At 44.5% G+C, this 138,743-nt stretch overlaps 1 protein-coding gene across 3 annotated transcripts; it reads right to left on the bottom strand.

Annotated features, from left to right (window-relative positions):
* Positions 1-17,409: 17,409 nt before the first annotated feature.
* On the bottom strand, positions 17,410-79,441 carry C5H7orf57 (chromosome 5 C7orf57 homolog). 3 transcript variants are annotated; one of them, XM_083188178.1, is made up of 8 exons: positions 79,306-79,441; positions 55,767-55,830; positions 37,017-37,208; positions 34,617-34,722; positions 24,600-24,756; positions 22,167-22,291; positions 20,245-20,366; positions 17,410-17,621 (listed from the first exon to the last, which is right to left on the bottom strand). In XM_083188178.1, exons 1-8 carry the CDS (start codon positions 79,309-79,311, stop codon positions 17,611-17,613), a joined length of 783 nt encoding a protein of 260 aa, XP_083044304.1. In that variant the 5' UTR covers positions 79,312-79,441; the 3' UTR covers positions 17,410-17,610. The 3 variants fall into 3 exon arrangements, with proteins under 3 accessions (XP_083044304.1, XP_083044302.1, XP_083044303.1); XM_083188176.1 differs by lacking the exon at positions 79,306-79,441 and adding an exon at positions 78,659-78,955; XM_083188177.1 differs by lacking the exon at positions 79,306-79,441 and adding an exon at positions 70,150-70,245.
* Between the last annotated feature and the right edge of the window lie 59,302 nt (positions 79,442-138,743).

Below are 138,743 nucleotides of genomic sequence, written 5' to 3'. Positions count from 1 at the left end.
AGAGACAGCGCAGACAGCGGGGACCGGCGACAGCTTTGAAGATTACCTGGATTACGTCGGATCAAGAGAAGACTTCTTCAGCGCAGGAACAGGTGAGTAGGATTTCCTTCCACAGCTCCAACATGGATTTCTTCGGACCCGGACACCGCCATGGACCTGGAGGACGACACGGACCGTCGACATGGACCTGGAGGACGACGCAGACAGCCGACATGGACGACACAGGACATCAGGACCAGGGCTACCTACGGGATCAAGAAAGGTAAGTATCAGTATGTATGTGTTATGTATGTATTAAACTTTTATTTTTCACGTGTGTCAGTGTGTTTATTTAACTCTTTCTTTTACTGTGGCACTACAAGACCCAGCGGTCCCTTTAATGCCCCGCAGGCTGGGACTTGTGGTTCTCCAAGTCCCAGCTTGCGGGGGAGGCTTGCTGGGACTCATAGTTCACCAGTAAAAGACAATGGTTTTTATTCTATTTTTTACACCATACCATCAGCTCGATGCCCACCGCCCAGGGGCATCGAGGACAGCACCAGGCTTCAGCCTGGTCAGGTAAGTCCTGGAGGGGGGGGACCCCTTCATTGGGGGGGTCCCCACTCCCCCAGGGCCCCTGGCCAGGCTGACTGGTCGGTAGGGATGAATGCTTTGGCCGGGGGGACTTGTATAAAAAGTCTCCCCCCGGCTGTGGCATTACCCTGCTGGCTGGTTTTGCCTGGGGCTGGTTCTTAAAATACGGGGGACCCCTAGTCATTTTGTCCCCCGTATTTTGGGAACCAGCCCCAGAGCAGGAGCCTGGGGCTGGTTGTTAAAAATCGGGGAACCCCTATTTGTCGGGTTCCCTGATTTTTAATTACCGGCTCCAGGCTCTGTCAGCCTGGTGCTGGTTTCGGCTGTGGGGGGGACCCCACGCCGTTTTTTTTTTTAATTTATTTATTTTTCTATTTTTTTTTACACCTTGCAGCCTGCACGGATCTGACTGATCCGTGCAGACTGCTAGAAATAATTCGTATTAGCGGCCGTATATACGGCCGCTAATACGAATTCCTACGACATCGGTGGGTTACAAAGCAGTCGTATATGACTGCTTTGTAAATCCCCCTCCGGAACACGACTTTGCATACGACTTAAACAGTCGTATGCAGTCGTAGGGAAAATACCAATACGAAAAACTAGGTTTTTCATATTGGTAAATTTCCCCCCTAACACTAATTAAATACATCTAGTATAGTAGAAAGTAAATAAGGCTAAGATTTTCAGTAGAGGCATACTTAAAACAAGATACAATTAGCAGCTTCCAGGTCCACTATTTTCTATAGCGGTATACAAGATGAGAACGGGCACTTATGCCTGGTGGAACGCACTTCCATGGGTATGGGTCAAAATCACAGGTAATATTAAAGAGGCTAAAAAACTTATAGTAGGAACATGTTATAAACCACCCAACATAAATTAGGAGGAGGAAAAAGGCCTCTTGCTACAGGTGGGAAAAGTGGCCAGCTTAGGGGACATTATTATTATGGGTGACCCAGAAATAAATTGAAAGGATAGGTCAACTAGTACCGCTAGGGGAAATGTTTTATTGGATGCCCTAAATGACCACTATTTGTATCAATTTATTGAAAGTCCAACCAGAAATAACAATATCCTGGATCTCTTGATAAGCAACAACGGGGACATTGTTGCTAACATAACCATAAGGGAGACATTGGGGAACAGTGATCACAATATGATCACATTTTATTTAGATTTTAACAAAGATAATTATTTTGGAGCAACTTGGTCCTTATATTTCAGAAAAGCAAACTTTGGTAAGTTTGAGGAGTCCTTAAAGTATATAAACTGGAAGGAATTCTTTAGAGGTATGGATACTACTAAAGGGTGGCAAACTTTAAAAAATATACTGCTGGAGGGCACTGATAAATGTATTCCTAGGGTAAATAAAATGTCAAAAGGAAACCTATGTGGCATAACAGCAAAGCCAAATTTGAAATAGGTAAAAAAAGGAGGGCATTCAAAATGTTTAAACAAGATGGGACACCCAAATCATTTGCCACATATAAAGAATGTAATAAGAAATGTAAAAATACAATCAAGATGGCTAAATTAGAGACTGAACGTAAAATAGCCGCAGATAGGAAATCTAGGGGGAAATTTACTAAAGGAAATTTGTAAAAAATAGGTGTATTTGTATCCAGAAATACACTTATTTTTGACATTTACTATCCCGAAAATACGGCAATCCGTAGTCGTATTGATGTGCTATCAATACGAATACGAATTGCCGTATTTTCGGTATAGTAAATGTAAAAAATAAGTGTATTTCTGGATACAAATACACCTATTTTTTACAAATTTCCTTTAGTAAATTTCCCCCTTAATCCCAAAAAATTCTACAATTGTATAAACGGGGAAACGGTTAAGGAAGGAAAATATTGGCAAACTAAAAAATAAGCAGGGTACCCTGGTAATAGAAGGAAAAGAGAAAGCGGAATTGTTCAATGAATTTTTTGCATCAGTATTTACAAGGGAAGAACCTTCAGAAGATTTCCCACAGATTAAATGCTCGGCTCTTGATTGCTCCCAAACTATATGTTTGAGTGAGGAAATAGTCAAAAATAGATTACAGAACCTAAATAGAACAATTCTCCTGGCCTGGACGAAATACACACTAGGGTACTAAAAGAATTAAGGAGGTTATTCTGGTTGGTGCGGTCCATTCCGAATTCTTTCGGAGCTGACCGAACGCCACGCTGTGCGGACATTGTAAGAACAAACGCCCACAGGTCCTCCGCATTCGGACGGACTCACTCTCTAAGAAGAGGGTGTCTTTTCGGACTACATCCAAACTGTGCGTGTGCGGTGGCCACGCTGTGCGGACATTGTAAGAACAAACGCCCACAGGTCCTCCGCATTCGGACGGACTCACTCTCTAAGAAGAGGGTGTCTTTTCGGACTACATCCAAACTGTGCGTGTGCGGTGGCCACACAAAGATTCTGCAAGGTCTTACAGCGTCAGAACGGACGGGAAGCTGGCCGTACGCACCAGTGCGGGGTATGTCCACAAAACTCACGACTGTTATCTGAAGTCATACATCTGACACATGACACACTTATGCAATTAGGCAACCTCATAAAAAATTATATTATTGGTAGCTATTATTTAGTAATGCTCCATTTAGGCAGCAATGCTTCCAATTGAATCAATGAAAAGAGTGTAATTAATGACTAACGAGTAGAGGAGTGGATTGTATTGTGTTCAGCTGACAGTGTTTTAGGTGCGGGCATACTAATTGGGCGAACTGAATGCCTAGCACAAGAACAAGTGGTCTCTGTGAAACTTGCTTATGAAGACCGCATATTTCATGCATGTTGGTTCGTTTGCAGTTGGTGTGCTGTCCGAATGCACGCCTACCACAGTTAGTGCACTCCCTCGTGTACGCCCATATTTGCACCCAGTTTTTCCCACTTTGAAACCACGCCCTTGTGTAAGTCCGATTGACGCCCAAAAAGTCCATATTTCCGGATTCAATTTGGTGGACATTTCTGTACGGTATTAGTGAGAACGAGTACGGAGACCATGCGTGGCACATGTGCATAGCGTTGCCTACGCATGCGCAGACGGCTAAAAAGCGCACTCCGAAAGAATTCGGAATGGACCGCATCGACCAGAATAAGGCCCTAAGTTCTGTCATAGCACTACCATTATATCTGATATTCGAGGAATCAATAAACTCGGGGATGGTACCAAGGGACTGGCACATAGCTAACGTAGTACCAATATGCAAGATAGGTAGCAAAACTAACACTGAAAATTATACACCAGTCAGCCTTACATCCATTGTGGGGAAAATATTAGAAGGAAGAAGAGATGGTATCCAAAATTTCTTAGAACAGCAGAAAGTGATAAGCAAGGCTCAGCATGGGTTCGTCAATAGTAGATCATGTCAGACTAATTTAATTAGCTTCTATGAAAAAGTCAGTAGAGGGTTGGACTTAGGGAAATCTGTTGATGTAATACTGCTTGATTTCGCTAAAGCTTTTGACATGGTGCCTCATAAAAGGAGATACAATTTATAATTGGATTAAAAACTGGTTGCACAATCGGGGACAGAGAGTGGTGGTAAATGGCATACATTCCAGCTGAGGTACGGTCCAAAGTGGAGTCCCGCAAGGTTCAATATTGGGACCCACCTTGTTTAATATATTCATTAATGATATTGGAAGTGACATAGGGCCTTATTCTAGTTCACTCTTAGAGGCAAATTCCTTCTCAAGTGGACAAAACCAGGTGTACTGCAGGTGGGGCAGATATAACATGTGCAGAGAGAGTTAGATTTGGATGGGGATTTTCTTCAAAGTGAGATCTATATTGCAGTGTAAATATAAATCAGTCAGTATTTTCCCTGCACAGAAACAAATTAACTCACCCAAATCTAATTCTATCTGCACCTGTTACATCTGCCCCCCTGCAGTGCACATGTTTTTTTCCATCTGAGAAGGAATTTGCCTCTAAGAGTGAACTAGAATAAGGCCCATAGTGAGTAAAATTGCAATATTTGCGGAAGACACAAAAAGGAAATGAACTCAGGAGAGGATGTGGAAACACTACAAAGTGACTTAAATAAACTGGAAAGGTGGGCGGAAAGGTGGAAAATGCAGTTTAATGTTGAAAAATGTAAAGTAATTCATTATGGGAACAAAAATTAACAAGCTACTTATAGGCTATATGGAGTTATAATAGGGAATTCTGCTGTAGAGAAGGACTTGGGGGTCATCATAGATGAAAAATTGGGTAATAGTGCACACTGCTCAAGTGCAGCAGCAAAAGCAAACCGAACACTGGTATTCATTAAAAGGGGTATGGATTCAAGGGATGCCAATGTGATAGTGCCTCTTTACAAGGCATTGGTGAGACCACACTTGGATATTGTGTTCAGTTCTGGGCACCGCACCTTAAAAAGGACATAAATGAATTGGAACAGGTACAGAGAAGGGTGACTAATCTAGTAAAAGGTCTTGAATCATTTGAATACAATGATAGGTTAACCAGGCTGAATATGTTTTCACTGGAGAAACAGAGGTTGAGAGGTGATATGATTAGTATGTTCAAATACAGGATTGGGAATCATATGGAACTGGGACATGATTTGTTCACTAACAGGCCTATATTTAGGACACGTGGGCATGTACTGAAGCTCGAGGAAAATAAATTCCGTACTGAATTAAGAAGAGGATTCTTCACCATTAGAGCAGTACAATTCTGGAACTCGTTGCCGGTGGGGGTGATTACAGCAACTACTGTTAATGAATTGAACTCAACTCATTTTTGGCCACTAAGGGAATCCTATAGATATGACTTACTCAAGTCAGTAGTTACAAGTTAGATAGGTTGAACTCAATGGACTGACATATTTTTCAGCCTTAATTACTATGTTACTTCCGGCTGCGGTGGAACGCAAGCCAGAAGTGCTGTGGATGGATTCCCGGGAACTCGGGTACGATCGGCGGCAGAGGGGGAGCATCTAACCCCATGGGGGGACCCCACTCCTATACCGCAAGGCCTCACACTTTATATCCTTCTCGCAGAAGCCGAGTAAATGCCTATAAGGTACAATTGGCATTTACTATGTTCTGGGTGCATTGGGGGACTACCCCAATGCATCCTGGGTAGTTTATAAGGTACTCTTTACCTAGAAGGGCACCCATCGCGGGCATCGCATGTAAATGGCATGCCATTATAATGGCATGCGATGCGACCGATGCGATGCCCGCGATTTTACATAGAAAACCATGTTAAAATGTAAATCGCGTCGGTCGCATCGCATGCGTCCAAAAAATCGCATGCGATGCGACCGACACGATTACCGCGATTTTACATAGGGAACAATGTTAAATGGGTCAATTGACCCGATTTAACATAGGGAACAATGTTAAATGGCCCACACACCCCAAATAGCCACCCCACGATCAACGTGAACCCAAAGCGTGGCGAGCGCAGCGAGGGGCGGTGGTACGCGCCCTCCGACCTTTTCATACCCCCACTATCCACGTCGGCGTGGAGTTGAGAATAGATAGTGTGGCGAGCGCAGCGAGCCACCGAGCCCGAAGCGTGGCGAGGGGACGCGGATACCTGTGAAGCCCGCGAGGGGACGCGGATACCTTCACAGGTATCCGCGTCCCTTCGCGGGCTTCACAGGTATCCGCGTCCCCTCGCCATGCTTCGGGCTCGGTGGCTCGCTGCGCTCGCCACACTATCTATTCTCAACTCCACGCCGACGTGGATAGTGGGGGTATGAAACACGTACCGCCGGCGCTCGCCACGCTTCGGGTTCACGTTGATCGTGGGGTGGCGTTAACAATTGGGGGGGCACAGGGTGGCTATTTGGGGTCTGTGGGCCATTTAACATTGTTCCCAATGTTAAATCGGGTCAATTGACCCATTTAACATTGTTCCCTATGTAAAATCGCGTCGATCGCATCGCATGCGATTTTTTGGTCGCATGCGATGCGACCGACGCGATTTTTTTACTTGCGATGCCCATGATCAAAATCGTGGGCGCCCTTCTAGGTAAAGAGTACCGTTTATAATATTAGAGATCAGTGAATAAAGTATGTGTGAATAAATTAATCTAATAGATTTTATACAACTATTTCATATATGTACTACATCACAATCACATGTTTATATTACAGTTATAGTAATATAGGGGGAAATTTACCAAAATGGATTCGTAGAAAAAAGGTGTATTCGTAGGCAGAAATACACCTTTTTTTTACAAATTTGTATTTTCGGGATTTACAATCCCAAAAATACAACAATTCGTAGTCCTAAAGATGGAACATTCGTATTTGTATTTACAAATACGAATGTCTACACCATCGATAGAATACGACAGAAATCACCATTCAAAAGAATGGTGGTTTCTGATTTACTAAGCAGCCGTACTGATAATACGGCTGCTTAGTGGTGTAAAACAGGCATGCAAATACGACAGGAAAATAGAACACCATTTTCATGTCGTATTTGCGTTTTAGCCTGCACGGATCAGTCAGATCCGTGCAGGCTGCAAGGTGTAAAAAAAAATAGAAAAATAAATAAATTAAAAAAAAAAACGGCGTGGGGTCCCCCCCACAGCCGAAACCAGCACCAGGCTGACAGAGCCTGGAGCCGGTAATTAAAAATCAGGGAACCCGACAAATAGGGGTTCCCCGATTTTTAACAACCAGCCCCAGGCTCCTGCTCTGGGGCTGGTTCCCAAAATACGGGGGACAAAATGACTAGGGGTCCCCCGTATTTTAAGAACCAGCCCCAGGCAAAACCAGCCAGCAGGGTAATGCCACAGCCGGGGGGAGACTTTTTATACAAGTCCTCCCGGCCAAAGCATTCATCCCTACCGACCAGTCAGCCTGGCCAGGGGCCCTGGGGGAGTGGGGACCCCCCCAATAAAGGGGTCCCCCCCCTCCAGGACTTACCTGACCAGGCTGAAGCCTGGTGCTGTCCTCGATGCCCCTGGGCGGTGGGCATCGAGCTGATGGTATGGTGTAAAAAATAGAATAAAAACCATTGTCTTTTACTGGTGAACTATGAGTCCCAGCAAGCCTCCCCCGCAAGCTGGGACTTGGAGAACCACAAGTCCCAGCCTGCGGGGCATTAAAGGGCCCGCTGGGTCTTGTAGTGCCACAGTAAAAGAAAGAGTTAAATAAACACACTGACACACGTGAAAAATAAAAGTTTAATACATACATAACACATACATACTGATACTTACCTTTCTTGATCCCGTAGGTAGCCCTGGTCCTGATGTCCTGTGTCGTCCATGTCGGCTGTCTGCGTCGTCCTCCAGGTCCATGTCGACGGTCCGTGTCGTCCTCCAGGTCCATGGCGGTGTCCGGGTCCGAAGAAATCCATGTTGGAGCTGTGGAAGGAAATCCTACTCACCTGGTCCTGCGCTGAAGAAGTCTTCTCTTGATCCGACGTAGTCCAGGTAATCTTCAAGCTGTCGCCGGTCCCCGCTGTCTGCGCTGTCTCTGCATCGCGCTGAGGAGAGATGCTGAAGTTTCATATTCGGCGCCTCTCCTCAGACTGAATTCTATTGGCCGCCTAGCAGGCCAATCAGGAGCCGAGAAAGTCGGCTCCTGATTGGTAATAAAAGTATTAAACTTTTATTTTTCACGTGTGTCAGTGTGTTTATTTAACTCTTTCTTTTACTGTGGCACTACAAGACCCAGCGGGCCCTTTAATGCCCCGCAGGCTGGGACTTGTGGTTCTCCAAGTCCCAGCTTGCGGGGGAGGCTTGCTGGGACTCATAGTTCACCAGTAAAAGACAATGGTTTTTATTCTATTTTTTACACCATACCATCAGCTCGATGCCCACCGCCCAGGGGCATCGAGGACAGCACCAGGCTTCAGCCTGGTCAGGTAAGTCCTGGAGGGGGGGGACCCCTTTATTGGGGGGGTCCCCACTCCCCCAGGGCCCCTGGCCAGGCTGACTGGTCGGTAGGGATGAATGCTTTGGCCGGGGGGACTTGTATAAAAAGTCTCCCCCCGGCTGTGGCATTACCCTGCTGGCTGGTTTTGCCTGGGGCTGGTTCTTAAAATACGGGGGACCCCTAGTCATTTTGTCCCCCATATTTTGGGAACCAGCCCCAGAGCAGGAGCCTGGGGCTGGTTGTTAAAAATCGGGGAACCCCTATTTGTTGGGTTCCCTGATTTTTAATTACCGGCTCCAGGCTCTGTCAGCCTGGTGCTGGTTTCGGCTGTGGGGGGGACCCCACGCCGTTTTTTTTTTTTATTTATTTATTTTTCTATTTTTTTTTACACATTGCAGCCTGCACGGATCTGACTGATCCGTGCAGACTGCTAGAAATAATTCGTATTAGCGGCCGTATATACGGCCGCTAATACGAATTCCTACGACATCGGTGGGTTACAAAGCAGTCGTATATGACTGCTTTGTAAATCCCCCTCCGGAACACGACTTTGCATACGACTTAAACAGTCGTATGCAGTCGTAGGGAAAATACCAATACGAAAAACTAGGTTTTTCATATTGGTAAATTTCCCCCATAATGTAAGCACCAATCAACTAAGAGCAGTATATGATGTCAGCCTCCAGTCACTACAAATAGCACAGGTAGCAAATTAGATCTGTCATTGTGGCTGGGCCACACACAGGAGCACTTCTGTTATTTTGAGTTTCTTATTATTATTTTTTCAACATTTAGTAGTGAATTACACTAGTACTTATTTTATTTAAAACTGTTGGTTATTAGTCCACGTTGAATCTCATTATTATTTATAATATTATTATGGTTTTTATTATTTTGAAGCAGCTGGTATTGTTATACCTAATTATTTGTGAATAAAAACAAAGTTGCATGATATGTACAGTATAATAAATGAAAAAGCTGCATTATGTTTAAAATGATGAACTAAGCTGCACCATTGTAAAAAGTGGTATAGATTGTACTGTGTTATAATTGTACGTTAATACCACCCTACTCATGTGTACTGTATATATTGAATAACCATTATATAGGACTATACACAGTTATATATCCATTTGAGGTATGTACCCCGAATATATTAGACCCTATAATTGGTTTCTTTTTTATAAAAATGGATAAACTAATGGGTAGGCTCACCTTTTAACTCCAATTAGCTTGCCATCATTTGCATGATCCATTGAATTATTCACGTACTGGCAAAATCAGTATATACCATCCAATGACCTCAGGATCATATCTATAAAGGTACATATTGGTGTCCAATTTGAACAGAATATTATAGTAATTTTTCTTTTGTAATAATACTGATTATATAAATATTTTTTTGATCAGGTTTTGTCCAAATCGGTACTGAAGTGTTTTATTACCTTTTAATAAGCAATTCTTTTTGTATTACCTATTATACATTACTGGTATGCAATTACTGTGTTCATTTTGTACATATATCACTTGAATCATCATCTACCTTTAAATGATTAACATTGTATAATTGTTTATGCTCAAGCTTTGTTTCCTCTCCTTCCAATCTTCGATATAGGATTATACAGCTTGTCCATCGTTGTTAGTTCCTCAATGTATGTTTTGTACTTTGTTATTGTATATTTTGTATATATCATGAAGTCCCATGTTTGTCTTGCAATTTTATTCATGTTAATTTGTAGAATGACCCCTGATGAAGTCTATATGTAGACATAATGTATTGGGCCCTTCTCTACATTGATAATACCTCACTCATGTCAACAATTTGAAAAAAAAAAATATATATTCTGTATAAAGAGATCTGCATTGTGTGAAACTTTTATCTGCTTTTATGAATCAAAGACTTTTCAGAAAATAAAACTACATATATGTAGACTTCCTGATTTGCAGTTATTACAGAGGTTACAAACTCCACTTGATTGGGATTATAATTTGGGGGCGCTAGCCTACAATTAATTATATATATATATATATATACACACACACTCACACTCATATGTATATATATACACACACACTCACAACAACAATACTGTAGTTACTGGCTTAGATCAATTGCATATATAAAAAGGAGTTGTTTACATGAAGTTACATCATAAGTGGATGTAGCACTATAACCTGTTCAGATGGGACGGGGTCAAAAGCTCTTATTGCTGTTGCAGTTGGGCGATTGGGTCCGATGTATGTTGTCAGATTATTGTATGCCGGTAAGCCACTAATCTGGCAGTTCCTCCTACACGAGGTACTGTGGGTTGTTGCTTGGTACGTCGCCTTCTGAACTTAAGGAGACTTTGTTGGTTCACTGCCATAGCACTCTACTTGCCGGCTGGTAAATAGAGGAGTTGGATGGTGAACCAATGGGACTGGGTAGCAGCAGGTTTACATGAGTCTGAGGCAACTTGGAGGTCCCGTGATCCCCCAGAGTCCGATGACTACGAACCACACCCCAAGCACAACACGGAGAATCTTGTACCAGGGAGGACTGAACAATAAAGTTTCCTTGCAGTGGTAAGTTGAGTGGTCATGGTAATAATGGGTCACAGACCAGGAAGAGACTTGACCACAGAGTACTCGGTTTAGGAGGAAATGCCATATCAGCAGATAATTGGCATAAAACAATCAATCAGAGCTAGAGACGGTATGAACAGAAGTTAATATCTTTCATCATGTATATATGACAAAACACATATGCACAAACATTGGGTCTGATTCAGACCTGCCCGCTGGCCTGTTTGAAGCCCAGCGAGTAAAAAAAAAACTACCATGGAATGATTTTCCCCGTTTGCAGCTCTGAGTAAGCCAGGACTTACTCTGCGCTGCAAAGGCCCTGGGAATTAGGCTGCTGATGACAGATGGCCCTGCAACTCCTGCGTTTTTCTGGGGGATGGCCAGAAAACACCAGTGGTGCCCCCAAACACCTGCCGTGTGTCAATCACCTGTGAGCGAAGCCTAGCCTTCACTCGCTACCTTCAGTCGGATGGTTTGTGCACTGTGCACATACTTGGTCGCTCAAGAACGCTCAGGCTATGAATTTGCTCCCCAGCGAGCGAGTCTGAATCATGGCCATTGTTGCATGCTCCATGGTTGGTTGATTGGGGCCCTAACTGCAGCCATCTCTTCACAATGGGTCCTGGATATTTTCTAAAAAATATTTTTATAAAAGAGCTGCAAACCAATATTACCAGAATTCTACAGAATTACGCGATGTTTGAATATTCCCTTGTGTAGCAACATCAACTGCATAAAATTTTAGTGTGTGGAAATGCTTTCCATGCTATGCGAGACAAGATGTGCGGAGCAGCAGTGTGAGTCTAGCAAGAATTGTATTGTGCAATTGCCTATCCAGACCAAATTTAAAGACTTTGGGAAAATTATGGGAGCTGAAGAAATTGACTTAGGACATCGAACCATCAGCAATTAATTACTTACCATGGGCTAGAACATTTTCCATACAGAAGCATGTTAGATTTCCAAAACTTGCTAGATTTTAATACACCTCGATTTACATCCCCCTCCCTTAAAATAATGAATAATAAAACTGTTATTTGGGTGTAAGACCATGCGACAGGTGTTGTTGTGGAGACCATGTGCAACAAACCACAAAATATAAACAGATTCAAAATATTAAATAATGGGAAAGAAAACTTGGATTAGGTATGGAAGTGTCTTATAGGCTCACTACTGGGGAGGGGTTGGGACAGTGTTCTGTAATGTGTTACTATGCATCAGGGTCAATGCAGGGCCGTCTTAAAAGCAGTGTGGGCCCCTGGGCAAAGCAATGCACTGGGGCCCTTACCCATTCTCCCCTCCTAGGGGTGGGGGGTGCTATCAGCAGCAGCAGCTTTGATGTCCCACGGGTGGCAGGGGGTGCTCTATCTTCCACTCAACATGTAGGCCCTGGAGCAGTAATTTCTGCTACTTACTCCTTTACTGCACAGGTGGTGGGAGGGAGAACACTAATGTGTGGAAGGGGGCACGGAGCTGAATGAAGGGTCCCTTGTAAAGGACTTCTAGGGAGGAAGGGGGTGTTTTATACGCAGGGGAGGGTTGGATAATGGAGTGGGCTTAATATTCATCAATTTCTGGTGGAAAGGCAGCTTGTTTTACTGCAGATATCGCCATTATCTGGAAATAGATTTATTAGCCTTCGATAGTATAAAAACCTAGAGTCCCAACTTTCAGGAGGTGCTGGGAACTTGGGGATCAGAGATCAGGAGCTAGAGCAATCTATTGACAAAAATATAAAAAAACTGTACACCAGACGTTTCGAGCTGGAGCAGGGACCGGCTGCTCGAAGGCTGATATCTCTGGTTCTGGGCTTCAGAGATAACCATAGAAATAGGACTAGGAAGTGCAATTAACAGGTCGGATGTGGACTGCTGCTTTGAAGTTGTATATCTCCAGTTCCCCAGGGCCGGTTTTCAAAATTCTGGTATCCCTGGAAAAGGGGATCCTCCGCTATCAGAATAGGGCCCTTATATACCTGGGGCCCCTGGTTAAGTGCCCATTAAGCCCATGCCAAAAGACGGCCCTGGGTCAATGTTGACACTTGTAGATATGGACCTCAATTAGTGTAGTGCTTTGCTCACCATGGTTTACCCTCCCAATAGGACTCCACGTGGATGTTAAAGTATGAAAAAGACCAAAAGAATGGTCTACACAGGTGTGTTGATTGATGAAATTTGTATGACCATTTAAGGGGGTGCCCCAGGCATAATGCAACACGCTGCTCTTCACTCTGCTGCCAGACTGTACATAATGCACGTCTTGAAAAATGACTTGCTTAAGTCCGAAACATCGACCCCCTTTGTTTGGCGATCTATTAAACCTTTTTGCAAATATTCTTTGGACCTTGGTGAGTGCACTCTATTCAGAACATGAGTGGTCTGTACTGTAATGTCTATATATGGTACACTATATGCCGTATGGCAGGCATGTCCAAACTGTGGCCCTCCAGCTGTTATGAAACTACACATCCCAGCATGCCTTGCCATAGATTTAGCATTCCCTAATCGCAAAAATGTGGCAAGGCACGATGGGACTTGTAGTTTCACAACAGCTGGAGGGCCATAGTTTGGACATACCTGCCGTAAGGACTGCCCTAGAAACAAAGAAAGCAGAGCAACCGGTACCTAGGCATTTCCTGCAGGCTGGACACCAAACCACTACTCTATGTTGCCGTCTTATTGACCGGATCCCGCCACCATAGAGGGGTGGTGATCGTACCTTACTGCTGAAGAAAGCAGAGAGTAGATGGATTTATGAATTGGACACCATCTCCCCCAAGCGCATGAATGAACATAACCCCCCTTTCCATCTTCCTGAGAAGACATACACTTCTACAGTAGGTTTACACACATTGCTCCCATGATGTGATAATACACCTAGATTGAGGCAATGTTCATCATTCACTCGGACTTGGACTAGTATAATTCAGTGACTTTTTATGTGTGTTCTCTACTGTCACTGCAGTTTTTCATTGCTAAAATTTTTCTCTCCAGTTCAATAATATTTTTTCCATTTTCATATTTTATTTTTTATTACATGTACTTTTGATGTTTGTTGCAAAGTTTGAATAACATGAAACAGCAAAAAAAGATATATACACACCCCGAATGTGGTATTTGGTGTGTGTTTTCCTTTCCCGGTAATACCCATTCATATAAATATATCTTTTAGATAGCCCTTATACACTCATTGTGCGCGTAGTTTACACAGGATAGACTATGGCCTTTATTCAGATCTGACCGCAGTACAAATTTGTTCTTAAAATGGCCAAAACCATGTGCAAGGCGGGCGGCATGGGGTAGTGGGGGGGGGGGGGGGGGGGCGTGGGGGTTGGGCAAGGGGTTGTTCTAAAAAAAAATATATATATAAAAAAAGTATATGTAAAAGGCGCGTAAGTAGATCACAGGACTCGCGGGAGCACTGATGCGCCTCTCAGACAGGAGGAAGCGCCTGGCTAGTGGAAGCAATGTGCGTTCCACCCACCCGGAAGTCTGGGCGGGGCATGCGTCCACTCACAGGAAGCGCTACTCAGGTGGGCGGCAATTTGCGCTCCACCCACCGGGGACAGACAATGGGCAGCACCTAGCCTTATTGGCAATTACCATGGGTATATAAACCCCAGTGGGTCCCTGGCTGCTGTCACAGATGGACCTCATCACTGCTGGCTCCATTAACCCATTGTCATGTCTTACAGCATAAGTTTCTGTTGTGTTCAATTGTTTCTGTGTTTTGCATAATCCACTCTTCTTGTGGTCAGCACAGATCTATACCAGGTAGTTTGTCCCCCTTCGCTTTCTGTAGCTAGCTAGCAATGCATTCTGGGACAAAGATGATGATAGTGGCCATATTAAGTTTTCACATGGATTCACGAAGACACCACTCACATGGTCCAGCCTGATACAGCATTCGATGGTGAGTTTATCACTCAAAACGATGTCACCCTTAACTCAATTAGGCAGTTATGTATGCTAGCAAGACTAGTTACACTCTAGCATATACCTTTTACCCATAATGTCAGGTTGTATGCACAATGTTAGGTACTTGTTTCGGTACTCTTTACTTAGAAGGGCGCCCACGATTTTGATCGTGGGCATCGTTAGTAAAAAATCTCGGGCATTAAATGCACTAAAAAATCGGGTGCGATCAACCGACGAGATGCCCGAGATTTCCCATAGGGAACAATGTTAAATGTCTCAATTGACCCAATTTTCCTGTTCAATGCCTCAATTGACCCGATTTTTCCATTGGAAACAATGTTAAATGGGCCACAGAGGCCAAATAGGCACCCTGAAGTGTATAATGGCCACCCGAATTGTTAACGCCACCCCACGATCAACGTCAACCCGATGCGTGGCGAGCGCAGCGAGCCCGCGAGGGGCGGCGGTACGCGTCCTACGACCTTTTCATACCCCCACTATCCACGTCGGCGTGGAGTTGAGAATAGAAAGTGTGGCGAGCGCAGCGAGCCACCGAGCCCGAAGCGTGGCGAGCGTACGCGGACAGCTGTGAAGCCCGCGAGGGGACGCGGATACCTGTGAAGGTATCCGCGTCCGCTCGCCACACTTTCTATTCTCAACTCCACGCCGACGTGGATAGTGGGGGTATGAAAAGGTCGTAGGACGCGTACCGCCGCGCTCGCCACGCTTCGGGTTGACGTTGATCGTGGGGTGGCGTTAACAATTCGGGTGGCCATTATTCACTTCAGGGTGCCTATTTGGCCTCTGTGGCCCATTTAACATTGTTTCCTATGGAAAAATTGGGTCAATTGAGGCATTGAACAGGAAAATCGGGTCAATTGAGACATTTAACATTGTTCCCTATGGGAAATCTCGGGCATCTCGTCTGTCGCATCGCACCTGATTTTTTAGTGCATTCAATGCCCGAGATGGCCGAGATGGGCGCCCTTCTAAGTAAAGAGTACCCTTGTTTCCTATCTGGGCGCCCAGGTTTTCTACGTACGGCACCGTAATGAAATCGGATCGCATCGTACACATACACGATATTGAACGATGCGATCCGATATCCCATAGGAAACAATGTGAAATGGCTCAATTTAGCCAAATTATCATAGGAACAATAGTAAATGGGCCAAAAACACCCCTGAACATTGAAATGTCCCCCCAAAAGTAGTTGACGCCACCCCGCCATCAATGTGAACCCGAAGCGTGGCAAGCGCAGCGAGCCCGCGAGGGGCAGCGGTACGCGTCCTCCGAACTTTTCATGCCCTACTATCCACTAGGGCGTGGAGTGAGAATAGAATAGTGTGGCGAGCGCAGCGAGCCACCGAGCCCGAAGCGTGGCGAGCCCCGCGAGGGGACGCGGATACCTTCACAGTTATAAGCGTCCCCTCGCGGGCTTCCCAGGTGTCAATGGCGACGCGGACACCTTGGAAGCCCGCGAAGGGACGCGTTTACCTGTGAAGGTATCCGCGTCCGCTCGCCACGCTTCGGGCTCGGTGGCTCGCTGCGCTCGCCACACTATTCTATTCTCACTCCACGCCCTAGTGGATAGTAGGGCATGAAAAGGTCGGAGGACGCATACCGCCGCCCCTCGGGGGCTCGCTGCACTCGCCACGCTTCGGGTTCACGTTGATGGCGGGGTGGCGTCAACTACTTTTGGGGGGACATTCCACTGCTCTGTGGTTTTTTGGGGGGTTTCTGGGCCATTTACCATTCTTCCCTATGCTGATTTGGGTAAATTGATCCATTTCACATTGTTTCCTATGGGAAATCGCATCGCATCATTCAATATCGTGTATGTGTACGATGCGATGCGATCAGATTTCTCTACGGAGAATAGCATGGTGCGCAATTAACTTAGCGGGCGCCCAGATCGGAAACAAGTACCCAATGTTATGTGTACTGCATGTTTACCTTACATTTTCCTATGTGCAAATTGTAATTGCAAGTTTATGTTTTGTTTTATTTACAGTTTTACCACAATTCACTTGTATATGCAATTCAGGTCAACTATATGCAACTTCATGTCATGTCATTGCAATGTTATGCTTATTACCCCTTCAAAAATCAATCATCGCATATATACGTGATCCCTTTACTGAATAATAAATACCGTTCTTCAGACATCGTATCAAGATCGATTATTGAAAAGTAAAAGGAGGGTTATGTTTCGAATCTGCCAAGCGGCTTAGTGAGAGACTGAACACCCATTGTGGACTTGAACCTTATGTACCTCTCTTTGACAAAGATCCTTGCTGGATTGAATGTTGGTTTTTTTTTCAGGCAGCTTCACTTGGTATGTTTTTTTTGTCTTTATTCAAAATAAACAAAAAAGTTTTTTACATAACTCATTTGGTGAGTGCTCCTTTTCCCTATCTGGGAATACTTGAGACACACACACACACACACACACACACACACACACACTATATAGAGACTTAACAAGTCATTTAGTACTAAAAGCAAAATTTTATTTTATTTAAATACAAGGCCATTTGAACAAGAATTATTTTCCAACAATTAAGCACTAGAACATCGCTTTGCCTTAACAGAACCAAAAAGCAGTTCAACACAGTATTTATTATTAACGTTTCAAAATGTGCAGTGTGTGGTTTTAGTAACAATCCAGTTTGGAAGCGGCTACCTGTTTTTAATCGGAACCTGAAAAACAAAGCAAAAACAGTGGAAACCAGTGTGAGGAGGAAATACTGAGTATTGTAGAGGATAAAATGCAAATACATCAAAACGGAATAATTAGATCAATATATGTGGACTAAATAAAATTGAAGGCATCTGCATTTTTCCTTACTGCTTCACCACAAGACAAGCAGCAAACTGCCAAAAGGAGCAGACTAAACAGTGTTAAGGTGCGTAGACACGGGCATAAAATAGCTGGCAATATGGTCGCTGAGCGACCATATTGCCAGCAATTGCAGTGTGCACCGACGATAAATCGCCAGGTGCACTCTCCCGTTTTCAGCCCCCTAATGGTCGCTGGTCGGAAGAGCATGCTCCGCCAACCAGCGACTTCCCCTGCCCCTTCTCCCGGCAGTGTGTCATTTTCAGCAGCGACCATCTCTAGTCGCTGCTGAAAATGGACACTGAGCAATATGATTGCTAGTAATATATTGCCAGCGATCGTATTGCTCCATGTGCACACAGCTTAGGCACACACAAGAGTGGGAGTGTCAGTGTGTAACTGCCCAATTACTAGAACACCAGACTCCGAGGGGTTTATTTACCAAGATGAGGGTTAAGTTAAAGATTTGATGTTGCCCATATCAACCAGATTCTACTTCTTATTTATTTAGCACCTTCTACAAGAAGAGACAGAATCTAATTGGTTGCCCATAGCAACATCCCTTCTTCAATATAACTTCATCTTCGTAAATAAACTCCTATAACTCAAAAGGAAAGCAGAAAAGTATTAATTTTGTGAGGCACTTTATGCAGTGATATTAGTTACAGTAATATATTCAAACTGTAGGGGGTTATTTAATATGTGCTTATATTTACTGACAGGAACTATCGGCAATCGCCTATTCAATGCTGCCGGTAATGAAAGCATTAAAGGGGGTCAAATCCTACAAGTCAGAGCTGCTTTGGTCGGAAAAAGATGCAGATTGTTCATTTCATGGCCATTTACGCTGATTCCACTCGGAACATTGAACTCCAACTGTCGAATCAGATGAAAACGGCCCGGGACTCTTGGGACGTTCTGACAGTCGGAATCCCGGATTGAATACCCCACCTAACCTTCTTAAACCTCTCCTATCCAATTACATACCTAATGTACAGCACAAGCATGCTCATTTATTTCCTCTCACCTGATCCCAAGCCAGCATTGCTGGGTCCCTGTATCATTCAGCCCAAGAGCCTTTGCAATCTGGTGGACCATTATACAATAGATAAAACCTATTCTTGTGTATCAATGTCAATTACCCATAGGTTTTAAGCTTGACTGTTTGTAACCATATTTCCAATTGTAAAGCGCAACAGAACTTGATGCACTGTATAAAACTGTTAACTCCTTGAGTGGTGGGTTTTGCTGGGGCAGGACAAACCTACCAGGGCAGGTTTGTCCTGCCCCAGCAAAACCCACCACAGAAAGTTGGAAGCCCCCCTTCACCTCCGCTCCCTGCTGCCGCTGCCTAAGCCGCTTGTCACATTCAACAGTGATGTCGGCGGCAGGCTGGGGGATGTTCGCGGTGGCTCGGGAAGACTTGGGTGCCTGAGTGCTCCGAGTCCCACCGACGAGGTCACTGTAAAATGAATGACGGCTGGCTGGCGGGCGGGCCAAGGGAGCTCCGGCGTACCGATCGCCGGAGCAAAGGTGACGGGGGGGACTGGAAGGGCTCTAGAGGTGCTGCGCCAGTGGTGCACACCTGGACACCACTGGCGCACACCTATTCTATATTCGTGGTATGCCTGGAAATTTTCAGAGGCATACCACCCAAGGGGTTAATAAATAAAAATAATTGTTACATGTATTACTGCATAAAATAGTGCCCCACAGTAGAATACTTGTCTTCCTTCCTTTTCCTAGACTGCGCTAGTTTATAGGTTGTAGATACAATCTACATTGTAGCTATCTCTTGTGTAGATGCTTCCCTGGTTGGAAGCATCTACACTATAGGTCTCTCAAAAGGTTTGATGCATCTCCCCTATAAAGTTCTACTGTATGAGGTCTATGACAATTAGATTTGGGTTACTTAACAATTAGAGATAATTTGTTCCAACTTGTGCAGATGTTTACTCTAGCCTATACTGTAGTCTAGGTTAGAAATGTTAGAGGATTGTCTTTTACTCTTGATAAGCCAAGATGACCTTCCAGATATAGGCACAAGTGTGCTGTGGCATCCTGGGGTGTCTCGAGACACTTGCAAGGGTGCCTTGGATTGGTGGTCCAGGACCAATTCAAATTATTTATGGACAGTAGGCAAATTCATAGATGGTGGCTACTAATCTTGTCCCGCACCACAAAACTAAACATAAGAGGACAAAACACCATTTAGTTAAAATGTAACATTTTAATAAAATTTCTCAATTAGAAACTTTTGGCTTGGGTGCTGTGAATTTTTTTTTTTTTGTAAAACTCTAGTACACAATGATAAAAAAGAAGGTTTGGGAAACACTGCCCTAACAAAGTGATTATCAGTTTCTGGTAAAATAGATTTTTGCCATTTTAACAAGCGCAGACAAATATTGTGTTTTAGCACTAGACATAAAATGATATATTTGTGCATTCTTGTAGTAAGAGACCCTGGCATTATGTGTACTTCACCTTTCATCATGGCCTTCTGTGGAGGCTTCTTGTCTTGATCACTTTGCTCACGGAACCAATCATCGCCATATCCATTGCTGAGCAACTTGCCAAAATTTACGGACTCATTTTTATTCCCTGGCCTCCAGTGTGAGTCAAAGGAAAAAAAAAAAGGGACAAAACAAAGTTGTTTTCATACATCTAACAAAATATAGGTTTGTATCTTCAGTCTTTGCTTAGGCTGCCAAGTTTTGGATAAAATAGTAAACAATATTTAATTAATATAATAATCCGCTATGGCCTGCCCAGCCTCAGACCGCCACAGTGGATGTCGTGTTGACACGGACACCGAAACATACCACCACATCCCCTCGCTATGCTCAGCACACTATTTTATTCTCCCACCACACCCTAGTGGATGGTAGGGCATTAAATACTGCCTGTCGGCATGTTGGCTCAAAAGAAACAGTAAAAAAATCAAATAAAAATAATGTCGACCTAGCTGCATGTCAACCTACTTGGTGGTGACCCAATGACGGTATCCCCTTTGCAATATACGACAAATTGGCCTAGAAGGAGTTATGCTTCCCAGAAATCAATGCTTTACTATTCTCTCCTTTTATTACTGACTGGAAGTTACCAATTACATTCTCTTTATTGGCCTACTGGAAGGACAACTAGAAATGCAGATAGAAAAGATGAATGAGAATAAAGATTAATGGTAAGCATTTCCAGAACAAACAGCAAGTATGAAAATACAGTTGGTGATGTTCTTTACACCAGATATTTAGCAATGTTGATCATTTTCGATGGAGGAATGCAACCTCCAGTTTAGCATGTCCTCTTACTCCCTTTTAAAAAGGTAGTGATCTCAAAAAACATAAAACCCTGCATGGACATTACGAACGCCATCTAAATAATTTAGTATCATGCAGTTCAACACAATACTGCCTCCAACATAATACTCCCTCCCCTACCCCACCAAACTCTTATTAGTGTAAATAATGTAGGGTATCTCATTTCTATTTATAAATTAAATATAGGGGGAGCAATTAAATTAGCCTTGGATTGAAACCCCAGGGTCATTCAATTAGCCCCGAAGGAGTTATCAGGGATAAATTTTCACCGGACTCGGCCTCTAGAAAAAAAAATAATAATAATAATAATAATAATCCAGTAACTAGCGGAGTAATTGGTGCCATGACTCACACAGAATCTGAGAAAAGTTCACTGATTTGCATGTTAAGATGCTACTTTAAAGGCAAGAACGAGGCTGTCGGGTGAATAAGTAATAGCCATGAAAAAGTTATTAACAGCTTATTGAATGCCCTTCAAAACACTGACTCCTGTGCGGTAAAACAAACAAAAAAAAGCAACATTTATTCATCACATACAGTAGCTACTGTAACCACATTTAGAAATAAAATATTCTATACATACAAAAATGGAAATATCTGGAAGGGAGAAAATAAAAAAGTGAAGTATTTAATCCAGGTGATACTTCAAACCAATAGGAAGATATACAGATGGAGAGCCTGTCAGCCAGCCTTTAAAAATCGCCAGATCTCCTGAGCAGGCTGGCAGACAGGAGCTCCATCTGACGGGGATGCTCGAGCGTCTCACACGGCGGCGAGGGGAGGAAGGTTGTTGTCTCAGTCAGAAATGGGCACGAGAGTCTCATGTGCCCCTTCTGGTGGCAGGTAGGGGCAGCTGGTAAATTGCAATCGAATCACCAGGGGCAGCTCCAATGTGAGCTGTTCCATCTGTATGTATGGCATATTGCAAACCAGCCAACAGTGTCACAACCATGCCATGCTCAATTTGCCCCTGCATACACACCAATAGCTACACATAAGTACTTACCCAAGATGTACAAAATAACTGATCATGTATCTGCAAAGATCAGGTCTAGTTCTCAGATTCGGCCCTACTAATATACTTACATTGGGGGGAAAAAGCATTTTTTCCCAAGTTTGTCCTTTTTGGCTTCTGAGGGAGCTGGTCCTTTCCCAGCCGCAAGCCCCGTGTTATCATGGTCAGCTTTTGGATTTATTGCTGGTAACTTCACCTATGTGAAAGAAAATGTAAAAAGGGATGAGAGAAAGGAAAAAAAAAAAATTGGTAACAAGTGTCTGTGGCTTTCAGAAAAAGAAAAGTCGGTACTTGTTTCCTAGCAGGGCGCCCACTACTCTATTTACGTAGTGGGCTATTCAGGGTAAGGAAATTGGATCGCATCGTATGCCCTTAATGGCATCCAATCAGATGAGATCCAATTTATTATCTTATCCTATCTTTTTATCTTATCCTATCTTTTTAATGGGCTAAGTCAGAGAATACATTAAAAAGATAGGATAAGATAAAAAAATCGTATGGCATACAATGAGATGGGATCCAATTTTTTTTATCTTATCCTATCTTTTTAATGGTGAGAGCGCCTAAATACATGTGAAAGATAGGATGCCCCCCACTATCCACGCCACCCCGTAGCGTGGCGAGCACGGTTGACGCCACCCCGCCATCAACGTGAACCCGAAGAGTGGCGAGCGCAGCGAGCCCGCGAGGGGCGGCGGTACGCGTCCTCCGACCTTTTCATGCCCTACTATCCACTAGGGCGTGGAGTGAGAATAGAATAGTGTGGCGAGCGCAGCGAGCCACCGAGCCCGAAGCGTGGCGAGCCCCGCGAGGGGACGCGGATACCTTCACAGGTAAACGCGTCCCTTCGCGGGCTTCCCAGGTGTCCGCGTCGAGGGGACGCGTATAACTGTGAAGGTATCCGCGTCCCCTCGCGGGGCTCGCCACACTATTCAATTCTCACTCCACGCCCTAGTGGATAGTAGGGCATGAAAAGGTCGGAGGACGCGTACCGCCCCCCCTTGCGGGCACGCTGCGCTCGCCACGCTTCGGGTTCACGTTGATGGCGGGGTGGCGTCAACCATGCTCGCCACGCTACGGGGTGGCGTGGATAGTGGGGGGCATCCTATCTTTCACATGTATTTAGGCGCTTTCACCATTAAAAAGATAGGATAAGATAAAAAAAATTGGATCCCATACGATTTTTTTATCTTATCCTATCTTTTTAATGTATTCTCTGACTTAGCCCATTAAAAAGATAGGATAAGATAATAAATTGGATCTCATCTGATTGGATGCCATTAAGGGCATACGATGCGATGCGATTTCACTACGGTGCCGTACGTAGAAAATCTGGGCGCCCTGCTAGGAAACAAGTACCGAAAAGTCTTTCCATCAAAATTAAAAACATATATAAAAGGTTTAAAGTATACTTTAAACCTTTCATAGCTGAGGGCTCTCACCCTTGTGTGGAGGTCATTTCTTTCAAATTTACACGGTTAACATTCCAACAGCAATGATTTTCCACACAATTTTTGCCAGAAGACCCTATATTTTTTAAAGAATATACTAATATACTGTCAAATGGATTGGGACCAGTTTATTTAAAATTTAGTCTGCAGGATAGTGTTACAAGTGTGATTAAAGTGTTGCATACCAAGCTAAAATCAACAGTGTTTCCTAGTTGCACTGCATCACAACTAAGACCTGGAGGCTCACGTGTGCCAGGCATCTTACGTGGCATATTGAGGTTAGATGTAGGAGACCACACTATAGAACGGTTCTCACCTACACCTTGACAAAGGAGCGCAGCCCCAAAACGTTGGTTGTGATTGTTTCACCATTTAATACATGTATTTATCAAGACCTCAGAGTGCCTGCCCCCCCTCCCCCCTGCAGCTAACCATTGACCAAGTTTATACTACTTTTACTCTGTTTTGACTGTGTAATATTCTCCATTGCAGTTTGCGCACAGTAATGACAAGTAGGAGGGGGGGCCCCTTTATAAAGTGCCCCTGGCCCCCCGAAGGCTTAATCCAGCTCTGAGCATGGGGATGATGCATGTGTTGATGGTGCGTCCAACAATTGCATCTAAAGACACAAGGCAAATGCCTCAGTCCTCGCACATTATTTATAGTTTCTTATATAGCGCACACATATTCCGCAGCGCTTCGCATAAAATATTTGAACATTCACATCAGTCCCTGCACCAGTGGAGCTTACAATCTATATTCCCTACCACATGTATACAGACATTCTAGGGTTAATTTTGTTGGAAGCCAATTAACCTACCTGTATACTTTTGGATTGTGGGAGGAAACCGGAGTACCCGGAGTAAACCCACGCAAGCACGGGGAGAATAAACAAACTCCGCACAGTTAGAGCCATGGTGGGAATCAAACCCATGACCTCAGTGCTGCGAGGCAGTAACAATTACACCATCCGTACTCGTAAAATGTAATTGCATTGGATGTGTGTCTTGGATAGTATTTTTGAGCTATTAGGCTAAAAGTAGATTCCAATACCTTTTTGTCCTGGTTTCCGTTGTCATCTGAGTCACGCTGCCACATGCTTTTTTGGTCAGAGTCAAATGGTCCCCTTTTTCCTTCATATTTCTGGTAAATTTGCTCTGTATCATATTCTTCATGAACCATGTAGTCTGGAACATTTCTCAGTGGTGCACTGTTGTTTTACATTATAAAAAACAGAACACAAATGAAGTCAATTAACTGTGAAATATGAAGTGTTATGCACTTCCATAAAAAGGGTGAGTTAAGGTGGGATCTATCAGATCCTGAGTAAACATAACAATCTACTGAAGGACAGAAAGATTACCGTTCCATCCTTCATTAGCAGACAGCAGGTCTCAAGAAACATCACATGCAACCACAATGAGGGATATGTCCAATCTGTCATTTCTGAGACCATATTGGTGCGATTATGATGTTGCACCATCCAACTGAAAGATTTCTTCAGCCTCACATATCGAGGAAGACTAAAAAAACGTTATACCTCTAAAGATATTGGAGGGGAGAGATCAGCATTGCAAAACATTTTAGTGTTACACCTTACAACTAATTCTATAAAATGATCTAGTCTTTAGTCAACACAAGTCCGAAATTACCTGCTGTCACAAAACACAGATGATGAAAGTACCAGCCAGATGAAAGTACAGTTGAAATATAGAACCACATTTTTTGCACAAGCTACTACAACATAGAGAAGAGAAAATAAACCTCCCACCCACACAAACAGTGATCACGGTCCCCTATTGGGAACATTTATCATGCCTAATATAGGGAAAGTGCAGTAGAGCTACATAGCAAGCAAATACAGTAGTCTGCTTAATTCTTATTTAAGCAGTATGGTTTCTCATTGATGTGCCAGTTGCACCATCTTAACCTCCAAAGTTAGCTCATAATTTAGCTCACTGGCTCATGAACTGAAGATCAACCACAAGGAAGATGCAAAGTGGTTAGCAGTGGCCACAAGTAGCCACCCCCTAATTTGTGAGCCTTCCAAGAGTGGGAAGATATGGAGATTAGTCCGTACTATGGGCTCCAATTCAGACCCTGTAACAAGGCTGCAAATTTGCAGGGCTGCCAATAAGGAGAATGTGTACGTGCGTGAGGATCCCTGCAAATGAACCGCTCGCAAGATGATTGACAAGAGTCAGGCGTCTGTGGGTGGCACCCCAGTGTTTTCTGGGAGTGCCGCCGAAAATTTCAGGAAGATACTGGCTGTTGGAAGGGAGGGCCGCTGAGGTCAGCAAGGGGCTGACATCACAGTGCCAAGTAAGTCTTGGCTTATGCGGCGCTGCACATATGGTCTACAATTTAGTCCGTAGTCATGCTATCCAATGTAGAGTATAATTAATATTACCGTCATGTACAGTATGTTACTGTTATTTTCAGGTCTGTAAAGATACACTGGGGAAGTGTCAATAGAGATGAAGGGACGATGCCACTGGAGCGATACAGATGGAGGGGGAAAGAGGCTATAGACTATTCATAACTGGTGGTTACAGTGGGTTGGCTAATCAGACGCAGATGTAATGTAGTAGGACAGGTTACGGGAGTTCTACAAGTGTGTTGCTGAAAGTGGCTTCATATAGAGATGCTGACTCACACTGGAGGCCATATTCAGACAGAAAGATAGGGCTAGTCTAAGTGTCAATCATGCTACAGATGGTGTGGTGTTATGATGCACAAAGCAGGATTGCAGAATCTGTAGACACTGAAAGGGAGTGTCTCAGTCCTTGCCCATTCAGATGTAGGTATGTACAGACCCAAGGAGGGCTGGGACTTCGTCCAACTCAGAATCAGGCTCAATGAGGGGGGAATATCCCACCACTCACTCAACATACCCTGCCTTTATTAGGGCTGCTTCCAAAAACTTCCCAGGCTTGTTTTCTATCCCAAGTCGTGTGTGTGTGTTAATATATTGAATTAACAGCTTCATGAAATTGTAACTGAATTGAAGCATTTTCCAAGTTATTTTATAAATAAAAGCTACTGCATTACCACTTGTGACCAGCAGATGGATGAACGAAGCCCATCTTTCTTACAATGCTGTCTTCTGCAATATTATTAGAATACTAAACTGAAAAATACATTTACATTAAAATATACTACAGATAGAGTATCCCTTATCCGAAATGCTCAGGGCCAGGAGAATTTTGAAAAAAAAAAGGTATATTTTTAGTTTTTCATACACAACGATAGATTGCTCCAGGGTTGTCACTGGTGCAATGCTTCATTGGTACTGGGAATGCTTAACAAGGCGGGCAGCGGGGGCACAAAAAAAAAAAAAAAAACCACAATAATAATTTGCAGCAGAGATACTCTACCTGTTTGAACAAATATCCATCCCTGTATTTATAAGCTCATTTTAGGTTATATTCCTCTATAGGATGTCATGCACTGCTGAGGTTTATTACATGATCATTATATAACTATTACTACAAGTTCCTAAAGCTCCGTACACACGGGGCGACACTGAACTTTTGCTGAGTGGCATGCTCAAGCTTAAGGGGTGTCCCGCAATGCTTTGTGTGGGGCTTTACCTATTCTTAATAGGCAAAAAACCTGTGATCTAGCAGGCACTGGCTTTCCCTGCAGGGAAAAGCGACGCTCGCACAGCACCGTCACCCGCAATAGTGACACCCGCACAGCACAGTCACCTGGGGCAATACACCTGGAGCAATTAGGGTTCCATTTCTAAGAGATCTAGTGAGATCGCTTAGAAACGGAGGCTGAAATCGCCCAATATGTATGCCCCTTTATTCTGTAGCTTGTATGTAGGTTTTTTCTTTTGTTGTTTGTAATAGTTTTAAAAAAGCAAACAGCAAATAAGCAGGTAGAGATGTATCTTCTCTCAGCCAGCCCATGGAAGTGCCAGATTCCCTGAGCTGGCGGAGAGGCTCTGCATCTGACGGGCCCCTTCAAGTGGTGGCAGGTGGCGGAATCCCAGCCTGTCTCCGCTTCAGGTGGGCTTGCACCCTTCTGGCGGATGGGGAACATCGGCTTTTGAAGCTAATAAGCGCTGCTCCATCTCTATGGAAAAATTCTGCAAAGTAAGAATGCTTTTAAAAAAATAAAATAAAAAAAATAAAAAGGATGTGCCAATAGTTTTTTTTTTTAATCTCATTTAACAAAATGGGAAGTGAATGACCAGAAAATAAATCTAAAATAAATATTTGGTGTGACCAAACATTTCTCTTCAAAATAGCATACATTCTTATATGTACACTTGCAAAGTAAGGGATTTTGTAAGATTATAGTTAGGTGTGTGATTAATCAAAACAGGTTATAATGATCATTTTCATTTGTACTGTAGGTTGAAACAGTCATTAACTGAAAAACAAACTGCTGTGTAGGTGGGTGAAGAAAGTCAAAGTCTGCTTCAAAAGTGAAGTTGTGGAAGACAGTGTGGAACCAATCAGTTGCAATCTAATATCTTCTAGAAGGTGCTCAATAAATAAGTAGATACTGATGGGATGCCCATAGAAACATCCCATGTGAAATGGAACTCCCATATTAGTAAATTCCCCCCAGGGTAGTTTTACTGCATCAGTAAGGTCTCTCTCAGGCAAAAGATTTCATAGCAGACTGGGGTTTCAAAATTTGCTCTTCAGGCTCTTTTGAAGAAGCACAAAGTAACGAGTAACAGATGCGGTGACGGCCAAGGAAACTTAGTGATCAGATGAAAGTTTATTTCCCTTCAAAATAAGATGTCCAGCGGTGCCATCAGATCAGAACTGGCAGAAACCAGTGGGATCTACCATTCACAGAAGTCAGGCCAGAAGGGGCTCCAATTTTATTATGCAGCAGGACAACCCCAAACATACAGCCAAGTCATTAAAAACTACAGTATATGCAGAGAAAGGAGTCCCGGAAGGACAGAAGGATTTGAGCAAGCTTACATACACAGATGAACTGTGGTTAGTTCTACAATATGGGCCTTATTCTAGTTCACTCTTTTCTGACAAAATCCTTCTTCGATGGACAAAACCATGTGCACTGCAGGGGGGGCAGATGTAACATGTGCAGAGAGAATTAGATTTGGGCGAGTTATTTTGTTTCTGTGCAGGGTAAATACTGGCTGCTTTATTTTTACACTGCAATATAGATCTCACTTTGAAGTAAAAACCCCACCCAGATCTAATTCTCAAGTTACATCTGTCCCCCTGCAGTGCACATGGTTTTGTCCATCTAAGAAGGATTTTGTCAGAAAGAGTGAACTAGAATAAGGCCCTATGTTTAGAAAAACCTTCCTGTCGAGTTCTTTCAGAAACGGTTTGCCTAGAAGAATTGATGTCGTTTTGAAGGCAAAGGGTGGCCACATCAAACATTGATTTGTTTTAGATTTCTATTCTGTCCGTTCACTTTGCATTTTGTTAATTGATAGAAATAAACTACTAAAGGAATTGTATAGTAATTCCATCATCTAGGCAAATATTAAATATGGTAAAAGGTAGAGTTTAAACCGACAAATGCCAAGAAAATAGAAAGACTAGAGCAGTCCAATGCTTTTGGTGGCCCTAGGGATACATTCTGAGGGGCAGATTTATTAAGCCATGGAGAGTGATAAAGTTGCAAAAAATAAAGTACCAATCAGCTCCTTTCATTTTTGAAATACAGCCAAACATGACAGTGAGGAGCTGATTGGTTTACTTTAGCTCTCCATATGAGTCTTGCGTCATGTAGTAGCAACTCACACTTTCTAGTTTAAACTGCCATTGAATTGATATACATGGTAAAGGATGGGTGACATGCACCTTTTGCAGTCCAAATTTTTTGCAATTCAAACATTCTGGTTGAAAATTTAATTTTTTTAATTATTATTATTCAAAAACGGTCTACATTGAATGTTGAACGATGTTAATGTGGTTCACCATTGGATCTGCTACTAGCGTTAGGGCTGCCGAGCCTGAAGACGTTGGACTTGAAAGGGTTAAGCTGTGTACACACTATACCAGGGGTTCCCAAAGTTATTGAATCACGGCACCCCAAAAAAATCAAAAATGCTTTCGCGGCACCCTTAGGCTGAAAATTTCTGATTGAGAAAGTCGGAAACAAATATTAAAGTTAAATAAATTGTGTTTACATCGCATCCTTAGGACCAGTTATGTGGTAATGGACAGGATTCCCTTCTGTTTGTCCACAATTTGACTATTATAATGGTCCAGGACCAATTCAACTTCTTTATGTCCACCAACCCAGGGCACCCCTGTAAGTCCCAAGGCACACAGTTTGGGAACCACTGCACTTTACGATATGCTGTGTAGTCTTGCTAGTTTGACAAATCTGCACAAATGTGTACACCCAACCTATTATTTAATTTTTGTTGATCGCATTGTCCCATCTGATGTTCTGCACTTCAGAGGAGATGATGTGGTGCATATTGTGTAGGAGTCACACAAGATATTGGACTCAAGTGTCAATGTGAGCAACAATAAATTGGAAACAATATACTGTACCATAATTCCACAAGATTGCATAGTGTGTATGCTAGAAATAGCGTGTTCTGGAATTGTATTATTGTGAGTGAAACTGTAACGACTGTGCACTACTTCTTGGCTAACATGGTCTTTTGTGACAGTAGAGTCTTCTCTCCCTAAATACAATCCGTAGAGCTGAAATTCAGAAATGGATTTTTATAATTTTTTGGAACGCAGTAACAGTGCTTCAACCCTAAAAAGTTTGGGAAGAAAAAAGATCCCCTAGGTCTGATTTTTTTTTAAATGGCTTTAAAAAAAAAAGAAGAGATCATTGTCCTGAGGGACTTTAGTCTACCTAATGTAAACTGGGAGGTGGCTGTTGCTAGTTTCCTTAGACTTCGCCACCTCTTTAAGGGGGTTATTTTGGTTCACTCTCTGACAAATTCCTTCTTATACCCCTTTTACACCGCCGAAAAATCCGGGTCAGCAGCAGGTCAGACCCGGATCATCGGCGGTGTAAATAGGGTATATCCGTGTCCATTTACTCGGGTCCTCTACCCAGGTAGATCCCGGATAGGACCAGTGTAAATGCTGGTATAAATGGTCCCGCTGCGAGTCCAGGCACACGCAGCGGGTCCACAGCGTGCAGCGCTGGGGAAGCTGTGCCCAGCTGCTGCGAGAGGAGGGGGGTCCCTGCGGCTGCTGAGGGGAGGGGGGGGGGGTACCTGTCAGCCTGAGGTCGGAGGGGATGATGTGCGCCGCTGCTGCTGTACCTCCCCCCGGCAGCCGGTCCCTGCAGTGAATGGACAGTCATAGTCAGTCCCTTCAGCGCATGGGAACTAGTACTAGTTCCCATGCGCTGGAGGGACCCAAGCTACTGACTGTCCATTCGGCGCAGGAACTTCACGGCTGCGGGGGGAGATACAGCAGCAGCGGCGCACATCATCCCCTCCGACCTCAGGCTGACAGGTACCCCCCTCCCCTCAGCAGTCGCAGGGACCCCCTCCTCCCAGCACCTGGGGACAGCTTCCCCATCTACCCCCTCAAAAATATTCAAGTAGTAGTAAATATAATATAATATACCCCCTTGGCAACAAGCAAGCATTTTTAACGACATCCACGAGCAAAGGCAGGGCTGAGGGCTGACCCAGGTTAAGTGTAAATGGTGCAGACCCAGGTCGAAGTGCTGTGTAAATGGGGTATAAAGCAGGGTCAGACCCTGGAAACTCCAGCGTTCCAAGACCAGGGTCCGACCAGGGTTTTTGGTGTAAAAGGGGTATTAGATGGACAAAACCATGTGTACTGCAGGTGGGGCAGATGTAACTTGTGCAGAGAGAATTAGATTTGGGTGGGGTTTTACTTCAAAGTGAGATCTATATTGCAGTGTAAAAATAAAGCAGCCAGTATTTACCTTGCGCAGAAACAAAATAACTCACCCAAATCTAATTCTCTCTGCACATTTTACATCTGCCACCCTGCAGTGCACATGGTTTTGTCCATCTAAGAAGGATTTTGTCAGAAAGAGTGAACTAGAATAAGGCCCTAAATTCCTTGCAAGGAGAATCCCTCCAGCAACTGGTGAAACTCCCACATTGGTGACAGAATATCAGATGTAAATGTGGGTTAAAACCAAGAATCCAGTGATCCAGCAGTACTGTTTAGTATAAAGACAAATTGTCACATTTGTCTTATATGGATTGGACAGCCTCTTTGATCAAGAAAGAAGAACTTGCTCAATTGTTTTGATACATGGTTAATATATACACGCACATTAGCTTTACAATTGAAAAATCACAATTAAACACTGCATCCACTTGACTACATAGTACAATTTACAGGTTTTGGAAAGAGGTTTGAGATGCATTTTGCTAGTTATGATCTTTTTTTTTTTTTTTAAATGTGTCATCTATGTATGAGGTGACCTTTTTCCGATATTGAACTCGATTGTTTCTTTAACAGCAGTGTGTCATATTGTATTATATGGTATGCTATTTGTAGGATGTTTTCCTCTTGTTCAGGAGTGTAAAAAAAAAAAAAAAAAAAAAATTATACATATACAGGTTGAGTATCCCGTATCAGAATTATTCACAAAAAAAAAAAAAAAAAAAACTTGGATTTTTGGAACAATTCAAATTTATTAATTTGTTTCCCCAACCCTTTTTTTATACTTAGCAAGTCCTCCGGCGTCCATGGCAGGCCTTCAGCATCCTCTCCAGCGGTCCCAGGAGTGCTTTGCACCGGCGCACCTGGGAACTCGCGAGAAGCACTCCTGGGACCGCTGGATACGCCGGAAACGGTGCTGAAGGCCTGCTGCGGATGACAATGTGGACGCCGAGGGACCACCACCAGGGGACAGGTAAGTATATTCCAAAAAAACTGAAAAAATTCCCTTATCCGGAATGCTTGTGGTCCCGAGCATTTCAGATAAGGGATACTAAACCTGCATAGTTTTGGGCACAAACTCTTTGTGTCAGAACAATTTTGCAGGGATGTCTGCCTCTTGTAGGTTCTACCGCTTTCAAGCATGTAGCCTCCTCCTCCTAAGCCCTACCAGGGGCAACTTATACGTGAATGTTGCTTATCTAAACTTTAATAAGGCGATGCGGGACCGTTAAACAAATTGGAAAGTTTTGGATTGGATTCAATCACTGTTGAATGGATAAGATCTTTGTTGCAGAATAGGAAAAACATTAGTTGTAGTAAACAGTACTGTATATTCAAAAGGAGGGGAAAATTATCAGTGAGGTTCGGAGACCTGTACCCGAGATGCTGTAAATGGTATTAAAAAGGAAAATATGCCTTTTTGTAGAGGACACAGAAGTATGCAATAGGGTAGATCACAGGTCTTCAACCTGTGGCCCTCCAGATGTTGTGGAACTACATGTCCCAGCATGCCCTGACAGTTTTGGCATGCTCTTATAGGAAAAAATGTGGCAATGCATGTTGAACATGTAGTTTCACAACATCTGGGGGGCCCCATAGGTTGAAGAACCATGGTAGATACACCAGGAAGGGTAAAATAAAGAACTGAGGAATGGGCAAGAACATGGCAACTATTTGTTAGTGTAGAAATGCAGAATCATGTACTTAGAGTAGGTCTCAAAAATCTACATCTGCTTAACATACAGATGTAGCCAGATTCATCATTGCCCCCACAAGCAACATACTGTACGTGGATATTGGAGATCCCTTCGCCAAGTTTATGCATCTGTCACTTCCGAGGCACATAGAAACACATTGATCAGTGATGGCGCAGCGCTGCAGGTGCAACATAGGCGCACCAAAGTGGCCGTTGCACAGCAATGATAAGTGCTGCTACATCACTGGTATCAAGAGTACTATAAATGGAAACTACAGAGTAGGAAAGGGATCTAGGAGTCAGCATTTCAAGTGACTTAGGCAGGTAAACAATACCACTAGGGAAGCTAATCGTGGGGCATGTTTTAAATCCCGGGATTGGCTTCCCTAATAAATAAACGCCCCGCACTTTAACTTACATGGGCGGTTGCTGCCGGGAGGTATGGCATGCACAGCATGACTTCTGACCATGCCACACTGTGCGGAGCTGCACAGCCAGGGACAGGAGAAGCCAGGCAGCGTCTGAGCAAATGCTCAGATGCTGTCCAGTATTAGACTGCACTTGCGCAGTTTGGAATCCCTGCAAATTAGAGGCCAAATCCCAAGATTGGCAACCCTAAATACAACAAAGCAATGAGAAAGACAAGATATATATATATATATAGATATATATATTAATGTCACTGTATAAATCATTGGTATGACCTAATCTAGAATACTGTGCTCAGTTCTGGAGTGCAATTAAAATGGTGCTACAGCAAAAAGAAAAAAAAAAAAAAAACACACACACAAAACATCGAAAGGTCTTAATAGGTATAGTTAACGGAAAGAGAGATATAAAATAGAAAATTTCAAATATAACCAAGGTCCAGGAGGGAAACATTCTTTAAAATAACAAAAGCACTAGAACATGAGAAACAGTTTCAGTGAATTAAGTTCAGTTCAGGTAAAATTTGAGGAAAAGTTACATCACAGAAAGGGTAGTGGATATGCGAAACATCCTCCTGTCAGAGGTGGTAGAGGCCAAGACAGTAGAGCAATTTAAACACGCTTGGGATAAGCATATGGCTATCCTTACAAAAGTACAAAATCAGGATGACAGACGAGATGGGCCAAGAGGTTCTTATCGGACATACTGTAAATTCGATATGTCTATGTTTAAGTTGAAGAGTCACCCCCCACATTCACCCTACCTCATTACCTCACCTGTCCTGTTCTTCCCTTCCTCTACTTCATCTTCAGTCTCCTTGACAATTTTGACACCTACTTCTGAACTGATGCTGATTTTAGTTCTACCAGCTATACCCCTATTTATACTGTATCTTTCAACACACCCTGTACGTTACCTTGTAATTTGTTTTTTTGTTTGCTATGTACGGCGCTGCGGACACTTTGCGGCGCCTTATAAACGTACTTCTACTACTACTACTACTACTACTACAACAACTTCCTAGATTTTTAAAATGGGCAGTATTTTATATAGTCTGATAAACATGCCATTTAATAGATAAAATTAGCTTACGCAGTTGGTTCAGTAGGAGATACATCCTCATGAGTGTACCAGTTAGGGGTTGCATAGGAGACTGCCGAAGTTTTGTTATTTGCGGATGCCATTGGTTTCAATAAATCTATAGGATAAAAAAAAAAGTCATTTTATGGATGGAGCAAAACAAATTCATACAAACAAGTCATGTTTTACACATTTTCTTGCATATCTGAATACTGAAGTGCACCTAACAATCAGTTTTAGCCCCATAATTTGATTCGGTTGGAAATGTGGTAGTTGTATTATATGTTTAATACACAAAACACCTGTGTAGTTTGCAATTATGGTATGACTACATATGTCTCCTCATACACCTAGCCTCAACATGCAATGCGGCACAAGACACCTGATGCAAACAAGCAGTGCCTAGAGCAGTAGTTCCCAAACTGTGTGCCATGGAAACCTGGGGTACCAGAGGTGGCTGCAGCGCCTACCAAGTAGTGCACAGGGAGAGTACACAGCACATATACTGTATACATGCATGTAATATACATGTTGGATCAATCCCTCAGGAATCACCAGCACTGGCCAATCAATAAGCTATTATGGTATCACCGTGATCTCCCCCTGCACTACTTTCGGTACATCTGTCAGACCAGATTTAGGTCTACAGTCAATAGGTCGACATGGGCCTACACTTTTTTTTTACCCGAATGTCGACACAGTTGGAGTAGAACCGCAGCCCCTCGCAATGCTGCGCTCGGCACACTTTCATTCTCCCACCACGCCCTAGTGGATGGTAGGGCATGAAATACCGCCTGTTGGTACATGTCAGCTCAAAAAACAGTGAAAAACTCATGTCGACCTAATGACTAAACCCATGTCGACATTTAACCCTGTCGACCTTGGGGCCAGTCGACCTACCGGAGTTGACCTAATGACTGTCGACCTAAGTGTGGTCTGACAGATGACCGTTTCCCTTGCAGGGGTGCCTCGAGTTGGTGTTACAGAACCAATTCATATTAATTTTGATCAAAGTAATTTATAAAACTAGTGCTTCTGGCTCCCAATCATAAAATGTGGACAAACAGAACTAAATGTCTCAATACATAATTAAACCTAAATATAAACACAATTTAATATTCATTTTCTTAATTGCTCAATAAGAATTGGCCTAGGGGTACCATAGGGCTCCTTGAGATAACAAAAAAAAAAAAAAAAAAGTGAACCATTGGCCTAGAGCAGCGATTCTCAAACTGTGGGTCCCAATCTTCTCAGCATGGGGGTCGCGACTCCATGTTACTGACCATCAGGCTGCTGACTTTTATAATCTCAGCCAGTGATTTCAAGGAGATCTGTTGAATGGTCTGTTATTTTAGACTGCTCACATCATGTTGTGTCCCCACAATGCTTCCATGTATGTGCTGTCTGCTGACTACACACGTGATGTGATGACTATCTGCAGTAACTTGCTGGGGTCCCGTAATTTTTATTGTCTGATGGGGTCCCAGAGCAAAATAGTTTAAGGACCTCTGGCCTAGTCATTTTTGTGTGGAACGTGCATCTTAAATGCAATGAATGTGACAAAACCACTACACTATAATGTACTGAGTATTTGGATAGGCACACTTACGTATATCTGAAAATAAAGTGCTACAATGTTGTAGCTTTGTACCATGTCGTGTTGTGCATCTTACACCAATGTAGTCAAAAACAGATACACAAGAATTAATTCATACTGTCACACAGATAAAAAAGTGATGCCTATCAAATTAATCATTGCAGTCTAGTGAAGTGATTTTGTTGCACAGTATTGCAACTAAAGGCCCCCATACACTACCGTGATTTGGGACAATTTCACCCGAGAAACCGGGCCAAATTGGGTGCATATGATGTCCCCTCAGGTCCGATGCGCGGTCCCGTGCGCATCAGACCCGAGTCGGCGGTCGGACTGGGATGCAGGTCCCACCTCGGAGCCGTCTACCGGCGGCGGTGAACAGGGGTTGTGTGCGATCACATATTAAAAGGACCCCCTGACACCTGGGAAGGTCCCAGGCAATCGGCTTCCCAAGTCCTGGGCTTCACACAGACTGCACACACACACACACACTGGAAAAAAAAAAATTAGTTGGGGAACAATTTGCAGCTAATTGCCGATCCAGCAAGTTTTTGCATGCCCTGCTTAGCAATTTGCAGGCTTGCACAAGGCAGGATTTTACTGTTGCTGGGTGGTGAATACCTGATTGCATAACTCTGCAATTCAACTGAGCAGCGATCAGGTCTGAATAGCCCCCATGGTACAAACAGTTAAACCCATAGAAACCAATTCAGTATCTGATTTTAGCATTTTAGTATAGTCAGGCTGATTAATGCTATTATCTTGCTCTTTGCAATTAATAATGGGTTACAACCCATCATAAATACAGGAATCTTTACCTGGTCTGCCTCCTTGTTTGGCCAGTTTGACATAATCAGAATCTGTATCCTTAATCCAATGTCTACGGCTGTCGTTCATTAACTCATTATGAGGTTCTGCAAGATCACTCAAACCTGGTATTTGTGATGTTGGAGGAAGATCGTCTTTGCTGGTCTTCTCAGTCTCTTTCAAAGGTGCATGGTTAAACCAGTCTGTAAATATAAAAACCATCCGGTCATTGTGTATCCCAGGAATAATTTACACATACAAGGTTGTGGCTCTCGTTGCTCATAACATTCTCCCTTTGTTTACTAATGCGCCAATCCTATTAGTTGTGAGTTGGCCAACAGTGCAAGCAAGTGCAGCTACTGTATATGCTCTTACGGCACCTCCAGACTCCATAAAAGATATCCAAAAATCCCCCCCGTTTTCTCTTTCTCCTCCCAAATTAATTTTCCCTGTTGAAAGTTACTCATTCTATACCTTTGGATTCTTCATTTACCTTTCCAGTATTCCATTATGAATGCAGAAATGTATTTAATGTAAATTGCTGTAATGTTACCAAGGCATGTTCATGGTTTTAGATAATGGTGCAGATGTTGTCCATTAAAGAAAAGACAGTACCATACCCTTAGGCGCTGGAGTACGATTCGATGCAATAGTCATGTATGCGAGTGAGTAAATGCAGCCACAGTTAATAAATCCATGAGTGAAAAAAGCTGCGGGGTTGTTAACAGAATTTCCACACCATTGAAATGGCAACTAACCTGCATCCAACTGAAGTGATCACTTAGCTGGAGAATACATTTCAGAACAAATACATTTATAATAGAACATTTTCTGATGTCATTTTTTACTGGAGGTATCAGTATAGTAATTTGCATCTCAGCATTTTGGCCAATATCAAGTGTATCTGGGAATATGTTGCGGAACATGGCCCTTATTCAGATCTGATCGCAGTACAGTTTTTTTTCAAAATGGGCAAAACCATGTGCACTGCAGGTGTAACATGTATAGAGAGTTAGATTTGTGCGAATTATTTTGTTTCTGTGCATGGTAAATACTGGCTGCATTATTTTTACATTGCCATTTAGATTTCAGTTTGAACACACCACACCCAAATGTAACTCTCTGCACATGTTACATCTGCCCCACCTGCAGTGTATATGGTTTTGCCCATTGAGAACTAATTTGTACTGTGATCAGATCTGAATAAGGGCCTGTGTGTGTGTGTGTGAGAGAGAGATAGATATATATATAAAACAGGTAATAAATAAATAAATCGTATTTGTTCTCATCAGTGGATCTGGACCAACTCCTGGCAGAGAATAGGGAAAGACCAAACTAAGTAACCATTATAATGTCTGAGGCTATCTGGTATGGAGTGGGGAAAGTCTGCTTGAGTACTTCTTTCCCCATCAGGGACTGCACAAGGGTCGGCTCATGATGGGAAGGGGAGAAACAGACCTGAGTAAATGGCGCTCTTTTTGGGTGTTTGTAGCTTCTGGCGGAGAGTCAGCAAAAAGCCCACTGTAGTATCCATTACCATGCTGGGGATTGGAAAGGTCCCCAGATATTGAGCGGAAAACAGCTTGGTCAGATGCTGGAAGGTCAGCCTGAAGTGTATGGTGCCCCTGGTGCTACCCGAACATGCAATGGTGATTGGATAGCACCTTGCTCCCTCGGGTTGCATTATACAGCTTTTACCCTTGCCTTTTGGCTAGGACAGGGACACATTTTCACAGCCATACCCAGGCCTTTTGGCTAGGGTCTCTTCCTTGACATATTTATTTTCTACAAACTTGAGACACGTTTCAGTTTTTTGGTTGTGTTTGTCAAGCTTTTGCGGGCTGTAGGCATGACCCTTATAGGCTGCCTTGCTCCCCACATGCCTCACCCCTGTTGGGGAGAGCTGTGGCAGTCATCCCCGGGAAGTTGGGGCGACCCCCCCCATCCTCCTCATTAAGACTTTTGGCAATGAGGGGTTAGGGGAATAACTGAAGCCTTCTCCTTAATGTGAGAGTCCATACGTTCTCAGTATAATGATAGCTGTTTTAGCAAAGAACCACGTCTTTCCTCTGCACAACTCTTTATTCATAAGATTATTTTTAGTGAATATTAAAAACAGACTGTGTTCCTTAAAGACTGCAGGAAAAGAATCCAATGACTAACGATCCACCAAGTTCAGTCAAACAAATCAACATTTTACAATACACAATCATGGGCTCAAGTAAGTATAAACAAGTAGGAACAGTTGTCATGGTGATTAATGATCCTTGTAGCAGTGACATTAGGCATGTCACAACTGGTTTGCCTAAGGTTTTCATTTCTGTAAGGATAAGATCCTATGCTTAAGGCTCCCATTCTATACCCTGCCATTTACCTGCGACGGGGGGGGGGGGGGGGTCTGGGATCCCAGGTGGCATGACCGCTTATGATACACTGTATGTATGCTCCATTTGCATAGGATGTATCATATGCAATGTCATTGACTGCCACAGGATCAGTCAAATCCTTGTGGCAGCCATGGCAAGCTCTGGATCTGATCCCCACATTGGCTCCGTAGGTAAAAATAAAAATAAAAAAAACTATCTCTATTTATGATATAGCATTGTACACACAATTTACAGGCCCAATGGGTAAAAATCGTGTGAAAAAGGGCCAAAAGATTATGTATCAAACACACATTCTGGCACTTCTGTATATATGTTTAAATTGCACTCCGTTTAAGATTACAATATTTCCATCTATATATAGAAGCAAAAAAAATAAAAAAATTGTCCTGTCTTTCTATACAAATCCACAGATTACAAGGGAAGATCGCAAAATTTGACATAGGAGGAGCATATTAAAAACCATGGTCGATGCAACTAAAATAATTCCAAATTGAAATTAAGTGACTACATTTTTTACTAATTAAAAAACACAATTTTTGCTGTATGTTCTTGTGTATGTTCCAGCATATCTCTAAACTAAGCCAATCAGAAGAGGTGAAAGCTGACCCCTTGACCAATGGAAGACCTGCTGAAACTTATGGTTTTTCCCTTTAAATTACTGTTCCCTGGGCTAGGAGCTCATTATGCTGTGATCAATCTGACTAAATCAAATCAAATTTTGTCACATAGAAAAATCAGGCATAGTACAATATGTAAGGAAATGCTTTTTATACAACTGTCCTATATTACATCGGCTAGGAAGAGTGTAGAGAGAATGTGTCCGGTAAGTCCAGAAAAAAAAAAAAAAAAAAGAAAGTCCCAGTACTAGGAGGTCTGGTTGTACCAGGGCTTACCGTATATACTCGAGTATAAGTCGACCCGAATATAAGCCGAGGCACCTAATTTTACAACAAAAAAAAATTGGGAAAACTTATTGACTCAAGTGGGACCCTCACTCGAGTATAAGCCGAGGGGGGCTTTTTCAGCATAAAAAATGGTTCTGAAAAAGTAGGCTTATACTCGAGTATATATATGGTACTTTCTTTCTACTACAGTCTCCTTCTCCAGGAAGCGCTGCATAGGATGGCTGTAACTGTTACTTTTGTATAGTTGCTGATTGTACTTGTAATACTGAATGTGATTGAAACAGTGTTCCCATTGTGTTAACTTGTTACCCCTTTGGGTCCTCTAGGGACGAAATACATATGATTATTGGTTTGGACTTTTAATGTAAATTTATTTATCAATAGAGATCATTATTAAGGTTTGCGGGTACATGTGTATTATCGCTGCACCCACGATGTTCATCTTAGTACATACATTTTTAATTGTACAAGCACCGTGATGGGTACTTTCAATGTTAAATGCACCCCATTGTCAACGCCACCCCCCACTATGAATGCCAATCCGAAGCATGGCGAGCGCAGCGAGCCCGCGAGGGTCAGCGGTACGCGTCCTCTGACTTTTTCATACCCCCACTATCCACGTCGGCGTGGAGTTGATTTTAGATAGGGTGGCGAGCGGACATTGATGACTTCACATGTATTCCGCATGCGCTCACCATGCTTCGGGTTCGTATTCCCGCGTGCGCTCGCCACGCTTCGGGCTCGTATTCTGCATGTGCTCGCCACGCTATCTAGAATCAACTCCATGCCGACATGGATAGTGGGGGTATGAAAAGGTCGGAGGACGCGTACCGCTGCGCTCGCCACGCTTCGGGTTGGCATTCATAGTGGGGGTCGCGTTGACAATATGGGGGCATTTGTACAAGCACCCTGATGGGTGCATACAATGTTAATTAAAAAAAATATATTTTGACGCGAAAATCGCATGCCATTGCATACCTTATTTAGTGGTATGCGATGGGCACAGTGATAATACACAAGTACCGGTTTGCGTGTGTGAATTGCTGTTACCTAAATCCCGCCATAAGGGTATAACTAGAGTGTCAGACACTGATAAGGTACGCTAAGCAGCGCTATGCTTGGGTACACCCGTAGATAGGAATAAAGGTTAACAGGATGACGTGACGTAGCACTACGCAAACAGCACAACTGACTTATTGTCCATCGGTTTACTATATAATAGTATTTAACACTTGGAACAAACACGGCGGGAGTAACACACCCGTAGGGGTGAGGCAGCAGCACAGACTATATCAGGAAATGCATGATATGTCAGTGATGACAGGTCTGCATGTGACAGGGACATTGACATGCGGTGAGGAGGGGAATGGATATAGCACAAACTATCACACAGAGTTATATAGTAGCAGTAGCAGGGTCCCCCAACAGCACAGAGAAGATCAGGATTTTAAGATGCAGATTCATAAATGGGTGTATATGGAGAATATGAAGCAAGAAATTAAGATAAAATGTAAGATAAGAGGTAAAAATAAGTTTAGGATCATGCAGTAAAATAGAAATTACAAACACACGAGCAAGAAAGATGTACAAGTTCAATTCTCTTAAGTATGCCAGTAAACATAGGTTATATTTAGCTGGAAAAGTTAAAATTCCCATACTAAGTGATGTTTGGCTGGGGACAGCATTTCTCCTTAGCAAGTATTCCCCAATGTTGTGGCCTCTTGATAGTTTCCTGACATGTTTACCAGAAAGGGCTCCAAGCAACAAAAAGGCTAGGTTTATAAGCTTGGGCATAAAATCACTTACTATGCTTCATGTTAAAAGCCATAAAAGAATATAGGACTGCACACAGTGAAAAATAAAATGTCCGGTTCACATCACATATAATGCTTTTGGGGGTGCAGGACAAAGAGTGAGTGGAGTGAAAGACAAAGAAGGTGCCAGGGAAAGAGAAAAAAAGGAAATAAAAAAGGAGTATAGATGGAGAGACAGCAGGGGAGAGGGGTGGAGAAAGCAAAAAAACGGAAAGATGGAGTTAGGCACAGGGGTGAAATAGAGCAGTGGTCAGGGAACTCGGTCCTCATTACTCCACGCAGTGCATGTTTTGCAGGTCTCCTCACAGAATCACAAGTGAAATAATTAACTCCACCTGCGGACCTTATAATATGTGTCTGAGTAAGTACTACACCTGTGCACCTGCTGGATTACCAGCAAAACAGGCACTGTGTGGGGTAATGAGGAATGAGCACTCTGACCACTGAAATAGTGGATGAGGCGACATGAGGCGACAGAGGGGGGGGAGGGGGGGCCGGAGGAGAGGAGACATGTCTCCTTGCCAGCATCAGCGCAAGAAGTTATATGTATTATAACCATCTTATAGAAGTGAATACGATCCCACAAGCATGCAACGACCATAACACAGGAAAATTGCATTATTACGCTCTGCTGTCAAGCATTGTTGCCTTTTCCACTATCCAACTCACCTTCTATGGCTTGCCCCAACTCCTCCCATCATACACCTGTACATGCTGTTATGCCCTCTAGAATAGAATCATTAGTGTAGAGCAGGGGTAGCCAACTCCAGTCCTCGAGAGCTACCAACAGTTCACATTTTCCAGACAACCTAGCTGCTGCAAAGGTGCACTCATTACTCACTGACATTTTAAAAGATCCACAGCTGGAGCTAATTACTTCACTTGTGAATCTGTGAGGAGATCAGGAGAAATGTGAACTGTTGTTAGCTCTTAAGGACTGGAGTTGGCTACCCCTGGTGTAGAGAGACCCCTTCCTCCAAAGGAACAAGAAATCACAATGACAATTCTCAGAGAAAAAAAAATGGTTTTAGATCCCATTACATTAGCTATGTCAACACCCTCTTTCCTAAACAAGCATTTCAGCGTGGTGGCCACATTAGCTTCACCCCCTCCCCCGTGAAGGTATGCGGCATAATATGGAATGGGCATTATGGTGTGTGGCACAATATGTAGTGGTGCAGTGCATCTAAGGGGCACTACTGTGTGGTGTAATGTGAATTGGTAAGATAGCGCCTCTCATTACAGCCAGGGCGTGCCGTCAACAGCACCATTTTCTATGCAAGCCTACAGATTGCTATAAGCAGCCTGAGGTGCATCCAGAATCTAAATACCGACCCTCACTTACAGCAAGGATTTTAAGATGATATTTTTGAAATGGAAGTCTGGGGAAAGCATAGAGAATGTACTATAAAGTTAATCTAATATGGTCTGCCAAGTATAAATCAAAGTGAAGAAAGGAGAAAAATGAGGTATGCAAATTCAAGGAATTACCATCAAAATGGTAGGTTTCTCAAGCAGCAGCAAGAAAATTGACATGCAAATAGGTTTGTGGAATTATGATTTTAGATGCAAAATTGAACTATTAGAAAAAAACTGAAGCTATGAGGATTAAATAAAAAAAAACAATTAAACTGATGTATGACCAGGAGGAGATAATGAATGAAACAAACCGATGTTAGAGGAAGAGATATGGTCATAAATAGAGAACATTGTTACAGTAGCTAATGGATGGAGAGAAGATGAAACCGATAAATGCTTGAAACAAATAAAACACTATGGATTAACTGCTTCATGATTATCGAGAGTCTTCAACAAGACTGATCTCCAGCAACCTCTGACTGGCTCCTATAGCTGAATCTTTTGAAGAATGTTTTTGAATATGTGAAAGACTCTGATGCACCCAGGATTAAATGGGTAGCATTCCTCCCAACATTGGTAAACTGTCATTTGGGATCTTACAATCACCCAATAGGGGAATGCGCCTCACTGAAAACGTGCCACCGCAAACCACTCTCAGAGACGCTGTCTGCCCCAGGGCTCTTCCTTCCACTGTGACTATTCAAACGCTGCTTTATTTGGTACTTGTGTAGTTTCACGGCACCAGAATGGCACTGTACGTCTGAGTCCCCTTGCGGGGCTCACTTTGCTCGCCCATGCTGCGGGCTCGGTGGCTTGCTACGCTACCTAAAATCAACTCCATGCCAACATGGATAGTGGGGGTATGAACTATCCATGTTGGCATGGAGTTAAGTTACTTTATTTTATGCAGAGCATTGGTGACTGCTATCCCCTCTCAGGACACTGTAGCCCATTGGTGTGAAAGCCCCAGAAGAAAAAAAAAACCTAGGTTCGCCCATGAAAAGCAGGACAGTTGAACTGTATGTGGAAGGAGGAGACCATTTTCCTATGCATGGTCTCTGCTGTCAGTTTTAATACATATCCAGGAAAGTTTAGTTTAAAAATGAAAGATACTTACACAATGTGGACTGATTATAGGCCCCAAAGACTATGTGGGAATAAAATAAAAACCTACAGGAGGAGGCAGAGACAGGAAAAAATTGGTTCAAGCAAAGGGGATGTGGTCGATAGGTTGACATGACATGAGTTTTTCACGATTTTTTTTTTTTAACTGACTTGTTCATACTTTACCATCCTAGTGGGCATAGAGGGAGAATAAAATGGCGAGCGCAGAGTCAATGTTGACCTAGACACCCCAACCTTTTATCCAGCCATCAGTGGTCGACCCATTGACCTTTTGCTTGTCAACCCTATGACCCATATCCAAGCTAAGAATGGCTCTGATATCTAACGAGCAAGGCCCTCTGTGCTTTTCTAAAGGTGCCCACAGACGCTACAATTGTACTGTGCTATGCGTTTTTGTCTGTACAATGGTTCTATACAATTTTTCTTCCAGCTTGCTATGAGATGTGCACTTGGATGCATGCGATGCGATGAACCCATGTTTGTAATGTTAAATTTCAGATGTAGTCTAAAAAGTACGTGCAGCACGTACTTTTTTAGACATACAATTTTAGACATACAGCATCGCACAAGCCCATAAACACCATCCAATAATTGTACATAAGATGCAATTTGTGCTTAAAAAGTACAAAACGCATTCGATAATTGTAGTGTCTGTGGGCACCTTTAGAATACATCTCTGCCACTTATAATTGCATCAGTGTCCTCTGCTGCAACTATCTTTTATTTAACATGTACTTGTCCTAATTTGCATTTGTACTGTAAATCCCTATTTTCTTGTTTGGTTCTTTTGCTCTTCTATGTATTGCCAGGCGCTGCAGAACCTTTGTGGCGCCAAATAAATGAACAACAACGTGTTTTATGTCATGGTAGCAGGTAGTAAATGTGGTGTTTAAGGTTAAACCAAAAAGAACGCAGAATGGTTTGCAGCAGGGGCAGGATAATGATGGCCCATTCACTGCATCAACAAGCACATACAGTCTACAAATAATCGCTCAGGTCCATGAAACATTGGATTTGCGGCCATCTCTGAATCAGGCCCACAGTAACAATAATGACTGCACCTACATAGAGCCTCAATACAACAGGCAGCACAAGAGAGCCGCTAGGTCTTGCAGCATGATGCAACATGAGACTGCTGCTTAAATCGGCTATAGAACACTTGAATATCTGTGTGCAACTAGACTGTATACAAAGCATAAAGAACGTAGCATGGGGGGGGAAGCTGCAGCATCATAGCACTCTGGGCCTGATTCTGGTTCACTTGCAAAAGCAAATTCTCTCTCTAAAGGTGCCCACAGACACATCAATTATCAAATGCGTTTTGTACTTTTTAAGCACAAATTGCATCTTATGTACAATTATTGGATGGTGTTTATGTGCTTGTGCGATGCGCGTTCCCGGGAGCCCGATATTGTATGTCTAAAAAAGTACGTGCTGCACGTACTTTTTAGACTACATCCGAAATTTAACATTACAAACATGGGTTCATCACATCACATCTTATGCATCCAAGTGCACATCTCATAGCAAGCTGGAAGAAAATTTGTATAGAACCATTGTACAGACAAAAACGCATAGCACAGTACAATTGTAGCGTCTGTGGGCACCTTCATGGACAAAACCATGTGCACTGCAGGTGGGGCAGATATAACATCTGCAGAATGAGAGTTATGGGCCCCATACATCAGCAATTAATTATGACAATCCTCAGATCTGGAGACGATTGTCACAATTAATCTTTAATGTGTGGGCTCCCCCTTATGGCAATCCCGATCAAAAATTGATTGCTGAATCAGATTTTTAAACATTAATAATCTGGTATTATCTGCGGTTGTTTTTTATACGTGTGGGCATTCCTGTTTCGTCTTCTTTTTCTATTTACATTATGAAAAGTAGTAACATCTGAAATGACAAATCGATTGAGGTGATGTATGGGCACTTTCTAGATATGAAGATACAATCTTTAGATGGGAAAAATCTGCCGATCACTGAAATGAATCTGTAATGTGTGGGCAAGTCAAATAGATTGTAGAATCCATTTATCTGGCCAAAAAATCCCTGGATCTGGAAAACCATTAATTGTGATTGCTGATGTATGGGGCCCATTACATATGGGTGTTACTTTGTTTTTGTGCAGGGTAAATACTGGCTGATTTATTTTTACACTGCAAAAAAAAAAAAAAATTATATAAATATATATTTGAAGTACAAACCCCACCCAAATCTACCTCTCTCTGCACATGTTACATCCGCCCCACCTGCAGCGCACATAGTTTTGTCCATTACAGAGAAAATTTGCTTTTGCAAGTGAACCAGAATCAGGCCCTTTGTCGCACAACTGCAGCAACAATAGATGTGCACACATCCATACAGAAGGAGCAGCCATTAACTCACTTGCTTGCGCATCCCTGTCAGTAAGGCGTGAGGGAGCGTGGACAGAAGACTTCCCTGCCCGTCACCGCTTCAGGGAGATGTGCAGGGGAAGATGGGCGGAGGGCTGCAGTGCTTCCGGGAGAATGCGGCGCATGAGTCCCATTCCGTCTGACTAATGCAGGATTGCCTACCTGGCCCTCTCCTTCAGGGGGAAAATGCTCTGCTCCTGGACTTCCCTGGTAATGTATGATTGCCATCACCTGTGGGGAGCTAGGTAATAGATAAGAAAGGTGTTTCACCACAGGTGATGGCAATCATACATTACCAGGGAAGTCCAGAAACAGCATTTTCCCCCTGAAGGAGAGGGTCAGGTAGGCAACCCTGCTAATGAGAGCGGCTCCATCTGTATGTATAAAAGGAGCTTTTCAAATGCAGGCAAAGAAGGGAAGTTATTAGCTGTGGTAATATCTTATACATGTGTCAGCTACGGAAACTAATTTAGCACAGCAGACTAAAGAATGTTCAATTAGAGCAGTTTTTCTCAACACCAGTCCTCAGAACTCTTAACAGGGCGTGTTTTCAATACTCCATACTGGAGCACAGGAGTAGTCATTATTGACTGACATTTAAAATACCCACAGGTGGTACGTATAATTTTATGGAGAGACCTGGAAAACATGCACTGTAAGGGTTTTCTGAACAGTGGAGTTGGGAAACACCAAACGAAAATGATAAAGCCAAAGTACAGTGAGGTAAGGTAAGTGGCTAAAAATAAGCATAACACCCCTTTTTAAAAAAATAGAAGTACTATTAGAGGCAATTGGATAGACAATAACCAGGGTTGCCTACCTGACTCTCTCCATGAGGGAGAAAATGTTCTGTTCCTGGACTTCCCTGGTAATGTATGATTGCCAGCACCTGTGGTGAGCTAGGTAATTGATAAGAAAGGAGTTTCACCACAGGTGATGGCAATCATACATTACCAGGGAAGTCCAGGAACATAATGAAAATAGTTTGCAAAGTAAGGGAATAACAATCTAGTAGAAACAGAAAGATGTCCACATGTTCTTTATCTGTGGGAAAGCAGAGATGTAAACAACTAGTGAACGGCACGTCAAAATGGCTGAACATAATGACAGCATTGTCTGCTCCAGCATGAACAGAGCAACTCTTGAACTGCTCTGACACCATCTAGTAGCCACCACCACAAAAGCTTGAATTCCCCCCATAAAGGTGAGGAATAGTGTTAGACTTTTTATAATATAGGATATGTACTTTGCTATGGCAAGTCCACAAATGGAATACATACTTTAATACATACTAGTAATAAAAACAATTGCTACCATAACAAATGGTAAAGAGGCCAGTAGTGAGAAAGCAAAGAACTAGGAAAGCCTGCAAGATGAAATACCATGAGAAGTAACAGTTTATAAGATTTCCCCTGCTAAGAACTAGGCTTGTACCATTAAGTGATGGAAAAATCTGGAAAAGCTTTGAATGAGATTGGTCTAAAGCGGAAGATTGACTTGAAACATGGATGACCAGTTAAATAAGGAGATGTGTGCGCACATGGTACAAGCAAGGGCAACTCCATACCTGTAACATGTTGCATGATGGGAGTACAGGGAAGGGAGCAGAAAAGAGTTTATAAAGGTACTCAGCCCCTCCCACAATTCAGGTTAACTCTTCTACCTGCCATATTTAAAAACATATCACTGGATACCTTACAAATAAGAATAGCACAATTCTTTCTAGCTATTGAATAAGCTTTGAATAAATAAGATAAATTCCTTTTTAATTAAAGATAATGTGAAAAGCTCACCTTTCATGTGACTAATGCAGGGAGAGACCACACCATTTGGCATGGCACATACTGTATGAATTCTTACTGTACATACTCAGAACAGTGGCCACAAGCATATGTGCCCAACGCTGTAACGAGCGTTCACGCCTCCATGCACAGGAGGCGGGGTCGTCGGCACCCAGAAAGTACAGCAGTCTCTGGAGTCCGGGCCGCTTTAGGGGGCACTACTGACTCATTACTAGCTGCAGTGTGCTGTTCCATACACCCTGAGGTGCAGGTACTGTGGCGGATGTCTACACCCACAAAGCCTCTGTGCAGTGCACCACTCACTCACACCTAGTTACAGCCATAAGCCCATGCAAATTTGCATGGGCTTATGCCTGGCTGGGGGAAAGTGAGCGTTCTATTGCAGTTCTACTACAGGGCACAATTTGAACATTTGGACCAGAAAAGAGATGCATGTAAGTCTAGAGCAGGTGTGTCCAAACTGTGGCCCTCCAGGCTCCAGCTGCTGTGAAACGACACATTACAGCTGGGGTAGCCAACCCTTGTCCTCCAGAGCTACCAACAATGCATGTTTTGCAGGTTTCCTCACAGAATCACAAGTAAGCTAATTAGCTCTATCTGTGTATTTTTAAAATGTGTCAGTGATTAATGAGTGCAGCAGCTAGGTTGTCTGGAAAATGTGAACTGTTGGTAGCTCTCAAGGGCTAGGGTTGGCTACCACTGCATTACAGCATGCCTTGCCATAGTTTTGGCATTCTCTAATAGCAAAACTGTGGCAAGGCATGATGGAACTTGTAGTTTCACAACAGCTGGAAAGCCATAGTTTGGACATGCCTGGTCTAGAGCAGTGGTTCTAAACCTAGGTCCTCAAGTACCCCCAACAGTTCATGTTTTCCAGGTTATCCGGAAGGTGCACAGGTGCACTCATTATTCACTGACACATTTTAAAAGATCCACAGGTAGAGCTAATTACTTCACTTGTGATTCTGTGTGGAGACCTGGAAAACGTGAACTGTTGGGGGTACTTGAGGACCGAGGTTTAGAACCACTGGTCTAGAGTGTCAGTATTATTTGTGGTGGTCAGATGGTTGCAGACCTTAGGACTGCATTAGAATGACTTGTATGTGAACCCTGTGCAGACACTGATTGGTGCTTTCTTCATCACAATGGCCATTATTCTAGTTCACTCGCAAAGGCGAATTCCTTCTCGAATGGACAAAACCATGTGCACTGCAGGGGGACAGATGTAACGTGCAGAGAGAATTAGATTTGAGTTTTAGTTTCAAGTGAGATCTATATTGCAGTGTAAAAATAAAGAAGTCAGTATTCCCCCTGCACAGAAACAAAATAACTCACCCAAATCTAAATCTTTCTGTTACATCTGCCCACCTGCAGTGCACATGGATTTGTCCATTGAGAAGGAATTTGCCTTTGCGAGAGAACCAGAATAAGGGCCAAGGTGTCAAAGCACGTGTTATTTTCTTTTTGTTGGGAAGATGTGTTATTCTTCTATATTAGAGAGGTTTTGTATTTTAAATAACTAACACCTATTTGCAAAAACATTTGTCAATGGTTAACAACATGAAAGGACATACAGTAAAGTGTTTGTGCCTGTACACCTTGGCCCTTATTCTGGTTCACTTGCAAAGGCAAATTCCTTCTCAAATGGACAAAACCATGTGCACTGCAGGGGAAGCAGATGTAACATGTGCAGAGTGAGTTAGATTTGGGTGAGTTATTTTGTTTCTGTGCAGGGAAAATACTGCCTGCTTTATTTTTACACTGCAATATAGATCTCACTTTGAAGTAAAACCCAACCCAAATCTAATTCTCTCTGCCGAAGTTACATCTGCCCCACCTGCAGTGCACATGGTTTTGTCCATTTGAGATGGAATTTGCCAGAATAACCTTCCTTGTGTAAATCAGATGCACAGGGAATTTTTTGTGAACTGGAACACATCTCAAACTCTGCAGTGCATGTGGCCAAAATATATTCCCTTACCAAACATTTAAGTGGTAAATTATGCTAATTTTGAGCCCAAGGAGGTATATGCAATGACAATGTGTACGTAAATTGGTGATTTGTTTTGTGACTGCACATGCATCTAAATCTCTTAAGTGGTATGACGCATCTCCAGGACCATATGAGTCATACAGAATTGGCAGTGTCCTGGGTGATAACATGGAGGTGGTGATGCAGACACACAGGGATATTCATTCTTATGGGCGTGTCATAGGGTTGTAGGAGTAATGTTTAGACTCCGATGCTTATTCGCGTGCCTTGGATTCCACATTCTGACAGAGATTCTGCACCTGGCATGTGTCGGAGAAGGTCTGGATGTTGCTTCCAATGGTTGCAACTGAAGCTACACAAAGTGGGCATTCCAGCCTTTCTCCACAATCCATACTTACCAACTGTCTCAGAAAAAAAGTTAGGCCCCCTCTCCCGGGAAAGCGGGCAAGTACCTGCATCATGCTCTTCGATGCCCGCACCCCCACCTCTATACAATCACCCTCACCAAAAGACACTAACGCCAGTGGCATAACTATAGAGGGTGCAGGGGATGCAGCTGCTATGGGGTCCGACTGGTCAAGGCAATCCCCTGCACCCTTTTGAATTTTAACCTTTTAAATTTTTTGAATGCTATGGCTGCTCTGCTGTCCATGCCCCCCCCCTTACCTTCAGCAGCGCAAGTAAAGTGGATGCAACACCGGTGAGTAGGAGCATAAGACATGGCAAAAGTGATATGAAATCCTGAACAGCACTGAAGAGGGAAACCCGGCAAAAGGCAGAGGAACCCTGCACTGCTGGTGGGGGAGATGGAGACCCAGGGAAGGAGAAGCCCTGCACTGGTGGGGAGAAGGAGAGTCAGCCCCGGGGGTGGGGACAGGGAGACCTGGCACTGGGAAGAAGCCCTGCACTGCGGGGTAGAGGGAAACCCAAGAAAGGAACCCTGCATTACTGGGGATAGGGAGACCCGGTGCTGGGGAGAGGAACGCAGCACTGCTGGAGATAGGGAGATCCGGAGCTGGGAAGAAAAAGCCCTGCAATGGTGGGGAGAGTGAGACCCAGTGCAAGCGCGAGGAACCCTGCGCTGCTGGCAGGAGAGAGGGAGACCCGGCACCCTGGTGTGGAACCCTGCACTGCTGGCAACGGGAACAGGAAGCTCTACCCCACATTCAGTCAAGTGTCACAACGCTTTCAAACCCCTGCTCGACCTTCTGCCTCCCGCCCACCCCTCTGGTCCTCTATTAACCCCCCTCTCTGGTTGTCTACCACCGCAGCCCCCCTTGGTCCTATGTCTCTACCCCTCTGGTCCTCTATCACCCCTCTCGTCCTCTACCCCCCACCTGGTCCTCATCTGCCCCCTCATCCCACATGCTCCCCTCTATTACTCTCAACCCTCTCTCTGTCACTCCTCCTATGTCTCACCTATCTTTCTTCAACTAATGCTCATCCTTATCCTCTCTCTTTCCTCCCACTCCCCCACTCTCTCTGATCTTCTCTAATGGGTCTAATCTCCTCTCACTCCTTGGCACTCTCACTCTCTCTTTCTTCCCTCCCTCTTTCTCTCTTCCTTCCTCTGACATTCTCTCTTTCTTGCTCCTCCCTCTTTCTTTCTTTCTTTCTCTGAAACCCTCTTTTCTCAATCACACTCTTTCCATGAAGCTCCCTCTCTTTCCCTGAACACCCCTCTCTCCCTGACACCCTCTATGGGGTTGGTTAAATTCAGTGTACTGCGAATAGTGTCAAAAGAGAGCTTCCCGTGGCTGTTCAAATCAGTGCTCTGCTAAGTCTGAGTGGGTGTGGGTTGTTAGGTCTACACCAACTAGGTCGACAAGGGTCTAGGTCGACATGGATCTAGGATGACAAGACATTATGTCGACACAAGCATTAGGTCTACATGGGCAAGGTCGACAGTCAAAAGGTCGAAATGTGTTTTTTTCACAGTTTTTTTTTATCCGAATGTCGACACAGTCTACTTGGACACAGTTTGAAGTGCACCGCATCCGCTCACGATGCTTCGGGCATGGTACCTCGCTACGCTGGGCACACTATTTTATTCTCCCACCACGCCCTAGTGGATGGCAGGGCACGAAAAACCCCATGTCCACCTTTTGACTGTCGACCTAGCCCATGTCGACCTAATGATTGTGTCGACCTAGACCCATGTCACCCTAGACCCATGTCGACCTTGCTGCCTGTCGACCAAGTGGTGTTGACCCAATGCTTGTCGACCTAGCTGGTGTAGCCCTAATGACCGTATCCCGTCTGAGTTGTGGATTTCTGCTCACATCACAGGAGGGCTGCAAGCAGATATTCAACAAAACTATCTCATGGAATTTAGCATCAAGATGGGGCAATCTAGTTGAAGAATCTAGGTACTTTGACTAAACACCCAGGGTGACATTAAATAGGATGAGAGTTTTAGTAACTTTTCAAAATCGCCCATTATCGCACTTATTAAAATCCAAATTTTTTTCTGCGAATTTGTATATTTAATGAGCTGCACATTCCGGGGGGAAAAAGTGTGATTAAGTGCGATAATGGGCGATTTTTAGTCATGAAATTGTGCGATCTTTAGTCATGAAAATGTGCGATTTTTAGTCATTCAAATGTGCGAATTTGTGGAAATGTGCGAATTTGTGTTAAAAAAAATGTGTTGAGGTCCACCCTCCTGAGCATAACCAGCCGGACCTGATTCCAAAAATACAGGGGACAAAAAGCGTAGGGGTCCCCCGTATTTCTGAAACCAGCCCAGGACTCTTGGACCGGTCCTGATTCCAAAAATACGAGGGACAAAAAATCTGGGGGTCCCCATATTTTGAAACCAGCACCGGGCTCCAACAGCCCGTGGTGTCATGCCACAGCCGGGGGACACTTTTTACATAAGGTCCCCCAGCCAAACCATGAGCACCGTGGCTGGTCAGCCTTGGATAGGGTACCTGGGGGAGTGGGGACCCCCCCAATAAAGGGGTCCCCCCCAGGCTTCACCCATCCAGAGTTGAAGCCCGGGACTGTCACCCCCATAGTCCACCTGTAAAATGAATGTTAAAATAAAAGACACACACACAGAAAAGTAGAACTTTATTACACACAAAAACACACACCTCACTTTTACACCAATATACTTACCAACCCAGGGTCCAGCTCTGGTCTCTCTGTTGCAGAGTCCACTCACCCCGCACTGACCGCGGGGTGAGCCGGCTTCCTCCGATGCAGATCACAGCTTCTGTAGCTTCTGTCTCAGTGCTATCATTAAATATGCGATTTGTATACTTTTCAATGGGAAAACATCTGGATGCGTGTTCCGGCGTTACTAAAAATCGCACCTTCAGAATGTGCGATTTCGCAGCAAAAAATGCAGTTTTTGCCATTTTCCACATCTCATTAAATATGCGAATTTGGAAAAACATGCGATTTCGGACTTTTTTTGACAAAAAAAAATCACACAAATCACATTTTCGCATCTCATTAAATGTCACCCCCACTCTTTGTCTCTCGTTCCCCTTACTTTTCTTGCAGTGACAATGGTGTGTGCGTGGGGGGGCTTTCAAGATTTTGCTACGGGGCCCACAAGGTACTAGTTACATCCCTGACTAACGCTGTTGAAGTGGCGTTAGCTTCAGAATAAGCTTCCAAGTCTGCATCAACATCAGGAGGTGCAGGACAATACGCACCAGTGTACACACATAACCATCAGTTTCCAGCTGGTGATTTTCTAGCTGTGCATTTTTCTGACTTAAAAATGCTGGAGGGAGATTGTAAATAGTGCTTTCACAGATAGATCATGCTGTGGAGGTGAAGATTTCAACAGTGTGATATTTAGCTACTATATAAGCTAGCAAGCATGAAGTTTAGAATCCAACAAGACAAGAGAAAAAAAAAGGTTGCAAGGTAAAACATTAGTTAGTATAGCCAAATCCTCAAGCATCTCAGAAAGCTCTGACTAGGCATATGCATGGAGGTAAAAGTATAATGAGAGCCAGGGTTGCCTACCCTCCTGGAATGGCCAGGAGGGTCCCGGAAATCAGGTCCCCCTACTGGCCCCTCAAGGGGCAGCTCAAAAGTCGGTAAGTATGATGAGAGCTAATGTAGAGGTTATGCAGTGAACTTTAAATTTGTGGATTATCACACGTTACTTTATTAGATTTTTTATATTTTTATTTTGGGATTAAAAAAATCCTAATTATTATATGCGCCTGAGTTTTCCTTTATTTTCCCTTTTGCATACACATAAACTCACATGCAAATGTGGGGATTCGCTTGGCGGGGGGGGGGGGGGGTGGCTGTTCGGTGGGTGGGCATTTACCTGCACACTAGGCAGGTGTTCCCTGGCCGTTGAGAGGGAGGGTCGCTGGCGTCATCATCAGGCCCATTCTCCCTATCATGCATACTTCACTTGGAAGTGGAGGCTGGAAGACCACTAATTTTTCTGGTTGGACTCCCTGAACCTACCACAGTGCTAGCATATTTTCTGAAGTATGGCACGCAATGTGTACCTGGGCTAATATGCTGGCTGACTGGCTGAGATATCTTACACGCGGTAGCCAACAGAACAATGTAATGAAGTACAGGGCATTCCTTCCTTCATTACACTGCATGGCACTGCATGTGATATTGTCCAGTTGGCTGTGCTGCATGGGCGTCCGGAAGATATTGCATTCAATAGTGGAAGTGCGCATATTGGCTGTACACACCCTGAACAATCTGGCAAAGTGGAGAGACTACTGTTATTGCTGACAGTCCATGGAATATATATATATTTTTTTAGACAATTATTTACAAGGCATGAAATGCTCCCATATGCCCCCATATCTAAGGATCACTCAGCTGTTAATGATAAATTGTAGTGATGCTCTACCTGTTACAAGCACTGACAAAAAAAAATATATCATTACTGCATGTCGATAAAATAGAAGCCAATGCTACAATATAACACTAAAGAAAGTGGTTTATGATTATTTTTTAGTTGCAAGAACTTACCACAGCTGGCATATCTGCTAGGGGGACCAGCAGGTTCTTTTGTCAAGTGCCGCATTGTTTGTTCCTTGGGGGGGGAAAAAAAAGTATGAATAAAGGAACTCATAACTGAATTTGAAATCTTATTGAGATGCTTTGATGTATTAATCAAGTTGCTTTCAAAATTATTACTGGCGTTTTGGTTTTCGGTGTATCACTGTCAATATATCCCCCAAAGAAACCAGTTTACAGTTGATATTAGGACATTTTTAATCATCTCCAGAATATGCAGATGTATCCTCATACATAGCAGAGGGCAGTAGTCAATGCTTTCAGCAAGCTGTGACAGCGAGCAGGGCTGTCTGCTCACTGTCACAGCTCGCAGGGTCAGTATTCAACCGACCCCCCCCCCCGCACACACTGTTTCCATCTCACTGAGTTTTTACAGCGATGTGGAAACGGTGTGTGCGGCCACTAAAACAGCAAGGCTCACTGCTAAATGCAGCAGGCTCCCTGCATTAGCCGCAAGCCTCGCCGCTTGGGGGAATCCTCGCTGTACTTTGACAGTGAGGATTCCCCTGGAACGTTGAATACATTGAGCGGCCGGCGCAGGAGTTAAACGGTGGGGGTTGCTTGTTTTAGCCGTCCGCATTGAATATGGCCCAAAGCCTCTCACTCTGTGTGTGTGTGTGTATGGTGCAAGTCGCCCAGAGTGTTTTAGCATCTTATCAGAATTGCAGCGAAACACCAATAACAGTGTACCACAGATGCAGGGCTGCGACTTTCACAGAACTGCAGTTTAAACGGGATACGGTCATTAGGTCTACAACAAATAGGTCGACACCACTAGGTCGACAGGCAACAGTGTCGACATGGGTTTAGGTCGACATGGGTTTAGGTCGACATGGGTCAAGGTCGACAATGCACTTCAAACTGTGTCCATGTTGACTGTGTCGACATTCGGGTTAAAAAAATTATGAAAAACCCCATGTCTACCTTTTGACTGTCGACCTAATGTCCTGTCGACCTACTGTAGATCAATGTCGACCTTGACCCATGTCGACCTAAAACTAAATTCTAGTTGAATTGGACGGATGTGTATTTCGGACAGGAACCAAGTGTTCTTAGCCCCGCCTACCGTACGGATCGCCAAGAGGGCTGTTTGGAGCAACTGCAGCCACAGTGTATGATGATGCATCTACATTTAGGGGTAACTGCAGCATATATCTGAGATAGCTGCTGTGGGCCCCTAATTTTCGAATTAGGTTTCTATGGGAGCAGCTACAGTATAATGTGAGGTTTACCAAGCAGCTTATGGCATCTTCAAATTCAGATGGCATTAGCACAGAGAAGCCTAGGGGCTGCTCTATCGTGGATCCAGAGAATCCTATTGCACTGGCCAACACTGACCTATGTGAACCCCGATGGCATTCCATGCGCTCTAGGTTGGTCGGATATGAGTTAGCAACAAAATTATCTTAATCATCAAAAGCAATTGTCTATAAACTATAATTGATTCAAAAATGTTATTCTAGCTATTGTGTAGGGATGCCAACTCTGGGTTTTAGGCCATTTTTGGAGGTATTTGAATCCCGGGATTGGAGCATCCAATCCTGGGACTTCAGGATCGAAATATGCATGTGCATTTGATCCTTTGTGCTGGGCTGTGCTGAGCACTGCCCAGAAACAAGATTGTGTGTCTGCGCAGCCTGATGTAAGCCATCATGCTGCACAGCGACACACCAGCATCCGCCGCATCCGAATGCCGGGATTGGAAAAATAGAACTTTTCATTTGTAGACTAAACCAAATTAATTTTGAGCCAGAAATACAGCTTTATGCATCACATTATTTTACATAAGTACCTTAGTGGCTGACATTGATGAGAGATGTTAAAGCGAAAATTTGCATCAGGGTAACGGATCATTAGAAAATACATATTACAGTGGGGTAAAATGACCAAACGCCCCATTCCACTAGTGCGATATGGCCACTTTCTATGCGACTCTGACACTGCTGTGACTTGCATGAAAAGTGACACATCGCATGTCATTTATCTGCGATTGCGATGTGAGGCGAGTTCCCTTGCGCCTTGCATCGCAATCGCAGATCCTATGGGCTGCCATGAATATATGTTGCAGCCTGTAGCCCCTGGTAGGATTGTATAAGATACATTGTATGCGGACCTAATGCATACAATGTATCTTATGCAATCCTGCCTCCAGGCAGCTGCCAGGTGAGATTGTGGGGTATCGCATACGAGGTACCGCATGTGATACCTCACACTAGTGGATGGAGGCCTTAAGATGGGAGTTCCATTGAAGATGGGATGTTGCCCATAGCACTCAATCACATTCTACTTCTTATTTATTTAGCAACTTCTAGAATATAATAGATAGGGGATGATTCTAGTCCACTCAATATATAGTGAGTCTGGCCCCATCCCGATGTTTAGTGGACTGCACATGTGCATGGTCTGATGGCTTTTTGTGACTTGCTGAGTCAGATGTGGGAAGCACAGCACAGGACACTAAAGGTGGGGCCCCAGCGAGCGCGCCTTTACCTTGCTGTCTGCTGCAGTGAGGAGGTGCCGGCCACAACAGTCAGATGTGTTTGGCATCCTACCCCTGATGTTGCAATCTTATATCACCCTACTCCAAAATCACAGTGTTTTTTGTTTGTTTTTCTTTTTTTTAAATATGTAAAAAATATAAATGTATTTATACACAAATAAGAATATATTCCTAAAATTTCAATGCAGACCTAAAAAAATTGACTCTTCTGAGCTATGGGATTAAATGTGTTTAAACGGCATTATTACACTAGTATAACACATGTGAAACACGTGTCACTAGAACCCATTCTTTCTAATGTCATTATAGCCACCTGAATTTCCATCAGCTGCATTTGAGTTCTGTTTTTTGGAACTCATTTTGCTCTGTCCTCTCAGGTAAATTCATAGGAGAAACCCAAGATTAAATAACTGTTCATAAATAAGTAAAATGGGAACTACAAGTGAGCTCTGCAAAAGCCAATAAAATGTAAATGTAAGATCATTGCATATGAAAGCACTTGGTGTAAATTTTCACGCTAATGTTTGCCTGCATTACAAAACTGAAAAACAATGGTAATGTGTTTTTGGCCTCAGGTTACCCTTCTACAATCTATGAGTAGCCACATTCTGTTCTTTAACCAGGATTCATCACTGTATTTTTTTTTTGTCAAATCCATAAAGTTTACAGTACTCTCTATGGGCCTTATTTTGGTTCATTCTTTCTGACTAAATACTTCTTAGATGGACAAAACCATGTGCACTGCAGGGGGGCAGATGTAACATGTGCAGAGAGAATTAGATTTGGATGAGTAATTTTGTTTCTGTGCAGGGAAAATACTGACTGCTTTATTTTTACACTGCAATATAGATCTCACTTTGAAGTAAAACCCCACCCAAATCTAATTCTCTCTGCACAAGTTACATCTGCCCCACCTGCAGTGCACATGGTTTTGCCCATCTAAGAAGGATTTTGTCAGAAAGAATGAACCAAAATAAGGCCCTATGAGTGGATGGTTTCTCTGTCTAACGAATTTGTTGGATATGTAATATTTAATAAAGCAAATAATAAATCGACAGGTGGCTAGAAGTACTTATAAATATTCAACATGTGTGTTCCCTAGTAATCAGTGTATGCAGGCTACTCTCACAACTATATCTGATGCTACATAGGATGGGTCAAATAACAAACAAAGATCCTTAAGGCATCTGCCACATATGCCCTGCCTGTCAGCCAGACAAAAGGCTTCACAACACAAATTTGACAGATTGTCATATATCAGGCTACACACAAAGGCAGTACCATATGGGACCCTTGGTGTGTAATCCTATATTGCTGAACCATCATGTCTAATCTACTATTTATTATCTAATTCTAATAATCTGTCCGTCTATGACACATTCATTAGGAGTTGGGGTTATCAGGCAATGACATCACTAGCACAGGTGGGAAAGTCACAGTTCACTTCATCTGTCAGTAATACCCCTTTTACACCAAATCCCTGGTCGGACCCTGGTCTTTGAACAAGGGAGTTTCCAGGGTTGGACCCAGCTTCATACCCCAGCACTGTGACCCAGGTTTACACTGAACCTGGGTCAGTCCTGCTTTTCCCTATGGATGACATAAAAAATTGCCATTTTAGGACTGATAAACTGCCATCCAATCTTCCCTCAATGGTTTAAAATACAAATTTAAAGACATGACAAGTTAGCATGAAAACGTTGGTTTGTTTATTTTGCTAAATATTTTTTCAAAAAGTTTTATTCAGTGCTCAAACACACATAGTGGTATAAAAGTGCAGATTCTCCCATGTGCTCCCCCCAGCCCCCTTCCCCCTGAAGTAGCAGACAAAATCTCCCATACGCTCCCCCCCCCCCCCCCACAAAAAAAGAACATAAATGATCCTGCATCCAATTATCATGTCTTTTGCCGCTGCAACGCACTGTGGAACGCATGGCGCTGACTTCCAGAAAGCACATCGCATGCTACCGGTATCGTTTCAGCACTACCCGGATGTCCCAACCTGGGTTGGGACCGTTTACACCGCCCACCACCCAGTTCCTACCAGTGTTCCACCCTGATAAGGACCTGGGTAGGATTCCAGTGTAAATGGACCTGGGTTGGCCCCTTTTACACCAACGCTGACCTGGGTCCACGAGGCTGAAACCTGGGGCTTTGCCTCCTTGTAAAAGGGGTATAACTGTAATGAGGCTGTTATTTAGCAATAGGTTTTTATGTTACTCCTGTCATTAGCACCAATCTTCATAGACGGGGTAAACTCAATTATACAAATCTACGAGAGAGTGCTAACAGTCTAATATACAGAGAAAAAGATTCAGATACTGTATTTACAGGGCAAGCACTGTAACTAATAGAAAGACAAACACTCAAGGGTAGACAAAGAAAGAACACACAACACTGTGGTGGGGGAAATAGGGATGTGTTAAATGCCAATATGGGGGAGAAGTGGTATTAGTGCACATTATATACTGCTTCTGCCCCATGCATGGATGGAGGTATGTGTGTTCAATGATGTATTGGAGCTGCTATTTACAAGATAGCATGTCATGCAGGGGCAATGTATGAAGGTCAGTAGCACTGAAAGTTCTGACACCTGCAGCCATCAATTGTGACAACTGCAGGTGTTGCTGCCCATACACCACTGAATGGAAGATCTCACAATAATAGCAAGATCTTGAGCATGTCCAGTGGACCAGGCCCGGGGGGGGAACCAGGCGCGGGGGGGGGGGGCACACAACACTTCAGGGGTGTGGTATAGGGTACCGACAGTCATTAGCCCGACGTCGGGATCCTGACTGCTTGGCGAGCGCAATAAAGCCCCTTGCGGGCTCGCTGCGCACGACATGCTGCGGGCAAGGTAGCTCGCTACGCTAGCCATCTATTCTATTCTCCATCTATGGGGGTCGTGGACCCCCAAGAGGGAGAATAGCCGGTGACCGTCGGGAACTCGTCTGTCAGAGTTTTGACAGTCGGGATCCCGATGCCGGGTAAATGAATGTCGGGATCCCGACTGTCGGGACCCCATCCAGCACCCGCGCATCAGCACTAGACTTATGCAATGTGGGCTCTAGCAGGATTCTGCTTCGCCCTGGTAAAGAGGCCCCGGTAAATTTGGGCATGTGATGTCATGCAAGTATAATACTGTACTCCCCACAGTCACTTAAAAAACTCCCGTTTGAGATTTTATTAAGGTTGCGAACTACCACTATCGTCTCTCTGAAAGACACTTCAATGTGGTTATTCTATTGATATTTCATTCCACCATAAATACAGTATTTTACAAGTGTTTTCTGTGGACATCTCCTTAACTCTTTTGGTATACAGCAGGCATTCCCAACCACGGTCCTCAAGGCACACCAACAGTACAGGTTTAAGTGATATCCAGGCTTCAACACAGATGGATTAATCAGAACCAGGCTTCAACACAGATGGATTAATCAGAATCACTCAGGTACTAATTAAGTCACCTGTGCTTAAGCTTGGATATCACTAAAACCTGCGCTGTTGGTGTGCCTTGAGGACCATGGTTGGGAATGCCTGGTATACAGCATACACATTTGAGGTCAAGATCTGTTAATGACAAATTCCAGTTAATCTCTTACATATTATTCATCTGTTATTTGTTTGTCCTGTATGCATTCGGACACTGTTGGACCGATTTGGATGAAACCAACGCGAGGTAGCCTGATTGGGTCCAGATTAGGTTTACGGCCACTAAGACCCCCAATCTCCCCCCTGTGGGGTCCCAGGGCCCCCAAAAGGGATCTGGCCACTACACAAAGTAGGTCAGGGAAGCAAGATATGTTTGCATAGTTATGCATGCAGCACATTTCGACTGTGTACCCCTAGGTGGCTGGGACACCCTTCCCACATGCACAGTTCTTAATCTGCTTTAAATGCAAATTTGGAAAGGCTTGAGTTATAGGTCCATTATTTTTTAAAATACTGCCTACAGCAAAGCTTTTTTTGTTGAAATATGCAAAGAAAAATAAGTTATGTTGTTTGCCATTCAAAATGTTTCATATATTTCTAAGGTGCAGATTTTATCAGCCGTAAGTTTCCAGCACAATCTATGGCTTGTTTATATTTGGGGAGCAGCCAAAAATAAGCAAGGTTTCCCAGCCACAGAGCATGATTGAGTGCCGTGCCAATAAAACCACGGGACTAATTGAATGCCTGCTTGTGTTTAAAGCTGACAATAACTGAAGTCACATTTTGACTCTGATTCTGAGTTGATAAACAAGTCCAAATGAATACACATTACGCAGATATCTGCAAACTGGCCACACATCTTACAACTCAGATCCAGGCAACTCAAGAAAAGGTTTTCTAATAGTGAAAGCAAGACCAAGAAGATCAGCACTAGAGGAGGCTCTTTATGGTTTTGTTTGGAATGCAAACACTGGCTGTTTTTGCATTTATCGTACAAGTAATGGACAGCTCTATTTTTACATTGCAATCATTGGTGGAACAGGCCCGTGGGACCAGCCAATGGGAACCTGGGGGTGGGCTTAAGACTGTGATGGGTTATGCTGATTCCCAGGCACTTCTCGGCGCCTGATGCATACAGCACTGACGATCCCCAGGTGATCGATCCAGAGCATATTTTACATACTGGATAACATATATGTTCACGTGTGCTTAGAAATCCCCCCCCCCTCCATTACACGGTCCCAGCTGCAGCCGCCACTGATTGCATTTCAGATTTTAATTTGGACATGTCGCTCTCAAATAATTAGCATATTGTAAATATGCCCCACCTGTAAGGCAACATGGTTTTACCAAGGTGCAATGTTATTTGTTTTTTTGCTTTGCTTTCAACTAACTCAGCCCCAAACAGTCAACTTCACAGACTCAGATGATCAGAATTCGATGTGAAAATAAAGGGAAAGGCAGGGACTAGGGATTGCCCATAGGCGTGCGCATGGGGGGTGCCAGGGGTGCACAGGCACCTCCTAATCACCGCCGGCACACCCACACGATTGCACACTAAAATGTTTATTCCCGGGCCACAGCAGCGCAGCACCCGGTTACCAGCCGGTGGTGGACAGGATTGCATTAACTGCCTGCCGCCGCTGACCTCCAGCCCACACGCCAACAATACAGATCATCGCTGCAGCGGCGGCTGGGTTCAGACCGGGTGCTGCGAGACCTGCGATGCTGCTGGCTCCACTGAGGTCAGCCCCCGCCCCTATAAACAATTACCTCACTGCGCACGGTGACGCGATCACAGTGCACACCCCTGACCTCGTGTCCGCCCGCCCTCCTGCTTGCTCTCTGACCCTTCTGCCCGCACCACTCCCTCGCTTCCCACCTGCCTTTCAGAGCCAGCACGCCGGCCAACACGTCGGGAACTCCTCAACTCAGTCACAGGCAGCCAGCGACTATTACAAGCCAAGTCATGTTGGGAGGTATGATAAAATATTAAAGTAAAATAAATTGGCTTTTTACTGTGGTGTTGTGGCCATGAGCTGCTGCAGCAGTCACTGATACCACCAAAATGGCAGGTTGCACCTGGGTTTTTGGACTCGGGTGCAACCCAGTATCTGTCCCCTTTTCACCGGCATCCCCCAGGCATCCCCCCCAGCAAATTGTCCCACGGTGTCCCACCTGGCGGAGGAGGGTCCTGAGCAGATGATTGGAGGTGACATCATCTCCAAGCACGGGACATTCGAAGGCCGGGACCCCCGCAATGTCATTGATGCCCAGTAGGCAGTGATGGACACGCGCCCTACAATTGTGCACCCCCTAATAAAATGGGCTGCGCACACCTATGGGATTGCCATTAAAGGAATAATCGCTTTGCATCAATGGTATGAAACCATAAACAGGCATTGATGAATCATCCATTGAGGGTTTTGACCATTGCTGGGCATCCCTATTATGTGTGGTAAGACAACCAGGGAAAGGAATGTGGGACTAAATGAGGTAATGTGGAGTAGGGCTAACTGGTGGGCCAATCGGAGAAGGGGGTGGGATTGAGCAGTGAGACAGGTGTTGAGTTTCAAGCATTTATGTTGGACAACCACTAAACCTCTGCCATCAAGGCTAATCATCTAAGAACTTGCAGTGCACAGATAAGACAGAGGTTATTGTTGTGGTCCAAAGTCTGCTTTCTGCATCATGTGCCATAAAAGTAAATAACACTGCACGTTATTATATTCCTCATAAATAACTGACAGTAAATATCAATTTTTTTTCTAATAGTTAGTCAGTGATATAACCTCTCATCAAATCTCATTTAAACAACTCTTATACATGTATGTTAACTGCTGGAAATGAGAGATTAAGACCAAGAAATTAACAAAGATACCTGGCTTAAGGATAATAGCCTTGTAGAAATTACATAAATCAACTATATCTCCAAAATCCATTCACCAAAACCTCTTGACTTCACCCTTCTAGGGCTGCCAAACGTGTCATACAGATGTGTCCACTTACTCCTTTCCACTTTTGCTTCATTTGGCAAGACATGCATAGCATCAATTGGAAACACAATTCCCGAACTGCTCTTTGTGACCTTCCCAACAATTACGGAGCCTGAGAGGGCCTGTCCTATGAAGGAGGTTGGAAGCAATGAATGGTGAGAAGGAGCCTGGGACAAGAAAGTGTCCAATAAGGTAATTTTGCTGGCAATGAGTGCTGTGCTGTCTTTGCAAGGGCAGCTAGTTCCTTTGGATCTTGTTGGATGTTGCCTTATTGTTGCTGTTTGCTATGGATCCTTCATAACAGTTCAAGCTTTAAGGACCAACAAATGTACAGTAGGTCTGCCACTGTACTTCCTACTTGCTTAAATGCTCCTTCTTCATATCTACTGGCACTTCCGCAGTGCTTCCCTTTACCACCCCCAAGTCATTGTCCCCCTTCTCTTTTACCTCTTTTCACCTCTACACATATCCTACCATTACGGTGTCGTCTGATGTGCCACATGTCTGTCTATCTTATTCTGGCTAGCACAATGCCTTCTGAAACTGAGCATTTTAAAAACTGGACACAGTGGCCCTTATACAGGTCTGATCGCAGTACAAATTTGTTCTCAAAATGGGCAAAACCATGTGCACTGCAGGTGGGGCCGGTGTAACATTTGCAGACAGAGTTAGATTTGGGTGGGGTATGTTGAAACTGAAATCTAAATTGCAGTGTAAAAATAATGCAGCCAGTATTTACCCTGCACAGAAACAAAATAACTCACCCAAATCTAATGCTGTGTACACACGGGGGCGATTTTGTGTAATATCGCAGGAAATATAGTCGCTGAGCGACCATATTGCCCGCGATGGGAGTGTGCACCGGCGATATATTGCCCGGTGCGCGCTCCCGTTTTCTCCCCCCGTAGTGATCGCTGGACGCAGAAACATGCTCCTGCGACCAGTTGATTTCTACTGCCGGGCTCCCCTGGCAGTTTCTTTTTCATCAGCAACCATCTCTGGTCACTGATGCAAACGGGACACTGAGCGATATATCGCTCATCGCGAGCGATATATCGCTCAGCGACATATCCCCCTGTCTGTACGGGCTTAACTCTCTCTGCACATGTTACATCTGCCTCACCTGCAGTGCATATGGTTTTGCCCATTTTGATAACAAATTTGCGCTGCGATCAGATCTGAATAAGGACCATTATCTTTCCTGCATCCAAGGCTTGCACAATTTCCAATACAATCCCAAGTCTAATGTCTCTGTCACTCTTGGCTCTGCCCTTTTAATCTCCCACCACCTGCAATCCCTTACATATTCTTGCCATGTGTCCTGAAAGCTATTCGAACTGTCATTCATTACTCTGATCATTTCTTGACTTGATTACTGTAATTTGCTCCTTTCCGACATTCCTAACTTCTGCATCATCTCTCTCTAGTCTATCCTGCACTCTGCTGACTGCCTCATATACCTATCTTATCACTCTCTCACTTCTGCCACTCACTCCATTTTGCTCCCTACACTCCAAATAAAAAAATCGAACTCCTCTCTCACACACAAAGCTCTAAACCTCACTGCTTCCTCCCACCCTCCTCTACACTTAGGGGGCCATTCTGATCTAATCGTCCCATTGCAAATTCGCAAATGGGACCGATGTTGAATATCTGCACATAGGCATAAGCGAATATGCGCATGTGTAGGTCTTCTCTCGGAGACTTGCATAGTCTCCAAGGCGCTCGCAGCGCACTGGGGGTATGCAGGAGGCATGCTTGGTGCGCCCAGGAAAATGCTGGGCATCCTCATGCGAATGGGGGCGGCTTCCTGCCTTCCGGGGGCGGGCAGCTGATGTCACTGGATGTCAGCTGCCTGTCCTGTTCTCGGAGCAGGGCGTCGCTAATCTAGGTCATCAGAGAGTGACTTAGATTAGCGAACGCTTCAGGAAATCATTCGATGGTCGGCAACCATCAAATTATTGCGGGCCTACACGCGACCCTGCGAATGGATGTTTATGCTAAACATCCATACGCAGGCCTGCAGAAACATTTGGAGTCCAACATGGGGAGAGGCGTTCATACGGGCAGCGTGCAGCGTTAGTTGGCTTGCAAAGCAGCAAAATACCGCTGCTTTGCGAGTCAACCAGAATTATGGCCTTAGCAAATAACTGTTACTTCACCTTCTCACTGAGTACTACTTCTTAGTCTCTTGCTTTTTCCTTGGGCAACCCTAACCCCTGGGATGTCCTCCCTTGCTGCAGGAGACATTAATCCAGCTCCTAATGTGCCCATAAAATACATTTTTCATTCTAGCCTTACAGTCAGGGCTGGCGCTACCCGCTCAGCAAAGCCTGCAAAGCAGGTAGGCGCCGGACCTGAGAGGCGCTCCCCACTCCCCGCTGAGTGACAGCTGTAGGGGGCACCTACCTAAAAGACAAGTCCACCGCCGCTCTAGCTCTTTCTGCAGTGACAGCGGCACGGGCACCTTCCCTTGCTGCATGCACACTCACTGTTTCTCCTCACCCGGCAGCTCCTTAGTCAGGCATGCAACACAGTGCAACCTACAGAGCGCCGAGCTCAGGACACAGTGGGGGAGCGCCGATCAGCATCAGCGTGGAGCTCCCCTTCTGTGTCCTAGGCTCTGTGCAGTGTGCATGACTGAGGAGCCGCCGATTGAGGAAAAGTGAGTGTGCCCTGTGCAGGAGGTTGACGCAGTGTCGCTGTCACTGCTTGTGGAGGAGGGAGAGCAGCTGTGGACTATTAAAGCCGGGCGTGCAAGAAGGGTGGAGATCTGCGGGGAGGCATCATTGCTGACCCCTGGTAGGTCTCTGTCCCTGCATCCTCCCCATGTCCCTGTGTCCCCCAAGTCCTTGTCCCTGCATCCTACCCTGTCCCTGCGTCCCCCTGGTTCCTGTGTTACCCTGGTCATTGTACCTGCGTCCCCCCAGTCTTTCATTTTCCCCCGGTCCCTGTCCCTGCGTCATCCCTGGTTACTGTCCCTGCGTCATCCCCCGGTCCCTATCCCTCCGTCATTCAGTGGTCCCTGCGTGTCCCCCCCGGTCCCAGTGTCCCCCCTGTCCCTGCATCCCCCGGTCCCCATCCCTTCATCCCCCCTGCCCTGATCCCTGCCTCCCCACGGTCCCTGTGTCCCCAAATTATATGTAAAGTTTGTCTCAATCCATGTGGCAAAACGTGAATTTTTTTTTTTACATCCATGAAGCATAAGATACATTTTATCTCAATCTGGGTGGCATGATGTGAATTTTGGCTCAATCTGGATGGCATAAAGTGAATTTTGGCTCAATCTGGGTGGCATGATGTTAATTTTGTCTCAATACATGTAGCATAACATGCATTTTGGCTCAATCTGGGTGGCGTGACGTGAATTTTGGCTCTTTCATTTTGACATAAAGGTACACATACACCGAGCAATCATGTTTTGCGAGGCGATAAGCGGTCCCCCACATCCCAAAGCACAAAAAAGTGCTGCACCTACTTTTTGAACTAGATCGCACCACATTGCATCTATTTCAAAACAACGCTGCTTTAGCACATCGCATATGTTTTTAAATAGATGCAATGCGCTCTAGTTCAAAATGCACGGAGCACATTGGTCCATGTATGGGCATCTTAACATGAATTTTTGCTCCATCTGGGTGGTATAATGTGATTTTTGGCTAAATCCATTAGAATTTTGGATCATTGTGTGTCGCATAATGTTTAAGGGGCAAGTATTATGGGGTGTGGTGCATAATGTGTATAAGAGATATTTGGTGTGGCACACTACACTCAAGAACACTCCCCTTTTCCTGGAGCACGCCTTCGCCGCGCGCATAGCAACATCCTTCACTTTTCCATACCCCCAATTTCAAATTTCCACTTCAACCACTGGAGGACATTATGTGTAACTTGCACTACTCTGGTCATTATGTGTAAGCCACATTTCTGTGGGCATTATGTGTAGAAGGAACTATTACTGTTGGTATTATATATAAGGGGAACTATTGAGCCATTTAACATTGTTCCCTATGGGAAATCGGGGGCATCGCGTCGGGACCATTTAATGCTTATTTAGCCGCATGCGACGCGACCGACGCGATTTTTTTACTTTTCAATGCATTTCAATGGGAAATCGGGTCCATCGCGTCGGGGGCCATCGCATACCACTATTAAGGGCACAAGATCAATGCGATTGTGGCCGTGCTAGGAAACAAGTACCTTACATTTTTTATGTAATAGAACATCATCATGTTTAGTATAGTCTTATCTGATGTGGGTACACAAAACACAATGATCATGTGGTTGTAGTTACCATGATTGCACGAAAAATGGTGTAATTTGCAATCTCTGTCCTCTTCTCCAATTGTGTCCACACACATCCCTTGTAGATTGCAAATTTATGAGTACCTTGCAAAACATGTTGCAGTGCAGGTGGGGCAGATTTAATATGTGCAAAGAGATTTATGGGTGTGAAGGACAATAAATTGGAACTTTATGTGATGTGTTCCTCATTTTGAATCAGGCCCGAACTGAGGGTTTGACCGTGAATACTCTCTAATATTAACTAGAGTAGCCAATTACCCCCTGTAAAACATTTTTCCCCAAAGTTTTTATCAGGCTATTTCACTGGTTTGCCTCAAAAAGACCTGTTTTGATGCAAAAACACACATGTTTCATTGCTTCTGCCCTGCCACAGACCAATTTTTGTGAAAAACAGGGCTCCTTTTCAGGGATTTTGATTCCCCTGCCTGAATCAGGCAAACACAAACCCTGATAAGCCACTGCAATGCGTTATCTTATCAGGGCTAATTATATTGTCCAGTGCTAGCCTATTACCCGCGATCAGTGATCACAGGTTATAGGATATCCCCCATAGTGAGAATGCTATTCGTTTCCTGATACAGATTGCTTAGTTATAAACAACACAACAGCATTTCATTTGGGAAAACAACATATCTATTCTTATCCCCTGTGACTTTACAAATAAAATTTTGTTTTGTTCACATATTGCATTGTTTATTTAGTTTGCTGAGTATCCTGCCAGGAAAATAATAATGTAAACTATTTCCCGGGTGTTTGTTTGAATCCATAAATATTATTGTGATCTGTTTATCAGGCACCACAATTATCCTGAGTTATTGCAGTAAATTAAGCTACTGAATGCTGTCTGTTAAGCATAAAAATAATAGATAATGAAATAAAAACTGAAAGTGACTATAATGTTCCCGAGCTTTTTTGTGAGACGATCACTTATGTGGGTGTGTATGTGTGTGTGTGTGTGTCTCCAACAGTTCTCACGCCTACACACTTCCTACATAATTTTGTTAAACATACTCATTTATCTTACAATTTAGCTTTTTGATGGCTCAGTGTACACAATCCTCGTTTCATGCCCCAAATTATTAAAAATATTGTGTAAAACTACCTTAAGGCTGTATGTATAAGGTGTATAAGACAAATAAATGTGTTTTGTATTGACTTGGATCCCATCCGCAAGATATTTCATTATGGTATGCACATTTTCTAAAATACAGAATCCAGAAAACTTCTGCCCCCAAGGAATGGGAGACTCAACCTGTGGCAGATCCAACAGCTGAGGAGTAACATGATCTGGGTATGATAGAAATGACAGTATTCAGACATCCATTAATATGCATGTAGGGACATATTTGTCTGATGTGTTTGCACACTTGTATTTAGAATACACGTGGCAGCTGTCATCTTCCTTTAGTTAAGGTAAAATAACACCCTCATATACAACAGGAAAAAAAGGGTATATGGTCACGAGGTCCACCGTATTTAGGTCGACATGCATTGGATTAACCACTGATGGTCATGGCTTAGAACGACATATAAAATAGGTCTACATGTGTATGGTTGACAGGATTGCAAGGTCGAGAGAGGCGTTAGGTTGACAATGGGAATGAGTTTTTCATTATTTTTCATTATTATTATTATTATTATTATTATTTTGAGCCGACAGGCAGTATTTCAATCCCTACTATCTACTACTGCATAGCAAGCGCACACGGTACACTTTGAAGGTGTCCATATTGACTATGTCGATATTCAGGACTAAACAAAAGTGAAAAACTCATCTCGACTTTTTGACTGACAACTTTGCCAATGTCATCCTAATGCCTGTGTCGACCTTAGCCATGTCGGCCTATTTCATGTGTCGGTCTAAGCCATGTTGTCCTTCAATGGTAGACCCAATGCATGTTCTAATATGGGTTGACTTAATGACCAATACTCGAAAAAAAAGTGCAAACCTTGTTCAAATAACTAGGACACTTACAGCATGTTTAGTATTAATAAAAGCATTACTGCCTCACAGCACTGAGGTCATGGGTTCCGTTCTCACCATGACCCTACCTGTGCAGAGTTTGTATATTCTCCCTGTACATGCCTGGGTTTCCTCCGGGTACTCCGATTTCCTCCAACAATCCAAAAATATACAGGTAGGTTAATTGGCTCCCAACAAAAAATAACCCTAGAATGTCTGTGTGTGTGTGTACATGTGGTAGGGAATATAGATTGTAAGCTCCACTGGGGCAGGGACTGATGTGAATGTTCAAATATTCTCTGTACAGCACTGTGAATATGTGTGCGCTATATAAATAACTGGTAATAAATAAATAGTCAGAAAAACACCAACCTAACTGGTTTAGATAGCAATAATAAAATATGACCCCCATTTTATCATTCGGTTGACAAGCATAAGGTCAACAGTCAATAGATCGACCACTATTGGTCGACAGGCAGAAGGTCGACACATGAAAAAGGATTAGGTCAACATGGTCAAAAGGTTGGCACAAGCAAAAGGTCCACATGGAAAAAGGAGGAAATGGACACATATTAGTATACAGCATCCTCTCTCATGGCTCGCTGCTCTTGCCATGTTTCGGGCACGGTGCCTCGTTGCTCTCTGCTCATTATTATATTCTCCCTCTATGCCCACTGGGATGGTAAAGTATGAACAAGTCGGGTAAAAAAAAAAAAAATGAAAAATGCATGCCGACCTTTTGACCAAGTCGACCTAATGCCTGTCAACCTTTTCATGTGTCGATCTTCTGCCTGTCGATCAATAGTGGTAAACCTGGACAATGTCAACCTAATGATCGCATACCCTATATAACCACTATTAATTTGATCTCATTAGCATATTAAGTCATATGAAGCGCAGCACTGGAATGTATGTCTGTCAGCCTTTGAATGTGATGTATTGGAAATCCAACATCGCCTTGAAATTAAAAATACAAAAAGGAGTAAACATTAAACTTCTGTTTGATATCACATCACAATAACAAAGCAATAGGTTCTCACAATTTTAGATGCAATAAGTGTTACAGTGAGAGTAGATTGTCATCTCTTATACACTGTAGTATGCCAAAACTAACCGCTGAGTCTCCCAATGGCCACAGGCCAACTGTTGCTCTGTTCTAGGCACATACAGGAATCCACATCCTAATTATAAGATGGGGCCTAACCTGGTTGCAGGACAAATTTATTCTCAAAATGGGCAAAACCATGTGCACTGCAGGGGGGCAAATGTAACAAGTGCAGAGACTTCGATCTGTGTGAGTTATTTTGTTTCTGTGCAGGGTAAATACTGGCTGCTTTTTTCTTAAGGTGCATACACACTAGGCGTTTTTGCTCAGCGTGTATGCACAGCGATGATCACTTTAATTCTTGGGCTGAAAATTATTCAGTGCATACACACGGAGCGATTTCACCCCTGCCCAGTCATTTTCACTGCTGTGTACGGCTTACAATAGAAGGACGCTAGCAGATGAACAGCAGCTGCAGCATCAGTGCTCACCGCTCATCACCTGCCTATATACACTGGGTGGCTTTTGAGCTAAAAGCAGCTCAAACTACAAAACTGAGCTGCTTTCAGCTCCAAATCGCCCAGTGTGTATGGGCCTTTACACTGCAATTTAGATTTCAGTTTCAACACACTCCACCAAACTCTAACTCTCTCTGCATATATTACATTTTTGCCCAACCTGCAAAGCACGTGGTTTTGCTCGTTTTGAGTACAAATTAGTCCTGCAATCAGGTCTGAATTAGGCTCAAGCTGCCCATGATATGATCATAAACCCCAGGTTTGTGTTGTCGAAAGGCGCGTTTAAGGAAAGCACCTTTAGGTCAAGTGCACAGGACCATGTACACCCATACTCTGATAAGTATCTAACTGAAATTACCTTCGGTATTTATGCTTTCATTATAGAAACATAGAATTTGACGGCAGATAAGAACCACTTGGCCCATCTAGTCTGCCCCTTTTTTTAAACATGTTACCTCAAACCATATTTGATCCTTATTTTTTTGTAAGGATATCAATATGCCTATCCCAAGCATGTTTAATTTGTACTACTGTATTTGCGTCTACCACCTCTGATGGTAGGTTATTCCACTTATCTACTACTCTTTCTGTGAAAAAATTCTTCCTCACATTTCCCCTGAATCTACCTCCCTCTAGTTTCAGTGCATGTCCTCGTGTTCTGTTGCTCCTCTTCCTGTGAAGAATGTCTCCCACCTGTACCTTGTTAAAACCCTTGATATATTTGAAAGTGTCTATCATGTCCCCCCTTTCCCTTCTCTGCTCTAAAGTATTCATATTAAGATCTTTTAGTCTTTCCTGGTACGTTTTGTGATGTAGGCCATGCACCATTTTAGTTGCTCTTCTTTGTACAGTCTCTAATGTATTTATATCCTTCTGGAGATATGGCCTCCAGAACTGAACACAATACTCTAGGTGAGGTCGTACCAATGACCTATACAGTGGCATTATTACTTTTTTCTTTCTACTGCTGATACAGTACCTCTCCCTATGCAACCAAGAATCTGACTTGCCTTCTTCATTGCTTTGTTACATTGCCTACCTGCTTTTAAGTCCCCTGAAATAGTGACACCTAGATCCGTCTCTTCCTCAGTAGTTTCTATTATAGTGCCATTTATACTATATTGCAGTGGTTCCCAAACTGTGTGCCGTGGCACCCAGGTGTGCCTTGGGGGACTTGCAGGGGTGCCTTGGGTTGGTGGTTCAGGACCAATTCAAGTTATTTATGTCCAATATAATAGTCAAATTGGGTACAGACAGTAGGGAATCCTATCCATTACATAACTGATCCTAAGGATGAGTTATAAACACAATTTATTTAACTTAATATGTGTTTCTTACTTTCTTAATGATAAACCTTTTCCTAGGGGTGCCACGAAAAAAATTCTGGTACTTTGGGGTGCCTTGATTCAAAAAAGATTGGGAACCCCTGCTATATTGAGTCTTTGGATTTCTGAGACCCAAGTGCATGATTTTGCATTTTTTGGCATTAAACTGTAGTTGCCATTCTCTTGACCATTTCTCTAATCTACCTAGATCCTCAATCATTTGTTTTACCCCTCCTGGTGTGTCTACCCTGTTGCATACCTTTGTGTCATCTGCAAAAAGGCACATTTTACCCTCAATTCCATTTGCAATATCACCAATAAAGATATTAAAAAGCACTGGTCCAAGTACAGATCTAGTGTTCCCGCCAGGCTGTTTTAGCGGGGCGCTGCGCCCTGCCCGATTTTTTAATGGGCAAAATGCGCCCTGCCCCTAAATCAGCCTGCAGTCTGTCCCGCCGGAGTGCCCGGGCCGTCGCATTGCTGAAGGGGGCTTGCCCGGCCATGGCTACATCCCGGCAGCTCAGTGACGTAGTCATGGCCGGGCAAGCCCCCTTCAGCGATGCGGCGGCCCGGGCACACCCCCATGTGCGATGCGGCGGCCCGGGCACGCCTCCTGTAGTGATGCGGCGGCCCGGGCACGCCTCCTGTAGTGATGCAGCGGCCCGGGCACGCCCCCTGTAGTGACGCGGCAGCCCGGGCACGCCCCCCGTAGTGACGTGGCGGCCCGGGCACACCCCCCGTAGTGACGTGGCGGCCCGGGCACGCCCCCCGTAGTGACGCGGCGGCCCGGGCACGCCCCCGTAGTGACGTCGCGGCCCGGGCACGCCCCCCGTAGTGACGTCGGCGGCCCGGGCACGCTCCCTGTACTGACGTCGTTTCGTTCCTAGAAGGAACACTAAGATCCCTGGGGTACTCCACTTGTAACCTTTCCATCCTTTGACTGTACTCCGTTTACTACAACTCTCTGTTTTCTGTCCTGCAACCACACTCTTATCCATTCAACTATCTTAGAATCCAATCCCAAGCTTTCAAGTTTATTTAACAGTCTGCGATGTGGGACAGTGTCAAAAGCTTTACTAAAGTCTAGATAAGCTACATCTACAGCCCTACCTTGATCTATTACTTTAGTCACCCAGTCAAAAAAGTCAATAAGATTTGTTTGACATGATCTTCCCCCAGTAAACCCATGCTGTTTTGGATCCTGTAAATTGCTGGTTTTGAGATATTCTACAACTCTTTGTTTTAAGAGTGTTTCCATCAATTTCCCTACTACTGATGTAAGGCTCACTGGTCGATAGTTGCTTATGTTAATATTGTACATCCTGATAGTCTCATTGTGTTTGAATTGCACCATAAATGGTTACACCGCTGCAAAAACACGGGTTTTTGCCTCGTTGACCCAGGTCAGCGGCAGTGTAAATGGATGGTGGGGCAGTGTAAATGGGTATGATTTCTCCAGCGCTTGCAGATCAGTGACACCTCTATGGTGTCTCTGATCTACAAGCGCCCTGTGCAGAAAGCAGGCAGGCAGCTAACATCTACGTCACAGGGGCGATTTGCATCGGAACGCCCAGCGGTTTCATGGGAATGCCCATGAAACGCTGGAAGTTCCCATGGGCTGTGCCCTCCGTCACGACCCACACCCCCCGTCCGCACTGCTAGGTGCAAGCGGGACGGCGAACATGAAGTTTGCCATGCCCGCTTGCACCCTGCATCTGCACATGTACAAAACATTGGTCCTGGACCGAAGTAATTAATATAACCCCCATAGTGCATGATGCGTGTATATCTGAGATATACAGTATATCCCTTACATACACACAAACTAATTTTGAGTCCAATCAGTGCGGAGTTCTAGTATGAAAAACCTAACAATGGTATACCTGCTGAGCCTACCAATGGTTACAGGCCAACTGTTGCCCTGTTCTAGGCACATGGAGGAATACACACCCTGATTATAACATGCTCCTCATGACATAATCATAAACCCTGGCTTAGTATTCCTTTTTGTATAAATTCTGTTTTTTGGTTTTCTAATAACATTACATAATCACAAGGACATTTATCAAAATGGTAAACATTATAGCCAAATAAAAAGTACCATATGTCCGTATATAACAATAAACTTGTAATTCGGCTTGCAAGGCCAAGAAGAATTCAGTAAAGATATTACTTTCCAATGGTGACATTACATAACAAGGGGATATAAGGATGGGTAGGAAAACACACAAAGAATATTGCTAATAAAACAGGGGGGGGATTTTCAATGGTCTTATCCTTATAATAATAACATCTTACAGTATTAATAAGTGTACTTAAAATGCTTTCTTTTTTATTCTAGATCGATCAAGCACTGAACACTTTAATGATCTACAGGGCAGCCGAGAGGTATGCCGGGCCCTGGTAAAATTTTAGGGACATGGCCTAATCGTGGGAGGCAAAGTGTTTATATGGGGGTGATAAAACACTCTAAAGTCGAGGGGGGGTGTCCACCCCACCCCCTCAGCAGCAGCACAAACCTACAGTATGAGCTCTCACGCTGTCAGGGAGACGCTCATGCTGAGCCTGCTGTAAAGCATGTGCTGCTGCCCGGGAGGAACAGAGGAGGAAGGGGTCGGACCAGAGCCCACCCCAGGCCCCTCCAGCATGCTTGGGCCTGGGTAATTAGTACCAGCCCCCCCCCCCCCCCCCGGCGGCCCTGATGATCTAACAACACAGGTGTCGGGATATAGGTTCAGATATGTATGCTACTTGAGTTTTAATCTCTGTTGTTCTATATTCCAACCACATCGTCAGTAGAAATCGAACAATGTATTTTTCAGCATCTGGTAATGAATCATAACACATGATTTTTAAAAGCAATTTATGAAGTATTCCTTTTTAACTACCGTATATACTAGAGTATAAGTCGACCCGATTATAAGCCGATGCACCTAATTTTGCAACAAAAAACTGGGAAAACTTATTGGGCAGTATTCAATGAGAATACTGACGACGTGATTCGCTGCACATTCGCCACTGCCCGCTGCGTTCTGGAGCCTCGCCGGCTCCAGTATTCAACGAGTCAGGGGCTCGCTGGCCCTGACCTGCGAATTTGAGCTCCTGCGGCAGACGCCGCAGGGAGCCTGAGGACGGTGGCAGGCAGGGAGATGGAAGTCTCCCTGCCTGCCCCAGAACGTATGTGGGGGGGAGGTGGGCTCCCCGGGTGCCAGGCAGCACAGGCTGCCCCCCGGGGGAGCCAGCAGGGGACCGGGTATATTCACTACACCCGATCATGCATATGTAATGATCGGGTGAAGTGAATATATGAATATCTAATGAGCGGCTCGGCTCCGGCCCCCTGCTGGCTGGTCTGTGTAAAAAAAATATATATATATTTTTTTTTTTATTAAATATATATTCATGTGCTTACAGCACATGAATAAAAATAGCATGCCCCTCGTCAGAATAAAATTCCTGATTTTTTTACACCAAATGTAAAAAACAAAACACTTTATTTTAAAAGTTCACATTCCACTTCACCATAAAAAGATAGCGATTGCTACTCGGTGAATCATGGCGAAAAAACCTTGAAATGTATTCGCCATCTGGTCATTGAATAGGGCGATTCACCGTTTTAGTCAAAAATTCGCCTTACAGCACAAAATCACCATAAAAACATGGCGAATCAGCCGCATTGAATACCGCCCATTGACTCAAGTGGAACCCTCACTCGAGTATAAGCCGAGGGGGGCTTTTTTCAGAATAAAAAATGTTCTGAAAAAGTTGGCTTATACTCGAGTATATATGGTATGTCAATACTCATGTGTTGTATTTCCCTAAACACACACACCACAGAAACCTTAAATATTCCACTTAATAACTTGGGCATATATCAAATATATTATTATTATTATTTATTAACAGTTTCTTATATAGCACATACATATTCCACAGCGCTTTACAAAGTGGAGTCCCTGCCCCAGTGGAGCTTACAATCTATATTCCCTATCACATGTACATGCACACACAGACATTCTAGGGTTAATTTTTGTTGGGAGCCAATTAGCCTACCAGTATATATTTGGATTGTGGGGGAGAAACCGGAGTTCCCGGAGGAAACCCACACAAGTACGGGGAGAATATACAAACTCTGCACAGTTAAAGCCCTGGTGGGAATGGAACATATATACATATATATACATATATATATATATAACGCTTTGAAACGTTGGGATAAAATTCCAGTGTACTGGTTCATTTATTTGTTCGAGTGCCGCCGCCGTCCAGTGTCCATATTCCCCAGGGGCATCCCGGGTCACAAGTGGGGGGCACCGATTCATTATCAATTGGCCCTAACAAGCCCTATAGGAGTGCTGCTCCATCCAGTCTCTCTCTCTCTCTCTCTCTCTCTATATATAAGAAATGGTTATATGCATTACAAAGTAACACCATATGTACCATATGTATAATACAGTATAATAACAAACGATATATTACACTATATGTTAGATATACTAATCTAGGCAATGGACTACTCATTATATGGCCTCCATACGTTAGAAAAGTATGCTAAGACATCTATACATTAGGTTTAATTTATGCTACAGTATGTGTAACTGCTGTGGGTAATGTAAGCAATTGCTATGCTATGTTGGACAGCATTACTACCAAATACGTTATCATTAAAGCATTCTTTTTTAAGATCTAGTCGGCGCTTCATAACATTCCCTGCTAAATAATGCTGCTCAGTGCTCGGTGTAGTAATGGGATGCGGGTACCTGGTGACCGGGTCGCTGCTGGGGTGTGCGAGCAAGTGCAGATCTGTGTACCCGGTGACCGGCCGCCGCTGAGGTGTGCAGAAGAACAGTGCTAGATGCGGGAACCAGGTGACCGGGCCACGGCTGGAGTGTGCAGGGGATGAGACTGAAAACTCCGTTGGAGCAGCAGCAGATGTACACAAAGGCTCCGCCAGCACAACAGCTCCGTCCCCATAGCAACAACAAGCTTAGGTGACGCCGCGGGCGCCGGGGGTAGCAGTTCCGGCACTTGAGCTTTATCATTTATAAAACAATTGTCCTATGTGTGGCGGCGGCCATTTTCCAAAATACCAAAACGAGGACAGCGACAGTATTGGAGCGCAGATCTTACTGCTTATGGCGGCTAGTTATTACAGCGGTCTCGCAGTTAAGATGAGGGTCACTTACTGATACACGTATTGTTGCTCATGGTATCATTATGGGCTAGCGTCCTCAACTGTTGGAAATCGTTCACAGTGTGAGTAAAGGGAACAGTGCAGTAATTGTGACAGCATAGATAAAGGGACAGTATAGATACAGGGACGGTGTGTGCCCATAGCCAGGCGAATCGCCATTCAATCTCCCCTGTACAGTGTACTGGCAGACGGGGGCACACGCACTCCACTAACCTGCATTCTAACGACGATCGAACCTTCCCGAGCACTCCCCTCTGACTCAACTAGTACTGGCACTGGCAGGTTGGCGCTCACTGCTCACCACTGCACCCTACTGCATGTCTGCAGAATAGAGGCTGGGTCGTTATGTCTGTCACTGGCAGGTGCTGTGATCAGGGGCGGCATTCCCTCACCATATTCTGCTTCTGTTCTGTACTATGCATACTGTAGCTGCTTAAGAAGAACTATTGTAATATAATAAAGCTGATATACCTTTTTCAGTTCCATTTAAGGCAAGTGTGTCACAAATAACAAACAATAGGCCTATTGAGAATGGATTGGTAATAATTTAGAAGTCACAGTGGACGCAAGCAAAAAGCAGCCTCTCCAACATAAATAAACGCCCCTTGCTAATTTGTAAATAAATCGCTAATCGCCATGATTTGCAGATCCATTCCTAATTCCCAGAAAAACAAATACTGTAAAAGCACTTATTTTCACGCGGCTTTAATTTTCACGAGCCTTCCGTAATCGTGAAAATTAAAGCCGCGCGAAATATTTCCCTCCCTAAAGGGCGCATTTATCATTCTATAGCGATCCCGGCGCGATGACAACGCCGGGCATCGCATTGCAGTATCATCTGATACCGCAGGGATTTATCATTCTGGGGGCGCAGGGACAGGGCTCCGATAGGAGCCCGTCCCTGCGAAGCCCTAACCCGGGAGCCGGGGAGTCAGCGCATGCGCGGTTATGCGCTGACCCCTCTGACCGCACTGCCCCGCTCGGCAGTGCGATGTGTAGCCATAGGCTACAATGGGCTATCGCCATATCAGAATGGCGATAGCCCAGGGGTGCGATGCCGGGCTGCCTGATGCTGATACATCGGGCAGCTTCGCATCCCCCATAGAAACCTATGGGGGATGCGACCGGTAATTATTCGTGAAATTTTCCACTCGCGAAAACGCAGATTCCTTCATTATCGCGAAAATTACTACTTGCGAAATTAAGTGCTTATACAGTAAATGTTGCCTTCTGAGCAAATGTGAGTAGGTCTGAAGCATCCTCTAGTACAGTGGTCCCCAACCCTGGTCCTCAAGTACCCCCAACAGTGCATGTTTTCCAGGTCACCCAGCAGGTGCACTCATTATTCAGACACATTTTTAAAGATCCACAGGTGGAGCTAATTATGTCACGTGTGATTCTGTGTGGAGACCTGGAAAACATGCACTGTTGGGGGTACTTGAGGACCAGGGTTGGGAACCACAGCTCTAATTAGGGATGCCAATCCCGGGGCATTTTTTCAATCCCGGGATCCGGGATTGAAAAATGCTCAATCCCGGGATTCCCACCTGTGCTGTGCTGCATATTTGTGGATACTCACCCCCACACCGGCCGACCCGCACATTTACTTACTTTAGCGGGCGGCCGGCCGGGAGTGGGTTCGGAGGTGCACGGTGCCTTCAGGCTCGTGCACCTCCTTCTTAGCAGGCAGGGCAGGCCGGAACGAAGAGGCAGGGCAGGCCGGAAAGGAGGCGGGCGTGCGTGCGTGCGTGCGGAGGAGACGAGAGGGGGCGGGCACAGGAGAAGGCTGCGCAGCGTGACCTCTACTGTCACGCTACGCTGGCCGCACGCAGAGGTCAGGATTCGGGAGCCGGGCAGCGTCTGAGCGAGTGCTCAGCCGCTGCCCGGCATTAGACTGCGCATGCGCAGTCTAATCCCGAAATCCCAGGATTGGATATTCCAATCCCGGGATTGAAATCCTGCACTTTTTGAGGCCAAATCCCGGGATCCCGCCGATCCCGGGATTGGCCATCCTAGCTCTAATATGTGACTGAGAAAATGTTTTCTGGATGTTGCCATCCAGAAATGCCAGCTTCCTGTCAGTCAAACTGCCACTGTTTTGCGAGTACTCAACGTTCACATTTTTTCTTCTCTGTTTGTTGCCACGTACACGCAATGCGAATGCTGAGCAGGTGCAGCTGTTTGATAATCACTCGATTTGCCAATTCTCTGATTAGCAATTCATGCTGAATTAGGCCCAATGACATGAAGCAGAAGGTAAATCTGATCCTGCCCAGCAGGTGCCTAAATAAATAGGAGACAATTGAAGGTACTTTCCAGCAAGAAGTGACTCTGAAGGGGGCACACTGACCTCCTCCATTGCTTCAAGTTCTGCTTTATGCACCCCAGAACAGGAATAAACACATCCCCTGTCTGGGTGCTGCTGGATTGGTGGAAATAAATGTGAAGAGGGAGGGTGATTATAAATGTGATGTGCAGGAGGCAAGGCTTCTCCCTCAACAGTGGGCACCTATGGGGGGGGGAGACTTTCTCTTGAGCGCACATTCAACCAATTATAACGTCCGCTCCTTCTTGCAGGGGGCACAGGACCAAGGTAATAAATACTTCCCCTATTTCAATGCCCCTGTAGAGTGTCTGTCTGGGTGCTGCTGGTAGTTAATGCGAGTGGAGGGGGCACCAACAACTCGCTTATCTCTGTTCTCCTGTTTCCCAAATAGCTTAAGCTAGATGCACACTAAAATATATTGACACAACACAGATCAGAACGATATATCATACACATTATGTAATAGGCCTGAGTCGTATATGTAAGTAAACCCAATGGTTTGCACAGAACCCATTCAGCATTTGTGCAGAACAGGTTCTGTGTCCTCGTACAAAGGGCATGATTCAGGCTAGGGATGGCCATCGACCATCGATGATTTGAAATTGATGATTTGAAGAACCAAATGGTTTCCCTCCATCGATGGAATAGGATTTTTTCCAAGGTGCCGGGACACAGAGCATAGCTCCGCCCCCCAACACCGGTGAAGCTCTTCCCCGTGTTTTGATTGGCCCACAGGCCAATAAATCAAACACAATGGATGACCATCCATTGCATACAGATGGGGCAGGCCTCTTCCTTGCTGGCGAATCACCAGAACGTCAGCGCTGGCGATCCACCAGCGGCCTGCCTCACCATCTGACTGAGACTCACGTGCGTCTCAATCTCCGTCGGCAGGGCGACGGGAACCCTGTCCGTCTCCGCCTCAGGGAGACGGACAGGGTTAGGGGGGTGCGTGCAGGACGCTGGGACCCCGGGTTATTGCCGACAAGCCGGCGGTGACCCGGGGGAGCGGCTGGAAGCACCGTTGGAAGGGGAAGCGCGCACCTCTCATGCGCGCGCGTCCCCTTCTCGTTATACAGATGGAGCTGGCGGGGGATGTCGGCTGGCATCGCCATCCCCTGCCAAGATGGGACTTGCCCCATCTGTAGTTAAGCACTGTTGATGGCCAGTTGCAGAATTGCCATCGATGGCAACGATGGCCTTCCCTAATTCAGACCTGATAACTGGGCTGCAAGTGTGTGGAGCCCATCAAACAGGTTACCGCCTACCCACCACGCCACCCTGCTCAAGTAAAATCTTGCCCATGTGTATGGCTGCAAATGCATTCTTAGACGTGCACCCCGGGGTAAATCCATTTGTAATCACTCACCATCTAATGGATTCCCCCCTTCACAAGCACCAAATAAGACTAGACTTACTCAGTGCTGCAAAGGCCGTGGGAAGCAGGAGGCTGCAAATGATGTCAGAAGCCTCCCAACAGCTAGGGAACTTTGCATTTTCTGAGGCACGCCCAGAAAACGCTGAGAACCGCCCCAAAATGGTCTCAGGGTGTCAATCACCTTGTGTATGGACAGCGAAGGCTAGCTTCTGCTATCTCCGTTTGTACCGACAAGTCGCGCACAACGTAATGTGCACTTGCGCTGTCCACCGATAATCGCCCGGACTGCAAATTCGCAACAGAGCTATCTTTTTCGGGCCCAAAGTGCCCCTGAATGTAAGACAGACAGCCAATGGTTGGAGGTGTAAGGTGAGTGAAGCTAATGACAGCTCCAAGGTCTCCAGAAGTTAAGAGGTCATGGTTGTCATCTTTGGAACAGCCTGGTTATCCTGCATAACTTGAGGGTTAGTCAGATAGCCTATGGCAGTGGTAGCCAACTCCAGTCCTCGAGAGCTACCAACAGTTCACATTTTCCAGACAAACTAGCTTCTGCAACGGTGCACTCATTACTCATTATCACATTTTAAAAGATCCGCAGGTGGAGCTAATTACTTCACTTGTGATTCTGTGGGGTGATCTGGAAAACATTAACTTTTGGTAGCTCTGGAGGACTAAAGTTGGCTACCGCAGGCCTATGGTCATGCAATCTATGCTGCTCCTTTGGGTCCAGCAGTGTATAACTGTTGAGAGCAATGCAGTTACATGCAACACACTGTCGTACAGTCGATCGTGCAGTGCTTGTGGTATGTGATGCATTGTTACACTGCTTTAATGCATTGCTGGGTCACACCGTTGCATAATGTGTATCCAGCGTTACACTCCTAATAAGGATTGGTACTTTTTTCCTAGCACGGCGCCCCCGATTTAGATCGTAGTGCATCTTATACAATCACATTGCATACAATATAGTGGCATGAAATGCGATTCGATTTTTCATTGTACAAGCACCCTGAGGGGTGCTTACAATGTTAAATGCACCCCCATTGTCAAAGGCACCCCCACTATCAATGCCAACCTGAAGCGTGGTGAGCGCAGCAAGCCCGTGAGTGGGGGCTGTATGTGTCCTCCGACCTTTTCATACCCCCACTATCCATGTAGTTGATTTTAGATAGTGTGGCGAGCCACCGAGCATGAAGTGTGGCGGGCGCAGGGACATGGATTACTTTACATGTATTCCGCATCCCCTCGCTGGGCTCGCTCCGCTTGCCACGCTTCGGGCTCGTATTCCGTGGCCCCTCGCCACACTTCGGGCTCGGTGGCTCGCTGTGCTCGCCACACTATCTACAATCACTCCACGCCGATGTGGATAGTGGGGGTATGAAAAGGTCAGAGGATGCGTACCGCCGCCCCTCACAGGCTCGCTGAGCTCACCATGCTTCGGGTTGGCGTTGATAATGGGGGTGGCGTTGACAATGGGGGTGCATTTAACATTGTAAGCAGCCATCAGGGTGCTTGTACAATTGAAAATCGCATCGCATGGCATTTGCTAGCATGCGATGCTATGCAATATTTCATTGTACAAGCACTCCTGTTAATTTAACAGGAATATCGCACGCATCGCACACTACTAAGTACGGTATGCGATGGGCGCCATGCTAGGAAACAAGTACCTAAGGATTTGTTTTCAGCGCATATATACTAGTTGTATATATAATATATATATTATAATATATATATATATATATATATATATATATATATATATTAGGGCGGAGTGAAAAAACTGAAATTGAGAAATTCAAAATCGGCTAGTGTGGGAAAGTTGTGACTTGACTTGAATAAGAAACATGCAAAAGCTTTTTGATGGGAGTAAACATCTTCTGTTCTGGCAAGAGGCCAGAAGTTTCACTTTTTTGGTGAAAATGACGAAAACTGTGAAGATGCTCCGATCTAGTTAAAATTATGTCATGATGTCTTAGAGTGGTTTATTAATATACTTTAGCTTAGTAAAAGATAGTACGAGCTTGTCCTAGTGCAAAGTGACTGACTTTGGCGGGAGAAAAAATCTCTGATAAATGACCCATTTTCATGGTTTCAATTGTGAATATGGTGTTTTCTCCAGAACGTGGTTTTTTTTTTTTTGGGGAGAGGATGCTCTGTAATTGATGAAATCAAGTAAAGAAACTTGGTGAAAAAAAAAAAAACAGAGTAAATCCCTTTTGTTTGCCTTTTTTTTTTGTTTAAACGGTTTTTATTGAATTATCATAAGAAAATAAACTTTCCATTTACATTGCAAAGCTGTTTTACATTGCATATTTGAACAAATAAACTGTGTTGTAATTAATAAAGCACTGTAGTACAATCAATCTCAGTTTGTGCATCTCTTTTACTCTATACAATATTAGCCATATTTTCTTTTCCAAAAGTTCTCGGCCGTAATTGTCTATAAGTCTGTTTAGAATAGCCGTGGTATGGTATTTCTTCAATTACAACCTTGCAATTATGGAAGTACATTTATTTATATATGCAAAGTCTATCTAATTTATTCATGTCGCACGCAATCAATAAGCGAATGTCCAGATTTATAATCATTGAATATTATTTATGAATGTAAACAGATGAAACTGTATCATGGATTTCAAAATATAAAAATACAGGTATTTATACATAATAACGATTATTATTCCAGCATCCTTAAATAAAGCTAACCTCAGTGTTATATACTGTGAATGCGAATACAGCGCGGGAGGGGGCGTGGCTATGAAGCAGCCATTTTAGAATAACTACTTGTCGGCCATCTTAGCTAGAACACATGTTAGTCTGCCACATGGCATTCCGCCATCTTAGATTCCACTACATAGCACACAAAGGAAACCTTAGCAAAAGACTATTAACTTCCGCCTGGCAATCAAACATAAACTGACTGTACGTTCATTTGTCTTTCCACAACATTTATTCCAAATTACCTCTAACCTGCATCATGCGATACTCACAATCCTGACTATACTTGCACATCCATCAAACACACTATCCCTGCAGCATCATGCTAACAACACACAAAGCATTCACACTCTTCAATACAGAGAGTCCATACCTGCTCACGCATAGCCTTACACATGCGTTCAGATTCATGCTTTCCTTTGAGCAAACACACAACTTGATTAAGCACAAATGCTGGAGTCCATACATGCTCACGCACAGCCTAACACATGCTTTCAAATACATAGTTGTAGATCAATCTACCAAGCCAAACACATCCTCTCTGAACAGATCACAATCACCACACTTTCAACACAATACATACCTCCATATGTCCAGGGGCAACATCCCATTGTTCCTATACATGCACCATATACTCCACTCACGATTCATAACTACAGGCTAATAACACAGCACGTTTCAACCATTAGATCTATGTATGATATATTATTACAATACCTTATCTCTATGATCCTAGCTAATCATTGTTCACACAGGTCACTTCTCAAACACAGACACAAGCTTTCTTTGTATAGCTATATGTAAACATATTCTGGGCCTAAACACATGTTAATGTCCGAAACTAACTAAGAATGGAAGTTAACTACTCTTAAACTCTCTAGCATAATCCATATTCCATAACCGGGGTCCTGGTACACAATATATCGGTCCTACAAGTTTATACATTACTCAAAGCCATGTCCAAATCCATATGTAATGGAAGGAAACTCCCGGCGATACCAGACCCATCCTTTCTGCGTCTTGATCGAACAGCAACTGGCTATTTGGTTTTCTCTTGCTTCCCAAGAGAACTCTCGGGGGGGAGGGGAGAATCTATTCATTCACATTTGCTTCAATAGCCTATAGACACGCCCCCTGATACTGTATTTCCTGGCTGGCTTACTGGTGTAAGGGAATGCTAATGACTTCATTTCTAATGCTGGTTTTTTCTGTGACTAACTTATAATTTGTTATAACATGTGAGTGTGACATGATATGAAATTCTAATAACTATCATCTGACAGCTAGTGTAATTTCGCTCATTTAGAGACCAAGCATGACATTATGGGCATGGTTATAATTATGATTATGGAAATTATATGCTAGGATAAATTAGGCATTGACAGTCGTCCATTTGACAGTATATAAAACTGTCACATTAATAATGCATAATTTCCGCATTAATTTTCATATTTCATAAAATTTCAATATTTTTCATAAAAATATTTTTCATTGATAAAAAAAAGATTTTTAAAGGGTGGAACTTATGTGTATGTGTAGAAAGAAAGGGATGTATCATTTTTGCGCAATGGCTTAATCCGAGATTAATAATAAATGGGGGAGTGCATTTACTTAACGCCGGCATGTCCAGACCATGACCTCACAATAGTTGTAGGGCCACAGCCCAGACACACACGACTGAATGATACATTTGGGGAGTGTATGTGTAGTCTAGGTGGGTGTAGTGTTCCTGCATAGGTGTTGTGTTACCTACCGCAGGGTGTACAGGGTTGAACAACCTTCATATGTCCTACAAAGGATGCTGGGAAAACATGGATGAACGACATAACAAAAAACAATTTAACAGAGTATTATAAAGATTTCCTGAAAGAGTGGAGAACAGTCATTTCTCCTAGTGCAGTTAGTGGACTAAAAACCCGGCTAGACCTCCCAGGATAAAAACCGTTCTAACGCACTTTTGGGTCATTCCTAGTGTCTCATGACATTAAAACTAAGGGCTAAAAAGTCTCTAATGGGTCTTCTGCTCATCACGACGTGGGGTCGTCTAGGGGTCATCATTCTCTTGGTCGGCTTGTGTATTTAGTCGGCTCTTGGGGCTTTCTAGCTGGGTTCCTGTCTAGTCATCTGTCGGTATCCAAGTCGTCATCTCGAGGACCATCATCTGTCTACTGCTGGGCTCGTCTCTCCCTCTCCATTGCATCTGTAGGAAAAAGAAGTATCAATATTTTTGCATTTCCACCTATTTTCCCTACCATCCTTGTCTTCTTGTATTCCATCCGATCCACTTGTAGACTTCCGATAGTTCTGTCGTCGACTTGTTTCCCTGCAGAGACATAAACAGAAAAAAAAAAAACTTCCCAAGCGTTAAAAATATCCCGCCTCCCACATCTGTGAAGCTTCTACACTCTAGAGTGCTATAGTTTAACCCTCGCCTTACTGTCTTTTGACACTAGGTGGCGCTCTAATTTATTTAAGGGTATTTCTACCCTGTACTACCAAACCTCTTTCAATTTAACCTCTATATCACTCCATATATTACAAATACAGTTTTCTGAGCCAGATAATCTGTGTTCTTCTTCGGAAAAATGTGACTAGAGGAAATCTGAGATATTCAGAATATTCAATCTCTCATTTTCCTCTTCTCTGTCTAATCACTAGGGAATATCAGTTACTTGACATCTGGACCTAACACTATCAATATCTTGAGATTTTTAAATCTCATTTAAAAACACTGTTATATATATCTCTCGTTGTCTAGGGGATGAAACTTTTTCAATGTTAGGTCCATACGCTCTCCATGCAATTAGGAGCAATATCCAATGCGTCACATTTGACCGGGTCCAATCACAGCTCTTTCCGGCTTACTAAACAACACAAAGAAAAACAAATCGTTAGACACCTTACACGACATATGTCTGATTCTGAGAACCGACAAGACAAACAATGACAATCAAACAAACAAAAGAGAGTACGTATAAACTAACTTCCATTTCTCCTTACTTGATTCCTAAGAACCTGGACTGACAATTACATCACATACAAGTCACCACTAGGTGGCTATTAACCTTTTAACCACTTCCCTATGCCTATGTGTTCACATACATATGTGTCATGGGAACTATATGTCATGTAATGAACAAGCATGTTTCAGAAACAAATTTCCTTATACGTCATTACCCTGGTACCTAGGGCGGATCGTATGCAGTACTCCTTTGAATAGAACATGTTATCTTGTTCTCTACCTTTCCTCGTGTTCTATACCTGTATGTCTTACCATAGTCTAAACCTTCATGTGTTCGCTGTAATATTGTGTTCTACTCTTAAATCTTTAATCTACTTGCTGAAAGGGGAGAAAGAAAGTTTAGGAGTCTTTCTAGTTACCGTTCTTCATTTGGGTGACATCTCTGCTTCTCTATACCTACAGCAGTTATTAACCTGGGGATGTAATTAACTTCAAATACAATTTGGCATTCTCAATTTATCTTGTTACCTTAATACTTATTACCTGAGTCAGTGTGAAACCAGTATACCTACTTCTCCAGCTGTGTCAATTTGGCGTCAACTGTACCTTCTCTTACCACTTGGGAAAAACAAACAGCATCCTCTCTGGCTGTTTGACTCCGCCTTACATTTGACTTCTCTCGTCTCGGAGATGACAGCTGTCTTGAATATTACGTCGACACTTACTAATCCTTAACAAGGAGTTGACACAGGGTATAGGTTAGTCAGTTTCACAATTACATCAGACACTTTAGAATAACTGGTCCCATTATATATGAATGGGGGGGTATTGCTATTCTGCATTAACAGTCTAATTGCATCTGTGACATCACTTTTCCTATTGCCATTTTCCTATACCACAGTTTTAAACAAACACTATGCCTCTTCTTACCTCGCGTTGATGAGAGCAGACATATTTTCAATTCTTATTGTGTAATTCATCCGGTTCGAAGCTATCAACACTGGGAAATTCTAACTTGCTGCCTGTGTATTCCTTTTTCATTTCTTTTGGTAAACAACTGCTCGTTCACCGTGCTCACAGCACATCATAAAAGCAGCCGATCCTTTTGGCTGGCTTGCTTCCTCCCTAACATGCACGTTATCACAGCGTGACCCGTTATTACCCATAATTACAGGAATAAACGTTCACAGCTTAATAGATATCGGTGGGTTATTACTTATCTGAGAGCTCCCCAAACACTCACTTCTACAGCTTCCTAGAACATCCCACAGTCAAGCAGGTGCGAAGGATACGAGGTACGATACTCAATCACCAAGTCTTTCAACTAGCAGCGAACTTCTAGCCAACTTGCTTGGTGCGGCACAATTTTTCCAGGGTATAACAAACTTGTTTTCCTATACCCCCAAAAATTGGATTTCTAAAGTAGCTAATCGGAAACAAGTGCGTTCCGATGTATCTTCTTGTACCCTCCTAGCGGAATCAATTCCACTGAAGGGGCAGTTCCTATGGGCACGTCGTCACGTGAACCCGGTCCTAACTGGACTGTCCTACACTGGACTACACTGCGCTGAGTCGTGCCGTCACACACCCGTTCGCCTCAGTTATTTTTCACACTGGGCGCTATACATCTTACGGTCTTATGCTTAAACTTGAAATATTTCTGTACAGAAAATCTTCCTAGGCTGGTAGCTATTCTACTGGATGTCACACGAGTGTTCCCTTGACTATCAATGGGAATTTAATCAATACTACTTGAATTTCTTGAATTTTGAACAATAATAAAAGAATCCTGTTTGTAACTCAACAGGAGTCTTACTCAATATGTATGAATTATAATTATCACTCAATTAAGTATCACTACCCATCCTTGGGCATTTACCTGTACAGCGTACCTAGGCAATCACACGTGCCAGCACATGTGTCCATCACGCAAACAGTGTCTCACTGAGCGGCAGACGTTGACACCCATGTGTCCGAGTCCCGCCTTCTTTTGTATACTTTGCAAACCTATTTGCACTTCTATTTAACTTAACTCTTCAAGAAATCCAAATAGCACACTCTTTCTATAACATTTGTGGTTAGCAAGGATATGACACTATGAATTTAACACCTCTTACAATACTGTAGATATCTCATATTCACATGGGAAAACAAATGCAATTTTACTCTTAACAGGCACAAACTCCACACAGTACAATACCTCTTACCAATTTTCATGCACTTATGCATTTGGGGTAACAGATCATACCAGGAGAAAAAACTTTTGTTTCTATTGTGAACTATTGAAACTGCAGTCTCTGGTGGGAGAGAAAGCAAATGAATGAACCATTCCTATTCAAATTTTTCCTTTCTAAGTGGAGTTGCTTTGTCTAAGTTTCCAGGTTAAAATCTATTGTCTCAACACCTTAATTTACATCTAAATACCCTCTGGCTGGCACTTTTAAAAGTTAAGAATCTTTTTCTGTCTTTTAGCCTGGAATAAAAAAAAGAAAAAAAGTTATATATCATATTTGGTAACAATTTTGTTTCAGTTTTAAATGTAACACTTTAGAGTAACATTCAAAATTTCATACTGCTTGGAATTTGTTGATTTTAACTGTACCTGATTTTTCTATTGACTGGTATTTTATCTCTCTCTGCTTTTATCTTTCTAAAGCAAAAATACTTATGACTCAATCCTATCAATTATGGGAATGACCGTTTACCATTAAACACTCTTAACACTGTCCTATTATTCTCATTACCATATGTTGAAAGATATACTAAAAATAAAATAAATTTATTTAGTAGAAATAGCATTTTTACCCAGAGTTCTTTGCAGCATACAATTATACATATGGCTTTCTCAGGTTGAGATGGTCTGCAGTAAAATACCTGCAATTTATGGCTATACATTATTCCCTTATAATCCGCTTCTGCTGCAATTCTAAAAGATGTGCATTTATTTAAAAATTTGCACTGCTTATAAAACAATTCAAATTTAAAAAAAAAAACAATTCAACCTGAAACAGCCCTTGCTAATCATATCTGACTATTATTTAAAAGATAAGCATCAAAAGGAGATACCATCACAGGAGAGAAAACAAATTATTAAAACATATTTACTTATAGAATTGCATCTTGGTATTTAAATATAAATAAATGTTTTTCCTTTTGTCCCAAAGTTCAAATTAGAGCTTTGTAATACTACAGATCCAACACAGGCCCCTAACCGGCAGTAATATGGAAACACACAAAACGCACCAGAAAAAAATAAAAAAAACTTTTTCTTCTTTTCTGGTAGATGATCCCACACCTGCCGATATTCGCAAACCTGCGCATATCCGCACATCGTCAAATGCTTAATCCCGAGGACTGAGGCCCCATCTATGGAAGTACATTTATTTATATATGCAAAGTCTATCTAATTTATTCATGTCGCACGCAATCAATAAGCGAATGTCCAGATTTATAATCATTGAATATTATTTATGAATGTAAACAGATGAAACTGTATCATGGATTTCAAAATATAAAAATACAGGTATTTATACATAATAACGATTATTATTCCAGCATCCTTAAATAAAGCTAACCTCAGTGTTATATACTGTGAATGCGAATACAGCGCGGGAGGGGGCGTGACTATGAAGCAGCCATTTTAGAATAACTACTTGTCGGCCATCTTAGCTAGAACACATGTTAGTCTGCCACATGGCATTCCGCCATCTTAGATTCCACTACATAGCACACAAAGGAAACCTTAGCAAAAGACTATTAACTTCCGCCTGGCAATCAAACATAAACTGACTGTACGTTCATTTGTCTTTCCACAACATTTATTCCAAATTACCTCTAACCTGCATCATGCGATACTCACAATCCTGACTATACTTGCACATCCATCAAACACACTATCCCTGCAGCATCATGCTAACAACACACAAAGCATTCACACTCTTCAATACAGAGAGTCCATACCTGCTCACGCATAGCCTTACACATGCGTTCAGATTCATGCTTTCCTTTGAGCAAACACACAACTTGATTAAGCACAAATGCTGGAGTCCATACATGCTCACGCACAGCCTAACACATGCTTTCAAATACATAGTTGTAGATCAATCTACCAAGCCAAACACATCCTCTCTGAACAGATCACAATCACCACACTTTCAACACAATACATACCTCCATATGTCCAGGGGCAACATCCCATTGTTCCTATACATGCACCATATACTCCACTCACGATTCATAACTACAGGCTAATAACACAGCACGTTTCAACCATTAGATCTATGTATGATATATTATTACAATACCTTATCTCAATGATCCTAGCTAATCATTGTTCACACAGGTCACTTCTCAAACACAGACACAAGCTTTCTTTGTATAGCTATATGTAAACATATTCTGGGCCTAAACACATGTTAATGTCCGAAACTAACTAAGAATGGAAGTTAACTACTCTTAAACTCTCTAGCATAATCCATATTCCATAACCGGGGTCCTGGTACACAATATATCGGTCCTACAAGTTTATACATTACTCAAAGCCATGTCCAAATCCATATGTAATGGAAGGAAACTCCCGGCGATACCAGACCCATCCTTTCTGCGTCTTGATCGAACAGCAACTGGCTATTTGGTTTTCTCTTGCTTCCCAAGAGAACTCTCGGGGGGGAGGGGAGAATCTATTCATTCACATTTGCTTCAATAGCCTATAGACACGCCCCCTGATACTGTATTTCCTGGCTGGCTTACTGGTGTAAGGGAATGCTAATGACTTCATTTCTAATGCTGGTTTTTTCTGTGACTAACTTATAATTTGTTATAACATGTGAGTGTGACATGATATGAAATTCTAATAACTATCATCTGACAGCTAGTGTAATTTCGCTCATTTAGAGACCAAGCATGACATTATGGGCATGGTTATAATTATGATTATGGAAATTATATGCTGGGATAAATTAGGCATTGACACAATAAAACATGAAATCAACCTATACTAAACATCCCTTTGACCCCTCCCCCCCCTTAAACTAAAACTGAACGGATCCCCCCACCCCCATCTTTTCCCACCCACCCTCCCCTTTAGAGACTCGGTGCATCTTGATTATTAGATAATGATTTGAGTAGGTACCAGGATGTGCCCTCAAATAGTTTCATGATATGTTTCTGCGCATCTTCTCCCAGCGAGTTAATATACGTTCCCCATTTTGCATAAAAAATTTTGGCCCCTTCCTCCACCAATGGGAGAGTGGCTCTCCTATCGAAATAAAGCATTTGTAACAGGGCTGCCTTTACATCTTGCAAAAAGGGAGGAGTGGCCACAGTCCAATTCCTTAATATAACTTTTTTTGCTACTGTCACCATTATAGTCAGGAATGGGAACAGCTCTGTCTTTCGACCATGTATATTCCAGTTAGAGAAATTTGCGCAGAGCATTGCTAGTGGATCTTTTGTAAGTCTTAAACCACATACTGTATTTATATAAGCCCAGAATTTTCTAATTTTCCCACACTCCCACATATGGTGGAAAAATGTGGCGTTGGATCCCTTGCATTTGAGACAAATTCCCAGCTCTCCAGGCACAAAGTATTTTCTCTGGGCCTGAGAAATGTATGCCCTATGCATGGTTTTTATATGAACCTCTTGCAGCATGGCCGAGTGTAGTACCTTCAGTGTTTTTTCCATGTGTTTACATAACATTTCCTCCGAGGTTATCCCCGGAATGTCGGCCTGCCACCTGGGCACCATAGCCTTCCAAACCACTTCTGGTGTGGCTGGCAGGATGTCTCCATAGATGTATCTAATTCGAAAAGGTCCAGTGGTACTCAACGCAAAGACCTGTTTCATCACGTCTTGTTGCTCAACAGCCCACATGGGACCTCCCTTTGACTGAATGAAATGTCTGACCTGCAGGAACATGAAAAAGTCCCTGTTGGGCAACGAGTATTTGGTCGACAGATCACTAAATGAAAGGAGATGTCCCCCGGGATCAAACACATCTTTAACTGCCATTATTCCGTTCTTTCGCCACCTGTCATAGCCTATCTCTGTCAAGCACGGGGTGAAACCTGGGTTTCCCCAGAATGTGTCATATTTAGTATTCTGGTGGTTTCGGCCTAGTCGTTTGTTAATGTATAGCCATGCGGAGTATGTGTCTTTGAATAGTATGTTATTTCGGACCTTTTGGGGTAATTTGGCACGTGGGACATGTAAAAATCCTGCTAGGGAGAACTACCATGTTTTCCTCCAGTACTTTATGTGTATATGCATTCGTCCCCATCATCCAGTCTAAAATATATCGCATAAACACTGCCTGATTGAAGGTTAAGACATTTGGTATCCCTAACCCTCCATCTATCCTTTTGAGATATACTTTATGTCTGGCAATCCGTGCCTTTTTACCTTGCCATAAGAATTCAAAGAAGGCCTTATTTATTCTTTGTATGCTGTTTCTAGATAGTTTTAACGGCAGCATCTGCATACAGTAAGACAGCTTTGGGAATGCTATTGCTTGTAATACCGTGGCCCTTCCCAGCAAGGAGAGTGGTAGTGACTTCCATATTTTCAACAGCCTCTCTATTTCTGCAATGATGGGGGAATAATTTGAGTGGTATAAATCGCTAATCTTACCCAGGATATTTATGCCCAGGTATTTGATGGCTTTAGTGTTCAGCTTAAACGGGACTGTAGTGTGGGTGGGGGCCTCAGCAACCTGGGGTCCCAGTACTTGTAGGGTTTCTGATTTGTGAAAGTTAATTTTATATCCCGCAAATGATCCAAATTTAGTAATAATTCCCCTGATAGCTGGCAAGGACTTAGTTAGATTTGTCACAAATAATAACATGTCGTCCGCAAAGAGACTGATCTTCAATTCTACTGATCCCATTTTAATACCCGTGAAGTGCTGACTTGTTCTTAATGCTACCGCCAATGGCTCCAGAGCCAGCGCGAACAGCAATGGGGACAGTGGGCACCCCTGCCTCGTCCCCTTTTGAATAAGGAAGGGCGAGGATATGATACCGTTACACGCTACCGGGGTATAAGGCAAAGTGTATAGGGACTTTATGACATTAATGAAGGCTAACGGGAACCCAAATCTCCCCAGTGTTTCGTATAGGTGGTCCCAGATGACCAGGTCAAACACCTTTTCAGCGTCCATAGAAATTACGACCTGATCCCCCGAGCCGCCCCCCTCCCCCAATCTCTGCACCACCGCCAACAGTTTGCGTACATTCACCACCGAGTGGCGGCCGTGTATAAATCCGGTCTTGTCCTCAGAGATGACTGTAGGCAAAATGTATTTAATTCTCTCGGATATTATTTTAGTTAACAATTTATAGTCGGTGTTAAGGAGCGAGATAGGTCTGTAAGAGCCGGGGTCCTCCAGATCCCTTCCCGGTTTTGGGAGCACCTTAACCACCGCAGAGTTAAAGTATAGTGGTAGCTGTTGTCCCTTAAGTATCGTGTTAAAAACTGTGGCTAGGGTTTCACTTAGTTTTGGTTTTAAGATTTTGTAAAATTCTCCAGAATAACCGTCTGGTCCTGGGGCCTTGAGGGGTTTCAGCTTGGCTATGGCCTGCTCAACCTCCTCCCCCAATATAGAAGCCAAAATGCGATCAGCTGCCTCCTTGGAGATTTGGGGCAGCTTGATGTCATTCCAGAACTTCTCCTTCTCCTCTTGATTAATCTCTCCCTGTGAGTATAGTTTGGAATAGAATTTTCTAAGTGTCTCTAGGATGTCTGTCCCCTTATGCACCCTGTCACCATCTGTTGTTTTTAGAGTTTTTATAAGTGTTGGGGGTCTAGCACCTCTCATCAGGATGGATAGTAAACGCCCATTTTTATTTCCATGCCTGTAAAACTGAAAATTAGTATTGTTCATGTGTTTTAGCGTTTGAGACTCTAGCAGTGCATCAAACTGGGTCTTTGCCTGAGAATATTCTTTTTTATGTTCCAGAGTTGGGGAGGAGCTATATGTAGCATATGTGTTCGTTAAATATTCTTGGGCTTTAACTATATCTGCCGATCTCTCTTTGCGGTACTTATTTACAAAGGATATAATCTCCCCCCTCAGTACTGCTTTGGCTGCCTGCCACTTAAGTAATGGGTCAGAATTATGTTCCTCATTATTAAGTTGATACTCCATCCACTTGGCCTCCAGGGCGTCTCTAAATGTTTTTGAGGACGCCAAGTATGAGGGGAACCTCCATTGGCGGTGTCTCCCAACATCCAAGGCCGTCTCTATGATTATCCATATCATGGAATGGTCCGAAACACAAATCGGCTCCATTCCTGCCTCGAGCAGTCGGCCACAGAGGCCAGTGGACAGGAGTATGTAATCGATACGCGACAAAGTCCCATGTGCCGCCGAGAGAAATGAATATTCCCTATCCGTGGGATGTAGCAGCCTCCAGCTATCTGCCAGCTGGAGCTGTGCTGAAAGCTCTCCTATACCCAGTGGCGGTTTTATGGGTTTGCGTTTATGCTGGGAGGATTTATCGAGTGTTGGTTGGGCTACCATATTGAAATCTCCCCCTAATATTAATCGTGAGTCAGTATAGGGGTATAACTTTGAAAGTAAACTGGTAAAGAATTTTCTGGAATAGGCATTGGGCGCGTAAATATTACATATAATGAATTGTTCTCCCTGTATCAACATTTCTGGGTACTTCTTTACTTTCACGGCGCCACTCTAGATAGGACAGATAGGATACTAGATAGGATACGATTTGTATGCGATTTGACATAAGATATCGCATAAGATATAGGATAGGTCAGATAGGACAGATAGGACAGATAGGATACTAGATAGGATACGATCTGTATGCGATTTGACATAAGATATCGCATAAGATATAGGATAAGATTTACTATCCATTTCATTACCCCACTATCCACTAGGGCGTGGAGTTGATTTTATATAGCGTGGCGAGCGCAGCGAGCCACCGAGCCCGAAGCGTGGCGAGCGCAGCGAGCCCGCGAGGGGCGGCGGTACGCGTCCTCCGACCTTTTCATGCCCTACTATCCACGTCGGCGTGGAGTTGAGAATAGAATAGTGTGGCGAGCGCAGCGAGCCACCGTGGCCCGAAGCGTGGCGAGCGCAGCGAGCCCCGCGAGGGGACGCGTATAACTGTGAAGGTATCCGCGTCCCCTCGCGGGGCTCGCTGCGCTCGCCACGCTTCGGGCCTCGGTGGCTCGCTGCGCTCGCCACACTATTCTATTCTCAACTCCACGCCGACGTGGATAGTAGGGCATGAAAAGGTCGGAGGACGCGTACCGCCGCCCCTCGCGGGCTCGCTGCGCTCGCCACGCTTCGGGCTCGGTGGCTCGCTGCGCTCGCCACGCTATATAAAATCAACTCCACGCCCTAGTGGATAGTGGGGTAATGAAATGGATAGTAAATCTTATCCTATATCTTATGCGATATCTTATGTCAAATCGCATACAAATCGGATCCTATCTAGTATCCTATCTGTCCTATCTGTCCTATCTGTCCTATCTGTCCGATCTGTCCGATCTGTCCGATCTGTCCGATCTGTCCTATCTGTCCTATCTTCCTATCTGTCCTATCTAGTGGCGCCGTGAAAGTAAAGAAGTACCCATTTCTGTTATTACGAAACGTCCCTCTGGGTCCTTAACTATTTTAGTGACTGCCACTCCTAATGTTTTCCTTGACAATATAGCCACCCCCCTAGCCTTTGAGTTATAAGAGGCATACGCCTCAACTTTAAATCCCATGATCCCTAGCTTGTCATGTTCACTATCAGTAAGGTGAGTCTCCTGAAGTAGTATTATATCTGCCTTCTGCTTCCTGAGATATAACAGGAGTTTCTTTCACTTTATCGGGGAGTTTATGCCCCCCACATTCCACGAGCACAGCCTAATATTAGACATTTAACATTACTAGTAAGATAATAACTGACCATCGATGCATCAAGTCCCGAGTCTATCCCCTCCCCTTCCTCAAACCTGTACCCTCCCCTCCCAACAATGATATGCAGTAAATTCCCTCCCCCCTCTCCCTTCCCTGTACAGGAAAGGATTCCCTTGAGAGTGTGGTCACTCTCATGTCACGTAATGTACAAAATGCAACTTCTAGCAGCAAAGATCAGGCTTCAAACAATTAGCCCTCCCCCACTAACACAATTCTATTGGCAGTTTGCCAAACTTCCGTTTACCTCTACGCACCTGGTTTAGCGAGATCCAACCAATCTCCCAGACTGCGTAGTCGGGTCGGCACCCCTAATAGTAACAGTTAACTTTTAACAATTTGAACCACGTTCCCCATATCCTCCTATGGGTATCCCTTAAAATGCATATAACATAACTGGCATTACACATACGTATGTATAAGAGGTTGAGTTATGTGAGCAATCAATTGCAGTAATCATTCTCGTGAGTAATCTCCGTCATAAGTATACTTATCAGTCATTCTGCAGAGCGTCTTTGGGACAATAATCAGTCGCCGCCCGTCGGGCCTGCAGGGCCACGTGGCGAGGCGGCGTCCGCGTTTTCCATTCTAAGATATGCTCTTGCATCTGCCGCTGTAGAGAAGTCCTTAAATGAGTCTCCTTCAAACACCCTAAGGCGGGCAGGGTAAAGCAGAGCAAACTTCCTCTTGTCTGAAATCAATCTGGAACAAATACTAGTAAACTCCTTACGCGCTCTGGTCACCTCAGCTGAATAGTCTTGAAAAAGGTGCAGTTTGTGGCCCTCCCACTGTAATGACTTCTGCTTGCGCGATGCTGTCCACATTGTCTCCTTGTGTAAATAATTCAAACATTTGAATATGGTTACTCGTGGTCTAACATTCACCCCTTCTTTTTCGGGTCCCAGTTTATGGGCTCTCTCAATCACCATGTCTGCGCAGTCCTGTTCCACTCCCAGCAGGGCCGGTAGGGTATTGCGGATAAAATGATGTAGAGCCGGTCCCCTGACTGTCTCTGGGAGACCCACCAATCTTAGATTTGATTTCCTTGATCTATTTTCAAGGTCGTCTACCTTATTGGTTAGTGTATACACAGATTTCTGTAAAGCATTATTGTGGGTTTTCAGCTCTTGGACATCGTGGAACGTTGCCCCTATCTGTGCTTCGTTATGTGAGACTCTCTGTGCAAGCTGTGACATGTGCCCCTTTAAGTCAGCAAAACTTTGGTTAAATGCCTCTGCCTGTTCTCTGAACATAGGGGTAATGGTGGCTTTAATTGCCCGTACCATGCTTTGGTATGCCTCATTGCCTGTATCATCCTCATCATTCCCTCTACTAATGTCCCGGATCAAACATTCTGGGGTGCCTCGGAGGGAGGTCGTGGGGGAAGCTGGGGATCCCCTTAGTACCTGCTGCTGGCTGGGCTGTTGCTGTGACTGCCGCGTTGGGGAGCGTCTCGGCTGATCCTGTAGGGACCCGGTGTCAGCGAGTGTAGGTGCGGTCGCCATCTTGGGCTGCTGCGGCGTCTGTGTGGGCGCTGTGGCTCGGCGGCTCTGGCGCTTCGGCATGGGAGAGAGACCCCTCTCTCTGCACCACGCCTGGCTCTCTGGTATGTCCTCCGCTCGGCCGAGCTGTTGGGGACCGTGGTCCGGCAGGTTAGGGGTGCCGCCCGCCTCGCCGTCCACGGAGCTCCGTACTCACGCGGCCGTCTTGCTCGGGCCGGAAGCGGAAGTCCCTTTTGTTTGCCTTTAATAGACTACTGCACCTACGTGTCTTCTAATGCCCAACAAACTCTTTACTGAATGCTCCAGTAAGATCAGTAACAATGCATTACACTCTGTTCTTTAGGAGCAGGATTTAAAACACTTCTGTTTATTGTCTTTACTTGTGGCAGTTTATTGGTTTGAAAAACAGTCTGAAAAACAGTTTGCATCCCCTATGAGTAACATTTGTATATTGATATCACACAGTATCATATTCACATCTTATATTTATTATAATTATATATATGTATGTTTTGTATTGGAAATTTTTGTACCAAGTTGATGCTTTGTAATCAGTATCAGCTGTGTGACAGTGACGTCATCCCCTACTGCCGGGCGGGGGGAGGTGCCTGCACACAGCCAACACATGGGTGATGCTATTCAAACTGGAATCACAGTACACTGTTTGTATCCTGATGATAGTGCACAAATAAAAGCACTGAAACATTGACGCGACACGTCGACTTGGTCCTGTCGTCATTTCCTTATTTGGATGAGAAAGCTGAGTGCCGCACCTACTTACCATATATATATATGAATAAATAGAAAACAGTAGAAATAAAAATAAGAAAAAAAATAGAACAATAGAAAACAATATATGTCTATATGTTTACCGCTCCTTTGGATAAGTACGCGTGGTGACAGATTGGTCCGATATGTACTGGTACTTCCAGCAGTGGTTCTCACTATGGTCTGGAGAAATCTTGGCTAACTTGCCATTTTCTACCTCTTCTTTCAGCCGGGGTTCTGCGCTGCCACTGTACTGCACTTCCGGTTTAGCAGTTGCTGTTTCTTTGCATCCAAAGTTTCATGCACATGTGGACTTTGTCAAGGATGCCTAGAAGGTTCTCTTTCCCAGTATCTGTAGTCCATGCTTTGAAAGCTTTATTGTTCAAAACAGAAGTTTGGACACAGGACTTTGGAATGAAAGGTGGTAACCACATGTTTTAGTGCCACTGTCCAGTATATCACATACAGTATTGGTATTTAGAAAAGTATAAAACAAATAAAAGATAAATTAATAATTGAGGTAAAATAAAAATAATAGAATAAATTAGATAGAAAAAAATAATCATAAAAATAGATATAAGTAAAATAATGGAATTGAGCGTGTCAGGGAAATGGTAAGCAGTTTATATTGGAAATCTGATAAGTGCAATGTTATACAAATGTGCTAAGTTCTATATCAATATTGAGGGGTAGATTTATGAACAGTCAATCAGGGGAATATGCACTATCCCCGTGCGTTATGGCAGGGGAAAGCAGTTCCCCTGATCTATGACACCCGCAATGGGGGTACTATATAGGTGGCACTATGGGGGAGGAGGCTTAGTGGAGCTATTATATTTTAAATAGAGCGCCTGGTTCCTACCTAATTTATGAATGGTCAGCATCGTTGACCATTCTGCCCCCTGCAGCTATCGACTTTTACAGCTGCAGGTGGTGATGCCCTATCCCCACAGCAGGGACAGTGCTGTCCCTTCTGTTGGCTCTGAACTGCGCTGGAGATCTCCAGCGAGTAGCAAGATCCAGCGCATGCCCAGTCCAGCCGACCGGGGGGAAGGAGACAGTGCATCAGTGTAAACTGATGCTCTGGCAGCAGAAGAAAGCATCGCCAGAGGGGGGAGTTTGCACTCCCCCGCTTCGGTGGCCAAGATGTTAATACATCTTGTCGGTCTCCCCTCCTGCTTCACCTCATTACACAGTACACTATACCCCGTGCGTTTTGAACTAGATCACATCGCATGCGATCAAATTTGCATGTGATGCAATGCGATCGGGAACTAGTTCAAAAAGCATGGGCTGCACAGACTTTATGTGCTGTGCGATGGGATGCCCACGGGAGCCGCTCTGCCCCGCAAACAGTGACAGTCAGAAAAAGTCTTGTGTATGCACAGGTGCCCCAGAATCGGAGATGTATACAAATCAGAATTAGAGAAACCACAGCTGCTTTTAGCATGTTAAATATTTGGACCAGCAGGAATAAATAAGAACATTTTTAGATTTTGTATTCAAATGTGCATACATTTTCTAGGTAATTCTCTAGGGGATTTTTAAATGGATATCCTAAAATGAAAACATAATCAATAGTCAAAATCAAACTAATTCAATTTTTAGATGGAATGCAAAATCAAATATTAGTAAATGTGGGTGTCACGGCCGCGGTTAGGACGCGCCGCTCACCTGTTCATCTCCGGCGGCGGGGCCTGCGGGCCATCCGTCTGGGTGCAGGGCGGGGAGCGCGGCGTCTAGGTCTTCCGGCCGCGACCATCTTCCTGGGCCCTGCGGCACGCGCATCCAGCATGAGAGCCAGCCAAGGTTGTTTGTCTCCAGTCCGGGCGCCGCCATGTTGTTGTAGCCAGCCAATGGTTCAGAGCTCCAGTTCAACTCCTCCAATCAAGATCTGCCCTGGGGGATAAAGCAGAGCCCTCTGGGGCATACAAGCGCCAGTGCTTTGTTGTCAATCCCTGGGGAGGAAGCTTCAGCCTGTGCTCCTGTCCTCGCCCTGTGATATCCCTGATCCCTGTCTCCGTTACCTGCAGTTCAACACCTGATACCTGGATACCTGCAGGTTTGCTACAGTCTCTCACATCTCTGCACCTGCTGCCAGCCCTGCGTGTCTGTTGACACATCTCCACTCCCGCTGTCGACCAGCTGCACCTGCTGCCAGCCCTGCGTGTCTGTCGACACATCTCCACTCCTGCTGTCGACCAACTGCACCTGCTGCCAGCCCTGCGTGTCTGTTGACACATCTCCACTCCTGCTGTCGACCAGCTGCACCTGCTGCCAGCCCTGCGTGTCTGTTGACACATCTCCACTCCTGCTGTCGACCAGCTGCACCTGCTGCCAGCCCTGCGTGTCTGTCGACACATCTCCACTCCTGCTGTCGACCAGCTGCACCAGCTGCCAGCCCTGCGTGCCTGTTGACACATCTCCACTCCTGCTGTCGACCAGCTGCACCTGCTGCCAGCCCTGCGTGCCTGTTGACACATCTCCACTCCTGCTGTCGACCAGCTGCACCTGTTGCCAGTCCTCCGTGCCTGCTGACGTTCTACTATCCTGCTGTTTGCATCCGCACCTACTGCCAGTCTTCCGTGCCTGCGGACGCCTCACCATCCTGCTGTCTGCATCCGCACCTACTGCCAGTCTTCCGTGCCTGCTGACGCCTCACCATCCTGCTGTCTGCATCTGCACCTACTGCCAGCCCTCCGTGCCCGCTGACGCTACTCCATCCCGCTGTCTGCATCTGCACCTGCTGTCAGTCCTTCAGCCCGCTGACGCTTCTCCACCTTGCCGTCGGCACCCGCATCTACTGCCAGTCATCGGAGTTCGCTGACTTCCGTCTCCTGCTGCCCCCTGCTGTCTGCTCCCACGGTCAGTCATTAGTTTCCCCAGTAAGCTAACAGAGACTCTGGGATCAATCCCATCATTCTGGACTTTCAGTTGTTACCCAGGTATTCCACTGGGTTTTCCGGCCTGCAGTTTCATTTATGGTTTTGCCTTCTCATGTTGGTGCTACAATAAAAAGTTATATCAAACCTGCTGTTCTCCAGTCTCCCTCAAGTCGCAAACACCCAACCTCCAGGCCTCAGACAGATCCACAAGGTACCCCTAGCGTGACAGTAAGCACTGGCCCAATGGATCCGTCCGCCAGCCAGGAGTTCTTTCAAAATGTGGTCGCACGGCTGCGAGCACTGGAGGAATCCCAGCAGCAAGTTACTCAAGCACTCCAAGGCATTTCTCAAAGGCAAGCCTCAAATCCTCCTCCACAGACTGTCTCCCCGTCTCTACGATTGTCTACCCCTTCTAAATATAATGGTACCCCTCGTACCTGCCGGGGGTTTATCAATCAATGTGAAGTACATTTTTCCCTGCAACCAATGAACTTTCCTTCTGATCGTATTAAAGTGGCTTTTATTGTCTCCTTATTATCGGATTCTGCATTGGACTGGGTCTCCCCACTCTGGGAAAGAAATGATCCTCTGCTCTCCAAGTACTCTGACTTTATTTCTCAATTCAGAAAATTTTTTGACGAACCTGGACGAGTATCCTCTGCCGCTTCAGAAATCCTGCGGATTCGTCAAGGCTCCCGCTCCGTTTCTCAATATGTTATCCACTTTCAAACTGTGGCATCTGAACTGAAGTGGAATGAGGATGCTCTAATTTCCACTTTCCTGGCAGGGTTATCTGAACGCATGAAGGACGAATTAGCCACCCGAGATCTCCCCACCTCGCTGGGTGAGGTCATATCGCTCTGCAATAGGTTGGACCTTCGTTTTCGGGAGCGTCAGCTATAGAGATCCCGGCAAGAGCGAGGCAAGTCTATCCCCGTTTCTCCTCGCCTAGGACCTCTCCTTCCTCCAAATTCTTCTGATGAGCCTATGCAGATCAACCATACTCGTCTAACTCCCGAAGAGCGCCAGAGAAGACGGCGACAGAATTTATGCTTGTATTGTGGGGAATCAGGTCATCTGTTAGCCAAATGTACCCGTCGTCCGTTAAACTCCCGGTCCTAGTTGGTTGCAGAGAGGCCAACCTAGGACGAGTAGAAACTTCTCCAATCAAGTCTGACTCTTTGCTGTCCATACAGATTATGTTACCCAACGGGTCACTCGCAGTATCTGCTTTACTGGACTCTGGGGCAGCCGCCAACTTCATTTCAGCCCAGTTCGTGTCCTATCATGGCCTGGACTCTCAAGAACTTTCGCAGCCACTCCAGTTATCTGCCGTAGATGGGAGTCTTATTCCTCAAGCCTCCATCACTCATCGGACTCTGCCCATCAAGATTCAAGTTGGGGCGTTGCATCAGGAAGAAATATCTTTTTTCATTATTCCTAAAGCGAACCACCCTGTAGTGTTGGGGTTTCCTTGGCTCCAGCAACATTCTCCGAAAATTAATTGGGGTACTATGGAGGTCCTGTCCTGGGGTACGAACTGCCGTCATACCTGTCTTCCCGGATTAGTGCGCATCCAGTCCACCTCGCCTACGTCTCCTGATCGTCTTCCTCAAGCCTATCAAGCCTTCTCCGACGTCTTCTGTAAAGGTTTAGCCGACAAATTACCTCCGCATCGGCGCTGGGACTGTCCCATCGATCTTATTCCAGGTAAAATGCCTCCAAAGGGCCGAACCTATCCACTCTCTCTTCCCGAGACAGAAGCCATGTCCCAGTATATTAAAGAGAACCTATTAAAAGGCTTCATTCGGCCTTCTACGTCTCCAGCAGGAGCCGGATTCTTTTTCGTTAAAAAAAAAGATGGAGGTCTGAGGCCCTGTATTGATTATAGGGGACTGAATAACATAACAGTCAAAAACAAGTACCCGTTACCCTTGGTGACTGAGTTGTTTGACCGAATCAAAGGGGCTAAGGTCTTCACCAAATTGGATCTCAGAGGAGCTTATAACCTTATCCGTATCCGAGCAGGCGATGAGTGGAAAACAGCCTTTAATACTAGAGACGGTCACTACGAGTACCTTGTTATGCCGTTTGGTCTCAGCAATGCTCCAGCAGTATTTCAAGAATTCATGAATGAATTATTCCGTGATTTACTGTATTATTCCGTGGTTGTTTATCTCGATGACATTCTTATTTTTTCTCAGAATATTCCGGAACACCGTCAGCACGTGAAGGAAGTGTTACAGCGATTGCGATCCAACCAGCTATACTGCAAATTGGAGAAATGTGAATTTGAGAAATCTTCAGTTCCCTTCCTTGGTTACATCATTTCAGGTACCGGATTAAGCATGGATCCTTCTAAAGTGCAAGCAGTCCTTGATTGGCCACAACCCCATACTCTAAAGGCTGTTCAACGCTTCATTGGTTTTTCCAATTATTATAGGAAATTCATCAAAAACTTTTCTTCCATCATTTGTCCCATCACGGCTTTGACTCACAAAGGAGCCAATCCTGCCAAGTGGTCTCCCGAAGCGGTGGCAGCATTTCAGCAACTAAAAAGCGTATTCACTTCAGCTCCAATTCTTCTGCAGCCCGATTGTTCTCGCCCGTTTATTCTGGAGGTAGATGCCTCTTCTGTTGGGGTTGGAGCTGTACTTTCACAGAAGTCTGAGGACGGTCACCTACACCCATGTGGGTTCTTCGTCAGGAAGTTCCTGCCAGCCGAGATGAACTACCCCATTGGTGAACAAGAATTACTGGCCATTAAATTGGCCTTTGAAGAATGGCGGTACCTGTTGGAAGGGGCTAAGTTTCCTATATCCGTCATTACGGATCATAAAAACTTGTTATACTTGCAGAACGCCCAGTGTCTGAACCCCAGACTAGCCCGATGGGCCTTATTCTTTACGAGATTCGAGTTTGTTTTATCTTTCCGTCCTGGGTCTCAAAATGGCAAAGCGGACGCACTCTCCAGATCTTTCACGTCCTCTACAGAAGATCGTACCATAAGCCCAGATCTAAGCCCTACAGTGTTTGCTAAGACTGCTGTAGTATCCATTCCTAGAGGAAAGACTTTTGTTGATACTGGACTCAGATCATCTTTGCTACAGTGGGCACACTCCTCTCGTTTTTCTGGTCACTGTGGCATAAAGAAAACTTTAGAATTCATTAAAAGAGTGTACTGGTGGCCGTCCATGAGGAAAGATGTCACTGATTTCATAGCATCCTGTACCCAGTGTTCTCGTCACAAGTCTTCTCGTCAAGCACCAGCTGGTCTTCTCCAACCATTATCCATACCTGAGTCACCCTGGTCACACATATCGATGGACTTTGTCACCGATCTGCCTCTTTCACAACGGTTCAACACGATCTGGGTCGTCATTGACCGTTTCTCCAAGATGGCCCATTTCGTTCCACTAAAAGGCCTTCCGTCTGCTCCTAAATTGGCTCAAATATTCATAGCTGAAATATTCCGTCTACATGGTCTTCCGAGAGAGATTGTATCTGACAGAGGGGTACAATTTGTATCAAAGTTTTGGAGAGCGTTGTGTAGTGCTTTACAGGTAAAGCTGAACTTTTCTTCATCCTATCATCCGCAATCCAATGGCCAAACAGAAAGAGTAAATCAAGATTTGGAGGCCTTTTTACGCCTGTATCTGTCCTCCTCGCAAGACAATTGGAAGGAGCTTCTGCCTTGGGCCGAATTTGCACATAACAACTCTTATCATTCCTCCACCGAGAAGACTCCCTTCTTCATTGTGTATGGTCGTAACCCACGTGTTCCAGAATTCCAAAATCTTCCTGTTTTTGACATACCAGCAGTTAACTCGTCTGTCCGGTTTTTCTCAAACATCTGGAGGAATGTTCACGCTTCATTAGAGAAAGCCTCCCAACGTTACAAGAAATTCTCTGATCGGCACAGACGGGCAGCTCCGAAACTCAAGGTAGGAGACAGAGTTTGGCTCTCCACCAAAAATATTAGACTCAGAGTCCTGTCTATGAAGTTTGCACCTCGATTCATTGGGCCATATACAATAACTACTGTGATCTCTCCTTTGGCTTATAAGTTACAGTTGCCTCGTTCTTTGAAAATTTTAAATACATTCCACATCTCGTTATTAAGACCATTGATATTAAATCGATTCCAGAATAAAGTACCCAAGTCTCCTCAGCCTCAGGCTCATCATGATGTTGCTTTTGAAATTAAAAAAATTGTGGACTCAAGAGTTCGTTCAGGGCAAGTCCAATATCTGGTAGACTGGAAAGGCTTCGGTCCAGAGGAACGATCCTGGGTGGATGCTGCTCGCGTCGATGCTCCCACTTTGGTCCGTAAGTTTCATCAACAATATCCAAGAAAACCATGGAAGTGTCCAGAGTCCACTTCAAAAGGGGGGGGTGCTGTCACGGCCGCGGTTAGGACGCGCCGCTCACCTGTTCATCTCCGGCGGCGGGGCCTGCGGGCCATCCGTCTGGGTGCAGGACGGGGAGCGCGGCGTCTAGGTCTTCCGGCCGCGACCATCTTCCTGGGCCCTGCGGCACGCGCATCCAGCATGAGAGCCAGCCAAGGTTGTTTGTCTCCAGTCCGGGCGCCGCCATGTTGTTGTAGCCAGCCAATGGTTCAGAGCTCCAGTTCAACTCCTCCAATCAAGATCTGCCCTGGGGGATAAAGCAGAGCCCTCTGGGGCATACAAGCGCCAGTGCTTTGTTGTCAATCCCTGGGGAGGAAGCTTCAGCCTGTGCTCCTGTCCTCGCCCTGTGATATCCCTGATCCCTGTCTCCGTTACCTGCAGTTCAACACCTGATACCTGGATACCTGCATTTGCATTCTGCTCCCAGCCCTTACAGCTTTACACCTGTTTCCTGGACTTTGCAAATTGCATTCTGCCTCCAGCCCTTTCAGGTTTGCTACAGTCTCTCACATCTCTGCACCTGCTGCCAGCCCTGCGTGTCTGTTGACACATCTCCACTCCCGCTGTCGACCAGCTGCACCTGCTGCCAGCCCTGCGTGTCTGTCGACACATCTCCACTCCTGCTGTCGACCAACTGCACCTGCTGCCAGCCCTGCGTGTCTGTTGACACATCTCCACTCCTGCTGTCGACCAGCTGCACCTGCTGCCAGCCCTGCGTGTCTGTTGACACATCTCCACTCCTGCTGTCGACCAGCTGCACCTGCTGCCAGCCCTGCGTGTCTGTCGACACATCTCCACTCCTGCTGTCGACCAGCTGCACCTGCTGCCAGCCCTGCGTGCCTGTTGACACATCTCCACTCCTGCTGTCGACCAGCTGCACCTGCTGCCAGCCCTGCGTGCCTGTTGACACATCTCCACTCCTGCTGTCGACCAGCTGCACCTGTTGCCAGTCCTCCGTGCCTGCTGACGTTCTACCATCCTGCTGTTTGCATCCGCACCTACTGCCAGTCTTCCGTGCCTGCGGACGCCTCACCATCCTGCTGTCTGCATCCGCACCTACTGCCAGTCTTCCGTGCCTGCTGACGCCTCACCATCCTGCTGTCTGCATCTGCACCTACTGCCAGCCCTCCGTGCCCGCTGACGCTACTCCATCCCGCTGTCTGCATCTGCACCTGCTGTCAGTCCTTCAGCCCGCTGACGCTTCTCCACCTTGCCGTCGGCACCCGCATCTACTGCCAGTCATCGGAGTTCGCTGACTTCCGTCTCCTGCTGCCCCCTGCTGTCTGCTCCCACGGTCAGTCATTAGTTTCCCCAGTAAGCTAACAGAGACTCTGGGATCAATCCCATCATTCTGGACTTTCAGTTGTTACCCAGGTATTCCACTGGGTTTTCCGGCCTGCAGTTTCATTTATGGTTTTGCCTTCTCATGTTGGTGCTACAATAAAAAGTTATATCAAACCTGCTGTTCTCCAGTCTCCCTCAAGTCGCAAACACCCAACCTCCAGGCCTCAGACAGATCCACAAGGTACCCCTAGCGTGACAGTGGGATTTGATTTGTAAAATGTTTGATTTGATTAGATTTCAGTTGATTTCAATTCAACATAAAATCAATCCCAAAATCGAACATTGGTAAATATACCCCCTTGCATTAGATATCTTTAAATAACCCATCACAGCCAACCATAACCATCTGCATAAAGGGGTTAAATCTCCAAAAGGAGATTCCTCTAAGAAAACAGCAGTGGGGAGTTCACCAAAATATCATGGGGCAATGTGCTGTCTGTGCTGTCGGACCTTCCCTCTAAGATACAGCCTGACACTAGACATGGGGTGCTCTGTTCCCTCTCTCTCATAGTCAAGAATCCAGAAACAGCTGAACAGAATAATTGAAGTGAATTAAAAAAGTTTAGAAAAAGTAATCTGGGTAGAAAACAGGCCCCTAATTCAACTGGTAATTGAATAAATGCAGAGATTTAAAAGGCACATTCCTATATTTTTGTAAATGTAAATTTGTTAATCCTGTCTAGGAATAAACATTTATCTTCATCACATGTCATCCTCATAAAACATTATGTTACTTGGATATATGTGTCAAACATTATGTTCTTCCTACAAGCACTATTCCAAAACACTCCCTTCTAAATGAATTAACAGCTTGGTAGAAATGATACAGTTGTACAAACTCTTGAAACATTTTAGACTTTACAAATATTTCAAGTAGCATACTCGTTTTGATTGATGTACTAGATGGTGGGCTATCACTACAAAGTAAAAACGTTTTGCATTTAAAAATTTGCATAAATTATAATAAAGATGAAACAACAAAGCTAGAAGATTGATTTTAGTTTAATTGAAAAAGATTGAATGCAAACAATCTAAAAGAAATTGCCTTCATGATCCCTAAAAACATCTCTAAAAAAAAAATACCAACCACCACTACAATATATCCTTAACATCACTGCTGCTAAATCATTCTAAGCACTTCAGTGGTTCAAATGTTACAGTGGTTCAAAGTTAATGTTACAAAGACCAGGGAAGGGCTTGATGAGGTCATCTCATTAGATCCACAATTGCTTCATTAAGCCCCACACCCAACAATAAAACAAATAATGTGGGGAAATATGTCAGAGAGTCATCCAGATTCAGGGCTACCCTTATTTGGAAGAGGAGATTCCCTTTGTTTCGAGCGATGTGTCCCCTAAGAAGTTGTGGGGCAATCTGATTTCAACACATTTGAAATATGGGATTCCCCTTTTATTGAGCTACCATTTTATTCCTACAGATTATCTTCATGTCATTCCATCAGGTACAAAATGTATTGTTCAGTTGTCAATGTCAAGTTCAGTTTGTATTATGAATCGTGAAAAATGCAGACTTTTGCAGATTTCATTAATTCTGAAGTTATAACCACAATTAGGGTGACCAATCCCGGGATTGGCGGGAGAACGGGATTTGGCCCCCAAAAAAGCTGGGAATTCCGGGATTCACTGCGCATGGGCATATCTAATGATGGGCAGCCTCTGAGCGCCCGCTCAGACACTGCCGAGGTGTTCCTGATCCCTGGCCTGCAGTTTGGAGCGGGTAAGGGCAGGGCAGCCTGAGCAGCGTGACTTCTGACCGTCACGCCACGCAGGCCACACTGCGCACCTCTGAGTCCTGTATGCAGCTTCAGCCTCCCACACTCTGGCTCTGCTGCTGCTGCCACCACCGTCACCCGCTCCCTCCTAGAGGCACTGCTGCTGTCTGCCTGCTCTGGCCACCCGGCCCTGTAAGTATATGTGTGGGGCAGCCGGAGTGCGGGGACATGGCTTGTCAATCCCGGGATCCCAGGAATCCTGGGATGGAGCATTTTTCAATCTCGATTCCCAGGATTGAAAAAATGCCCCGGGATTAGCATCCCTAACCACAATATATAGCTTGGCAATAGTTAAAAAATAAAATAAAATTCTAATACTGTAAGTACAACTTTCTCAACCCACAGTTGAAGAATGGCTTGATAGATTAGACCACTACATGGCAATGGATGACTTCCTCTTAGGTGCTGACAGAAATGAAGAAATTAAAGTTCCGAGTGGGCTGGGGTAATTGGCTACAGATTACTCTGCAACTATATGAGTCGTATTGTAGTAGCTTCCATTGATGTGGTTCATGTGCCCTACAGTATATTTCACTGGTAGTTCACCTAACTTTTCCACTAGGAGTTCCATTGTTTATTGATAATATCTCTTGATGGAGTGGTAAGTTCCATCTTGTCCCTGTTTCCGACCTCTTCCCTTTTAAAATCCCTTGTCTCATGTGTAACATTTTGCACTTTGCTTATCACAATCTTAATTCTACATATTTTTTTACATATGATGTTATTGTTTACCTATGGTTATGTTTATAATGTATTTTATTTTTATGTTTTCTGATGACATTTGCTTTCGTTTTTTCTGTGTATGTTTCTCTTAGCCAGGCCCTGCGACAGGGGGGGGGGTCAAGGGGGACAGCCATCCCGGGTCCTGTTGACCTGATTGGCCCCAAGGCCCGCCAGCCCCCTGCTCAGCCTTCTGTCCCCCCTGCCTTCCCTTCCCCTGGCACAAATGTCCTGCAGGCTGCAGGCTGTCAGCCTTGGATAAGAAAGCCTGCGTCCTGCTGCGTGCTCAGCCTCTCTCCTCCCTCGAACATGGAGAAAAGGGGCGGAGCTACATGGGACTTGAAGGGTAGGGGCTACACGGGTTCTGTAAGGGGTGTGGCTACATGTGGCTCAGAGTGACAGACTCCTGCTGTGCTGCCTGAGCCTGGCTAAGAGGAAGAAGAGAAGTTGCTGCCATTCCAGGGCCACCCACAGAGTGAGATTGCACTCTGTGGGTATTTCTAATGTAAGTGCTTAGTGTGTGTGTATGTAGAGTGTGTTAGGGTGTGTTAGGGTGCAGGATACAAGGGTAAGGATTAGGCTGCAGGGGTAGGGAGTGTTATGGGCCATGTCAGTGTGATAGAGCGCAGGCTATGGGCTTGAAGGAACGCATCAGTGTGATCGAGCGCAGGGTGAGAGAGTGCTTCAGTGTGATAGAATGCATGCTGCAGGGTGAGGGAGTGCATCAGTGTGAAAGAATGCAGGCCACTGGCTGAGGGAGCGCGTCTGTGTAAAAGAGTGCAGGGGCCGCAGGGGGAAGGAGCGCGTCATTTTGATAGAGCGCAGGCCGCAGGGTGAGGAAGTGCGTCAGTGTACTAGAGCGCAGGCCATGGGCTGAGGTAGCATGTCAGTGTAATAGAGAGCAGGCCACAGGGTGAGGGAGTGCATCAGTGTGATAGAACGCAGGCCGCAGGGTGAGGGAGTGCATCAGTGTGATAGAACACAGGCTTCAGGGTGAGGGAGGGCCTCAGTATGATAGAACGCAGGCCACAAGCTGAGGGAGTGCGTCAGTGTGCTAAAGTGCAGGCCACTGGCTGAGGGAGGGCCTCAGTGTGATAGATCGCAGGCTGCAGGGTGAGGGAGCGTATCAATGTGATAGATTGCAGGCCACAGGGTGAGGGAGCATGTCAGTGTGATAGAACGCAGGCCACGGGCCAAGGGAGCTTGTCAGTGTGATAGAGCGCAGGTCACGGGCTGAGGGAGTGCATCAGTGTGATAGAGCGCAGGCCACCAGCTGAGGGAGGGCCTCTGTGATAGAGCGTAGGCTGCAGAATGAGGGAGCGTGTCAGTGTGATAGAGTGCAGGCCGCAGGGTGAGGGAGCATGTCAGTGTGATAGAACGCAGGCCATGGGCTGAGGGAGCACGTCAGTGTGATAGAGCGCAGGCCACGTGCTGAGGGAGTGCATCAGTGTGATAAAGCGCAGGCCACTGGCTGAGGGAGCACATCAGTGTGATAGAGTGCAGGCCACGGGCTGAGGGAGCTCGTCAGTGTGATAGAGCGCAGGCCACGGGCTGAGGGAGCACGTCAGTGTGATAGAGCGCAGGCCACGGGCTGAGGGAGCATGTCAGTGTGATAGAGCGCAGGCCACGGGCTGAGGGAGCTCGTCAGTGTGATAGAGCGCAGGCCACGGGCTGAGGGAGTGCATCAGTGTGATAGAGCGCAGGCCACGAGCTGAGGGAGTGCATCAGTGTGATAGAGCGCAGGCCACTGGCTGAGGGAGGGCCTCATTGTGATAGAGCGCAGGCCACGGCTGAGGGAGCACGTCAGTGTGATAGAGTGCAGGCCACGGGCTGAGGGAGCTCGTCAGTGTGATAGAGCGCAGGTCACGGGCTGAGGGAGCACGTCAGTGTGATAGAGCGCAGGCCATGGGCTGAGGGAGCACATTAGTGTGATAGAGCACAGGCCACGGGCTGAGGGAGCTCATCAGTGTGATAGAGCGCAGGCCACGGGCTGAGGGAGGGCCTCATTGTGATAGAGCGCAGGCCACGGCTGAGGGAGCATGTCAGTGTGATAGAGCGCAGTCCAATCACTCAGTGAGAAAGTATCCAGTTTATGTTCCAACAAAAGGGGGGTTGATAGCGTTTAAGGGGGTGGGGGGATCCAGATATATCAGTGTATGGTGCCCTAAAAATTCTGTTGCCGGCCCTGCTCTTAACTACTGGATTGTCCTTTTTGGCTGTATTTGTGTATAAATGAAATAAAATATCCCAAATACACAAATTTGCTTTTAGGTCACTTTCTTACAATTTTAATTTACTTCTTAACTAAATTTTGGTACATTGTCTTGCCTTTTAAGGAAAAATAAGCAAACATATGCTGTTTTTCAGGGGGGAGGAGCGCGTCATTTTGATAGAGCGCAGGCCGCAGGGTGAGGAAGTGCGTCAGTGTACTAGAGCGCAGGCCATGGGCTGAGGGAGCATGTCAGTGTAATAGAGAGCAGGCCACAGGGTGAGGGAGTGCATCAGTGTGATAGAACGCAGGCCGCAGGGTGAGGGAGGGCCTCATTGTGATAGAGCGCAGGCCACGGCTGAGGGAGCACGTCAGTGTGATAGAGCGCAGTCCAATCACTCAGTGAGAAAGTATCCAGTTTATGTTCCAACAAAAGGGGGGTTGATAGCGTTTAAGGGGGTGGGGGGATCCAGATATATCAGTGTATGGTGCCCTAAAAATTCTGTTGCCGGCCCTGCTCTTAACTACTGGATTGTCCTTTTTGGCTGTATTTGTGTATAAATGAATTAAAATATCCCAAATACACAAATTTGCTTTTAGGTCACTTTCTTACAATTTCAATTTACTTCTTAACTAAATTTTGGTACATTGTCTTGCCTTTTAAGGAAAAATAAGCAAACATATGCTGTTTTTCAGGGGGGAGGAGCGCGTCATTTTGATAGAGCGAAGGCCGCAGGGTGAGGAAGTGCGTCAGTGTACTAGAGCGCACTCCATGGGCTGAGGGAGCATGTCAGTGTAATAGAGAGCAGGCCACAGGGTGAGGGAGTGCATCAGTGTGATAGAACGCAGGCCGCAGGGTGAGAGAGTGCATCAGTGTGATAGAACACAGGCTTCAGGGTGAGGGAGGGCCTCAGTGTGATAGAACGCAGGCCACGAGGTGAGGGAGTGCGTCAGTGTGCTAAAGCGCAGGCCACTGGCTGAGGGAGGGCCTCAGTGTGATAGAGCGCAGGCCACTGGCTGAGGGAGGGCCTCAGTGTGATAGATCGCAGGCTGCAGGGTGAGGGAGCGTATCAATGTGATAGATCGCAGGCCACAGGGTGAGGGAGCATGTCAGTGTGATAGAACGCAGGCCACGGGCCAAGGGAGCTTGTCAGTGTGATAGAGCGCAGGTCACGGGCTGAGGGAGGGCCTCTGTGATAGAGCGTAGGCTGCAGGGTGAGGTAGCGTGTCAGTGTGATAGAACGCAGGCCATGGGCTGAGGGAGCACGTCAGTGTGATAGAGCGCAGGCCACGTGCTGAGGGAGTGCATCAGTGTGATAGAGCGCAGGCCACTGGCTGAGGGAGCACATCAGTGTGATAGAGCGCAGGCCACGGGCTGAGGGAGCACGTCAGTGTGATAGAGCGCAGGCCACGGGCTGAGGGAGCATGTCAGTGTGATAGAGCGCAAGCCACGGGCTGAGGAAGTGCATCAGTGTGATAGAGCGCAGGCCACTGGCTGAGGGAGGGCCTCATTGTGATAGAGCGCAGGCCACGGCTGAGGGAGCACGTCAGTGTGATAGAGTGCAGTCCAATCACTCAGTGAGAAAGTATCCAGTTTATGTTCCAACAAAAGGGGGGTTGATAGCGTTTAAGGGGGTGGGGGGATCCAGATATATCAGTATATGGGGCCCCAAAAATTCTGTTGCCGGCCCTGCTCTTAACTACTGGATTGTCCTTTTTGGCTGTATTTGTGTATAAATAAAATAAAATATCCCAAATACACAAATTTGCTTTTAGGTCACTTTCTTACAATTTCAATTTACTTCTTAACTAAATTTTGGTACACTGTCTTGCCTTTTAAGGAAAAATAAGCAAACATATGCTGTTTTCTAAAAATTGTAATACTTTGAAAAAGTTTTATCATTTATGTATGTATGGCACAAATGATTATGAAAATAGATGTTAATATGTGACCTGTCCCAAAAGTGCCCATATAGGCAGAGCAGAGAAAGAAATAGTATATAAATTAATTGTATTTATTCCATACAAGAGGTAGTAAAAGAAATCTGTCACGTCTGAGGGATGACCTTTGACCGGAGCTGGAGTATAACAGAAGCTGGGTTCTTTGATAAGCTTAGACTGCGTATGGGATAACTAGAGACAGTAGAGGAACTCCACAGACGAGTAATGATGAAGTCACTGAAGAGGAGGAGCCAGGGGATACCGGAAAGTGTGGACTTGCTCTGACTGATGCTGACCAACAATGGAGACTGCTTGAAGAAGTCACTGCAGGTAAGTATGCTCTGGTATATATCACTAGTATAGTCACTGCAGAGGATCATCTATGATGATAATGGCAACCAGTGGCATATCTATGGAGGGTGCAGGGGATGCAGCTGCTATGGGGCCCGGGCCCTTGGGGGCCCCACAGCACAGAAGGCATCCCCTGCACCCTTTTTCCTTATTAGTGCCGCAGCCACATTGGCAGTGTCGGTGGTCACGTCTCTGCTCCCTCCCCGCTAGCGACGATGCGCTACATAATGAAGGGGAATGTGGTCCGGCTGTTGCAGCCTTCCCCCCTCCCCCTTCTTTGATGCTGCTGGGGACTGATGTCACTATCTAGTGACCAGCCCCGGCGCGAAACACGCAAGCCCTGTGCTGCTGCCTGCTCTGTGTGGGAGAGCTGGGAGACCCAGGCCCTGGGAAAGACTGAAGCGTCTGAGACCTGGAGCTGTCAGTGCAGGAAGACTCGGCACTGAAAGCACCAATTATACTTACTGGTAAGGGGGGACAGGGCCGCTTGAACTGTGAATGTCTCTCTCCATCTCCTCTCATTTACTCCCTCCCCACCATGTCTCTCCTCTTTCTTTCTCCCTCTCTCTGCTACAACCTCCCCTTTACACCCCCTCCCCTTCCATATAATCTCTCTCTATCCCCCCCCCCCCACACACACACACACCTATCACCCTCTCCTCCTGTGGCGGGGGGCCCTTTTAAAACTTTGCTATGGGGCCCAGAAGGTAGTTGTTACGCCCCTGATGCAGCAGATGTCTGCCTATGGTGGAGGTATTGATGTTGTCTCTCTGAATGGTGACTGGTAACTATAGTGAGAATGCGGAGCAGACAGGAACCGATTGCAGATAGACTTGAATAGCAGTTTTTTGCAGATGCAGATCAGATAGGAACAGGTAACACTGTAATGAAGGATGCAAATTCCCAATCTGGACACTGGAGGGAGTCAGTCTGCAGCAGAGTGGTAAGCTGCAGGTACTGTGAATAGCAGCAGTACTCAGAAAGCTAGGAATGCTGCTTCTCTAAGGACAACATTGCACTGACTAGTTTCTGGGTCCAGCCTCTGCCTTTTTATAGGCAGCACATGCAGATGATTATCTGCAGTGGGATGATGTCAGAGATGGCTGACTGGGGATTTGTTTGGGAGAAGCATTCAGCGGATCCTAGATGGCGGTGCCCATGCCGGTGACTGGCGTGCACGTGGAGAGGCCTGTACAAGAGCGGAGAGTCAGTGCCAGACGCCAAACTGACCAGGAAACAGATGCGATCCAGCCGCACCTGCTGAGATGACATCACGGGGGGGGGGGGGGGGGCACAGGTCGCGTGCACCTGGCACTGGTGAGGGACCAGAGAGCTGCAGGCAGTTGTAAGGTGACAATCTCTGCGTAAGCCTGGTGAAGCATCTAAATGGTAGATAAGTATTTCTCAAACTTTGAGTTGTGACACAATCTTATAAAATTCCACTAACATTTGTCTACAAATGTAACAGAACCAATGTGATGAGTTTATTTTTACAACTTTTTTTGACTATCTAGCCATCCTCATCGGAACCCTGACCAAATATGAGGAACTCAGAAAGAAATAGAATGTTTTGTACTGACACACATGTATCTTTATTTAAGGAAACGCAGCTGCACAGCATGGGAAGTGACTAGCTTCCCGAAAGACTGAAGGATAAGATAAGCAAAAAGGTGTTTCACCAGAAATAAAATAAATACAGTATGCTTTACTTGGACCATATTATATTGAAAATGTCTTTAAAAACCCTATAAACATACAATATAAACAACACAAAATTACATGACATGCAGACTCATCCCAAACAATTTAGCCCCATACACACTAGGTGATATTATGAACAATATCACTCAGAAAGGAGCCTCTGAGTGGTATTGTTCACAATATCATCTAGTATGTACACTCAATATCATTAACACTGCTTGCTCCCCTGCATCGTTAACGAAAATTGATGTCTTCCAAACAAGCAGGTCAATTTGACAATATAGTCAAGCAACCTGCATGTTTAGCAGGTCTCGGTGATGTCACCTCTCGTGGGCCAATATCGTTCAGTGTGTGTGAACAATATCGGCTGCCCTTGGCTAGTGTGTCTGGGACTTAACTGTAAGGTTGTCTTAACAGGATTAAATTCTAGCACCGTCTAATATTTAGGTATACTTTATTCTGTGATAATCAGGAGGTAATTTGGAATACTGTTTCAAAATCTGTAAGGAATGTGTATAGTTCAGAGACATGTAGCAATTGTACACAGGGCCGGTGTAAGGCTTCACAGCACCCTAGGCAAAACTTCAATTTACTCCCCCATACTGCCACCAATAACCCAAGGCATACTTGATAAACATTCTGGAATGGCAGGGAGGCTCCCAAAAAACTGGGTGGTCCTCCCAGACCCACCTCGGGAAGGTGGGCAAGTCCCCTGCTTTCCATGGAGGCCCCGATTTGCCACCCACAAGGAGTAGAAGGATAAGGGGACAGCAAAGTACTGAAGTATGCCTCAAGGGAAAGTATGAAGGTGAGGTTTAAGACATTCCACATCCGCCACCTGCATTAAGTACATCAAGGATCCTCATAGACATCCTTAATTTTTGATAAGCAGACTTAGTGGTGCCCCCCCCCCCCCAGAGCCTGGCGCCCTAGGCAGCTGCCTAAAGCTGCCTAATGGTAGAGCCGGCCCTGATTGTACATGATATTGAGGTATATGTAAAGGTCCATACACACTGGGTGACTATACCCAGCGTGTATGGACAGCGATGATAGCGTTCATCACTGCGGGGAAAGCCGATCAGTGCATACACACTGAGCGGCTTTCACCCTGCCCGGCGCCAATGGAGGGGGGGGGGCGGCGTTGCATAGTGAAGCGCTATGCAAAGCTGTCCTGAAAGCCGCTCATTCTGCTGGTATAAGCATCAGATGAACGGCAATGGTGTGGGAGCGTGCAGCAGTGCTCACCGCTCATTTTACAACCAGCCAGATCTGACAATATATCTTTAGGTGTATGGCCAGCTGGCTTAAAGAGTGATAAAGTGGAGAGAGATGAAGTGACAATCAACAAGTTCCTGTAATTTTGCAAACACAGCCTGTAACGTGGCAGTTAGGAGCTGATTGGCTGTTTTTTCTACACTTCTTGACTCTCAAAGGCTTCCCCATAATATTGCGTGGACATTTTTTTTAAGGGAGTTCTGTATCTCTCACCCACTTTTATCTTATGGTTCTATATTTAAAATGTCCTGTAGCACACAGCCCTCTATATATGCAGATTGGCTTCCAAGCATTAGGATGATGGGAAGGTTTAGTGTTTTCAGTCCACCCTCCAGAGGACTTAAGTACTATTAGCTATTTTACTGGCCTACTTACCCGAATTACCATTACCAATACACTGATTTGACTCGATTTTGATGAATCTGGCTCAGAAATCGCCCCAAAACGGATGTGTTTGACATAAGGGGTGAGATTTAATAGGATGAGAGATTCAGAAAGTGAGAGATTTGGTGAGAAATCTACAGTTTTTTTAAAGCGGCAATCATTTACACTGCAAAATCAAACTGGTTTAGCAGTGTAAATGATTGCCGCTTTAAAAAAACTGGAGATTTCTCACCAAATCTCTCACTTTCTGAATATCTTATCCTATTACATCTCACCCCAGATCTTATCCAATGCGCATTCCTGTTCACATTGGATGGGATCCGGAAGTCAGACCATGCAGAATGAACTGGAACCTGTGATGCTGCCACCATGTTTTATGTGTACAAGGTCAGTCACATGCTGAAACACCCCCAAAAATTGTACCAACACACATACATTTTTACAGACACTGCCTTTTAACTTCCCTAAATAGCCTCTTCCTGTCAATCACTCTGTGACTGATTCCTCACAGCAAGCGGCATCACAAAGGTACCTTAGCATGTGCACACTGCAGTTGCATCAAATGCTGCAAATTGCTTAGTTGTGACACCATCAAAAATGCAACCACATCTGAATCTGAACCATTGTGGGATCTCTGTGTGATGAGGACCTGCCTGTATGCGCCAGTGCAAAATTCTAATAAACTTCTCTAAAAATGCACATAACACACTGGATGTAAAGGACGCAAACGAAAATCTGATTTAACATAACTTTTGCTATTGAAGCTCACTGACTGAAATCTCTTACCAATGCAAGTGTATTACATAATCAACAGCATAGTTAACCAATGACCCAACCAGTTAATGCAAACACCGTATTAACCTGAAATTTCTTGGTACTACTGCAAAATATAGAATGTACAAGTTCGGTATGGGGAAGACTATAAAAGGACCAGCTGTCCTCCCCAAAAACAGTTCAGCCTTTATTTTACTCCACATAATTTTTGAACATAGCTTGAGGTTGTTATAAACCCGAATCTCAACACACTGTTTATTTTAATCTTAAATCCTTCCAAGAAACATAGAATTTGACGGCAGATAAGAACCACTTGGCCCATCTAGTCTGCCCCTTTTTTTAAACATGTTACCTCAAACCATATTTGATCCTTATTTTTATGTAAAGATATCAATATGCTTATCCCAAGCATGTTTAAATTGTACTACTGTATTTGCGTCTACCACCTCTGATGGGAGGCTATTCCACTTATCTACTACTCTTTCTGTGAAAAAATTCTTCCTCACATTTCCCCTGAATCTTCCTCCCTCTAGTTTCAGTGCATGTCCTCGTGTTCTGTTGCTCCTCTTCCTGTGAAGAATGTCTCCCACCTGTACCTTGTTAAAACCCTTGATATATTTGAAAGTTTCTATCATGTCCCCCCTTTCCCTTCTCTGCTCTAAAGTATACATATTAAGATCTTTTAGTCTTTCCTGGTACGTTTTGTGATGTAGGCCATGCACCATTTTAGTTGCTCTTCTTTGTACAGTCTCTAATGTATTTATATCCTTCTGGAGATATGGCCTCCAGAACTGAACACAATACTCTAGGTGAGGTCGTACCAATGACCTATACAGTGGCATTATTACTTCTTTCTTTCTACTGCTGATACCTCTCCCTATGCAACCAAGCATCTGACTTGCCTTCTTCATTGCTTTGTTACATTGCCTACAACAATCAACATAGGCACGTCCGTATGCACACAAAGACCTCAAATAGATAACAGAAGTATATTTAGGCTTACAATACCATCCCTTTAAACCAGGGCACTCAGGAATTGCACAGGATATTAAAAATAGGTGAAATACATTTATAAAGTCAGCCAGCCACAGAACCTGTGTAACTCATGAGTGTCCCTGTGTATATCTCATAAAATTCATGTGTTCACTTAGGCAGGTTTCCATGTAGCAGGCAGAAAACACAAGGATGCCACTAGGCATTACTAGAGGAGTAACAGTAAGGGAAGGTGAAATCAGCACCTAGTTGCCCTGTAAGTGAGCAGGCATAGCTTGCTGAGTGCTCCGTGTTGGGGAAGGTGTAGGAAGGCCTCTGCTGTGAATTTTCCAGAAACTGCCTTCAACAAACCGGTTAGCGTGGGCCATTGATATTAGCTATTTTACTGGCCTATTTACCCGAATTACCAGTAACAGTATCTGCAATATCCAATTTACCTAGAATTCTCTGAATCTGTTATGATAACCTATTTACATTGTGTACATTCCACATGTGGACTTGAGCTGTTTCCTTGACCCCAGGGCCTAATTCAGACCTGATCGCTGGGCTGCTACTTTTTGGAGCCCTGCAATCAGGTAATGTTGCCCTGCCAAAGTGAAGTCCTGCAATTGCTTAGCATGGCTTGTTTGCAAAAATTCACTAGTTCGACAATTAGCTGCAAATCCATTCGCAAGTTGCTCACCATCAAATGATTTTTCCAGTAAAGAGGTTGAAAACAAGTTATCATAAAGGGAGCCTTAGGTGAGTGGCTTTGACAAGCTACAAAATGGGGGTGACACATCCCTTCAATACATACAGAAAATAAAGGTGGTAATTGCGCTAATACAAACTATAACAATTACAATGTATGTCTTAATTACACATGAAAGTTATAAAAAGGTTAAAAACATCAAACGGTGCATATATGATATCTATAATCAACCATAAGGTAAATCTGGGCTCATTTCATGCAAGTCCAAGTCCGTTCCTATTTTGCCCCAATGCAGGAATCATCCAAAGTGGTGTCCTCAGGACTGTCTGTATTTACAAATACAGTCATTACCCTGTGGTGTCTCTCTTCTTCTATGATACAAGGCGGCTATGGCATTTAGAACCCCCCCCCCCCCCCCCATACAGCTCTCAGCAGTTGGCAGCCACTGACAGCCGGCCAGCCGCATGTGTGGTTCCCTAGGTTATCGCATGTGCCTCATTGACACGTAGTCAGGAAGCGGCATACATTCCATAGACCGGGGAACCCCGGCGTCTGGTGATGGCTACAGACGCCGCCCTGACTGTGATGCGGCGCAGGGCAGTTACACATTTTATTATTTTGCGCTATGTTTTGGGTAAATAAACCCAGGACCCGGCGGTGAGCAGATAGGTCTTTGGCAGCTGTGGCAAGCAGACCTAAACCGAAGCAGTCCTCTTTTCTTTTGGAGACCTTAACTTTGTTGGCATATTCCTTGACAAAGATCCCAGTGGGGATCGAAACGTTGGAACTTTCTCATTTATGGTCCTACAGCAAACCCTACATTAAACTCTAAATTTTTTCCAAAATAAAATACAAGTTTTTTTTCACAATTGGCGAGTGCTCTTTGTCCCACCAGGGACTTCTGGATATATGATAGGCACACCCAGGTGTGACCTTAAGGGCACCCCTTCATTTACCTTTGAAGTGCAGGTACATCCATATCTATCTATCTATCTATCTATCTATATCTATATATATATATATATATATATATATATATAGACTGCAAAATGACGCAGCACTCCAGACCATATAGATAGTGCAAAATTTTGCACTATCTATATGGTCTGGAGTGCCGCGTCATTTTGCCGTCTACATTCACCCCTGGACGAAGGCACCTGCAAAGTTGAGTATTTTTGGAGGTGTGCCCGGCGATACAAGAAAAGTCTATATATATATATATATATATATATATTTATTTATTTACAGGTTCTTATATAGCGCAGCAGATTCCGTTGCGCTTTACAATAGTAGACAGTGATAAAACAAACTGGGTAACAACATACAGACTTGGAGGTAGGAGGGCCCTGCTGCAAGCTTACAATCTATATAATACAGTCGTGGTCCGGCACTCCCGGCTTCATACCCGATACTTGCGTCCGGTGCACTATCCCCGCCAATGTCAGCGGTTTACACAACCTTTGTAGTTAGAGGCACTCTAGGGCGACTTGAATAAAAACGACAACTGACACCAAAGTCACAGCAACGTTTCAATGATTTCTCATTTTCATCAGGCTTAATACACAGTACAAAAACACATACCTTTATAAGACATGACACACCTCTTGTGAACGCGGCGTTGCCCGGTCCGGGACCACGCACCCGGCCAGGACGCAGGATAGCTGACGTCATCAATCCCTGTCCGTAGTCAAGGGACACAAGACGCCGCTAATTACAGTGCCTACAAAATACAGACAAATATTACAAATCATCAAAATACAACATGCTGGCCATACTCTTAAAGCTAAACAGTATATATATTGCTCTGTTACTTATCAAATAAATACTGGCATATATCGGACAGCAGATTCCAACACTTAGAAACAGCCCAGACCCAGCTGGTCATTCAAGCCGTGCGGGATGATCGTGTTTAATCTCATTATCCAATGGCATTCTCTTTTTAACAGGAGATTTCCTCGATCGCCACCTCTACTGGGGGGGGGGGATATAATCGATCATACGATAGCGTATAGATGTTAAGCTATGTTTCTGCTCAACAAAACTATATACAATGCCGTTTCCAGGTGCCCGGGTTCTCCCCACTTTCGGCCTTGGAAGGAACACATGCACGCTGTCTTCGCATGACTTTGCACATATGCGTCCAATTCAATCTATCAAATGTCTTCTCTGCATAAAGGGATACCAAGAGAAGGCCCTGGTTCGTGGCTAGAGAATGAGATAATTTGATTACGCTGGTATTATCAGATGTCGGTTGTCCGGGAACAAACCCCATTTGGGGCCTGATTCAGGATTGTTCACTTTGCTGCTTAGCAAGTGGGTAAACACAACCATCCACTCTGCTGAACACCCCCCCCCCCCCCCAGCGCAGCCATACCAACACAAGGGGCACCACACCCCCAAAACTAACCCCATAAATAATTAAAATATGGCTATGTCTAATAGCCCAGTGTAAGGCCACATGATAATGGCTCCTACGGCATCTGAGAACCAGCCTACCTGGAGATTCCCCCTGCTTGTCCAATGGCACTCTGGAGTCAGCAATCCCTTCTAATGCTGACCTATCTATGCCTTTTTAAACTAAACAGCACATTTATGCCCCTTTCAGACCGCACTTTGTAAACGGTATATTGCCGTTTTTTTACCGTTTTAAAACGGTAATCTGTGCAGTCTGAAAGGTGCAGGACCACTTAACCGGTTAGAAAATACCGTTTTTTCTAACCGGTTAAAATGCAGGGTCCTACCCGTTTCAGAACCGGTATTTTAGGCTCAAAATTGGGTTCTGAAACGGTATTTAGGACCCAGCCAATGAGCTGGGTCCTAAATTCAGAACAGTGAATATTTAATGAGCGCTCATTAAATATTCACAGCACTGGAGCCGCCCCGCGCCCCCCCGCGCGCGTGTCGACACCCCCCTGCGCGTGTCGACGCCCCCCCCCCCCGTGTCGACCTACCCCCGTGCAGCCGGTACCTCCGTTGTGGATCCCGGCACTGCAGTTCTGTATGGTCGGAAGCACTTATGAAAAAAAGTGTCTTTCAGAAAATGGCTGCCCCATAGGAAAACCTGTTTAAAAAAACTGTCTTTCGTACGGGGGCAGCCATTTTCCAAAAGTCACTTTTCTTATAAGAAAAGTGACTTTTGGAAAATGGCTGCCCCCATACGAAAGACAGTTTTTTTAAACAGGTTTTCCTCTGAAAGACACTTTTTTTCATAAGTGCTTCCGACCATACAGAACTGCAGTGCCGGGATCCACAACGGAGGTACTGGCTGCACGGGGGTAGGTCGACACGGGGGAAGGGGGGTGTGTGTGTCGACACGCGCGGGGGGGGGTGTTGTCACGCGCGGGGGGTGTCGACACGCGTGCGGGGGGTGTCGACACGCGCGCGGGGGGGAGGGGGAGCTGCACGGAGGGGAGGGCTGAAGGCTGCACTGGCTTTGACCCTGTATTTGGAAAGTTTCCAAAAACGGGTCTGCCAGTGTCAGAAAAAACGGCACTTAAACGGTAATATACCGTTTAAGAGCTGCGGTGTGAAAGGGGTTTTATCTGGCAGACCCGTTTTTGGAAACGTTTTCAAATACAGGGTCAAAGCCAGTTATGCGGTCTGAAAGCAGCATAATTGGCAAGCTGCTCTATCAGATTGTGATGTCACTCAGGTGCCAAAAGGGAGGGATAAAGACTTCATGAAAACATACACTGCTATTAGTGTCTGAGGGCTGGCTTTGAGAAACACTACTAATATAAGTTCTAGTTTTCCTGATACCTTCACTGATGATAACAAAGATAGTAATAAAGATTTGACAATTTTACATCCCAAATGTCTTACAGGTTAAGTATCCCATATCCAAATATCTATTATCCAAATGATTCCAAAGAAACAGTTTCCAAAATCGACAGTTTTTTGTTGTCTTTTTTTTTTTTTTTGGATAGAAACACTACTGGGGACATCTATAACTGGCACTACTGGGGACATCTATAATTGACACTACTGGGGACATCTATAATTGACACTACTGGGGACATGATATTTAACCGGTACTATATATATGCGCAAGAACATTATAGCTTTGATTCAAACCCAGTGCCTGTGATATTGCACAAACTTTGTTTCATGTATTGAAACATTGTTTCATGCAGAAATAAAATAAATTTGTGTATATATCACGTGTTTGATGGGTTTATACAACATAAATGCAAGATACCTCTTTAAAATATAAAAATATTCTAAAATATGGAATAAATCAATTATCCAAAAGGCTTCTGGTTCTGAGCATTTTGGATAAGGGATACTCAACCTGTACTGTGTATTTGTTTGGTATCTTAAACTGGGTACGCACTATGCGATATGCTCAGTCAACATTATCGTTAACAAATTCCTTTGAATTCTCAGAGCTCCAGAATCAATATTATAATGCCCGATTCAGACCTGTACACAAAGCTGCAAATTTGCAGCCCTGCCAATTATGGAGCAACTGCGCATACGCACATTTTATAGTGCACATGCATGAGGTCCCCGTGCGAACAAATCCAGGGACAGCGTTTCGGCTGCGTTTGTAGGAGGGACATGGCCTTTTATCGGGAGTGTCTGGAAAAATGCAGGCGACAACCAGGCAAGTGAATGATTGCCGCTTTAAAAAACTGGAGATTTCTTACCAAATCTCTCACTTTATGAATCTCTCATCCTATTAAATTTCCCCTTATATTCTTATATCTGAACTCAATGCTGCAAGCAAGCTATAAACATAAGTCACTAATTATTATGAATGCACAAAATTAGAAAATCTACAGACCACACATGTGCGACAAGAAGTTTCACACAAAATAAATAATCAGCCCCCTCTGCCATCTACCAATGCATTTCGATGCAATTTGGCCCCATTCCGATTGTGGGTGGTCTGCAAATGCGCAGATTTGCGGATGTGCAGTCCCCCTTTGTGCACGCTGGGCATTCCACTGGGAACACAGATGGGACATTGCCTTCGTGTGGCAGGTGGCTGATGCCATATGATGCCAGCGCCGCCCCTTTTTATAGCAGCAGCAATAAAAGTCACTTTTTGTGAGGGGATGTGTTGGGGGGGAGGGGTGTGCGTCCATTTGTCGGAGTGCCGGGCAGTGCTTACCCACTTGCTAGGCAGTGAGCAGGTCTGAATTAGGCCCAATATTGCACAGACTCCATGTGCATATTCCAATGAGCACAACATTTTATGAATAAGCAGTTTCCTCATTTTGTAAGTGACAGCAATCAAACTCTGTGAGAGTGCTAATTCTGCAGTTAACCACAGGGTGTCATGCACACCATACGCAAGGAGCATGTCTATTAAAGCATCAGGATTAATGATCTGAATTTCATTGTCTTTTTTCCGTTTGAGTGTTAGAAATTTAGTAGTTTTGTGAAATTTCAAATCATATCTAAGAAGCCTTTATGGGACCTGTGAAACTGTAAGGTTTGTTTCTCTATGAAATATCATATAATTTTTTTGATTTATGCTGTCATATTTAGAAACAGAGGGTGACATTTAATAGATTGCGATTTTTAGCAAGGTTCTGAAAACGCACCTTATCGCATTTTTTTTTCAAATCACCAATTTTTTTTTTAAATGTACTATTTAATGGGATGTGAATTAGCGGTAGAAAAATGCAATATGGTGCAATGTGGCATGATTTTATGACCTGGTCATGTGTGAATTTCTGACTAACCAGAATGCGATTTCTAACACTACCTTACCAAACAATAGAACACCCCCACCTATTGGCCCATCTTAATCTCTAGAAAATGCATCACACACCTTAAATAAAGGTCAGGCCCCATTTTGACCTTTGAAAAGTAGTGAGGAGAGCAGGATGGAGAGGAGAGGTGGAAAGCACATGAGAGAACAGCAGTAAGACAGCATGGGGTCAAGGAGGGCAGTGTCAGGGAGGAGGCAGAAAGAGCAGCCACAGCAGGAGGAGGCTGTTGTAACCAGCTACAGCAGCACACAGGAGGAGCTGTTTGTCTCACAGCATGAGAAGGAGCTGGAGGAGGCAGACATCACTGATGCATACCTCCCAACTGTCACGATTTTAGAGGGACAGTCCCGATTTTCGGGTCCTGTCCCGCTGTCCCACCCGCGGCAGGCATTGTCCCGCTGCGGGGGGGGTGACAGTTGGGAGACCCCCAATCTAGTAGAATAGACGCTGTGCGCATGTGCACAGCGTCTATTCTCGTATGAAAATGAGGTCGCGGCTAATTAGCATAAGCCGCGCCCTCATTTGCATACACCCCGCCCCCTTTTCGGGCGCTCACGCGGCTTCGCTGCGCGAGTGTCCCTATTTCATGCGGACAGAAGTTGGGAGGTATGCTGATGTAGACTGGCAGGAGGAGGAGGGTGATGCTGTCAGTGGTCCATACCTCCTTACTTGTAGCTTTACCAAGGAGGGACAGTTGCACGCACCAAAGGTGTGTGCCTGAAATTAGGGGGCATGGCATGCCACGAGAGGGGCGCGTGGCCTATAATCGCATCGTACCGCGAGGACGCGCTTTGGGGGCATGGCCCTGAGGCTCTGTGAGCCTCTAGCCAAGCCCACAGCCCCTCTGCATGCGGGGGGATAGACGCTGTGCGCATGCGCACAGCTTCTATTTTCCACTCATGGATCGCCAGCAACTAACGGGGGACTCCCAACTGTCCCCCCCCACTGCGGGACACTGCCGGTGGCGGAAAGGACATGGGAACGTCCCCGAAAACCGGGACGTTCCCGCGATTATCGGGATGGTTGAGAGGTATGGAGGTCCTTCCCAGCCTACACATTGCCAACACAGACAGACCAGCATCACCACCAACCTGGTAAGTGTTGTCATATTTACACAAACAAATAAGTAAAATTGTGTTATGCTGCGTTGGTATGTTTTCTACACTATCAGGGGCTGGCTGGCAACTTCCAGCCCGGGGGAACAACGCAAGCAAACGGCCCACCACCACCTCCATTCTACCCCCCCCTTGTAGGATACCGATCCCTATAGTAAGAATATATATTTAGTAATGGGCGTCTTGTTGCCCTATGGGGACTAGAGGATACGGCGCAGCATTCCAGGATTTAGTAACAGTAAATCTTTATGGATGCTTTGGGACTCAGCATGTTCTGTCTTCAGAAAATGTAGTGACAAACCAATGATGTAGAAAATCCTACCTTGTTTGTCCCTATTTTTCCTGAAGGTGGGACTTGCTTAGTCTCGAAACGTCCTAAAAAAGTTTTGCTATTACTAAATCCTGGAGTGTCTTCTAGTCCCCACGGGACATCAAGAAACCCATATGCTTTATGAACTTGGGCACCCAGGATGCTCTATTTAATAATATGACACCATAGAAGTAGGTCCATACACATTGTATATACATGGCGTATTTGCAAAACATATACATACACACTGCAGACACAAACACATACTTTATACACAGAGCATACATACTGCACACACACACACACACACACACACACACACACACACACACACACACACACACACACACACACACTAGCATGCAAAACAGAAAGCAGCATATACTGTACATCCAAAACACACACACACACACACACATACACACATAGCATACAGTACATAAGCCCACACCTAGCATATAAACACACAGCATATACTGTACACACATGGCATTCATAGACTGTCACAACATACACACTGACACAAATAGCATACACACACACACACACATACTGTAGCATATAGCATGTATACAGACATACACACATCATTTACACACTGACACACATAGCATAAGCATACCTTCCCTTCTATATCAAACATCACTACTGAACAAGTGCCTCACCCTGCCAAATAATAACTAAAGCCTGAGGCATATAACACCTACCTCCTCGGCTTCTGAACATCCCTGCCTCTGCCTGCATCACCCGGCACATGAAGCACACAGCATGGGAGGAGCTAGCTGTACGCTGCCTCTGTAGCTAGCTCCCCTTGCTGTCAGCCAGAAGAGCAGCGCAGCAGCAGGCAGCCTGTCTCTCAGTCTCAGCAGCAGACAGCTGCGGGGAGCGAGCCACGCACACGCAGCCCAACAGAGGCTGCATTTAAAATTAACAAAATAAAACTCTGTAATCTGCACCCCCAGACTAGCTGCTGCTTCTGGAGGCTGGCATCGGCAGTCTTCTCAGTCTCTCTACCCAGGAGCAGCAGCAGCTTTGTACGGGGATCACTTCCTCCCCTTGTGTTACACCAGCAGAAGAATAATTAGCACGGCCGGGTAGTATCCTTTGTCTCCCAGCCACCAAGTACACAAAGCCAGGCCCAGGACAGTGAATGACATACCGGCCCGGGGGGCATGCGGCACCCTGCCCCCCGGCCCAGCCCGCCACTGTACACTATAGTGCCGCTGTGGCACTACAGATCCCAGCAAGGTGGCCTCATGTAAAGATAATGTTGTAATTAGAAGTTTTGTGGGCATGCTGGGTCATGTAGCTCCACAACTGATGTTATTGTAAAAAACATTACATATTATTGTAAATTTAGAAAACAGCAATATTTTATAAGATATTTGTAACACAATCATCTAATAAGAAACTTCAATAGGGTTTTTTAGTATAAAATATATTTTTTTGTGAAAAAAAAAAGATGGATTTCCATGTTGCTTTAACTTCCAAAGTTTTGAGGAATATCCAAAATAAATGTCCAGCCATGTAGTCAATTAGTTCAGATAAATTTACACGTGTTGATGCATGCTGGTTCCAAATGTCCATAATGCAGAGAATTTCAACAGTGTCCTCCTATGTGTTTACAACTGCACAGGGGTTCTTCTTTACATGTTTACTGTACAGCGTGTAATCGCGGTTTCACAAGCTGCTGGTGATGTGGAGGGTGCTACATATATATTAAACAAACTAAAGGGGTGATGGAAAGTGTACAATATGATGCCATGGAGCAGCCCAGCAACACCAGCCCAAAGAGCCCTGCACCCCAAACACAGTCCCACAGACTAACACTCAGCATATATGTATAGTAGGACTTACCCTCATAGTGCCAAGCTGGAGTGTGCAGTCTTGAGTGTAGGACTCCAAGCTATTTAAAAACAATCTGGGACAGGTGGGAGGGATGCTAGTTAAGCAGGAAGGCGTCTCTAATTCCTCCCACACAATATATAGTACTTAGGGGGAGGGACCCTAAACTGCACACCCTGGACATATGTAGTGCAGCAAGCAGGAGGAGGAGTTTGCAGGTGCACACTAAATATAATTGCTAGACCTTTTAATATCATTGCTATATTGCATTTCTGAGGTTATTAGCATAATGATGGCCATTATTATCAGCTTGTCCACCGAGTCCAGGTTACCTCAATAGGACAAGTCCCTAACACTGGACCTGTCTCAGAGTAGTGTTAGGGATTTGTCCTATTGAGGTAACCTGAAATATAGCAATGATATTAAAAGGTCTAGCATTTATATTTAGTGTGCACCTGCAAACTCCTCCTCCTGCTTGCTGCACTACAGGTCTCAGCAGGTAGCACCTCATATGTCCAGGGTATGCAGTTTATTGCCCCACCCCCTATGAACTTAACAGTGGCCCCTACCTCTTTCTCTTTACTACTAAGTTGATCTGTTATTACATTGTCTCCCCCAACAAGAGTCCCACTCCCTGTATTTTGTCTTATTATTCTGCCTTTTATTTTTCTTTAGCTTATACAGTATACCTATATATAAAAGTAATATCATGCAGGCATTTTGCTTCCTGCTTTGCCTGTTTACCAAGTAGATGCAGGAAGCCACACTAACAAGATGCATTAACATCTTGTCTGCTCAAGTGGTGGAGTGAATACCCCCCCCCCCCCTCCGATGATACCCTCTAGAGCACACAATGCATCAGTCTAGTGCTGATGCGCTGTGTCTCACCACTGTGTGTGTTGGAACATTTAGTACAACTGACCATAGGTGCCGATTTATGTTTTTGCTGTTGGGTGCTCAAGCCAAAAATATAGGGGAGTGGCATCATGGGAAATGGGCGTGGCCTCAAAATAATAATGATTTGTATTATGCAGCACGGTTGTCTCCAATATTCAAATTATGCCAACAGTGCCAAATACATAAATGCCCCCACAGTGCCAAATAGATAAATGTCCCCACAGTGCAGGTACATAAATGCCCATACAGTACCTGTGCCAGCAACGATGGAGGGGGAGTTCAGTGGGACACGGGCGGGTGGGCCGCTGCTGGGCGGGTGGGTGCTCATCAATTTCCATGGGTGCTCGGGGCCTCAAGCACCCACAGAATTGGCACCTATGCAACTGACCATTCATACATTGCTGCTCATATCATTTAGATAGCAGTGCCAATATAGAGTGGGGTGCATAGCACCATTGGCAACTAGCACACACCTCCACTTTAATACATATCAGAGCACATAACATGCACCAAAACCACTTTAACCTCCCCATATAGCTGCACAATATATCTAACCCTTTGAAAGTACATTTTCTTAACTTCAAAGAGGAGAAGGAGTAAAAAGAGCCGTAGTAGTAGTACTAGTAGTAGTAGTAATTTATCTCCCCTCCCTCTCCTTGGAAATGAAGTGATAAAGTCTGTATAAAACAAATGATTGCTCTATTACAATTGTCTGGAAAATTGACCATCAATATGCAGTCAGAAAACTTTACATATGTTTTCTTTTATACACATAATAAAATTCGGTTTCACTTCCTCCCCAAGGGAAAATTGAAAAGGGATGTGTCTATTCTTTTTTTTTTCTTTTTAAATATTGTTTCTTTTTTTTTTTCAAGTTTAGAGATATTCCAGGGAGATTTGTTTCAGTAAATGTAAACCACAGGAAGAACAGCAATGCATAACTTACAATAGTTAAGGTTATGGCATCACTGTAAAGTAAATTGTTGTTTTTGAGTGAAGAGTTTTTACCACCTTTATCTACAGACATTGTTACTGAAATAAATGATTCAAACCTGATAAAGAATGGAAACACAAAATATAATTTGGCAAAACTTTAAACTATAATGTAACTGTCTTGTTCAGGCATGCAATGTTTTCTGTATTTATTTATTTTTCCTACTTGTATATTTGCAGGGTTCATAACCTTGTGAATTTTCCCCTATGAACATTTAACTCATGTCTTCCAAAACATCTGCAGTTCTTAAGAGATTTCACTTCCTGACAAACACGAATCATTGAAACGTTTTCCAAACCTACACTTCTATTAAAATGTTATAAAACTGAGTCGTTTACATAAACCTTATTTATGCACAGATAGGGAAATTGTAACTTATACATTACCTCCAATACTACCATCTATTGTCCCCCTGGTTCTGTTTACCAATTACTTGACAACTTATTGGCGATCATTTCTATTTCAAAAGACCTTCTCTTCTTATATCACCAGCCACACATGTGGTGATTGGTACCTTGTTTGGTTCAGCCATGTTTGGTTTGGTTAACTGCATCACCTATACAACAATACAAAGAATAATAATCATTAGAATCAATTCATTCCACACTATTATTTTTATATCAGGCACAGCTGTTCCAAAGTTTACTTACCAAATAGCCAACCTTGTGGGAATTATCTCCTTTGAAACTGATGAAACAAGGCTGACAGGCTCAGTGTGAATGGGTAATGGGTTGACCCAGGACTAGTAGCATCACATAGCATTTGCACATTCAGTACATAGAAAGTGTTATTGTTCATAAAGCATTCTTGCATTCACCATGCTTGAGTGCCACATGAATACATCCGATCTTAGGAAAATATTAGGAGAACTGGAAATTTCACTCCCCACCCACACACAGATTTTACTTCCCTTTATTACTGGAAATTTTATCAACCTAGTCAAAATTTTGCGGAGAGGTTTAAGATTCACATCCATGTAAAAGTGTCCTGGGACATAGGGGTACTGAGAATAAAGTTGGCCAAAATGTGACAGATAAAAATGTAATGCTGTCAGCAGCTTTGAGAAAAGTGTCTGACTATTGGGAGCATGCGGTTTAAGGTCAGGCTCCCATAAATCGTGCAGTGAATAGATCGCACTGGTGGACACGCAATGCACTCCACCTTTGAGAAGCCATCAAGTACATGCGTTTTACGGTACTGGTGTGGATGTTCTGCCTATGCATACATTGCATCCGGAAAGTATTCACAGTGCTTCACTTTTTCCATATTTTGTCATTTTATAGCCTTATTTCAAAATGGAATACATTAATTTTTTCCCCTTCATTATTCTACACACAATATACCATAATGACAATGTAAAAAAGTTTTTTGGGAGATTTTCACAAATTTATTAAAAATAAAAAACTAAGAAATCACATAAGCTTTGCCATGAAGCTCAAAATTGAGCTCTGATGCATCCTGTTTCCACTGATCATCCTTGAGATGTCTCTACAGCTTAATTGGAGTCCACCTGTGGTAAATTCAGTTGATAGGACATGATTTGAAGAGGCACACACCTCTCTATATAAGGTCCCACACTTGACAGTGCATGAAGTAAGCATGACGTCAAATAAATTGTCTGTAGACCTCCAAGGCAGGATTGTCTCAAGGCACAAATCTGGGGAAGGGTACAGAAAAATATCTGCTGCTTTTAGGTCCAAATAAGCACAGTAGCCTCCATCATCCATAAATGGAAGACGTTTGGAACCACCAAGACTCTTCCTAGAGCTGGCCGGTCATCTAAACTGAGCGATCAGGGGAGAAGGGCCCTAGTCACAGAGGTTACCAAGAACCTGATGGTTACTCTATCAGAGCTACAGCATTCTTCAGTGGAGAGAGGAGAACCTTCCAGAAGGACATCCATCTCTGCAACAATCCACCACTCAGGCCTGCAGCGGCATAACTATAGCACCGCAGCCCCCGCCACCGCGGGGGGCGCTGTGCATGTGGGGGCGCCGGGGGCTGTGGTGCTATAGTTAAACCCCCCTCAATCCCCCGCAGACTTACCTATCACGCTGGTCCCGGCGGCTCCGTTCTTCTGCTGAGGACCACCACAAAATGGCCGCCCCCATATAGCACACAGTTCTCTGAAACTGTCTGCTGTATGGGGGCGGCCATTTTCTGATGGTCCTCAGCAGAAGAACGGAGCCGCCGGGACCAGCGCGATAGGTAAGGCTGTGGGGGATTGAGGGGGGGTTTGCATGGGCGGCGGGGTAGGGGTGCTTGGCGGGGCAGCGATGGGACGGTATGGGGGGGCACCCAAAACGTAGCTACGCCACTGCAGGCCTGTATGATAGAGTGGGCAGATGGCAGCCACTCCTTAGTAAAAAGCACATGGCAGCATACAGGAGTCTGGAAAAATGCTCTCTCAGACCATGAGAAACAAACTTCTCTGGTCTGATGAGACAAAATATTGAACTCATTTTTGGAGGAAACCAGACACTGCTCATCTCCAGGCCAATACCATGTTTTTCAGTGGCAGGGACTGGTAAACTAGTCAGGATAGAGGGAAACATGAATGCAACAATGTACAGAGACATCCTGGATGAAAACCTGCTCCAGAGCGCTCTTGACCTCTGACTGGGGCGATGGTTTATCTTTCAGCAGATCAATGGCCTAAAGCACACAGCCAACATATAAAAGGAGTGTCTTCAGGACAACTCTGTGAATGTCCTTGAGTGGCCCAGCAAAACCCAGACTTGAATCCAATTGAACATCTCTGGAGAGATCTGAAAATGGCTGTGCACCGACGCTTCCCATCCAACCTGATGGAGCTTAAGAGATGCTGCAAAGAGGAATTGAAAAAACTGCCCAAAGGTACAGATGGAGCTGCTCTCATTAGCATGGCTCCCAGCATGCCATGCGCCATTCCCTGTTCTGCGCCCCCGCCCCATCCGCAAGAATGTGTGTCGCACGCATGAGATGCATGCATGCCCCATTCTCAGCAATGGGACACTTGCACGTCCGTATCTGTCCCAGTCTACCAACGCACTGAGAGCAGCTCCATCTGTAGGTGTGCCAAGTTTGTGGTATTATATTCAAAAAGACTTGAGGCTGTAATTGCTGCCAAAGCTGCATTAAAAAGTATTGAGCATAGGCTCAGCCTTTTGGCCATAAATTGCTTTTGGCCATGAACAACTGCTGTTGTAATTGCATTTCACATAAAGGTAACACTATCAAAACTCAATTAAGGTGGACACATCAGCTGTAGAAAAATTATTATTATTATTATAATACAGTATTATAGTGGTACACGGCGCCGTCCTTATGTCACACATTAGAACAATACAGCGTACACAGAACTTACCATTATAGTAATTGAAAAACTAAAACAACACAGATAACAATTAGCAGCACAATTACTTAGTACACAATACAGCTGAGATGTAAGGGAGCAACAGCAGTTGTCCATACTTGCCTACCTGACCCTCTTCATGAGGGAGAAAATGCTCTGTTCCTGGACTTCCCTGGTAATGCATGATTGCCATCACCTGTGGTGCAACACCTTTCTTATCAATTAACTAGCTCACCACAGGTGACGGCAATCATACATTACCAGGGAAGTCCACAAACAGAGCATTTTCTCCCTCATGGAGAGGGTTAGGTAGGCAGTTGTCCACATACTACTTGTTGTAGCTGCCATTGCAAGAGATGAACGATTATGAGTGATAAAAGATGTGGGTATAGATGGTAGCTGCATACCTCCCAACATGACCCTCTCCAGGAGGGACACAATGCTCTGCTTCTGGGCTTTCCTCTTAATGTATGATTGCCATCACCTGTATTGAACAGGTTAATTGATAAGAAAGGTGCTGCAACACAGGTGATCGGAATCGTACATTAAGAGGAACGTCCAGGAACAGAGCATTCAGTCCCTTCTGGAGAGGGTCATGTTGGAAGGTCTGTAGCTGAGTAGGAGAGAGCTGTAATTGAAGTGAGAGAGAAGAGGGCAGTGATAATAGGAGGAAAGAGGGCTCTGCTCCAAGGATCTTACAAACAGGTAATGTGGTGCAAGCAAGGTGGCCTGATGGCAGGAAGTAAGCGAGGCAGGGACAGACAAGACATAAGGCAGTAGTAATATGTCTGACTCAGTGAATATGGTGAGTCTTGTACAGAGAATAGTGGGCAATGTAGAAAAAAATAGGTTTTTCAGATGAAAAGAAAAAGTAAATAAAAAAAAGTTGCAGAGGAGACAAGACTAACAGTCTCCATAATGGGGTGACTTCCTGTTTGTGTGAATTCCTATCATACAATGTAAAGCTAAGGCAGTTTGTGCCACATTAATTACTACTTGAGTTGTAAATGTCCAGGACACAGGTGTACTTTCAACACTACAGCAGCCTGGTGAGTGCTTAATGGTTTTCCAAACATGATGATGCAATTCATGACGTGAACATTTTTTAGTTTATAATCATGTACAAAATGTACAAATATGTATGCTACCTGCATAAAACCAATTAACCTAAATATCTACCACCTGCATTAATTAAACAATTTTAAAGGTATGTTACCTGCATGAATCTCATAAACATAAAAATCTGCTACTTGGATTAATTTTACAAACTTGAAATGTAACTTAACTACATGGAACTAATTAGCATAAATACCTGCCATCTGCTCAATTAAACAAATTGAATGGTATGTTACCTGCATGAAACTAATTAACATAAATACTGTACCTTCCATCTGCTATAACTAAACAAACTTAAAAGTATGGTACTTGCATTTGTAAGCAGAACCTTATGTAGCGCTTGTATTGTTTTCCCTTAAAATAAATTTTTTAAAAGTAAAATTCTACAATGATTCTCAGAGCCATTAGGAAAGAAAGCAGCTAACCCGCCTTCTTCTATTTAGGCCATCACAAATACAGCTGACATTTTTTCACAAATTATATTTGCTAAAAAACGTTTTTTTTAACAACTGTATACATCAAAAGATGATGAAAACTTCCCAATTGGAATTGTGGCTGGTAAATGTAAGTTTAAAAAACAAATATTAAGAATATATAGCGTAAAAAAATACCAAGAGCAATGTAACATTTATAAACAATACATAGCAACAGTTTTACTGAAACCTCTATGCAGGAGCACCACAACCTTTTTTTGATTGGGAATGGCCCTATATCAATAATTGTCTCCCCACCAAAGGCAGCTAGATCACCCATCTCACCACCTACCTTATGACGGAGGTGTCAATATTAGATAGCTATCTATCTGTCTTTACATATACACACATATGAACTGTTGGGGTGCCTTTTGGACCACATTTAGGAACCTCTGGGTTATGAGAAGGGGATTGGATTAAAAGTACTATATTTTGATGTCACTGCATGTACATTTAGTGGTGCAGTGGGAATATGAGGTGTAATGAGACTGGAGAAGAGGAGGTTCTGGATAGAGAGTGGCAATGCCAAATTACAGAAATGGCAGCAATGGAAAAGAAGTAGTAAAACACAAGGTCAAATAAGTGTCTATCACAGATGGTGGATTTAGGAAGTTAACTGAGACTTGCATATGAGAGGATTCAAATTCCTCTAATGGGCAGTCAGTCTTTTCAATGGTGCACCCAGCGCAAGCCAATCAGCACTTGTGGCTGGTCATCCAATCAGGGTTTGCCACATCATAACTCTGCCCCCTCCCAGCATTGTTTAATAGATGCTGCGGAGCGGCGA

Source organism: Crinia signifera, chromosome 5, assembly GCF_055691185.1.
Source record: "Crinia signifera chromosome 5, ASM5569118v1, whole genome shotgun sequence".
NCBI classification, from domain to species: domain Eukaryota; kingdom Metazoa; phylum Chordata; class Amphibia; order Anura; family Myobatrachidae; genus Crinia; species Crinia signifera.
The sequence above is the reverse complement of the archived record's forward strand: the minus strand, read 5'-3'. Positions and strand labels throughout refer to the sequence as shown.

Coding starts and splice junctions, on each gene's coding strand:
- C5H7orf57 (XM_083188176.1), bottom strand. CDS start 78,940: ATGATAAAGCTCAAGTGCCGGAACTGCTACCCCCGGCGCCCGCGGCGT. Junction 55,831..78,658: donor AGCAGCGACCCGGTCACCAG/GTACCCGCATCC, acceptor TCCCCCCCCAAG/GAACAAACAATGCGGCACTT. Junction 34,723..37,016: donor CAAACAAGGAGGCAGACCAG/GTAAAGATTCCT, acceptor TTTATCCTATAG/ATTTATTGAAACCAATGGCA.